The following is a 142,982-nucleotide window of genomic DNA, read 5'->3' as shown; positions in this document are numbered from 1 at the left end:
CATCTCTACTAAAAATACAAAATTAGCCAGGTGTGGTGGCACACGCCTGTAATCCCAGCTAGGAGGCTGAGGCAGGAGAGTCACTTGAACCCAGGAGGTGGAGGTTGCAGTGAGTGAAGGTCATGCCATTGCACTCCAGCCTGGGCAAAAAGAGCAAAACCCAAACTTAAAAAAAAAAAGAAAAAAAACCCAGAATGAATGAAAAGGAAACACATGATGTTTTGGCCAGGCGTGGTGGCTCACACCTGTAATTCCAGCACTTTGGGAAGCTGAGGTTGGCGGATCATGAGGTCAAGAGATCAAGACCATCCTGGCCAACATGGTGAAACTCCATCTCTACTAAAAACACAAAAATTGGCTGGGTGTAGTGGCGCGTGCCTGTAGACCCAGTTACGCAGGAGGCTGACGCAGGAGAATTGCTTGAACCTGGGAGGCAGAGGTTGCAGTGAGCCGAGATCACACCACTGCACTGCAGCCTGGTGACAGAGTGAGACTGTCTCACAAACAAAAAAAAAGTAAGAAAAAGAAACACATGATCATCTCAATAGGTGCAGCAAAACCATCTGACAAAATTTAACACCATTTTATGATCTAAAAAGCACTGAATGAACTACAAATAAAGGAAACAACTTCAATATAATAAAGACCATATATGAAAAATCCATGGTGAACATCATACTCAACAGTGAAAAACTAAAAGCTCTCCTCTAAGATCAGGAAGAAGACAAAGATGCCCTCTTTCACCACTTTTATTCAAAGTAGTACTGAAAGGTCTAGCCAGAGCAATTAGGCAAGAAAAAGAAAGAAAACAGATCTAGATTGGAGAAGTAAAATTATCTGTTTGCAGATGACACGGTCTCATATGTAGAAAACCCTAAAGATTTCACATCCAAAACCCTGCAAGAATGAACAAATTCAACAAAGTAACATGACACTTCCCCCTATTTTTAAAGAAATAACCATCTGTACATTTTTCTTCAAAATTTAACCAATTTCTAGGCATAGAGCTAGATCTAGGTTTATATTCCTTTATCTTCCACAAGGCCTAACTCATTGCTAGGTATATAGTGAGAACCCAATAAATATTTGCTGACTGAACAGCACTTTTTCTTTTTTTTTTTTTGAGATAGGGTCTCACTCTGTCACCAGCCTGGAGTGCAGTGGCACAATCACAGCTCACCGTTTACCCTAACTCCTGGGCTCAAGCTATCCTCCCACCTCAGCCTCCTAAGTAGCTAGGACTACAGGTTCACACCACCTAGCCTAACGTTTTTCTTTTTTGCAGAGACAGGGTCTCACTATATTGTCCAGGCTGGTTTCAAACTCCCGGCCTCAAACTGATCCTCCCTCCTCGGCCTCCCAAAGTACTGAGATTACAGGTGTCAGCCACCACACCTAGATGGGTGGTTTTTAATGCTCCAATAATTCAACTATATGTCTCTTTTATTTTCTAAGATCTTCAAATGACATAATAAATCCAAATAGCTATCTACTTGTTTTTTGTTTTTTTTTTTTTTTTTTGAGACAAAGAGTCTTGCTCTGCCCCCCGGGCTGGAGTGCACTGGCGTGATCTCGGCTCACTGCAAGCTCCGCTGCCTGGGTTCACACCATTCTCCTGCCTCAGCCTCCCGAGTAGCTGGGACTACAGATGCCCAGCTAATTCTTTTGTATTTTCAGTAGAGACGGGGTTTCACCATACTAGCCAGAATGGTCTCGATCTCCTGACCTCGTGATCTGCCCACCTCGGCCTCCCAAAGTGCTGGGATTACAGGCATGAGCCACGACACCCAGCCAGCTATCTACTTTTATTATCTGGCTATCAAAATGAAGCCAAACAGCCTCGATTTATGGTATATTTTCCCTTTAAAAATGTTATCATCAGCCAGGGCAACATGGTGAAACCCCTTCTCTACAAAAAGGTTAGCCAGAAGTGGCAGTATGCACCTATAGTCCCAGCTACTTGGAAGGCTGAGGCAGAAGAATCAGCTGAGTCAAGGAAGTTGAGGCTACAGTGTGCCATGCTCGAGCCACTGCACTCCAGTTTAGGCAACAGAGTGAGACCCCATCTCAAAAAAAAAAAAAAAAAAAAAAAAAAGGACAAGTGCAGTGATTCACACTTGCAATCCCAGCACTTTGGGAGGCCATGAGGTCATGGGGGGTGGACTGCTTGAGCCCAGGAATTAAAGGTGGGCAACATGGCAAAACCCTGTCTCTACTAAAAATTCAAAACAAAAAAAATTTAACCGATGCCTAATCCAATACACTAGTATGCTCCAATGTATATTTTTTTATTTGCCCCTTAATGAAATTGTATTTTGGTTTTTTGTTTTTTTGTTTTGTTTTGTTTTGTTTTTTGAGACAGAGTCCCGCTGTTGGCCAGGCTGGGGTGCAGTGGCACAATCTCGGCTCACTGCAGCCTCCACCTCTTGGTTTCAAGTCATTCTCCTGCCTCAGCCTCCCAAGTAGCTGGGACTACAGGCGCGTGCTACTATGCCTGTCTAATTTTTTGTGTTTTTAGTAGAGACGGGGTTTCACCATGTTAGCCAGGATGGTCTCGATCTCATGACCTGGTGATCCGCCTGCCTCGGCCTCCCAAAGTGCTGGGATTACAGCTGTGAGCCATTGCACCTGGGCTATTTTTATTTTTTTAAGAGACAAGATCTTACTCTGTCACCCAGGTTGAAGTACAGTGGCACAATCATAGCTCATTAGACCCTTTAAGTAGGATCAAGTGATCCCTCCACCTCAGACACCCTAGCTACTGGCACTACAGGTGTGCACCACCATGCCTGGCTAATTTATCTTTTTGTAGAAACAGGGTTTTGCTATGTCACGCTGGTCTTGAACTCCTGGCCTCAAGTGATTGGCCTCCCACCTCAGCCTCCCAAAGTGCTGGCAGCCACAGTGCCCAGTTTAATATGCCATCTTAAAACAAAATGAGGGTTGACTAAACTTTTAAATAGGCATTCCATTAATTCAGTGGAATCTTGTCTATGCTAAAAGATGTAAGAATACTTAACTACATCAAAGAGGTAAAATGCTTAGGTTATTGGAGTTAAAGGAACTATTTTTTTTGTTTTATTTTGTGTAAGAGCACGCTTTATTGGCAAGCAGACTGCTGCACACTGACCAACACAGGCCACCCAATGGGCACTTACACATTGTACTCCAAAAGACACAGGGTGAAAAGAAACTGTTTTTATTACCTGTTGAACAGCTAGTGTACTGTCCATTTCATCAAAGGATTCATCAGGCCAATTATAGAAATCCTACGAAAATAAATTCACAGTTAAAGCACATACAAAATACTAGTATGATTAACATCAATTCTTAATAAAGATCCAAAGCTCACACTGGAGGGGAAGAAAAAACTTTTGCAATGTAATTACCAGTGAAATAAGGAAATAAATTTTATTCAATTTTTCTTTTTCAGGGACAGTGTCTCACTCTGTAGCCCATGCTGGTGTGCAGTGGCACAATCATAGCTCACTACAGCCTCAAACTCCTGGGTGTAAGCAATCATCCCACCTCAACCTCTCACCTTAGCCGCCCTATTCTTAGGATTATAGTCCTGACCCACTGTGTCTGGCTGTTTGGTTTTTAAATGAATATCAAGATTTTATTTAAATGAACTACAAATTATGTTTTTTCCAATCACAAATTCCTCAAATATAGCTCCCATAAACCTTTAATGTATTACTTAATTAGGGAGATAAGTCTATCTATCACTTTTTTGTTTATGATGGTTAAATATCTCTCAAAAAGTTACAATGAAAAAAGAAATCTCCAGACACTAAAAAGTAAATCAGATTTTTACCAAAAGAGAATAGCTAGCATTAGTAACTAATTTATAGCTCCATAAGTATTATTATGATGATGATGAGATGGGAGTCTCGTTCTGTCACCAGGCTGGAGTGCAGTCGTGCAATCTCAGCTCACTGCAACCTCTGCCTCCCGGGTTCAAGCGATTCTCCTGCCTCAGCCTCCCAAGTAGCTGGGACTACAGATGCGCACCACCACGTCCAGCTAATTTTTGTATTTTTTGTAGAGACAGGGTTTCACTATGTTGGCCAGGATGGTCTTGATCTCTTGACCTTGCGATCCGCCCACCTCGGCCTCCCAAAGTGCTGGGATTACAGGCCTGAGCCACCATGCCCGATGCATAAGTATTATTTTAAGAAGAAATTATAAATTATTCTTCTCATTCCAAATAGAGTTTTAAATTTCTAAATCAAAATATGGGCACCATTAAAAAGTAATCATGAGGCCGGGCATGGTGGCTTACACCACTAATTCTAGCACTTTGGGAGGCTGAGGCGGAAGGATCACTTGAGGTCAGGAGTTCGAGACCAGCCTGGCCAACATGATGAAACCCCATCTCTACTAAAAATACAAAAAATAGCCGGGCATGGGGGTGTGCGCCTGTAATCCCAACTACTCAGGAGGCTGAGGCAGGAGAACTGCTTGAACCAGGGAGGTGGAAGTTGTGGTCAATCAAGATCACACCACTGCACTCCAGCCTGGGTGACAGAGTGAGACTCCATCTCAAAAAAAAAAAAAAAAAGGTAATCACCCATGGGTACAAAAAAATAGAAAGAATGAATAAGCCCTAGTACTTGCTAGCACAACAGGGTGACTATAGTAAAAAACAATTTAATTGCACGTTTAAAAAAAGCTAAAAGAATCTAATTTTTTGCAACATAAAGGACAAATGCTTATGGTGATGGATACTCCATTTACCCCCCCCATGTGATTTTTTTTTTTTTTTTTTTTGGAGACGGAGTCTGGCTCTGTTGCCTAGGCTGGAGTGCAGTGGCCAGATCTCAGCTCACTGCAAGCTCCGCCTCCCAGGTGCACGCCATTCTCCTGCCTCAGCCTCCCAAGTAGCTGGGACTACAGACGCCCACCACCTCGCCCGGCTAGTTTTTTGTATTTTTTAGTAGAGACCGGGTTTCACCGTGTTAGCCAGGATGGTCTCGATCTCCTGACCTCGTGATCCGCCCGTCTCGGCCTCCCAGAGTGCTGGGATTACAGGCTTGAGCCACCGCGCCCGGCCTGATGTGATTATTATACATTGCATGCTTGTATCAAAATAGCTCATGTAACCTATAAATATATACACCTACTATATACCCACAAAAATTTTAAAAAGAGAAGTAAACATCCAAATAAACCAGCCTTCTATTAAAGGGAATATTTTTATTTCTTTTTTTTTTTTAAGAGATGAGGTCTCGCTTTGTTGTCCAGGTTAGTCTCAAACTTCTGATCACAATCAATCCTCTAGCTTCAGCCTCCCAAAGTGCTGGAATTATAAGCATGAGCCACCATGCCCGGCCTAAGGGGGATATTTTTATAGAGCATCTTGCCCTGGTTCTGGAACTATCTGTAGATAATACAGTTAACAGACATTCCCCTAAGTGATTAAGAACCTTTCCATTTGACTGATTTTTCAGCAAACTTTACCTATGTAAAGGTACCTCAGTAGGTAGCACAATGCCTGACACATAGTTGGAGCTCAAATATCTCTGAGGTAAAACTTGGTGGGGAGGGGGTAAGAGTAAACCAATAATCTATAAACCTGTATATAAACCTGTAAAAGCAATAAACAAAGATTAAGTCTCCAAAACCTTGAGCAAAAAAACCAAATAGGAAGAAAACACAGTGTATATAAAATGAATAAAAGTTTAGGCTAGGTGTGGTGGCTCACGCCTGTAATCTCAGCACTTTGGGAGGCCGAGGTGGGCAGATCATGAGGTCAGCAGATCAAGACCATCCTGGTTAACATGGTGAAACCCCGTCTCTACGAAAAAATACAAAAAATTAGCCGGGCGTGGTGGTGGGCCCGAACCCAGGAAGTGGAGCTTGCAGTGAGCCGAAAGTGCAGCACTGCACTCCAGCCTGGGAGACAGAGCAAGGCTCCGTCTCAAAAAAAAAGGTTTAAGTGCAAGGCATACTTATTGATATAATGCATATACAGTAAAAGTATACAGAAAAGGAATGATAGGGTAGAAGACAGAGAATGTCTTCCATAAGGATTCAATTATAATAGCAACATCCTTGTTCAGACAGTAGGTAATGAGGATACCTTTCTAAGTGTCCCAAACATTTCATCTTTTTTTAAATAGCTGGCCTATCTGTATGAAAATGAACTAATTTTATTAAAGGAAGATATCAGGAAATAAAACAATCTTCTGGAAATGGTTCCAGGATTCCTTTCCTTAGACATTGTCTAAATACTAAAGAGCAGTTTTAAAATTTTTCCTATATGATCTACACTAAATTTCTTTTTTCTTTTTTTTTTTTTTTTGAGATGGAGTCTCGCTCTGTCCCCCTGGCTGGAGTGCAGTGGCGCGATCTCGGCTCACTGCAAGCTCCGTCTCCCGGGATCAAGCCATTCTCCTGCCTCAGCCTTCTGAGTAGCTGGGACTACAGGCGCCCGCCACCACGCCCGGCTAGTTTTTTTTGTATTTTTAGTAGAGACGGGGTTTCACTGTGTTAGCCAGGATGGTCTCGATCTCCTGACCTTGTGATCCGCAAGCCTCGGCCTCCCAAAGTGCTGGGATTACAGGCGTGAGCCACCGTGCCCGGCCGATCTACACTAAATTTCTACCAATACTCTATTCTTTCCTTTTCAAAAAAAACTAAGAAAGTTTACAGAATATTGTTTTTAAAATATTAGAAAACACATGTAGTTATACAGTTGGCCCTCCATATCTGCAGGTTTCATCTGCAGATTCAATCAACCAGGAATTGAAAATGTTTCAGGGGATTAAAAAAATCCACAAAATGTTATATTGGTCATTATTCCCTAAATAATACAGTGTTAACAACTATTTATAGAACACTTGCATTGTATTAGGTATTAAGTAATCTAGAGTTGATTTAAACTATATAACAGAATGTGCATAGGTTATATGCAAACACTATGCCATTTTACATAGGAAACTTAAGCATCCTCAGATTTTGGTATGGGGTCAGGGTAGAGTTATCCTGGAGCCAATCCCCAGAGGACACCAAGGATGACTATATACAGAAAAGATGTTGCGAATGAAATGTTTTGCCTTATCATAACTGTGACATATTTTAGATGACTATGAGAGACACCAAAAATTCAGCTTAATAAAGATTCTCATCTAATCCAATCAACAAACATTTTTTGAAAACCAACTATGAAGCCTGGCGTGGTGGCTTGTACCTCTAATCCCAGCACTTTGGGAGGCTGAGGCGGGCAGATCACTTGAGGTCAGGAGTTCGAGACCAACCTGGCTAACACGCTGAAACCCCATCTCTACTAAAAATACAAAAAAAAATTAGCCGGACGTGGTGGAGGGCGCCTGTAGTCCCAGCTACTCGGGAGGCTGAGGCAGGAGAATGGCGTGCACCCGGGAGGTGGAGCTTGCAGTGAGCCAGATTGCGCCACTGCACTCCAGCCTGGGGGACAGAGGGAGACTCTTGACTCAACAACAACAACAACAAAAATTAGCCGGGCGAGGTGGCGGGTGCCTGTAATCCCAGCTACTTGGGAGGCTGAGGCAGGAGAATCATTTGAACCTGGGAGGCGGGGGTTGCAGGGAGCTGAGATCAGGCCACTGCACTCCAGCCTGGGGGCAACAAGAGCAAAACTCTGTCTCAAAAAGAAAAAAAAGAAAAAAGAATACCAACCAACTATGTGCCTATATTCCAGTCTAACCAACTTTTTTTTTAACGTAGGAAAATACTCCACCTACTCTTCTATAGTTTGTTTGTTTCTTTGAGACCGGGTTTTTTGCTCTTGTTACCCAGGCTGGAGTGCAATGGCACAATTCGGGCTCCCTGCAACCTCCGCCTCCCGGGTTCAAGGGATTCTCCTGCCTCAGCGTACTAAGTGGCTGGGATTACAGGCGCCCACCACCACGTCCAGCTAATGTTTTGTATTTTTAGTAGAGACGGGGTTTCATCATGTTGGCCAGGCTGGTCTTGAACTCCTGACCTCAGGTGATCCGCCTGCCTCCACCTCCCAAAGTGCTGGGATTATAGGTGTCAGCCACCGCACCCAGCCCTCTATTATACTTTTTAAATTGTTTTTCTTTTGACCCAATAGGGAAGGAGATATGGTTCTAAATATATCATTTTAGAACAGACCCATTTCACTAAAGGAAATTCATGTGATTAACAAGATAGGACAAACTATGGCCTAAGTAGTCTTTTTTATTTTTTATCCTTTTTCTGTTATATTTTATCTAACAACCCTGATCCATGACAAGGTGAAGAAGAAGAAAAAAGCTTTCTTCTGTGACTTACAGCAACATAGCAAGTCTATGTTAACGATATTAGTTGAAATATTTTATTCTCTAACCTTTCAAAATTAAGAACTTACGAATAAATGACTCTCATAATATGAACACAAAAGTCTACTTCTGAACATAAAAATGTAATCAGAAACAATGTTTCCACAGAATAAGATGTAAAGGTATCTGAGAAAAGCATTTGGAAGTAAAGTGTGGAAACAGTAAAAAAAAAAAAAAAAAAAAAAGCAAATATATGTAACGCATAAATTTCCAGTAGTATGAAAACAAAACTGTAGTAGGAGTAAATTGACAGTTTAATGTGACTCCAAAATAAGACTTTAAAATTTTCTCTAAAATTCAGCACTAGAAGCAGTTTGTTAAAGAGAAAAGGTCACCAGTGAATTAACACTCAGATGATGTATCTTGGGCAAATCCAGTTAATTCTCTTGGGCTTCAGTGTCCTTATCCGTAACATGAATCGGGGAAGGTAATCAATACCTGTATGCCCCCTTCGAAAGGTGTTCTTTCCATAATTCTGTATAACAAATTAGAATCTATTCTCAGACATACAATCATAGCTCCATGGTTATTTTGTTTCCATTTTCATTTGCATCACTTTTTAACATTTTATAAACACATCTCTTTCGATTTCAGAGCATCTAGTCTATAGCAAGCCATTTCGGCTAGCAGAGTATTAATCAGCTCAAGTCTGGATGCCAATTTGATTTTTTTTTTTTTTTAAATGTGAGGCATCCCATCTTTTCCAAACCCTAAGAACCAAGGCCTAATCAAACACCAATTTACCACACATAATGCCCTACAAAAATGCTGACAAAATTATAATCAGTTCATTCTCTGACTACGCTTCACGCATATTAGCAAGGAATGACATCTAACAAGTCACAACTTGGTGATGAGAACTTGCTGGACCAGAGAACAGCTCCAGGGAAAGCGGCAGGGAGAGGTGGTTAAAGGGAAACAACGAGAATATTGGCACCCGGATCCGGCTAGACAAGCGGGATGGCAGGAGACGGGCAGGTACGTCCCAGGCCAGGTAGGAACTGGACGCCGGGTCGAGGTAGGCTGTGTTTACACCCTCTCCAAACCTCAGCGGCCCCAACCTTCAGGAAACCCCAGGGGTCTCCACCGGGCTGGTCGCGCCCCTCCAATGCTAGTCAGCTGGGGCTCCGGGTCAAAGCGAAAAGAAGCTGTTGCTGCCGACAGGCTCGCAGCCCAGGGCTTCGGCAGGCAGGTACCACCCGCAGCCCCCACCCGCCCCTCACGCCTACCCCTGGGTCGGAGCTCCGCAGGCCTCACGGTGGCCGCCACCGCCTCAACCAAATTGAGGGGCTGCAGCTCCGGAAGAGCAGGCCGGGCACCAGTGCCCCAGCCCGCCCGCCTGCCGCCTAGGCCCAACCTCCCCGCAGTGGCGGCCAGCTTCCGGGCGCGGCACTGCTCGGCACCTACTTGCCCGACAGGAAAGGTGCGGACGTGGTACCTGCGCCTTGGTGCCCGGCCTGTTCCGCCTCAGCACTGCCGTCCCCTCCGCCATGACCATAGTGCCAGCGTCTAGGCGGCTGGAGTCGGTACCCGGATGTAGGGACTGCAGCCTGCGCAGGAGGCGGGGCAGAGCGGCGCTCTGCGTCTGGGAGGAGGAGCCGCCGCTGACGGAACAGCCGCAGCCTGCGCGGAGCAGGACGGGAGAACTGGGAGCCGGCGGGTAGAAGAAGCAGGGTAGGCGGAGGGAGAGTGCAAACGGGGAACAGCCGGACGGCGTTGGGCGGCGACTGGCAGGTACTGAGGCACCGGAAGGCGGGAGCCACGAGCCTCTTTGCGAGGTCTGCGGAGCGGTTTTGAAAGGTCGTGATCGCGGCAACTGCTGCGGCAGTGTGCACGGCTGCGTTGCAAGTTGGTATGGGCTCTTGTTAGTTACGCGGGAAGAACGGACTTCGTACAGTGGCGGCCATTTCAGTAAACCCACGTGCAAGCAAATACGTAGAGAACCCTAATTCTGTCCCAGAAGCCACCTAAGGAATCAGGGTAGAAAACAGGCCAGCAGTCTGGGGAAATTCCAAAGAACCTGCGTGAAATCGACCCAATCTGAAATCAGACTAGGGATTTCAGTGTCAGTGTTATTTCCGCCATCCGGCGACTTAAAAGCCAAGGACTTTTTCAATGACAAGTTTGTTTACGTCGATGAAAGACGCAGATGTCAATTACGTGACCTGAAGAGTGGGCATCTGGTTTTGTGAATTAGGTAGACAGATATAGCTCGTGTTTTTCAAGTCAGAAGCAGGAGGAGGAAATTAGTAGTCCTTGATATACTTCACGTCTTACAGGATTCCACATTTCCTTTGTTGCACATTTCAAGTGTTCTCTCTTAAGAAACCACAGCATTTTCGCAAACTTTTTTTCCTGCTTAGAATCCTTGAATCTTTTATCTGGGCTGAGGGAGGCCTTGGGATATCAGATGGAAAGACAGTTCAAAAAGTAAAAAACGCATACAGTAGCATGATTTCCAAAAGAAGAAAACATCAAATGTCCTTAGAAGGTGTATGAGAATGCTCAGGGAAGAAACGGAATTTGTTGAGTGGGTCTCTAGCTGAGTAATTGTCAGTGACTTAGAACTAGGCTTTGAAGGGTTTAACAACAGGAAGTTGGTTCTCTGGAAGATGTATTGACTGGTAACTTCAAGAATAGGGACTTAATTTTGCCCTCCCAGCACCAGCGTCTACATATGAAAAGATTTATTCGTTCAACAGATACTCATTAAGCCCCACTCTATGGTAGGCGCTAAGGTACAACTATGATAAAGCTCCGTCCTTCACTACAAATTGCTTTGACTCCAGCAACAGAGACGTGCAAATCACAAATTCGTATAAGGGTTAAGTACTCCTTATCTTAAATGCTTGGGACCAAAACACTTTCAGATTTCTGATTATTTTGGATTTTAGAATATTTGCATATACATAATGAGATTTCTTGGGGATGGAACCTAAGTTTAAACATGAAATGCATTTGTTTCCTATACACTTTACACACATAGCCTGAAGTTACTTTTATACAATACTTTAAATAGGCCAGGAACGGTGGGTCACACCTGTAATCCCAGCACTTTGGGAGGCCAAAGGGGGCAGATCACTCGAGGTCAGGAGTTTGAGACCAGCCTGGTCAACATGGTAAAATCCCATCACTACTAAAAATACAAAAATTAGCCAGGTGTGGTGGCGGGCGCCTGTAAAACTTCAAATAATTTTGTGCGTGAAACAAAGTTTTGACTGCGACCTGTTACAGAAGGTCAGGTATGGAATTTTCCACCTGTGGCATCATGTGGATGTTCAAAGTTTCAGATCTGAGAACATTTCAGATTATGGACTTTTCAGATTATGGATGCTCAACTTGTATTAGATACAGTGAGAGCCTAGGACAAGTGACACCTAAATGTTACCTCCCTTAGAGAGATGGTTTGGGTCTGTGAGAGTCTCAGGGAGGCCTCTTGGTCTATGGATGACTCACCTCACTTACTGCAAGGATTAAGTTTACATTTCCCAGATTGTGTGGTATCTCCCTGAGCTGTAAATAGTCACCTATACTTGAATGGGATCGTCTTCACCTTCTCTTAATTCCAGATTTATTAAAACGTTTCAACCCATCTGAAACAAACAAAAAAACATGAATGAGTAGATGTTAAATTCGGGAACAAAATGCACATTCATTGTTTTTGAAAAGTCCAATAAAGTTGCATTCTGATGTCAACCCTGGCCTTGTTCACAGGAAGGACCTTGTTCTTTAGGGATGGAATGTTTCTAGCTGATAACCTTCATATTTTCATTCTTCTTTCAGCCTGTAGATTATGTACCTCCAAACAAGACCAATTTTATAACTAGGGTTAATTTGTCTGGGGTAGGAAGAGAGAGAATAGAAAAACAAAAAGCATGATTAGCAATAACAGTTACATGAAATACTTGAATATTTCAGGTAAAGGAGGAGCCATCTGTTTAAAGCCTATATGCACCAATAGGAATAGCTCTGGACTGAGATTCAGAAAATCTAGATTTGTGGGGAAGAGAAAGAGAGATCAGACTGTTACTGTGTCTATATAGAAAGAAGTAGACATAAGAGACTCCATTTTGTTCTGTATTTGAGATGCTGTTAATCTGTGACCCTACCCCCAACCTTGTCCTTGCAAGAGACATGTGCTATGGTGACTCAAGGTTTAAAGAATTTTTGGGCTGTGCAGGGTGTGCTTTGTTAAACAAGTGCCTGCAGGCAGCTTGCTGGTTAAAAGTCATCACCATTCTCTTAATCTCAAGTACCCAGGAATATGCATACTACCAAAGGTCTCAGGGACCTCTGCCTAGGAAAGCTAGGTATTGTCCAAGGTTTCTCCCCATGTAATAGTCTGAAATATGGCCTCGTGGGAAGAGAAAGACCTAATCATCCCCCAGCCTGACACCCTTGAAGGGTCTGTGCTGAGGAGGACTAGTGCAAGAGGAAAGAAGGCCTCTTGGCAGTTGTTGGCAGTTTGAGATAGAGAAAACATCTGTCTCCTGCCCGTCCCTGGGCAATGGAACATCTCAGTGTAAAACCTGATTGTATGTTCTGTTTACTGAGAAAGGAGAAAACTGCCTTAGGGCGAAGGGTGGGCCTTGCTAGGGCAATGCTGCTGTTTATGTACTAAAAAGGTTTATGGAGATGTTTGCATATGCATGTCAAGGCACAGCATTTTTCCTTAAACTTATTCATGTTACAGAGATCTTTATTCATATATCTTACTGCTGACTTTCTCCCTGCAATGACCCTATTGTCTTGCCACTTCCTTTTCTTTTTTTTTTTTTTTTTTTTTGAGACGGAGTCTCGCTCTGTCGCCCAGGCTGGAGTGCAGTGGCCAGATCTCAGCTCACTGCAAGCTCCGCCTTCCGGGTTCACGCCATTCTCCTGCCTCAGCCTCCTGAGCAGCTGGGACTACAGGCGCCCGCCACCTCGCCCGGCTATTTTTTTTGTATTTAGTAGAGACGGGGTTTCACCGGGTTAGCAAGGATGGTTTCGATCTCCTGACCTCGTGATCCGCCCGTCTTGGCCTCCCAAAGTACTGGGATTACAGGCTTGAGCCACCGTGCCTGGCCGCCACTTCCTTTTCTTTAAGATGGTAAAGATGATTATCAATAAATACTAAGGGAACTCAGAGACCGGTGCCGGCGTGGGTCCTCTGTATGCTGAGCGCCGGTCCCCTGGGCCCACCTTTTCTTTCTCTATACTTTGTCTGTGTGTCTCATTTCTTTTCTCAAGTCTCTCATTCCACCTAACGAGAAACGCCCTCCACAGGTGTGAAGGGGCAGGCCACCCCTTCATAGATTCTCTTGCCTGTTAACTGTAAGACATTGAACAAGCTATCAAATAAATGTTTCTTCATGTGTAATGAAGATTGTGCATAGCAGTTCTTTCCCTCTGCCCCATAAAGTATGAAAGCAAGCATAAAATTAAATATGGAACTCTTGAAGTTTTAGAAGAAAATATTTTATAAAGCGAAAGTATCATAAGCAATTTCTTTTTTTTTTTTTAATTTTTATTTTTTGAGATGGAGTCTTGCTCTGTCGCCCAGGCTGGAGTGCAGTGGCCGGATCTCAGCTCACTGCAAGCTCCGCCTCCCGGGTTTACGCCATTCTCCTGCCTCAGCCTCCGAGTAGCTGGGACTACAGGCGCCCGCCACCTCGCCCGGCTAGTTTTTTGTATTTTTTAGTAGAGACGGGGTTTCACCGGGTTAGCCAGGATGGTCTCGATCTCCTGACCTTGTGATCCACCCGTCTCGGCCTCCCAAAGTGCTGGGATTACAGGCTTGAGCCACTGCACCCGGCCAGCAATTTCAAATTATCCATGAGCTTCAAATCATTGACACATTAAAAAAAATTATCCAATATGAAATTCACTTTGGGGAATTTTTAAATCCAAGTAAAAGAGTTAATGCAGGCCAGGTGCGGTGACTCAAGCCTGTAATCCCAGCACTTTGGGAGGCCGAGGTGGGCAGATCACATGGTCGGGTTCAAGTCCAGCCTGGCCAACATAGTGAAATCCCCATCTCTACTAAAAAAAAATACAAAAATTAGCTGGGCACAGTGGTGCGCACCTGTAGTCCCAGCTACTCGGGAGGCTGAGGCAAGAGAATCGCTTGAACCTGGGAAGCAGAGATTGCAGTGAGCTGAGATTGAGCCACTGCACTCCAGTCTGGGTAACAGAGTGAGACTCCATCTCAAAAAAAAAAAAAAGAGTTGATGCATATTATATGCAAGGCACTGGGCTAAGTGCTGAAAAACACGAAGATATATAAGACAAGCTTTCCTCAAAGAGCCTTGAAATTAATGGGAAAGCATCTTATGTAGATTACTACAGTATAAGGCTGAACGCCTTAAGTATTGAAGCAGCCCCTTTCACATGCCCTTTGCAAACAGACTCTGATCTTGCTCAGTGTTCATCTCTCACCCTATGACCAGGGAAAGGTAAACTCATGTCTAGCTGAGGGATAAATTCCTGTTGGTCTAAGTGTGAAAAGGCCAGACTCTGTGGTTCACACCTATAATTCCAGCACTTTGGGGGGCTGAGATGAGAAGATTGCTTGAGCCCAGGAGTTCAAGACCAGTCTGGGCAACATAGTATGACCCCCCCCCCCCCCCACACACACACACCCATCTCTACAAAAAAATACAAAAATTAGCTGGGCATGGTGGCACACACCTGTAGTCCGAGCTACTCAGGAGGCTGAGATGGGAGGATTGCTTCACCCTGGGAGTTCAAGGCTGCAGTGAGCCATGATTGCACCACTGCACTCTAGCCTGTGTGGCAGAGTGAGATCCTGTCTCAAAAAAATTACAAAGTAAAATAAAGCAAAGCAAAGAAATGTGAAACGTTGTGATGAAGCACTTTGGAGAAAGATTCACTTGCTCTTCAGAAGATACCAAAAGAGATGCTCTCTTTTTTCTGCCAATGGATATTGCCCAATATGGGCCTGCAGCAGCCATTTTGGCTTAAAGGAAGCCAGTCTAAAAGCAAAATTGGCACACTGTGAATGATGTATGTAGTTGGAATGTGTCTTAAAGTATGGATAGCATTTATGTGCAGAGCTACAGGAGATTTCATTACAAGCCAAGCAAAGTTGAAGCAGCAGGGAAGCATGGGAACGTATATTCACAGTTGAACAAGTCAGTGCCTATGTTTCATACATCTTCAACAAATTATTTGAACATTATTCTCTCTCTGTTTTTGTTTTGTTTTGTTTTGTTTTCTTGAGACGGAGTCTCACTCTATCACCAGGCTGAAGTGCAGTGGCGTGATCTCGGCTCACTGCAACCTCCGCCTCCTGGGTTCAAGCGATTGCCCTGCCTCAGCCTCCCAAGTAGCTGGGAATACAGGCGTGCACCACTACGCCAGACTGATTTTTTGTATTTTAGTAGAGACGGGGTTTCACCACGTTGGCCAGGATGGTCTCGATTTCCTGACCTCGTGATCCGTCTGCCTTAGCCTCCCAAGTGTTGGGATTACAGGCATGAGCCACCACACCCGGCCCTTTTTTTTTTTTTTTTTTTTTTTTAAGAGATCGTCTCACTTTGTTGCCCAGGCTGGTCTCAAACGCCTGGCCTCAAAGGATCCTCCTGCCTTGGCCTCTCAAAATGCTGGTATTACAGGTGTGAGACACTGGGCTTTATCCTTTTTCTTCCCCCTTGAGACAGTGTCTTGTGCTCTTGCCCAGGCTGGAGTGTAGTGGCATGATCACCACTCACTACAGCCTTGACCTCCTAGGCTCAAGTGATCCTCACTTCAGCCTCCCAAAGTGCTGGGATTACAGGTGTGAGCCACTGTGCCTAGCCTGTCTTTATTTTCTTGATAACACTAATGTGTATCTAAAATCATGCTATTTATTTAGTTGTTTCTGGTGTGCTTCCCCCATCTTATTCATCCCTGTATATCCAGTGCTTAGAACAGTGCCTAGCACATATTCAGAAAATGAGTGACTTAAAAATACTATAATACCGTAGAACTTAAAGTGTAATTAAAATAAATAAATAAAAATAAAAATAAATAAAAATAAAAATACTATAATAAACTAGCCTTTTGAACTGACATTCAAGTAAGTAAATAACCATTCATGTTTTTCCAAGTCATGTCTTCAGGCTAAATGAGACTGAAAGGGCATTCTTTTGTTTTTTTTGTTTTTTGTTTTTTTGGTTTTTTTTGATACGGAGTCTCGCTCTGTTGCCCAGGCTGGAGTGCAGTGGCTCAATCTTGGCTCACTGTAAGCTGCGTCTCCCAGATTCACGCCATTCTCCTGCCTCAGCCTCCCAAGTAGCTGGGACTACAGGCACCTGCCACCGCACCCAGCTAACTTTTTGTATTTTTAGTAGACACGGTGTTTCACCATGTTAGCCAGGATGGTCTCGATCTCCTGACATCATGATCCACCCACCTCGGCCTCCCAAAGTGCTGGGATTACAGGCGTGAGCCACTGCGCCCAGCCTCTGAAAGGGCATTTTGCAAGCGAAATTTTAAGTGTCTTAAAGAATTAGGCTTAATCTATAAGAGGATAGGGGAATTTTAACCATTTCTTACATCTTTTAACAGGAAAATCTACAGATGGAGCCAAAATCAAAAAAAAATTTTTTTTTTTTAAAGAAAAACCCAAACTATAAAAATACCTAAAGAAACCGTGGAAGAAACTTCAAGTTTTGGAGAAGACTTTTCAGAGTTTAATATCATACCCAGAAGCCATAAAGAAAAACATTTAATAATTCAAATACACCAAACTGACTTTCTACAAGCGCAAGGCATAAACAAAATCAAAACTCAAATGACAAACTAGAAGGAAGAAAAACCACAAAGAACTAATTTCTTTAATAAATAAAAGTCATAAAAGATCAAGCACTTAGTCAAAAAATAGGCAGAAGATATTAAGTGAATAGGAATAACCAGTTAACAAGGGTAAGCAAGGTGGCTCGTGCCTGTAATCTCAGCACTTTGAGAGGCTGAGGTGGGCAGATCGCTTGAGTCCAGAAGTTCAAGACCAGCCTGAGCAACATGGCAAAACCCTCTCTCTACAAAAATTAGATGGGCATAGTAGCATGCATCTGTAGTCCCGGCTGCTTGGTAGGCTGAGGTGAGAGGATCACCTGAGCCCAGGACGTCAAGGCTGTAGTGAGCCGTAATGGTGCCACTGCACTCTAGCCTGGGCGACAGACAAGACCGTGTCTCAAAAAAAAAGTCTTAAACACATACAATGCTCATCCTCATTCATCATGATAAAGAGTAAAATTATCAGATTGGCGAAATAAGAACTTTATAACATCCTGCATTATAGAAAGAAGAAAAAAAAATACATTGCTAGTAGGACTGTTTTTTTGAGACGGAGTCCCACTGTATCGCCCAGGCTGGAGTGCAGTGGCGCAATCTCTGGTAATTGCAAGCTCCGCCTCCTGGGTTCACGCCATTCTCCTGCCTCAGCCTCCAAAGTAGCTGGGACTACAGGCACCTGCCACCACACCTGGTTTATTTTTTGTATTTTTTTTTTTTTTTTTTTTTTTTTAGTAGAGACGGGTTTCACTGTGTTAGCCAGGTTGGTCTCGATTTCCTGACCTCGTGATCCGCCCACCTCGGCCTCCCAAAGTGCTGGGATTACAGGTGTGAGCCACCATGCCTGGCCGTTAGTAGGACTGTTAATTGATGGACCTTTTGGCTGGGCGCAGTGGCTCACGCCTGTAATCCCAGCACTCTCAAGGTGGGTGGATCACCTGAGATCAGGAGTTTGAGACCAGCCTGGTCAACATGGTGAAATCTCATCTCTACTAAAAATACAAAATTAGCCAGGTGTGGTGGCGGGCACCTGTAATCCCAGCTACTCTGGAGGCTGAGATAAGAGAATCGCTTGAACCCAGGAGGTGGAGGTTGCAGTGAGCCAAGATCGTGCCACTGCACTCCAGCCTGGGCAATAAGAGTGAAACTCTGACAAAAATAAATAAATAAATAAAACTGATGGGACTTCAGTGAAGGACTGTATATGTCTGTACATGTCTGTATATGTGCACATGTATGATTAAAATTCACAGACCCTTTGACATAGCAGTTCTGTACCTAGGAATTTGTCTTACAGATATGCTTGTTCAAATGTACAAATGTATTTAGTACAAATTCAAATGTATTTAGTTACACATACATTTATTCATTGCAGAAGTGTTTCTAATAGAAAAAGACTAGAATAACTTAAATATCTATCATGGCTGGGGGGCATCCTGAAATAAATTATGGCTTATCCATATAATTGAACATTATACAGTTTTAAAATATCTTTATATATAGATTAATCCCAGAGACCAATTGTTAATGTAAAAAAGCAAGGTGTCAAATGGTATGTATGGAATGTTATTTTTTTAAAAAGAAAAAATGAATATATATTTCATATACATAAGATATGTACATCTATACATACACATTTACATATATGTATATATACATAAAACACCTGAAAGGAAGAATATAAAAAGTTATACTAGTTACTTCCAAGGATGGAACTGGGTGGCTGGGGGACAAGGATAGAGAGCATTCTTTTCAGGATACATAATTTTAAATTTTTACATGAACATATTATTTATTTTTAAATAAATAAAAGTTTAACCAAAACAAATAGGCTTGACTCAAAACGTTAAGAGGCAAATCTAATGCCCTTGTTTTGCAGTTTATTCATAAGCTAAGAGGGGTTAGGTAATTTGTCAAATGTAACAGAACTAGTATGTAAGCAACCAGGACAAAAGCTAGGTTTGATTGGGCTCTCTGATAGAGGTTGCTTGAGAGTAAAGGAAAATAAGCTGGGTGCGGTGGCTCATGCCTATAATCCCAGCACTTTGGGAGGCCGAGGGAGGTGGATCACTTGAGGTCAGGGTTCAAGACCAGCCTGACCAACATGGTGACACCCCATCTCTACTAAAAATAAAAAAAAAATTAGCCGAGTGTGGTGGCACATGCCTGTAATCCCAGCTACTCAAGAGGCTGAAGCAGGAGAATCGCTTGAACCCTGGAGGCGGAGGTTGCAGTGAGTCGAGATTGTGCCAATTGCACTCCAGCCTGGGCAACAAGAGCGAAACTCCTTCTAGAAAAGAAAAAAAAAAGAAAAGAAAAAAAGAAAAACTATATTTAAATACTCTTCACACAAATAAGTCAGAAGTTCAAAACTCCATTTTTGTGTGGGTGCAGTGAAAACAGTAATTAACTTGTTGGAGGAAGCATGACTTGGTATCACACTGAAGAACAAGCTGGCAGCTCATATAGGAACAAAGAACATACTTTCAGCCAGGTGAGTAGGTACAGGGAGGACTTGCCTTATCAGATGTCAAACTTAAATATAAAACTATTTACATTGAAAGCAATGTGATGGAATAGGGAGGTCAATGGAACAAATTATTAAGCCCAGGAGTAGGCATATATAGAAATTTTGTGTGTGATAAAGGCAACATCTCTGATTTCTGGGCATAGAGAGAAGGGAGGTGGGGGGTGGTGTGCAGGGAGAAGAATGGATAATCCAGTAAGTAAACTTGTGACAACAAGCTACTCATTGATTAAAAAAATAAAGTAGTCTCTGGAGGCTGAGGCAGGAAGATTGCTTGAGCTCAGGAGAGCAAGACCAGCCTGGAGAGCACAGTGAGACACCATCTCTAAAAAAATAAAGTCAGATACATACACCATTCACTAAAAAATAAATTATGCACCTGTGATTCCAGCACTTTGGGAGGCCAAGGTGGGAGGATCACTTGACCCCAGGAATTTGAGACCAGTCTGGGCAATATAGTGAAACCTGGTCTCTACAAAAAAATACAAAAATTGGCCAGGTGCAGTTGCTCACACCAGTAATCCCAGCACTTTGGGAGGCCAAGGAAGGTAGATCACCTGAGGTCAAGAGTTCAAGACCAGTCTGGCCAACATGGTGAAAACCCATCTCTACTAAAAATACAAAAATCAGCTGGGCGCAGTGGCAGGTGTCTATAATCCCAGCTACTCAGGAGGCTGAGGCAGTAGAATCACTTGAACCTGGGAGGCAGATGTTGCAGTGAGCCGAGATCACACCACTGCACTCCAGCCCAGGCGACAGAGTGAGACTCTGTCTCAAAAAACAAACAAACAAAAACAAAAATTAGCCGGGCATGGTGACATGCATGTGTAGTCCCAGTTACTTGAGAGGCTGAGGTGGGAGAATCAATTGAACCTGGGAGGTCAAGGCTGCAGTGATAGCGCCACTGTGCTCCAGCTTGAGCACTAGAGGAAGACCTTGTCCAAAAAAAAAAAAAAATTACCCACCATTGACACAGGCCTGTACTTCCAGCTACTCTGGAGGCTGAAGTGGGAGGATTGCTTGAGCCCAGGAGTTGGAGGCTGCAGTGAGCTATAATCACACAACTGCACTTCAGCCGGACAGACAGACTAAGGCTCTGTCTCAAAAAAAAAAGAAAAAAAATTATTTCTTTAGCAATTCTGCTAGGCAGGCATCACAGTAGGACTGCTTCTGTGGTTCAAAAATTATCTTATCCTTCTGATTTAGTAGGTTTGGATAAGGCCCTGAAATTTTAAGTTTACATGGCAATTGCAAGGATGAACCAAGCTTTGTGAACTATTACCTCATATATCAAATCAAAACTAATTTGTTTGGGTCTTAGGAAAATAGCGTTGGAGAATAATGGGAAAGTCATAGCCTTTGAACAGATTCCTTACTCTACAATATATTAGCCCCATGGCCTTGGAACGATTTTTTCATCTCTTGAGTCAAGGTTTCTCATTGGTAATACAGAAAAATCTGTGCTCCCAAGGTTATGATGCGCAAAGCATATTATCTAGCTGTGCGTGAGCAGAGTGTGAAATTGATAATCCACTTAGACAATATAAGAAATAACTTTTAGGCATAATTGCAGTATCTAAGTTTGACAAAAAGTAAGCTTTAGTATACCAAAGGCAGTAACAGGTGCATAAACGTAAATATACATATAGTGGAAGTACCTACTACTTTACAGATGGGAAGATGATCAAAAGTTGAGATCATTATTCCATGACATTTAAAAGTTTAAATTTTAATTCCTCTCAAAATCAATACGGGACACAACTTTTAGAAGACATTATCAGACTAATTTATGGAGAATTAAACCTCGAAAATAAGTTTGATTACTAAGACAGCTGGTAGCTATTAAGCTTAAGGGTTGGTAATCAATTCTAGTGTATGATTCTTTTTTTTTTTAAAGACAGGGTCTCATTCTGTCACCCAGCTTGCAGTGTGGTGGCACAATCTCGGCTCACCACAGCCTTAACCTCCCCACCTCAGCCCCTCGAGTAGCTTTTTGTATTTTTTGTACAGACAGGGTTTTGCCATATTGCCCAGGCTGTCTCGATCTCCTCAAGAGATCTGCCCACCTCGGCCTCCCAAAGTGCTGGAATTACGAGCACAAGCCACCGCACCCAACCATTTTAGTGTAGCATTATTGGGTTTGAATCTGAAGTCTTCTCCCTAGCTGCTACAGCTACATCAAGCTATTTATCCTCTGCTGTGACTCAGTTTTGTTAAATTCAACACATAGCATACTAGGCACTTAAGTGCCATACATCATTTGGTACTACCCATTCCCCATACCACAGTGGGTATCACCAGAATTAATTGGAATGTGTATTAAATGCTTAGAATTAACAAAGTAGCAAAGGCTATAAAGGATCAAGTTTTAAAGAGTCTGGAAGTGGACTGTGTCTGAATCCTGGCTTTGCCACTTACCACTGAGCAACCTTGGTTATTAACCCCTTCTGTGCCTTAGCTTTCTCATCTGCAAGATGAGAACAGTACCTATCTCACAAGGTGGTTGAAAGATTAAACCAATTAATACATGATAAGCACCTTCAACAGTAGCCAGCACCTAGAAAATGCTCCTGTTAGCTATTCAATCACACAGTGCTCACCCTGGAGAGAAGGCACTCAGCCAATGTTAGCTATCATATATATATACACACACATATATGTATACCACATATATATGTATGTATATCATATATATATTCATATATATATACACTCTTTTTTCAAAACAGTCTCACTATGTCACCCAGGTTGGAGTGCAGTGGTACAATCTTTGCTCACTACAACCTCTGCCTCCCAGGTTCAAGCCATTCTCCCGCCTCAGCCGTTCAAGTAGCTGCAATTACTTGTCTTGGGTTTTTGTTTTTTTTTTTTTTTTTACCAAATTATGTAGTAGTGTTAAGTTTTTAAAAATGAAATGAGCCAGGCGCGGTGGCTCATGCCTGTAATCCCAGCACTTTGGAAGGCCGAGGCGGGTGGATCATGAGTCAAGAGATGGAGACCATCCTAACACGGTGAAACCTGTCTCTACTAAAAATACAAAAAATTAGCAGGGCGTGGTGGCAGGCGCCTGTAGCCCGGCGACTTGGGAAGCTGAGGCACGAGAATTGCTTGAACCTGGGAGGCGGAAATTGCAGTGAGATGATGCCACTGCACTCCAGCCTGGGCAACAGAGAGAGACTCCGTCTCCTAAAATAAGACATAAAGGCCGGGCGTGGTGGCTCACGCTTGTAATCCCAGCACTTTGGGAGGCCGAGACGGGCGGATCACGAGGTCAGGAGATCGAGACCATCCTGGCTAACACGGTGAAACCCCGTCTCTACTAAAAATACATTTTAAAAAAATGAGCCAGGTGTGGTGGCGGGCGCCTGTAGTCCCAGCTACACAGGAGGCTGAGGCAGAATGGTGTGAACCCAGGAAGTGGAGCTTGCAGTGAGTGGAGATCGCGCCACTGCACTCTAGCCTGGGTGACAAAGCAAGAATCCATCTCAAAAAAATATAATAATAAGACATAAAAAACACTAGGAGGATGCCAGAGCACCTCCACTATTGCTAAGTGGCCTTAGATACTTGGTCACTGGATGCTGAGCAGCTTCAGGTGAAGATGGTGGTCACTGAGGCTCAGGTAATCATGGAGAGCTTCTCAGCACCATTCTTTTCAATGTTTACAAAACAAAGCTTAAAAGACGCAATGTAGCTGGGAAGTTAATTGGGGTGAAACTATGGATTACAGCTGAGCCACCAGAAAAATGTACCACAGCTGAGTGGGCTGACCCTGGTGCGCTCACTGCTTTGTCATTGCTGCTGGCCGCCAAGGACAATCATCCCCTGTGGGGAAAAGAAAGAGAGATCAGCCTGTTACTGTGTCTATATAGAAAGAAGTAGACATAAGAGACTCCATTTTGTTCTGTATTTGAGATACTGTTCATCTGTGACCCTACCCCCAACCTTGTCCTTGCAAGAGACATGTGCTGCGGTGACTCAAGGTTGAATGGATTTTGGGCTGTGCAGGATGTGTTTTTGTTAAACAAGTGCCTGAAGGCAGCTTGCTGGGTAAAAGTCATCACCATTCTCTTAATTTCAACTACCCAAGGACACGTACACGGCCAAAGGTCGCGGGGACCTCTGCCTAAGAAAGCTAGGTGTTGTCTAAGGTTTCTCCCCATGTGATAGACTGAAACAATGCTACTAAATGGTTTATGGAGATGTTTGCATATGCATCTCAAGGCACAACATTTTCCTTTAAACTTATTCATGTCACAGAGATTTTTGTTCATATGTCTTACTGCCGATTTCCTCTTTTTCTTTGATCCTATTGTCCTGCCACTCCCCTGTCTTTAAGATGGTAAAGATAATTATCAATAAATACTAAGGGAACTGAGAGACCGGTGCCGGCGTGGGTCCTCTGTAAGCTGAGCGCCGGTCCCCTGGGCCCCCGCTTTTCTTTCTCTATACTTTGTCTGTGTGTCTTATTTCTTTTCTCAAGTCTCTCGTTCCACCTTACGAGAAACACCCACAGGTGTGGAGGGGCAGGCCACCCCTTCAATCCCCCAAGGACGTTGTCTTACGGTAACTTCACAGGACATCATATTCCTAGTATTAGATGCCAGTATCAGGTTAGAAACTACACTGAAGTCTTCCTGTTTCCCACCTCAACTGCATTGAGGTCATACTGACTAGGTGAGCATGTGGCTGTTTTCCAGCCCTGACAAACTAGTGTCAAATAGAAAAGCATAAATATAACCCACCACCATTAAAAAATAATAAGGCAATGTCCTAACTTTAATGTACAGAAGTTGATTTTCCAAAATACTGACCAACTCTTAAAAGTTCTTAAAAAAAAAAAAAAAAAAAAAAGGCTGCCAGGTGTGGTGGCTCACTCAGGCCTGGGATCCCAGCAATCTGGGAGGCCAAGGCAGGCGTATTGCTTGAGTCCAGAAGGTTCGAGACTAGCCTGGACAACATGGCAAAACCCCATTTCTACAAAAGATACAAAAATTAATAGGGCATGGTCGTGCATGCCTGTAGTCCCAGTCACTCAAGGAGGCGGAGGCGGTTGGATCACCTGAGCTGGGAGGAAGGTGGAGGCCACAGTGAGCCATGATAGTGCCACTGCACTCCAGCCTGGGTGACAAAGTGAGACTGTCTCAAAAAAAAAAAAAAAAAAAAAAAAAGACAAGAAAAAAAAAAGGAAAGTATAATTATTCCCTCAATTTACATGGTACTTGTGTACCTGGGAATTCAGTATGTTAAACCATGCAAAAAATACTTTGTATTTACATAAATTGTAGTAATGAAAACCTGTATACACAAATTATGGAACACCTTAAGACCTGTAACTCATTAGCTTGTTATATTTGGAATCTAAACGTTGCAGTGGTGGCTCAAGCTTATAACCCCAGTACTTTGGGAGTCCGGGACCAGCCTGGGCAACATGGCAAAACCTGTCTCTACCAAAAATACAAAAATTAGCTGGGCATGGTGGCACATGCCTGTAATCCCAGGTACTCGGGAGGCTGAGGGAGGAGAATCACTTGAACCCAGGAGGTGGAGATTGCAGTGAACCAAGATCGAACCACTGCACTCCAGCCTGGGTGACAGAGTGAGACTCCATCTTGGGGGGAAAAAAAAAAAAGTAAATCCATGGCTTGGTATCAGTATCAATCATGTATTAATAAAGCTAAATTCAGTATGAAAATGCACCTACCTAGAAAATCTGGTTTCCCAAAATTCTCTGCAGGTTACTTGAAAAACAGAAAAGAGCATAAACTAGAAAACCCTAAAACCATCTTAAAATAACTAAAGACTAATCACTCATTTACATATTTTTATTTGGAAATGTTTATATCAGCACAAGGAAATAATTTTGGAGACACTGGATGTCATTAGTTTATTATAAAAGAGAAATATGGAAATTATTTACATGATGAAAGATTTCAGACTTCAGTGGAATGGGCAGCTTCATGTTGATGCCATTTCAGTAGTGATTTATTTCAGTCTAGGTACTTTCCAAGAATGTCACCATCTCTAAATAGGAAATAATCCTGCAAGTGAATAAACCGTTAGTTAAGACAACTAATCGCAAATATTTGACTTCTTTTTAGAATTGTTAAGTTTACACACCTTGTCATCTAGAACTACTTTGGTGCCTCCATACTCTGGCAGAAGAACTTTATCTCCAACTTTCACGCTAACCGGTTGAATCTCTCCACCCTTAAAAAAGGAAGGATGTTTATTAGCAAACATATCTAGTTCACCCAACATAAACAGTTAACTTTTTAAATCACTACAACTAATGAAACACACTCACTCAAATTCAATTATATTAAAAATACACTTGGTGGCTAAGTGATACGATTCATACTAGAATTGCAGATCTTCACTCAAAAATACCACTGTAGTTACACTTTTGAAATAATACACAGTCGCTTAAACTAAAACCTGACTCCAATATAAAAGTTCAAGAAAATATTCTGGAAAAGCTAACTTTAGTTAACTAAACCTAACTTTGTAACTGTTAAATATTAACGTAACTTATCAACTATATGAAATAAACCTGCAACAGTAGCCAGCACCCAGAAAATGCCATATACAAATGGTCATCTTTTCCTTCAACATACAAAAATGTAATATTGTTTTGTTCCCTCCAAAGTACAGATTTGGGGAAAGGGACTGCAGCTAAGTGTCCACTCCCCAAAGTCTTCCTATTCCTTCCTAACTCCATGACAGCTCCTCAATACAGCTTTCCTCCTCAGAAGCAACTGGAACAATGCAGCTAACATAATTTGGCCCCAACGGTATTTAGGCATTTACTGTGTATTTTGGCTGACATCTTTAGAAGCCTAAGGCCTAAGTAGTTAACTGAGGAACATCTAAAACAGAGGTGTCCAATCTTTCGGCTTCCCTGGGCCACAGTGGAAGAATTGTGTTGGGCCACACATAAAGTACACTAACATTAACAGTAGCTAAAGAGATTTAAAAAACTTGCAAAAGAAATATGTTTTAAGAAAGTTTAGGGATTTGTGTTAGGCGGCATTCAAAGCTGTCCTGGGCTGCAGGTTGGACAAGACTGACCAACCTGTTCCTCGGATAGGTACACCAACTAAGGCCCCAACTGGTTAAGATTAGGGCAATGTCAATGTGTTAGGGATTAAACGAATAGTCCAAGATTCCTCTCAATTCTTAAATGCCCCCTCATTTTACCTTGAAGCACATCTTTTGTCTTTATTTATTTATTTATAGATACTAGGTCTCACTATGTTGCCCAGACTGGTTTCGAACTCCTGAGCTCAAATGATCCTCTTGCTTTGGCCTCCCAAAATGCAAGGATTATAGGTGTGAGTCACCATGCATAGCCTCTTATTAAAAATTTAGAATGTAAGGCAAACACTGATCATACTAGGCTACCAAATTGCTATTGAAGGCGTTTTTCTTTTTGAGACGGAGTCTTGCCCTGTCGCCCAGGCTGGAATGCAGTGGTGGGATCTCGGCTCCCTGCAACCTCCGCCTCCAGGGTTCAAATGATTCTCCTGCCTCAGCCTCCCCAGTAGTTGGGATTACAGGCAGATGCCAACACACCCGGCTAATTTTTCTATCTTTAGTAGAGACAGGGTTTCACCATGTTGGTCAGGCTGGCCTTGAACTCCTGACCTTGTGATCCGCCCACTTCGGCCTCCCAAAGTGTTGGGATTACAGGCGTGAGCCACAGCGCCCGGCCTATTGAAGACAATTTTTAATACCCGAAACTATCATATAAAATAAACATCATAGCATTGGTCATATAAAATAAGCAACTTTATATTAGTCATTTCCCTTTAAGAAACAGATTAGAACCAAAGCAGTTAATGATCTTGGACATGACATAAATTCTACCTAATAGGAGACTTTTAATACTCCAGAATTACTCCTTTTCCCTCCACTGCACACTATATAAAAAATAGTTCCACCGCAGCCCCCATTTACCTTTCCTTTAGAACCCGATCCAACAGCGACTACTGTTGCTTGCAATACTTTTCCTTGAGATTTTTCTGGAAGCATAATGCCTCCTTTGGTTACAGTTTCAGCAGCACTCCTTTCAACCAATACTCGGTCAAAGAGTGGAAGAAACTTTCTAAACGCTTGTCCCGCCTGTAGGAAGAGAAAAGTTTTGAAACAAAAACTAAATGTAATCATATTATCAACAGGCAACGCCACCGTGTTGTATAGATCTCAACACGTTTTGGCTTCGAAAGTTAACACCAAACCTCAGCTTATTCGTTAAGGAAACGCATTTGAATGTACTAACCAATATTCCAAGTTTAATTCCCTCTGGTGAGCAACCAGACCAGCTTTAAGGTCAACCTTGGTTTATTCCAAGGTCAAATGTTTTCCTTCTTCAGGGTTTTCCAGAAATTTTCAAGAAACGCTGGGTCAATCTCCCTGCCTGGCACCATGCTTTTTACCCAAGATATTACACATCCACAAAGGCCCTGCAGAGCAGGTGGGACGCTGCGCTTGCATCCGGGTTCCCGCCCCCTGCCTTACACACCCGCAGCACACGCGCGTGCAAAGAGCCCCCGGAGGAGAAAAGGGTCGGGCAGGCCTTGCCGCTCCAAGGTGCCGGCGGGCGCTGGTCACTGAGTGGCCACCAATCCCTCCCGCCTAGCCCAGCAAAAGAGGGACGTCAGTGATCCCCGTACGCCTCAGACAGGCCCGGGCCTGCAGGCTTCGGTGCCACGCGGGACTCACCATGACTCCCTCCGCCTCAGACTCGTACTCTGCTGTAGTGTAGCGCCGCAAGGAGAGACTCGCGGTGCAGCCCTGACGACACGTGAAAAAACCGCCCAGGGCGCAGGCGCGCTCGCCCCAACCCCCGCCGCTAGCCCCCTCGCCCCTCCCCGCGAGAAAGGGCGGTCGCCCGGACGAGCGCCGCGATTCGCCCCCAGGGCCCTGCGCAGGCCGCTGACGCGAAGACTCGGAGGCGGAAGAAAAGAGGAGCTGTTTCTAGGCTTTTCTAGGCGCCCAGCCGAGGTGAAAGAACTACCCCTGCGTCCCCTCCCGGAAATGACGCGATTTTACCCTTGACCCGTAGGGAGCGCGGCACTTTCCGGAAAGTTCTGGAACTGAGCGCGGCCCGGGAACTAGCCTAAGCTGGCGGGAGAGGGCTGAGCGCGCTAGCACACCCTGCGCGGGTAGGGAGGGGCGGGGCTCGCGCGCAGGGTGTGCAGATTGCAGGGGCCCGGCTGACGGGAAGGGGGTGGGAGCTGCCTGCACACGTGGTGCCCTGGGGCGGGGGGAGAGGCGGAGGGAGGGGACACGGGCTCATTGCCGTGTGCGCCCTGCACTCTGTCCCTCACTCGCCGCCGACGACTTGTCTCGCCGCGCGCACGCCCCGCCGCCGCCCCGCAGGTATGCGGCCTTCCCACGCCGCCTTCCCCGGCGCCTGCGACCCCCAAGTGGGCCTTCTTCCTCTGCGGTCCTGCTGGAGGATGCGGGCGACGACAACCTGGAGTATCGCACCGCAGGCCCAGGCCCACGGGTCCAGGCCTCCCGGGTCCATGCGGGTTCCATCACGTGCGACGCGGATCCTGGACCTCGGCTGGGCGCAGGAGGGACAACTCACGGGGATTGAATTTGGGGGATTGTAGCCACTTCGGCCCGCTGGTGCAACCCGCGCCTGGTCGACTTCAGGGAACCGGGGAGGGTGGTGTACGCGAGGGAACCGCTTTTTTCCCCCGCAGGCAGCTGGGATACCGCGCCTTCACTCTTGACCTTGCTGGGGGCGTTCGGAAAGAAGGACACGTGGGCCCGCGCCGAGTGGGCCGGGCCGCCGCCCCCAGCATCGCGGCCTTGCTGGCTGCTCTGATACAGTAGCCTTGGGTGGATCCGTGGAGATACTTTGCTGAGCTGCTTTTTGCACCGTCAGGAATACTTTCAACTTCCCTGGTCACTGGGATTTGTAACTTGCCTCTCTCCGGCTGACTTGGTTTCTCAGGGGCCACAGTTGGAGTGGGTCTGCCCACAAGGCCGTTTTCGCGGTGAAAGATTAACTCGTTTTTGGCGGCAGGGATAGGTGGCCGTGGGGAAGGAGCTGCATGTGCTTTGTGCTAGTGCTATAGGTCAGGCGCCGGGGCGGCTCTTTAGCTTGCGCTAGTGGCTGATGTTCCGAAGCTGCGGCGCCTTCCGTCATTCAGGTGTAGTGGCTGGCAGAGGTCAGCCAGGCTCACCATCTCGCGTTGCTTGCTGTGTTGCACAGGTGCGCATGTTTGTGCTGCAGCGCAGCATAGGTGGTAGTACTGATTATCTATTTGCTTCCATCCCCAGAAATGCTTCGGTTACCCACAGTCTTTCGCCAGATGAGACCGGTGTCCAGAGTACTGGCTCCTCATCTCACTCGGGCTTATGCCAAAGATGTAAAATTTGGTGCAGATGCCCGAGCCTTAATGCTTCAAGGTGTAGACCTTTTAGCCGATGCTGTGGCCGTTACAATGGGGCCAAAGGTATCAGTATTTTTATTTTATTATAATTATGGTAGTATTAATAGCATTTTGCTCACAAATAGTCGCACTGAACTATTGAACAGTACTTTCGTATCCATTTTTGAGAACTCAGTTTACATGTAAGAATTCTGAAGTATTGGTTAACTTTTTTTTTTCTTAGACATGATCTTAAAGCTTAAACCGCTTCAGCCAGATTTTCGAAACTAGTTTGTTCAATGTGTGATGTAATCGGGTAGTAACATAGCTCAAGATGGATTCTTAAACTCGAGGTAGAATTTTGCTTGCCTAAGTTAAAATTTGGATCCTTTCTGAGTAGTTCATGCCAAGTGTAGAGAGAAGCGTTTAACTTATCTTCCATAATCCCTCAGGTATGTGCTTGTAGGTGCTAAATTTTTTTTTTTTTGGTTTATTGTAAAATGTACACAACATAAAATTACCATTAAGTGTGCACTTTGGGGACATGGGGACATTAATTACATTTATGTTGTGCAGTCATCACCACCATCCATCTCCAAAACTTTTTATATGGGAAAATTGTAATTTTGTACTCATTATACAGTAGCTTCCCATTCTCTCCTCCACACCAAGATGCTAGTTTTACCCATTGGTTTTCTGCTGTTCTCTTGTTCCGAAGCATATTTAAAATAAGTCTCATTTAATAGGGGTAATATTTTGGGGGGGCTTTGAAGGTGGTGTGCAGTCAAGTGGTGCTTCATTTCAGTTTAAAGACAGTTCAGATATCAAGTGATCCAAACAACTGCATAAAACACATTTGCACACCTCACGAATAGAAAGTAGCAGCTTTAGTTCAAATCCAAAGGATGGCCAATAACTGCCATGGTTGAAGTCTTATGTTGAGTGAACTTGGAAGAGCACACTACTTGCCTTGATGGTTAATATTTTAAACGAATTTTAAAACAAGTCACATTGCTTTAAAAGATATCAGGCACTAACTAAAACTTAGGTATAAGTGATAGGAAGATTGTTTTATTCTTTGTCTTGTGTTCTTGTTCATTTTGTAAGATGACAAATTTTAGTCCCTAGTATTTTAATCTTCTAAATTACTTAGTTCAAAATTATGCTCTTGGCAGAGAAACAGGTCGTTTTGTCTGTAGACAAAGAATGTCGATAAACTTGCCCTTGAGATTCATGCTGCAAGACTGATAAAAATGACACAACTTATGTGGAGACTTTGAAGTAGTTGCTTTATTATGAAGACTGCTCATTTTTTAAAATATAAGTAATCCTTAGGGTATGTGTGATCCTGTTACATTTTTTTTCTTCTAGGGAAGAACAGTGATTATTGAGCAGAGCTGGGGAAGTCCCAAAGTAACAAAAGATGGTGTGACTGTTGCAAAGTCAATTGACTTGAAGGATAAATATAAAAACATTGGAGCTAAACTTGTTCAAGATGTTGCCAATAACACAAATGAAGAGGCTGGGGATGGCACTACCACTGCTACTGTACTGGCACGTTCTATAGCCAAGGAAGGCTTCGAGAAGATTAGCAAAGGTGCTAATCCCGTGGAAATCAGGAGAGGTAGGAATGTCTATTGTCACTACAGTGTTCTAAACTTCAGTGTGCTTTAAGGCATTGATTCCTTGGAGCTAAGGAGAGTGTCTGTTACTTTAGGAAATTGATCCTTCTCTCATTCCTCTTGGCCTGGAGAAATCTTAAACTGGGTTTTCCTTTAGCAAGTAGTGATTGAATGCCTGGCTGTATGGTGGGTAGGGACTGTTAGGTAATTTTGATGTTTTACTTAGTTGGTTTCTTTTGTTTTTAGAGACAGGGTCTTGCTCTGTAGCCTAGGCTGGACTGCACTGGAACTCCTGGACTCAAGCAATCCTCCTGCTTCAGCCTCCAAGTAGCTGGGACTACTACAGGCACTCACCACCATTCCTGGCTAATTTTTAGTTTAGTTTTGTAGAAAGTAAGACTGAATACACTGGATCATTCAGAATGTCAGAAAGTAGTGTTTTCCTCAGTTTATTTTTTTTTATTTTTTTGAGACAGTCTCGCTCTGTCCCCCAGGCTGGAGTACTGTGTCGTGCCAGGCTTACTGCAAGCTCCGCCTCCCAGGTTCACGCCATTCTTCTGCCTCAGCCTCCTGAGTAGCTGGGACTACAGGTGCCCACCACCATGCCTGGCTAATTTTCTTTATTTTTTAGTAGAGATGGGGTTTCACCGTGTTAGCCAGGATGGTCTCGATCTCCTGACCTTGTGATCTGCCTGCCTCGGCCTCCCAAAGTGCTGGGATTACAGGCATGAGCCACCGCGCCCGGCCCATTAATTTTTTCTTAATAGCACACACCGTGTTATTGGTTTGTGTTTTGTTAGTGCTTGTAACTAGAGTGCAACTTAATTAACAGATTTGCTTCTCAGCATGAACTTCATGGCAGTGTAGACTTAAATTCTAGTCCCATCTTTGTCATTTATTAGCTGTGTGCTAAGACTTGGTTTTCCTATCAGCAGAATTGCTGTGTATATCCAGGATATGTTAGGGTTGAAACCAGGAACCCTCTTGTGAGTGAAGGTGGGGGAGCTATTGATAATTTTTTGTCAGAATTGGCATACTAATGTATCATTACCTCATATATTTCAATGTTTATGGACCAAGTGACTACACTTCACTAAAAGCAATTTTACTGTAAATCACTAACAAGTATTAAGGTTATGAAGAGGACTTCCCAACACCTTGCATTGGATTTTTTTTGAAGTAACATTTCTCAAACAACAAGAGAGCTAGCACTACTCCCAGTTGAGCAAAATAGGACTGTTAAGAGTGATGTAAAACAAAAATATTTTGTTAGTTCATAATACATACTAAATTGAGGGGTTTTCAGATAATTGACACGTGCAGAGGCATAGTCACAACAGATTCCTATCACTTAAGAACTATACTTCTTGTTGAAAATAAGGGAGTGTTAACCATTTTGGTCCTTTTTTGCATCATCTAATGGACATGAGAAGTGTTGGGGACCCTACTGAAAACAGGCAGCATGATTGAGTTAGGAATAATTTGCATAGGATGAGTTCAGTGGTGAGACTCTTGAAACTATACACATCTACCTTGTTTTAGTCCTATTTTCAAAATTTTGGCATTGTGAGATTTTATTTACTGTGTGAACCTAAAGTTACTGTTTAAGTACATGCCATGCAACTCTGTGTTATTAAGAAGCACTGTCTCAGAAGCTGTGTGTAAATTTAATATTAAGGCACTAAAGACCAAGCATAGGTACATGCCTATAATCCCAGCTACATGGGAAGCTGAGGTGGGAGGATCACTTGAGCCCAGGAGTTCAAGACCAGCTTTGGCAACATAGCGAGACTTTGTCTACAAAAATAAAACGAGCTGAGCATGTTGGCTTGAGCCTGTGGTCTCAGCTGCTCCCTTGAGCCCAGGGTGTCAGGGCTTCAGTGAGCTGTGATCTGTGCTACTGCACTCCAGCCTGGGCGACAGAACAAGGCCCTGTCTCAAAAAAAATAATAAAAATAAATTTAAGGCATTAAAATATTTGTAACAAATCTCAAGATTTCTACTTGACTTAGAAGCCATGAGAGAAATAAACATTGTAATGACATATTGTTGAACTAGGTGTGATGTTAGCTGTTGATGCTGTAATTGCTGAACTTAAAAAGCAGTCTAAACCTGTGACCACCCCTGAAGAAATTGCACAGGTAAGGACTTAACATGTTATATGTGTTTTTAAAAAAATTTAATGGCATGTGTAATTTTTTTTTTCCTTGATCACACCAATGTCAGAATAACAGTACTATGCAATCATCAATATTAGAATCATTGTTTCTTACTGCTAAAACCTTTGAAAAGAATAGTGACCATAATGGTTGTCATTTAGTTCTGCATGTGGTTGTCATTTTATTTTTTTATTTTTTTATTTTTGAGACGGAGTCTCACTCTCACCCAGGCTGGAGTACAGTGGCCAGATCTCAGCTCACTGCAAGCTCTGCCTCCTGGGTTTATGCCATTCTCCTGCCTCAGCCTCCCGAGTAGCAGGGACTACAGGCGCCCGCCACCGCGCTTGGCTAATTTTTTGTATTTTTAGTAGAGACGGGGTTTCACCGTGTTAGCCAGGATGGTCTCAATCTCCTGACCTTGTGATCCGCCCGTCTCGGCCTCCCAAAGTGCTGGGATTACAGGCTTGAGCCACCGCGCCCGGCCGTGTGGTTGTCATTTTAGTTCTACATGGCTGTAAAATGGATTTGTATGTTGTGAAAGTGTTCTTAGCCATTGTCAAAGGTGCATAAATTTTGTCAGTTTGTAATGAAGTCAGCATTTTTAAACTTTTTGTTACAAGAATAGTTTTATATATCATATTCTTCAAAACAATGTAGTCAAATAATGAATCAGAAAAGAGCAAAGAACCAGTGTTATATGAAAACTACCATAATGTAAGTTCCCCTTCTCTCCCCTGAATGGAAGTATCAATTTGGAAGTTACTAGGAAAAGGTAAGGGAACTGACTAAGGACACCACCCTTACCTTTTATTGAAGAGTAACTTGATTATTTCAGGTTGCTACGATTTCTGCAAATGGAGACAAAGAAATTGGCAATATCATCTCTGATGCAATGAAAAAGGTTGGAAGAAAGGGTGTCATCACAGTAAAGGCAAGTGTGTTTGTATTTTTAAAGATAGTTTGAGTTATCTGATGATCAAAACTGAATTTTCCAAATAGAAAAATTCTGTGTTTTAAAAACAGTGCTTTTTTATTCCTTCATATGTAGTCTCAGCACATGTATAGAATAAAGTACTGTGTTTTATGTGAATTCGTCTTTACTCCATGAAATGAATCCATCTTAACTTAAATGATTATTCAAATAAGCACTTTTTGGAATTTTTTGCAGAAGTGCAATTGGATGTCCTGGGCTTTTTCATACTCCACCCTACATCTCTTATGGCCAGAGGGGTCTGTTTTTATTAATCTGGCCTGTAATTCCATGTTTTGTTTACAATGAAATCAATATACCTAATTCTTTGACATTTCATAGGATGGAAAAACACTGAATGATGAATTAGAAATTATCGAAGGCATGAAGTTTGATCGAGGCTATATTTCTCCATACTTTATTAATACATCAAAAGGTAAGAACAAATCAATAACTGAATAATAATTATTATTTTTTATTATTTTAGGCAGAGTCTCATTTTCTGTGGCCCAGGCTGGAGTGCAGTGGCGAGATGCAGTGGCGCATTGCTCACTGCAACCTCCGCCTCCTGGGTTCAAGTGATTCTCCTGCCTCAGTCTCCCGAGCAGCTGGGATTACAGGCACACGCCACCATGCCAACCTGATTTTTGTATTTTTAGTAGAGATGGGGTTTCACCAAGTTGGCCAGGCTGGTCTCTTAACTCCTGACCTCAGGTGATCCACCCGCCTTGGCCTTCCAAAGTGCTGGGATTACAGGTATGGAGTACCATGCCTGGCTAATTTTTGTATTTTTAATAGAGACAGGGTTTAGCCATGTTGACCAAGCTGGTTTGGACGCCTGGCCTCAAGTCATCTGCCTGCTTTGGCCTCCTGAAATGTTTAAAATATACTTTCCTAATGTGTGTCAAACTATAGGTATTAGTTGGTGTCATACTCTAAAAAATAAATGTGTATATTCCAAAAGTTAATGCATATTAGACATGAAGGAGGAAAACAAACTCACTGATCAATTTTAAAATGTATTGGAACCTTGGTTTAGCTTTTCACTTAAATACATTGCAGTCATTTTTTGTATATTTTTGAAATCTTCATTATTTTTACAGGTCAGAAATGTGAATTCCAGGATGCCTATGTTCTGCTGAGTGAAAAGAAAATTTCTAGTGTCCAGTCCATTGTACCTGCTCTTGAAATTGCCAATGCTCACCGTAAGCCTTTGGTCATAATCGCTGAAGACGTTGATGGAGAAGCTCTAAGTACACTCGTCTTGAATAGGTAATAGGCAGTGGTATTTGATGATTTATATTTCTGGGTCAAAGACAGAATTATTTCTATTTCTATTCGCAGTCTCCATCATGTGTACCTCCACATTTGATCCAGTTGTGTTTGTATCTAGAATTGTCATTGTGTAAATCAGGTGTGCTCTATGTATCCTTATGGTTCTGTTTTTGAAAGGGACCCCAAATTCTTTACTATTTTGCCCAGCTGTCACTTAGAACAGACTGATTTAGCTCATTGGTACCTTTCTATATTTTGCAAGTGTTTACAGTTGTTTTGAAGGTACATGACTGGATCTTGTATTTTTTTTTTTTTTTTGAGATGGAGTCTCACTCCATGGCCCAGGCGAGAGTGTAGTGGCATAATCGTGGCTCACTACAATCTCCATCTCCTGGGTTCAAGCAATTCTTCTGCCTCAGCCTCCCGAGCAGCTGGGACTACAGGCATGTGCCACCACACCTGACTAATTTTTGTATTTTTAGTAGAGACAGGGTTTCACCATATTGACCAGGCTGGTCTCAAACTCCTGACCCGTGATCTGCCTGCTTTAGCCTTCCAAAGTGCTGGGAATTACAGGTGTGAGCCACTGCTCCCAGCTTGTAATTTTTTTTTTTTTTTTTTTGGAGACAGAGTCTCAGTCTGCCTCCTAGGCTGGAGTGCAGTGGCTCAATCTTGGCTCAAGCCTCCTGGGTTCAAGTGTGAATCTTTTTTTTTTTTTTTTTAAAGGTTTTTCTGGTTAAAAATATGTATATTTTCAGAATATTATTTTGCATAGAACAGGGAAGTAAACAACTAACATTCCAAATAATTCAAATGGGCCAGGCACAGTGGCTCACATCTATAATCCCAGCACTTGGGGAGGCACAGGTGGATCACCTGAGATCAGGAGTTCGAGACCAGCCTGGCCAACGTAGTGAAACCCCATATCTACTAAAAATAAAAAAATTAGCAGAGCTTGGCGGTGCACGCCTGTAATCCCGGCTACTCAGAGGCTGAGGCAGGAGAATCGCTTGAATCCAGGAGGCAGAAGTTGCAGTGTTCCGAGATTGTGCCACTGCACTCCAGCCTGGGCAACAAAGTGAGACTTTGTCTCTAAATAAATAACTGAGATGTAAGTGTATTTCACCATTGAATTATTTATTATTTATTATTATTTATTTATTATTTATTTTGAGAGACAGACTCTGTCACCCAGGCTGGGCTGCTGTGGCATGATCATAGCTCACAGAAGCCTTGAACTCTTGGTGTCAAGCAATCCTCCTGCCTCAGGCTCCCAAGTAGCTGGGACTACACACTTGCACAAGCACACTTGGCTGATCTTTTAATTCTAAGGGCATTATTAAAATGTTTGTTCTTCCTTATCTGAGAATTGTAGTATGTCAGAAGCAAGACTTTTCTTTCCATTTCGTTATAGTAGAAACGCACAAATTAGGAGGTATGTTTTAGACATTACATGTGTTGATCTGACCCAAAAGCTCTAATGAGCTGCCTTATCCTGGAACGTTTTTCTTAGCTTGGATTTGCTTTTTTGGAGGGATTAAGAAAAGACTTGGCCAGGAGCGGTGATTCATGCCTGTAATCTCAGCACTTTGGGAGGCTGAGGCAGGTGGATCATGAGGTCAGGAGATGGAGACCATCCTGGCTAACATTGTGAAATCCCATCTCTAGTAAAAATACAAAAAAAAATTAGCTGAGCGTGGTGGCAGGCACCTGTAGTCCCAGCTACTCGGGAGGCTGAGGCAGGAGAATGGCGTAAACCTGGGAGGCAGAACTTGCAGTGAGCCGAGATCTCACCACTGCCACTGCACTCCAGCCTGGGCGACAGAGCAAGACTGTCTCAAAAAAAAAAAAAAAAAAAAAGACTTGAAGACTTGAGGCCAGAAAAAAACAAGTCTACGGAGTTTTCATTAGGCCATTTAACTGCTAGTTGAAAACTGGGATATCCAGTTTACATAGCATATAGCTTATTCCTCTAATTTTTATTTGGGTCCTTAATAAAATAGATCAGCTGTCTTGAAGTTTGAACATTCCTTCTGTTTCACAATCTGTTCTCAAATGGACATTTGATTGCACATTCTAAGTATTCATTTACCTGGCAGAAATTTCAGGTGAGCTTAACAATACTGTCCGCTTTTTGTATAACATTTATAAAAGAAGTGAATTCAGAACATTGCTCATTCAAAACTCAGCATTAATACAATCTATGGAGTAGATGTTTATTAAATGACCCTCAAATGTAATATTTAGTAATTATTTTTCTACCATTCATAATAGTTATCACTATATCCTATAACTTATTGTGATGTGATTTTTGCTGCTCAGCCTCCCGAGTAGTGGGGATTACAGGTGCCTGCTACCACATTTGGCTGATATTTGTATTTTTAGTAGAGACGGGGTTTCACCATCTTGGCCAGGCTGGTCTCGAATTCCTGACCTCGTGAGCCACCACGCCCGGCCAGGCCAACAGTTTATTAAGAAGATAAACAGATATGAACAAGTATAGATTAATAGAAAATAGCCTTAACTGTCTCACATCTTTCCTGTCTTAATTTGATCAAAAGTTGCTAGGAAGCAAAAAAAAAAAAAAAAAAAAAAAAAAAAAGCAAAAACCAAACCAGATTACTTAGGGAGTCCTAAGTAATCTAAGTAGTAACAGAGCTTGAGGGGAGTTTAAACAGAGGCATTTTTATTTCATTTAAATCTTACTGTCAACTATTCTTAACAGGCTAAAGGTTGGTCTTCAGGTTGTGGCAGTCAAGGCTCCAGGGTTTGGTGACAATAGAAAGAACCAGCTTAAAGATATGGCTATTGCTACTGGTGGTACAGTAAGTAAAATAAATGTGATAATGGTTTGCTGAATGTTTATACTTGTCTGAAATGTATAGATAGTTAAACATTTTTCACAATTAGATACTACAGCTGTTTCTGTTGGCTCTTCGGAAGGTAGGGGTTGGATTAAATTCCCTTTAATTAGCCACGAGGCCACGAGTCTGGCCTAAGAATGGGCTTATTGACTATTCTATATTCACTAAATCTTATTGACTGAATAAGGGGTTTCCCTTTATGTTTTTTTTTTTTTTTTGGAGACAGGGTGTCTTGATCTGTCTTGACTATTCTTATTGACTAAATCTGTGGAGTTTCCTATTTTTTTTTTTTTTTTTTTTTTTTTTTGAGACAGGGTGTCTTGATCTGTCACCCAGGCTGGAATGCAGTGGCACAATCTTGGCTCACTGCAACCTGCGCCTCCCGGGTTCAAGCAATCCTCCTGTCTCAGCCTCCCAAGTAGCTGGGGCTACAGGTGCAGTACCATGCCCAGCTAATTTTTTTACTTTTAGTAATGGTGGGTCTCACTATGTTGCCTAGGCTTCTCAAACTCCTGTACTCAAGCAATATGCCTGCCTCTGCCTCCCAAAGTCCTGGGATCTGTTTCCAGTTTTGAAAGATAAAAGTGTGTGCCACAAATGATGTAGGACTTGAGAGTCAAGGCCTATGGTCTTGTCCTGGCTCTACCAGTAAGTGTGACCTTGGATGTTTTTTTCTCAAGTAAGGCTAATAATAATTACCAGAGTTGGGAGAATTGAGAAGTTGGAAATGCAATGGAAGACTGTACTCAAGTCTTGTTCTGGACTAACAGTGATCTTACAGTCTCTCATTTCAAAGAGAGTATTTCAAGATGATTCTCTTGCATGGTATATTAATAAACTTGGTATAATGGTAGAAACTGTAACCTACAGCTGGTTTACGTTTAACTCATTTTGTAGGTGTTTGGAGAAGAGGCGATGACCATAAATGTTGAAGACATTCAGCCTCATGACTTAGGAAAAGTTGGAGAGGTCATTGTGACCAAAGACGATGCCATGCTCTTAAAAGGAAAAGGTGACAAGGTTAAAATTGAAAAACGTATTCAAGAAATCATTGAGCAGTTAGATGTCACAACTAGTGAATATGAAAAGGAAAAACTGAATGAACGGCTGGCAAAACTTTCAGATGGAGTAGCTGTGCTGAAGGTAAGATTCATTATTATGAATAAGTTTTTTGGGTTCTGAGTCCAAGAATGATTGTTCTTCTGTAGTATTCCCCAGTAGTACCATGGAACTAAACAAATATTTGAGGAATTAATAGTGGAATTTTGTTTTGTTTTATGGGGTTTTTTTTTTGTTTTCTTTTTTGTTTGTTTGGTTTTTTTTTTTTTTTTTTTTTTTTTTTTTTGAGACGGAGTCTCGCTGTGTCGCTCAGGCTGGAGTGCAGTGGCTGGATCTCGGCTCACTGCAAGCTCCGCCTCCCGGGTTTACACCATTCTCCTGCCTCAGCCTCCTGAGTAGCTGGGACTACAGGCGCCCGCCACCTTGCCTGGCTAGTTTTTTTGTAATTTTTTTAGTAGAGACGGGGTTTCACTGTGTTAGCCAGGATGGTCTCGATCTCCTGACCTCATAATCCGCCCATCTCGGCCTCCCAAAGTGCTGGGATTACAGGCTTGAGCCACCGCGCCCGGCCTTATTTTGTTTTAAGCCCTCCGTCACCTAGGCTGGGATGCAGTGGTGCGATCTTGGCTCGCTGCAACTTCCGCCTCCTGGGTTCAAGCAAACCTCCTGCCTCAGCCTCCCGAGTAGCTGGGATTACAGGTGCTCGCCACCATGCCTGGCTAATTCTGTATTTTTAGTGGAGACAGGGTTTCACATGTTGGCCAGGCTGGTCTCAAACTCCTGACCTCAAGTGATCCACTCACCTCAGCCTCCCAAAGTGCTAGGATTACAGGTGTGAGCTACCATGCCCACCCCAGGATTGCTTTTTAAGTAAACTGCTTTTAAATGACTTGGCAATTAGCATCTTGAATGAAGAGGCCATACTAACTGGAATTCTTTCATCTTTAGGTTGGTGGGACAAGTGATGTTGAAGTGAATGAAAAGAAAGACAGAGTTACAGATGCACTTAATGCTACAAGAGCTGCTGTTGAAGAAGGCATTGTTTTGGGAGGGGGTTGTGCCCTGCTTCGATGCATTCCAGCCTTGGACTCATTGACTCCAGCTAATGAAGATCAAAAAATTGGTAAAAAGTTACCTTTATATGAGTTTGTGGCCTGATTTTAGTGTTTCTGTTAGAATAATAATGTTGCAGTCCCCTAAATGGAATAGCACAGCCATTTCCTGAATAACAGAAGTAGAATAATGCTAATGCCAGAGCTAAACATGCATCACATCTTTTTCAGAGGAAATTATTTGACCTGTAGTAGGATTGGGATTTCCCTACATCAATATCCTCACAAATTATAAATGTGTTATAATATTTATAAATGAAAGTATTAAAATTTTGCTGAAATTTCTTTGTAGGTATAGAAATTATTAAAAGAACACTCAAAATTCCAGCAATGACCATTGCTAAGAATGCAGGTGTTGAAGGATCTTTGATAGTTGAGAAAATTATGCAGAGTTCCTCAGAAGTTGGTTATGATGCTATGGCTGGAGATTTTGTGAATATGGTGGAAAAAGGAATTATTGACCCAACAAAGGTAAATAGTTTGAACACTTTCTAAAAATTCTTTTGTTGTTCATTTTGTTAATATCCCCACATCCCAAATCTTTGGTCACCAGAAAAATAGTCTAATAGCAGTAGCAACAGCAGTAGCACTTGTGCCCATCGACAATTCTCATGTACATCTCCAGCACCTAGATATTTAATACTCCACTAAAAGGAAGGGGGATTCCTTGAGTAGCAGTTGAGTCCACGCCTGGAGGCAGGAAAAAATCAGGATGGATCTGGAACACCCTGTTCCTGCCTGGCAGTAAGAATACTTTCCAAGATACCCAGAACAGGGTTTTGTTCTTGTTGCCCAGGCTGGAGTGCAATGGCACGATCTCGGCTCACAGCAACCTCCACCTCCTGGGTTCAAGCGATTCTCCTGCCTCAGCCTCCTGAGTAGCTGGGATTATAGGCATGCGCCACCATGCCTGGCTAATTTTTGTATTTTTAGTAGAGATGGGGTCTTACCGTGTTGGCCAGGCTGGTCTTGAACTCCTAACCTCATCTACCTACCTCGGCCTCCCAAAGTGCTGGGATTACAGGGGTGAGCCACCATGCCCAGACAGAAATTTTCAGTAAGTCTTGCTCATATTTTACTAAGGGAAAACTAATGTTTAATTAAATTTTTTTCTAGGTTGTGAGAACTGCTTTATTGGATGCTGCTGGTGTGGCCTCTCTGTTAACTACAGCAGAAGTTGTCGTCACAGAAATTCCTAAAGAAGAGAAGGACCCTGGAATGGGTGCAATGGGTGGAATGGGAGGTGGTATGGGAGGTGGCATGTTCTAACTGCTAGACTAGTAGTGCTTTACCTTTATTAATGAACTGTGACAGGAAGCCCAAAGCAGTGTTCCTCACCAATAACTTCAGAGAAGTCAGTTGGAGAAAATGAAGAAAAAGGCTGGCTGAAAATCACTATAACCATCAGTTACTGGTTTCAGTTGACAAAGTATATAATGGTTTACTGCTGTCATTGTCCATGCCTACAGATAATTTATTTTGTATTTTTGAATAAAAAACATTTGTACATTCCTGATAATGGGTACAAGAGCCATGTACCAATGTACTGCTTTCAACTTAAATCACTGAGGCATTTTTACTACTATTCTGTTAAAATCAGGATTTTAGTGCTTGCCACCACCAGATGAGAAGTTAAGCAGCCTTTCTGTGGAGAGTGAGAATAATTGTGTACAAAGTAGAGAAATATCCAATTATGTGACAACCTTTGTGTAATAAAAATTTGTTTAAAGTTAATAATTGTGTTAGCCTTTCCATGATTAGAAGATACTGAAAAATGAAAGCCAGTTGAAAGGGCAGACTGGCATGTGTATAAAACATCCTACCTATGATATTTTCATGTTTCTCTTTGTTGTAGACTGAACTACATTATTCCATTGATAATGGGAAAAGACAGTTTCTATTTTCCCCTGTGCAAGGATTTTACAGCTCTCTTGGAGCTGTAAAATCTGGGAGGTTGGAAGGAACTCCACCTCAGCGTGGCCTTTGGGCTGCTGCTGCAAGCAAGGCATTGAGGCAAATATTTCTGCTGTCCTGTCCTTGGACAGAAGTAGAGGGGAAAAATAAAGTCCATCGTCATGTGAAAGAGTCACTTGAAATCCTATACCTAGAATACCTTTGGCTTTGGTAATTTGATTGTGTTTGGGGTACAAAAAAAAGATCTATTTGATAGCACAACGGGATGACTATAGTCAATTGTATATTCAAAAATAAAAGAGTGTAATTGGATTGTAACAAAGGACAAATGCAAATGCTTGAGGGGCTAATACCCCTTTCTCCATGATATGATTATTTCACATTGCATGCCTACATCAGAACGTCTCTTGTACCCCATAAATAAATACACCTGCTATCTACCCACAGAAATTTTTTTAAAAGGCAGAATTGGTCAGCAGATGAGAGGGGATTGAGAAAAGGCATGTTAACTGAAGAAATCTTGTCTAGAATGTAGTTTGGGCTGTAAAAGTGGCAAGCAAGCAAACTTGAGTAAAAGAAATCTAGGGAGATAATTTACATCTTAAGAGTCCACCTAGTTTATTAGAAGACCAGTAAAGACTAAGAAACACCTGAACTTAGTTCGTATTAGAGCAGGGAGAGTGACAGGAGACTCTAGAGATTAACAGGAGGGGAAAAATTAACCAAGTGTTTGCTATGCATTAGACATCAGGATAGGTAATTTTAACCCTCATTGTTACGTTTGGGAGCTACATTTATATAAACTGAGACTCCGAAAGTCTAACTGCCAGCCGGGCGTGGCTCATGCTTGTAATCCCAGTACTTAGGGAGGCTGAGGGCCCAGTACTTAGGGAGGCAAGTAGATCACGAGGTCTGCCCGCTAGATGGTAAAACCCCATCTCTACTAAAAACAAAAATTAGCCAGGTGCGATGGCAGGTGCCTCTAATTCCAGCTACTTGGGAGGCTGAGGCAGGAGAATCGCTTGAACCGAGGGGCGGAGGTTACAGTAAGCAGAGATCGCGCCACTGCGCTCCAGTCTGTGACAGTGAGGCTCCATCTCAAAGAAAAAAAAATTAAGTCAACTCGAAGAAAAAAAAAAGTCTAACTTCCACAGTCTCAGAGCTGTTAAGTGGTAGACCCAAATTTGAACCAGTTTTTTATTTAAACACTTAAGTTCTCAACCTAAGAACACACTAAGCAGGGTCTAGTTTATTGTTGCAAGAAACCTGAAAGCTGCAGCCAGAGGAACTGGGAAATTCCCTTTTCCTTTCTTAGCTTATTTGAGAAGGAAAGCACCCAAGGTCACACTTATTGGTGAAACCAAAACTAGACTACAAACCTGAACTCCTAAGTTCTATGTCCTTTTGCCGTTTTTCTTTTTTCTTTTTCCTTTTTTTTTTTTTTTTTTTGAGACGGGAGTCTCGCTCTCGCCAAGGCTGGAGTGCAATGGTGCAATCTCGGCTCACTGCAACCTCCACCTCCCGGGTTCAAGCGATTCTCCTGCCTCAGCCTCCCAAGTAGCTGGGAGTACAGGTGCCTGCCACCATGCCCAGCTAATTTTTTGTATTTTTAGTAGAGATGGGGTTAACTTCTGACCTCAGGTGATCTACCTGCCTCAGCCTCCCAAAGTGCTGGGATTACAGGTGTGAGCCCCCACACCCAGCCATATCGTTTTTCAAAACTGAAAACAGATTTAGTCAATAAGTGGACTCAAATCAGCCACATACATGAAAAGTTAGAGATGAAAGGGACTTTAATCCATCCGCCACCTCCCAAATATCCACTAGAAATTGCATCTAATTGTGAAAAATGTAAATTTACCTATAAAGTGATTGCAGAAATTCTGAAGATATGCTAGAGGAGCAGGAGTATCAGCGATTGAGATGGTTACTTAAAGCATCCTTTGGTCAAGGTTAAAGATGCCAGTGACTAGAAAGGAACTACTAGATCCCCTGAGGAAACATGCTCATGACATTCATGGTACCTTGGGAAACCACAAAAAATACCTCCAGGCCCCAATCAGATGTTGACCTGAAGGAAAAATAGAGCCCGGTAGGATGGCCTGAAAGCAAACAATTTAATTGCTTTACTGTGCAGGATTTATTTGAACAATAGAGGGCCTTTTCAAGTCAAAATGTGCAGGAGTTTATTGGGAGAACAAATGTATAAGCCTGAAAGAAAAAGGGGAGGAAAGGGGGAAGCAAACAGTGATACAATATTTAAGCCCTAACCATGGAAATTACCTGGTTCTGCTTGAAAAACAGGAATAACCAAGGGAAAAGGAGTACAGCTATAAAGTCTTGCTATTTCAGGAAGAGTTGAGGAAATGGAAGGTTTCTGCTGCAACTGAGGTAACCCCAGCTAAACTCAGGTCTTGGAGAATCCAAAATGTGAAAAGCAAGTTTGAGCGCACATGACTAAGAATATCTTCCTGGTTCTTACAAACAGCTCCAGTTTGATTTTTTTTTTTTTGACCCAGGGTCTCACTCTGTTGCCCAGACCAGTCTGAGTGCAATGGCATGATCTCGGCTCACTGCAACATCCACCTCCTGGTTTCAAGCGATTCTCGTGCCTCAGCCTCAGGATTACAGACGCCCAACCACTGTTGGTGGCTAATTTTTATTTGTATTTTTAGTGGAGTATTGTATTTTTGTATTTTTAGTGGAGACACAGTTTCATCACATTGGCCAGGCTGGTCTTGAATTCCTGACCTCAAGTGATCCGCCTGCCTCAGCCACCCAATGCTGGGATTACAGGCGTGAGCCACCACACCTGGCCCAGTCTGATTTTCAGTTAAATGTGGACCATCAATGTTGGAGTAAGAAAAGCACACTGTAGTTTGTCATACTGAAAATACTCAGTCTGAATAGTTCGAATTTAGTAACCTTAAATGAAGTCTTCGACTTTGTCACCAAAAAATGGTCTAATAGTAGTAGCAGCAACAGTAGCACTTGTGCCCATCAGTAATTTTTTTTTTTTTTTTTGGAGATGGAGTCTCACCCTATCACCAGGTTAGAGTGCAATGGTGTAATCTCGGCTCACTGCAACCTCCGCCTCCCAGGTTCAAGCAATTCTCTTGCCTCAGCCTCCTAAGTAGCTGGGATTACAGGTGTGCACCACCATGCCTGGCTAATTTTCATATTTTTAGTAGAGATGGGGTTTTACCATGTTGGTCAGGGTGGTCTTGAACTCCTGACCTCATGACCCACCCACCTCGGCTTCTGAAAGTGCAGGGATTACAGGTGTGAACCACTGCCTCCGGCTGCCCATCAACAATTCTTATGTACATCTCCTAGATATTTAATACTCCACTAAAAGGAAACAGGATTCCTTGAGTAGCAGTTGAGTCCACGCCTTGAGGCAGGAAAAAAATTAGGATGGATCTGGAACACCCTGTTCCTGCCTGGCAATGAGAATACTTTCAGAAACACCCAGAGCCTTTTTTTTTTTTTGAACAGAGTATCACTCTGTCACCCAGGCTGGAGTGCAGGCAGTGGGGCGATCTCGGCTCATTGTAATCTCCACCTCCTGGGTTCAAGCGATTCTCCTGCCTCAGGCTCCTGAGTAGCTGGGAGCTACATGCCACCACGCCTGGCTAATTTTTGTATTTTTAGTAGAGACGGTTTTGCCATACTGGTCAGGCTGGTTTCGAATTCCTGACCTCAAGTGATTTACTGGCCTTGGCCTCCCAAAGTGCTGGGATTACAGGCATGAGCCACCTTGCCCAGCCGCAGAGCAGTTTTAAAGACAGAAGAGCCAGCATGGCTGGGTGCCATGGCTCACACCTGTAATCCCAGCACTTTGGGAGGCTGAGGCTGGCGGATGTTAGAAATGCTTGTTCCCCAGTGCCATAAAGAAATAGCACTTGAACATAGATTTAATTTTCTCAGCAAGGCCATTTTTACTTTCTGCAGAAAGGGTACACTCACCAGCAGTTTTGCCACAAGAGTACACCGAACAAAAGAGACAGGGTCATTTATAACCCGGCACGTCCACCCTACTGCTGTGTCTGGTTTCCATTCACTGGAATTGGACCTCACATTCTGTATTTGTCCCGATTGGCTAGTGACTTAGAACTTTTCAAGAGGCAAAGGCAGAGGAGAACAAAGGAAGGAGGAAGTAACTTGCAGGACACCGAGAAAGGAAAAAAAAACACCTCCAAATAAGGAAAAGGAACAGGCTATGACCTAATGCTTGCTTGGACCAGTATAAGCATGTCAGGGCAAATATTTAGGCTAAACTGTGGGAGCTAAGAACACGAAGTATATTGATTTCTTTATTACAGCTAGCAGATATTTAAGAATGTTAGCACGGGTCTTTGAATAAATTTTGCTTCTAGGAGAAGTTGGTATTTCTTTTTAATTAGATGGGGAGGAACGTCTCTTTGAAGAGGAACCTCTACTTCACTTTGGGTTTTCTTTTGTTTTTTGTTTTGTTTTGAAACGGAGTCTCTGTTGCCCAGGCTGGAGTGCACTGACTTGATCTTGGCTCACTGCAACCTCTGCCTCCCCAGTTCAAGCGATTCTCCTGCTTCAGTCTCCAGAATAGCTGGGACTACAGGCTCCCGCCACCACGCCCAGCTAATTTTTGTATTTTTAGTAGAGACGGGGTTTCACCATGTTGGCCAGGCTGGTCTCGAACTCCTGACCTCAAGTGATCACCCACCTTGGCCTCCCAAAGTGTTGGGATTACGGACGTGAGCCACAACGCCCGGCTTGCAATCACCTGAGGTCAAGAGTTCGAGACCAGCCTGATCAATATGCCAAAACTCTGTCTCTACTAAAAACACAAAAATTAGCAGGGTGTGGTGGCTCACGCCTGTAGTCTCAGCTATACAGGAGGCTGAGGTAGGAGAATTGCTTGAACCTGGGGGGATTGAGGTTGCAGTGAGCCAAGATAGCACCACTGCACTCCAGCCTGGGTGACAGAGTGAGATTCTGGCTCCCCGCCCCCCAAAAAAGAAGAGCCTGCCCAAGGGGTTTACTGGGCAAAATTAGTACCTTTTGAGTATCAATAACAAATCATTATGGTTACTTAGAACAAAGCAAAGTGTTCATAATGATACTTAAAAGAGGAAAATGAATATAGAGAATAGAAAAAGTTCTAATATAAACTGGTGAATGTTTTTAATAAGCAGCAGTGTTGCTGGGCACGGTGGCTCATGCCTATAATCCCAGCACTTTGGGAGGCCAAGGCAGGCAGATCACCTGAGATTGGAGGTCGAGACCAGCCTGACCGACATGGAGAAACCCCCATCTCTACTAAAAATACAAAATTAGCAGGGCATGGTGGTGTATGCCTGTAATCCCAGCTACTCGGGAGGCTGAGGCAGGAGAATCACTTGAACCTGGGAGGCGGAGGTTGCGTGAGCCGAGATCAGACCATTGCACTCCAGCCTAGGCAACAAGAGCGAAACTCTAAAAAAAACAAAATAAGCAGGAGTGTTGACATACATGTCTGCTGATAAAGCACAGATTATATTCTTGTTTCTGTATGTGTAAACAGGAAGGAGTGAAATAAAACTGGTAAGCATCATGGCCAGGTGAAGTGGCTAATGCCTGTAATCCTAGCACTTTGGGAGGTTGAAGCGGGCAGATCACTTGAGGTCAGGAGTTCGGGACCAGCCTGGCCAACATGGTGAAATGCCATCTCCACTAAAAATACAAAAATTAGCGGGGCATGGTGGTGTGTGCCTGTAGCCCAAGCTAGTCAGGAGGCTGAGGCAGGAGAATCGCTTGAACCCAGGGGGCGGAGGTTATCCAAATTCTCCAGAAATATTGAACTTTCCAGGGAACTAAATTTTTGAGATGAACTCATGAATATTAATAAATTTATGAGATAGACATAACTTTCTATATAATTTTCAGCATTTTGTCTTGTAAATAGTCTCTACTTATGAAATACAGATATGTTAATAGACAAATCAGGTCAATACACCATAAATAACAAGAGTTATATAACTAACAACTTAAAAGGGTATTTCATTTCCAGGAAAGGTATCAATTCTCTAAACATTTACATCTCTGAAACACAAAGGACATAAGAACCTCATGATGTAACAAGTAAAGCTTTGTTATAAAAAACAAACAAAAAAGGGACTCATCCTAAGGGTAAAGGCTCAGCATCACAACGACCTGTGCAACCAATGAGGTTACACATTAACAGTAACCCAGGCCAGGTGCGGTGGCTCATGCCTGTAATCCCGGCACTTTGGGAGGAGGCCCCCAGGCGGGCGGATCACGAGGTCAGGAGATTGAGACCATCCTAGCTAACGCGGTGAAACCCCATCTCTACTAAACAAAAATAAAAAAATTAGCTGGGCGTGGTGGCGGGCGCCTGTAGTCCCAGCTGCTCAGGAGGCTGAGGCAGGAGAATGGCGTGAACCCGGGAGGCGGAGCTTGCAGTGAGCCGAGATGGCGCCACTGCACTCCAGCCTGGGCAACAGAGTGAGACTGTCTCTAAAAAAACTTTGGGGAAAAGAAAGAAAGATCAGCCTGTTACTGTGTCTATATAGAAAGAAGTAGACATAAGAGGCTCCATTTTGTTCTGTATTTGAGATGCTGTCAATCTGTGACCCTACCCCCAACCTTGTCCTTGCAAGAGACATGTGCTGTGGTGACTCAAGGTTTAAAGGATTTTGGGGCCGGGAGCGGTGGCTCAAGCCTGTAATCCCAGCACTTTGGGAGGCCGAGACGGGCAGATCACGAGGTCAGGAGATTGAGACCATCCTGGCTAACCCGGTGACACCCCGTCTCTACTAAAAAATACAAAAAACTAGCTGGGCGAGGTGGCGGGCGCCTGTAGTCCCAGCTATTCCGGAGGCTGAGGCAGGAGAATGGCGTGAACCCGGGAGGCGGAGCTTGCAGTGAGCGGAGATCCGGCCACCGCACTCCAGCCTGGGCCACAGAGCGAGACTCCGTCTCAAAAAAAAAAAAAGGATTTTGGGCTGTGCAGGGTGTGCTTTGTTAAACAAGTGCCTGAAGGCAGTTTGCTGGTTAAAAGTCATCACCATTCTCTTAATCTCAAATACCCAGGGACACGCACACTGCCAAAGGTCGCAGGGACCTCTGCCTAGGAAAGCTGGGTATTGTCCAAGGTTTCTCCCCATGTGATAGTCTGAAGTATGGCCTCGTGGGAAGGGAAAGACCTGATAGTCCCCCAGCCTGACACCCGTGAAGGGTCTGTGCTGAGGAGGACTAGTGCAAGAGGAAAGAAGGCCTCCTGGCGGTTGTTGGCAGTTTGAGATAGAGAAAACATCTGTCTCCTGCCCACCCCTGGGCAATGGAACATTTCGGTATTGTATGTTCTGTTTACTGAGAAAGGAGAAAACTGAGAAAGGTGGGACTTGCTAGCGCAATGCTGCTCTTTATGCACTAAAAAGGTTTATGGAGATATTTACATATGCATATCAAGGCACAGCACTTTTCCTTAAACTTATTCATGTCACAGAGATCTTTATTCATATGTCTTACTGCTGACCTTCTCCCTAGGATGATCCTATTATCCTGCCACTTCCTTTTCTTTAAGATGGTAAAGATAATTATTAATAAATGCTAAGGGAACTCAGAGACCGGTGCCGGCGTGGGTCCTCTGTATGCTGAGTGCCGGTCCCCTGGGCCCACCTTTTCTTTCTCTATACTTTGTCTCTGTGTCTCATTTCTTTTCTCAAGTCTCTCGTTCCACCTAACGAGAAACGCCCACAGGTGTGGAGGGGTAGACCACCCCTTCAAAAAACAACAACAAAAACAGTAACCCAGATCCTGCAACTGTAGTTGGATTAAGATGGTGCTTCTTCTCGAGCCTAGTTAACATCCTGAATGACCAGAAAGGTATAAAAACGACCCTAGAAAGGCAACATTAATTCTCCTCCTAGGGTCTGGTGGAGTCTCCCCATCTTGCATCTCCCGGTCTGCAAGCCATCTACCTCTGCCCACCTGGGAATGAGGGATGAGGAGGGCTTGGGGGCTGGGTGGAATTCTGCCAGTTGGAGAAGCCCTGTGGCAGGAAGGTCTATGTCGACATAGAGTATACCTTTCTTCAGCCACTGACTGCATGTGAATGACAATGAAACAGCTGGAGTCGACCGCCCTCAGAAGCAATCAGTGATGAAGGGACTGAGCCATACAGACTAGGTAGGATGTGTATCGGATACTGTCACGACTCTCAGTGGGAACTGGGCAAGACAGAAGTTTGTGGTCTTGTCACTGACTTACTGAAATGTCTTGGGCTCTGCTTTTCAACTGGTTCCTCTATTGGACTCAAAGGTTGGGAGTAGGAGACAATATCCCAGGCTGACAAGGGCTTGCCCTTTATCTTGAGCACCTCATTGCTTTCAGCCTGTGCCCTTTCTCCACCTTTGCCCTCCCAGTGGTTCGTATGTGGGAAGTCCACCTCAATTTGTCTCGAACCAAGGATGAGGGTCTAGTCTCTGCCATGACGGTGGGATCTGAGGCCTTTCCATACCCAGTCTGGTGCCTGCCCCACACTGTACCAGACACTGAACTCCTGGACCCCCTCCTCCTTCCCTTTATTACCCCTTTCCTTCAGCTCACTTAGCCCGGTGCCGTATCCAGCACCAAAAAAAAAAAAAAAAAAAACCTAGGTGTTTGTCCTCTGCTGGGTTTGGGGACACAGGGAAGCCTTGGGGTCTGGAAAAAGGCTGCTCTATCTAGAGTTTACTCATAGGCCAGGGGACTGCCATTCTCTTCACAGATACCCCTGCAAGAGGAATTTCTTTTGGGGCACGAAGTGAGGACTTCATTTCATCAGAGGCTGGTGATGGTGGGGGGTAGACTTCTTGGTATTTGTTTTTTGTTTTTTGAGACAGGGTATCACTCTGTTGCCTGGGCTGGAGTGCAGTGGTGCGATCTTGGCTCCCTGCAACCTTGACCTCATGGGATCAAGCAATCCTCCCACCTCAGCCTCCTGAGTAGCTGGGACCACAGACATGCACCACTCTGCCTGGCAAATGAGTTTTTGTAACGTTAGGAGTAATGTTGTAAATTTACCTCTTCACTTTCTGAAGACACGTGAATATAGGACCAATGTATTTGTTTTTTTTTTTTGAGACGGAGTCTCGCTCTGTTGCCCAGGCTGGAGTGCAGTGGCGCGATCTCGGCTCACTGCAAGCTCCGCCTCCCGGGTTCTCGCCATTCTCCTGCCTCAGCCTCCCGAGTAGCTGGGACTACAGGCGCCCGCCACCGCGCCCAGCTAATTTTTTTTGTATTTTTAGTAGAGATGGGGTTTCACCGTGGTCTCGATCTCCTGACCTTGTGATCCGCCCGCCTCGGCCTCCCAAAGTGCTGGGATTACAAGCGTGAGCCACCGCGCCCGGCCAGGACCAATGTATTTGTGACAAGCAAATGCACTAGTAGAGAAGGGCCATCCGCCCTGCCCCAGCTTAGATAGAGGTGCTGAGCCCATCACAGTTATTACATGTCTTAAGTTTTGTTCAGTTATAGCTCTTTTCCCTTTCCTGATGATTGAATTTACAAAACAAAGTAGGCTGCTCAGAAGGCCCTGGAAGTGAGGAGGGGCAAGGATCACTGGTGACTAGTTAGGGAGGATGAGGGTTGTTTTTTGCCAAAAGCCTAAGTAGAGTGGATCTGGATTATCTGGCACCCTCCTGGATGGAACCCTAGAGTACCTCCTGTGTGAAAGGGTCCCTGGATTTTCCCCAGCCCCCACCTGTCTCTACCTTCAGCCACATTGATGGCAGAGAAGAACTTACAGCCTGTTTCTCACCAGAGAGCAAAACTGGTCATCTGGCTTATGTTCATAGTACATTATCTTTACTATGTGCCAGGATATCACACTTAAAAAAGCCACACACAAAAAAAATGTAAAATACTTGAACAAGCTTGTATAATAATATTAACGAGAGTATCTGCTTTCTGGGCTGATGTGATTCGTTCATTATTCCAGTTGGGTTTTAGTCCTTTGTAATTTGTAGTAATTATGCTTTTCTTTCTGTCTTTTTTTTTTTTTTTTTTTTTTGAGACACAGTCTCACTCTCTCGCCCAGACTAGAGTGCAGTGGTGCAATCTCGGCTCACTGTGACCTCTGCCTCCTGGGTTCAAGTGATTCTCCTGCCTCAGCCTCCCGAGTAACTGGGATTATAGGCCCCCACCACCATGCCTGGTTATTTTTGTATTTTTAGCAGAGATGGGGTTTCACCATGTTGACCAGATTGGTCTCAAACTCATGGCCTCAGGGGATCCGCCTGCTACAGCCTCCCCAAGTGCTGGGATTATAGGCATGAGCCACCGTGCCTGCCCCCCTTTTTTTTTTTTTGAGACAGTCTCGCTCTGTTGCCCAGGCTGGACTGCCGTCATGCAATCTCGGCTCACTGCAATCTCCGCCTCCCGTGTTCAAGCAATTCTCCTGCCTCAGCCTCCTAAGTAGCTGGGATTACAGGCGTGTGCCACCACACCCAGTTAATTTTTGTATTTTTAGTAGAGACGGGGTTTCACCATGTTGATCAGGCTGGTCTCAAACTCCTGACCTCATGATCCGCCCGCCTCCGCCTCCCAGAGTGCTGGATTACAGGCGTGAGCCACCGCGCCCGGCTCCCCATGCTTTTTTTTTTTTTTTGAGACGGAGTCTCGCTCTGTCGCCCAGGCTGGAGTGCAGTGGCCGGATCTCAGCTCACTGCAAGCTCCGCCTCCCAGGTTCACGCCATTCTCCTGCCTCAGCCTCCCAAGTAGCTGGGACTACAGGCGCCCACCACCTCGCCCGGCTAGTTTTTTTGTTTTTTTTAGTAGAGACGGAGTTTCACCATGTTAGCCAGGATGGTCTCAATCTCCTGACCTCGTGATCCGCCCGTCTTGGCCTCCCAAAGTGCTGGGATTACAGGCTTGAGCCACCGCGCCCGGCGCTTTTCTTAATACAAAAAAAGAAAGTATAAAAATAAAATCTTGAGGCCGGGCGCTGTGGCTCATACCTGTAATTCCAGCACTTTGGGAGGCTGAGATGGGCAGATCACGAGGGCAGAAGAGCAGCTGCAAGTAACCGCTGATACCCGACTAAAAGTGAATTCAGCACTAGATGTCTGTTATCTCACATAACCAGAAGTGCAAAGTTGGCAATTACAGGGTTGGTTCATTCATCCTTAATGATGTTAGAATTCTGAGTTTGCTTCTCTGAATTATCTTAGCTCTTCCTCACAGCGAAAAGATGGCAGATGTAGCTACAAACTTCATGTTCTCAATCAGGTAAAAATAAGGAGAATTTCTCTTTGAACGATCCTCCCACAAAGAGAAAAATCTCATCTAACAGCCCCATCCCATCAGTCTTCCCCTCAGAGTCCACTGGCCAGATGCCATTTTCAAAAAGTTTATAAACATGGTATTGTTTTTCCCCTTATTACATGTAAAGCATAGATGCCAAGTTTTAAGTCTACAATGCCTCTAAGAGTTCTACTTCATCTACTGTTTACTGCAAATCCTGCCGTTAGGTCAAAACAAGCTTGATGCTGCTTTGTAACACATACCACAAATCCTGTCCCTTAGTTGCCTAAGGTATATAAGCCCTGGAACCATGATGATCCACCAGGGGATCCACCATCTTATCTTGTAGCCGCCCCGAAACACGGCTTCTGCTCCTGTGTGTAGGGCCCTATTAAATGTTTCTTTCTGAGAAACTGGATTTGTCCACCTTTCTTCTGCCTCTCAGTTTCCTCAGCTTTTGTGGCTAGGTTTGCACAGACCTGCCCACCACAGAATCAGAAGTCATGGCCTCAAGACTGTTGGGCTAGATAAAGCAAACATGAGAGCATAGATATTAGAGCCAGAATGTGTGGGGTTTTCATCCTGTCTTTACCAGTCACTGTGACCTCAGGAAAGTCACTTAATCTCTCTTTATAAAACTTTTTTTTTTTTTTTTTTTTTTTTTTGAGACGGAGTCTTGCTCTGTAGCCCAGGCTGGAGTGCAGTGGCCGGATCTCAGCTCACTGCAAGCTCCGCCTCCCGGGTTCACGCCATTCTCCTGCCTCAGCCTCTGGAGTAGCTGGGACTACAGGCGCCCGCCACCTCGCCCGGCTAGTTTTTTGTATTTTTAGTAGAGACGGGGTTTCACCGTGTTAGCCAGGATGGTCTCGATCTACTGACCTCGTGATCCGCCCGTCTCGGCCTCCCTAAGTGCTGGGATTACAGGCTTGAGCCACCGCGCCCGGCCTATAAAACTTTTTGTATGTAAAATGAGGATAATAGTATCTACCTCAAAAAGTTATGATGATTAAATGTCTACAAAGCATTTTAAACTGTCTGGCATCCAGTGCTATGTAAATGTGCAACACAAAATAATTCTGTTAAATGCCTAAAAACTTGAGCCTTGAAAACTGAGGTGGTCAGTCCCATGAAATTCCAGAGGTCTATATATCATGATCTTATGAACTCTTTCTCTTATAAACAGGGGAGGAAAAAACAAAAGGAGAATATCATAAAATTACCCTCAGAAAAACTCCTGACCAGGTCTGTCTCCTTCTCGGAGGGTCTGAGCTTAGAATGCTGTTACACAGAATCAGATAACTCCAGATATATAAACTCTGACACTCTAAACTTGGCCTTAAGTACCTGCAAAGACCCAGGATCCATTTTAACACTCAAATGACCACTGTGTTTGTTGTATAAAGGGAGCATTGGAGTTAGCTATTAGAACACTACTAGAGTCATTTTTGTCTGTCTCTTTGGAGACAGAGTCTCATTCTGTTGCCTGGGCTGAGATGCAGTGACACGATCACGGCTCGCTGTAGCCTAAACCTCCTAGGCTCAAGCTATCCTCCTGCCTCAGCCTCCTGAGTAGCAGGGACTACAGGTACATACCACCACACCTGGATAATTTTAGTACTAATTTCTAGAAATTGAGAGACTAGATTAGGCAACTGAGTTTAGCCCCAAGTTTACAACTTCCTTAAAATTTAGCATAAACCAATGAGCACCCTGACAAAGAGGAAATGAACATTGAGCATTGAGTTTTTGTATTTTTTTGTAGAGATGGGGTTTCATCATGTTGCCAGTATGGTGTCAAATTCCTGGGCTCAAGCAATCCACCCACTTTAACCTCCTAAAGTGCTGAGAATACAGGTGTGAGCCACTGTACCTGGCTGGCATTTGTAAAAGGAGTGATAAAGTATGGGTTCCTATTTCCATCAAAAGAGAATACAGGCCAGATACAGTGGCTAAGGCTTGCAATCCCAACACTTCGGGAGGCTGAGGCAGGAGGAGTGCTCGACCCCAGAAGTTTGAGACCAGCCTTGGCAACACAGGGAGCCCTGTCTCTAAAAATAAATAAATACATAAATAATTTTTTTAAAAAAAGACAATATAGTACACAGAATAAAATGTCTGAGTCTTATTTTTAAAAAAACTTTAAATGACTTCACAATTTTAAAAAAACTTTGTGGCCAGGTGCAATAGCTCACGCCTGTAATCCCAATACTCTGGGAGGCCAAGGTGGGCAGATTATTTAAGGTCAGGAGCTCGAGATCAGCCTGGAAAACATGGTGAAACCCTGTCTCCACTAAAAAATACAAAAAATACCATGCCCAGCCAAAAAAAAAAAAAAAAACTTTCTTATTTAAAAAACAACATTGGCCAGGGACAGTGGCTCACGCCTGTAATGCCAGCACTTAGGAAGGCTGAGGCGGGCAGATCACCTGAGGTTGGGAGTTTGAGGCCAGCCTGATCAACATGGAGAAACCCCGTTTCTACTAAAAATACAAAATTAGCCAGGCGTGGTGGTGCATGCCTGTAATCCCAGCTACTCAGAAGGCTGAGGCACGAGAACTGCTTGAACATGGGAAGCAGAGGATGCAGTGAGCCGAGATCGCATCATCGCACTCCAGCCTGGGCAACAAGAGCAAAACTCCGTCTCAAGAAAAAAAAAAATGTATGTAACTATATGCAAACTACTTATGCTCTCGGCAAATACCTCATCTGTAAGTGGAAAGATACTGCTTACCTTGTGTGAAAGCACAACCTGGCTCCTCATGAGTAGAGGCTGGTATGAATCCTTCATCACTCTATACCCAGTGTCTGAGAGAAAGCAGGTGCTCAAAACAGATTTATTAAACAAATTAATACATATATATATTTATGTAGAGAACTAATTACTGAGGTCCCTTGTTGATCTGAGGAAACAAAGTTAATGACACTATCACTGGAAGTTTAATGCCAGAGGGTTGTTGGTATGTAGTGAAAGGAGGACAGGAGATCAATGACTGGTTAAAAGAAAATTGAATTTTGCTTATATTTGTCAAAGTCTGTTTCTTCATAGAAATAGATATTTTAGAAATCTTCATAGATTTTTTAAGACATGAAATGCTATAACAACACTTTACTATGTCTATGCAAATACACATTTAAACAATATAGGAAGATTTCAATAACCAAACTAACTGTACAAAAAATAAACAAATTAACTTTATTACGTTGCTACTTCAACTTCAGTCCTTACATTGATTTGTTTTTTAAAAAATATCGGTTTGAAACACATTACTGAAAGTGAGTATACACAATAAATAGAAAATAGGGATGCACAGTGCTGGAGACATTCAACCAACTTATCTTCATCTGTTGCCTACTGTTGTAGACAAAATTTGACACACAATTAGCATAATTGAAAGAGCAGTCAAACTACCTCGGAGAAAGTGGCAAACTACTGGAAAAGTAGCTTAAAGCTCTGGACCACTCACCAAAAAAAAAAAAAAGAAAAAAATTCACTGTTTATCTGGGAGCTAGCCTCATTATGGCACTGAATTTATCTACTAGTCATAAGAACAATTTTTAAAATATCAAAAGTCCCAGGGAACCTTCACTAACAGCTTTTGTTTTTGTTTTTTGTTTTTTTTGGAGACAGAGTCTCCCTCTGTTGCCCAGGCTGGAGTGCAGCAGGGCGATCTTGGCTCACTGCAACCTCCGCCTCTCGGGTTCAAGCGATTCTTGTGCCTCAGCCTCCCAAGTAACTGGAATTACAGGTGTGTGCCACTATGCCCAGCTGATTTTGTATTTTTAGTAGAGATGGGGTTTCACTATGGTGGCCAGGCTGGTCTCAAACTCCTGACCTCAACTAATCTGCCCACCTCAGCTTCCCAAAGTGCTGGAATTACAGGCGTGAGCTACTGCGCCCAGCCCAAAGTTTTTACTTTAAATATATGATTACTCAAATATCCTAAGCCATATGGCAGGCCCTATAACAATAAGTTACAAATAGTCTGAATTTAATAACTTAAGTGTGATATGGTTAATATAATATATACTGCGTGAATATCTTAACTAACCTCTTTCAGGTAAGGTGATAATTAAAAGGTTTAAATTTACAGTTTCAACTTCTGCTCAAAAGAATCATGCCCGTATTCTAGCAATGGTGATGACATCCCATTATTGTAATGCAGAACATGATAATGTCCATATTATTTTGAATTATACTTGATTGAAGAAATAATTCTATGTACAAGTGAGTCTATATTCTATGTGCAAATTTTCAATGGTGCAGGTTTATAACCAAAGTTGCGTTTAACAAATGCTTTCTGGCTTCTGAAAACATGTCATGAAAATACTTCCTAAAAGTGAACACACTAAAGTTAGAAGCAGGTGACACCAGTTCTTTTTTGCCTTTATGTGTGATGGACTTCATGAAGCATTAACTCCCGAGGTATATTTGTTTCTGGACCATACAGCTTACATGCTCTTCTTTCAAAGGCAGCTACCATCTGCTTCACAACTTCATCAAAAAACAATGTGGCAAGCTGAGAATGTAGAAGTGATCGAAATTCAAAAGAAATCTGTAGAAAAATATTGAAAATTATTTTGTGCTTTTTTTTTTTTTTCTCCTGGAGAAAGACTCTTGCTTCGTTGCCCAGGCTGGAGTGCAGTGGCACAATCGCGGCTCACTGTAGCCTCAACCTCCTAGGCTCAAGCAATCCTCCCACCTCTGTCTCCCAAGTAGCTGGTAGTACAGGCACATGCCACCACATGTGGCTAATCTGTGTGTGTGTGTGTGTGTGTGTGTTTTGTTTTTTGTTTTTTGTTTTTTGCTAGAGAAGGGGTTTTGCCATGTTGCCCAGGCTGATCTCAAACTCCTGGGCTAATGCAATCTGCCCACCTCAGCCTCCCAAAGTGTTGGGATTATGGGCGTGAACCACTGCTCAGCCAGAAATTTTTTTTTTAAACTAAATCTCCACTTAGGACAGTGGTGTTCACACTATGAACTGGGTATCTAAGGCAGAACTGTGTGGATGTATGTAGGTGGGATTTTTAGCACCCCCCGAAAAGAGGGAATCTTCTTTTACTGCAACAAGCACAACTGCTGGCATAATAAGCTTACATAAACAAGGCCAACCAAATTTCATTTCAAGGGAAAAAATCTGTTTCTTAAGATTGGAAAAAACCTTTGCTGAATACATTAATCACTATGCCTTCTTATTAATGTGCCCCTTTTAGATCCATCCTATCCCACAAAAGGAAATAAGGAAGGGAAGTGATCCTTCTCATACGTATCATTGAGAAGCACCAGCAGGAAGATGAAGCTGGAAGTGTGCATGCACATGTGTGCCTAACCCACAGGGCAGATGGTGTAAGTGGTTTAATCTTTTTTTTTTTTTTTTGAGACGGAGCCTTGCTCTGTCGCCCAGGCTGGATGGAGGGCAATGACCCAATCTTGGCTCACTGCAACCTCAGCCTTCCAGGTTCAAGCAATTCTCCTGCCTCAGCCTCCAGAGTAGCTGGGACCACAGGCACATGCCACCATGTCCAGTTAATTTTTGTATTTTCAGTAGAGACGGGGTTTCACCACGTTGGCCAAGCTGGTCTCAAACTCCTGACCTCAAGTGATCCACCCACCTAGGCCTCACAAAGTGTTGGGATTACAGGCATGAGCCATCATGCCTGCTCATGTGGTTCAATCTTAAAGTAGCCAATGATTTGGACAAGCTTGTCCAATCCACCTTATTTTGTAGTTGTTGTTTTGTTTTGTTTTAGGTTTTTAACAGCCTGAAGCCATGGGTTTTAGTTTCTGTCTCTAGTGGTAAGTGGAAAAGAGGGATGAGGAAGAGGCTTTACTGGCCCAACCAGAAACAGAAACTAAGAACCCATGACTGTATTCTCTCCCTTGGATACCCTTTTAGAACTTTATTTATACCCTCTCATTGTTCCATATAGAATTCAAGACAACTGGTTTGAGAACTGTGTTTTAAGGACCAAATATCCTCTAAATATTAAAATGTTTACTTTTCATTATGAAATAATTTCATTTTTGTAAAAGAAAACCTGAAAAACAATACAAAGAATTCCCATGTACCCATTACTCAAATTTCCTATTTTAATGTCTTCAATAACCATACTGTAATTCTCAAAATCAGGAAATTAACAGAGGGAGTTACTACTACTAGATAATAATGCTATTATCTAATTTATACAGACCTTATTCAAATTTTCCGAACTGTCTTTTGAGACAGTGTCTCACTGTCTCCCAGGTTGGAGTGCAGTGGTGCAATCTCAGATGACTGCAATGTCTGCTTCCTGGGTTCAAGTGATTCTCCTGCTTCAGTCTCTCAAGTAGCTAGGACTACAAGCATGCACCAACACAACCGGCTAATTTTTGTATTTTTAGTAGTGATGGGGTTTCGTCATGTTGGCCAGGCTGGTCTGAAACTCCTGACCTCAAGTGATCTGCCCACCTCGGCCTCCCAAAGTGCTGGGACTACAGGTGTGAGCCACTGTGCTCAGCCTCAATTGTCCTATTAATGTCTATAATGCTTTAATGAAAATTACTCAAGAGCTGAGAACAGCACACGATAATTTAGTCAAAATTGCCACCATTTCTTAAAATTCAATGCCCAAGTTGCATGTACAGAGAACAACTCCCATATTACCTGTTGGCAAAGAAAAACCACAACTTGCTTTAAGTTTGCTATAACTAAGATTACATGAAAAAAAAAGTTACTAGGCTGGGTGTGGTGGCTCGTGACTGTAATCCCAGCACTTTGGGAGGCCGAGGTAGGCGGATCTCCTGAGCCCAGGAGTTCGATACCATCCTGGGAAACATGGCGAAACCCCATCCCTACATAAAATACAAAAATAAGTGTGTGCGGTGGTGCATTCCTGTAGTCCCAGCTACTTGGGAGTCTGAGGTGGGAGGATCACGTGAGCCAGGGAAGCAGAGGTTGCAGTGAGTAAATATCACAGCACTGCACTCCAACCTGGGTGACAGAGTAAGGCCCCATCTGAGAAAAAAAAACAAAAACAAAAACAGAAAGTTACCAGACTCTAGATTCAAAAAAATGAAAAAAACCTATTGCCTTATTTCTGCATCTTTTATTTTTAAATTTAATTTTTTTGAGACAGGGTCTCACTCTGTTGCCCAGGATGGAGTGCAGTGATGTGATCATGGTTCACTGCAAGCTCGAACCCTTGGACTCAAGCGATCTGCTCGTTAGCCTTCTCAGCAGCTAGGACTACTGGTGGGCACCACTACACGGGGATAATTTTAATTTTATTTTTATTTTTATTTGTTTTGAGGCAGTTTCGCTCTTGTTGCCCAGGCTGGAGTGCAATGGCACAACCTCGGCTCACTGCAACCTCTGCCTCCCAGGTTCAAGTGATTCTCTTGTCTCAGCCTCCCAAGTAGCTGGGATTACAGGCATATGCCACCACGCCTGGCTAATTAGGGTTACATCATATTGGTCAGGCTGGTCTCGAACTCCTGACCTCAGGTGATCCGCTTGCCTCAGCCTCCCAAAGTGCTGGGATTCCAGACATGGGTTACTGCACTTAGCCTGTTTCTGCATCTTATATGCAATGTGTTCTTTCATTCGGTGTTAATTTAAAACTATTAAGTTCAAAACTGTTATTAAGCTGGTCAAAAAGTCATGGCATGTGTCTTATAATCTACAGATTTGTAAAAAATAGAAAGTAGAGAATGAAGGAATATTCAAGGTTGCAAGAAATAGAATAAAAAAGAAATGTTCATTAGCATTTATGCAGAAAAAGGTCTTCAATATAATTATGGCCTCTGTGTTCTAAAAAATGATTACTTTTTACCAATTTTACCTTATTAGTGAAACAAATCAAAGGCTTTATGAGACTTACTGAAAAATCCAAGGTACAAGTTCTTGGGTAGCCAGGAAGACCTGGGCTAAAACGCCAAATAGTCTCCAAATGATTGAAAAGTCTCCCATCAGTACAAGATGCCTAGAACAGAATGAAAAAATAAAACCACAGTTAAATACCTTTGCTACTGGCCAGAATCTAAGAATCTACTATGATTGCGGCTGATTTCTTTCGTAATAATTTTTATAGGTCAGACCACAGGAGATAAAGAGATCTAATTTTTAGTTGGTACTAGGAAGTAATGTCTTGCCAACATTAGCCTTTTTTTTTTTCTGCAGGGATCCCCAAGATTGCCAGTTGTTTTCTCTTCCATTGCTAACACCTGCTTTGCTACTTAGCTTTCCTTCCTCTAGCAGCAAAAGAGGGAGCTTCTTGGAAGCTTATTTCCAGCTCTGCTACATATAAGTTATCGTGAACAAGTTAAATCCCCATACCCTATTTCCTTAATCTGCAAAATAATACCTACTTTATATCATGAGATCGCTGAAATGTTAATAAGGTACCTGGTACACATTTATCTCCTACTCAAAGACTTCTCTTATTAATCACGTATAGTCTTTCCTTCACTCTTTGCTCCTTATTCCTAGAGGCCTCTATCTAGTTTTCCTAACTGTGTAGTCCTGGCCCTTAGAACTGATCCATTTCTTTCTGATTTTTTCAATGCACATGTATATTTTATATTCAGTAGGCACACAATCACAACACTTAACCATACTATGTGCAGTGCATCTTGGTAGTTCCTATTTTGTATCATTAAAAAAATACTTATTGTGGCTGGATGTGGTGGCTCACACTTGTAATCCCATCACTTTGGGAGGCCAAGGTGGGGGGAAGCACTTGAGCCCAGGAGTTCGAGGCTGCAGTAAGCTATGATTATGCCACTGCACTCCAGCCTGGGCAACAAAACAAGATTCCTTGTCTCTTCAAAAAAAATTTAAAAATTAGCCAGGTGTAGTGATGCATGCCAGTAGTCCCAAGTACCCAGGAGGCTGAGGTGAAGGGACTGCTTGAGCCCAGGAGACTGAGGCAGCAGTGAGCTATAATTACGCCACTGAACTCCAGCCTGGGGTAACAATCTTAAAAATAAGACTGTCTTAAAAATAAATCAATAAATAAAAATTTATTGAGATCCATGAAAGAGTTGCCATCTGCAATGTAAAAATGGTAACCAGAACCATAGTTACTAGTTCATTGTTAGGACTGATGATGCTGGTTATGACCCTGAGTGACGCTCAGCTTTTTTTTACTTTTTCCCACCTCAGCCTCCCAAGTAGCTGGGACCACAGGCGTGTGACACCACGCCCAGCTAATTTTTTTACTTTTTGTAGAGCTGTGTTCTCCCTATGTTGCCCAGGCTGGTAATGAACTCTTGGGCTCAAGTGAACCTCCTGCCTTGGCCTCCCAAAGTGCTGGGATTACAGCAGGCGTGAGCCACCTCACCTGCACAAATAACCCAGAGCATTCCTGAAGTGCACAAGTAATTTTTAAGAGCATCAAGAGTCTGTAATAAAATCTTGTTATTTCAGTTGCCCAATTTTAGGATAATACATTCTGCCTTTCTTTACAATCATTTAAGAAGCTTATAGGAAATTTAACACTAAAAGATAAACAGGTTTTGGGAGTAAAGGATAAACAGGTTTGGGAGTCAGTTCCTCTATTTATTTATTTATTTTTTTGAGATGGAGTCTCACTCTGTCACCCAGGCTGGAGTGCAGTGGCAGGATCTCGGCTCCCTGTAAGCTCCACCTTCCAGGTCCATGCCATTCTCCTGCCTCAGCCTCCCAAGTAGCTGGGACTACAGACACTCACCACCACACCCGGCTAATTTTTTTTTGTATTTTTAGTAGAGACGGTATTTCACCATGTGAACCAAGATGGTCTCCATCTCCTGACCACGTGATCTCCCCCCGCCTCGGCCTCCCAAAGTGCTGGGATTACAGGCATGAGCCACCACACCCGGCCTCCTCTGACTACTTTTATACAAAATCTAGCAGTATTTCACTCACTTCAGTTATCTAGCCCAAAGATGCACAGATTTTTACTGTTATGTTTTGACAGGAACAGTTTGCCAAAGACCTCATTTCTAACAGCAGAGATACTGAACAGCAGAAGTTGTCACTATGATGATCCACTACTGACTGTTCTGAGAGAACTGATCCAGACCATTATATAAACTAATCCATACAAAATGTTTGTTTCATGAAGTAGGCAGTAAAAGTCATTGAACTGTTGCCTCTCTGAAAATGTTCAAGGGCTTCTGGCCATTAAAGATTAGTGTAGACTAGAATTACTGACATATTAAGTGACAGGCATGTTTTGGTCAGCTAATAATTTGCAGAATTGTCACATGATTTCTGTTCTTCCCTTATAATAATTTTTACTGTATTGGGTAAAAAATAACAATAATTATTTTTACTGTGTTGTCTATTGGGTATTAAAATCCAGAACCTGGCCGGGCATGGTGGCTTATGCCTGTAATCCCAGCACTTTGGGAGGCCAAGGCAGGTGGATCACCTGAAGTCGGGAGTTCGAGACCAGCCTGACCAAATGGAGAAACCCCGTCTCTACTAAAAATACAAAATTAGCTGGGCGTGGTGGCACATGGCTGTAATCCCAGCTACTCAGGAGGCTGAGGCAGAAGAATCGCTTGAACCCAGGAGACGGAGGTTGTGCTGAGCCGAGATTGTGCCATTGTACTCCAGCCTGGGCAACAAGAGCGAAACTCCATCTCAATCAATCAATCAACCAATCAAATCCAAAACCTGGGCAACAAGAGCGAAACTCCGTCTCAATAAATAAATAGACAAATAAATAAAATCCAGAACCTAGGCCAGGCATGGTGGGTCATGCCTGTAATCCCAGTATTTTGGGATGCTGAGGCAGGCAGACCACTTGAGGTCAGGAGTTTGAGACCAGCCTGGCCAACATGGTGAAACCCTGTTTCTACTAAAAATACAAAAATTAGCTCGGTCTGATGGTGCATGCCTGGGATCCCAGCTATTCAGGAGGCTGAGGCAGGAGAATCGCTTGAACCCAGGAGGCAGAGGATGCGGTGAACCGAGATCATGCCATTACACTCCAGCCTGGGCAACAAGAGTGACACTCGATCTCAAAAAAAAAAATTCCGGAAACTGAACCCAGAACAACTGAAAGTTGAGCATATATTCTCAAATATGTCTTTAAAAAACAAACTAGCATTATTATGTGAGGCAGCTTATAATGAAAAAAATAGGGGGAAGGAGAGTGGGGGAAAAAAAAAAAGAAAAAATAGTTTTGGAGTCAGACACATGCAAGTGTGAATTTGCCCAAGGTTCTTAATCTCCTTAAGCTTCATAAAATTGAGATAGCTATGATCATCTAATGCAGGTTATTATGAAGATTACTTTTTTTTCTAACACAGTTTATCTCCCCCCTTAGCAGTGCTGCAAGTCACTCTTAAGATTATCATGAATGTCTCTCAATCTGCAATAATCCAAGAATACAGGTAGTGAAAGCTTTGTAAGTATGGAGCCCTCATGACTCCCATCATTATAGTACTGCTGTTGAGGATACAGAGATGAAAAAGACACGGGTTCCTTCCCTCAAGTACCACAGTCTTGTCAAGGAGAAATCCTGTTGAAGAAATATATCACCGAGTGATAAGTGAAAGCATGAATAAAGCACCGAAGAATCACCAAGGTAGTGCTACTTATCAATATGAAAGGAAAGAGAGAAAATGACCCCAGATGGTCAGAATTTCAAGGAATATCAAGAAGGTAAGTGCATTACAGATAGAAGAATAAGCAAGATGCAAAGGCACATTGCTGTGAAATAGTACTGCACTGTGCATTCATGGAACTTTTAAGACATATGGTATTAGCTGAACATTAAGTATAGTATTACGTGGGACGAGGGAGCAGGGAAGTAAATGGGTCAATGTGCAATGATAAAGAGATTTATCCTGTGTGGTTTTGTTTTTGTTTTGTGTTTGTTTGTTTTAAGATGGAATTTCGCTCATTGCCCAGGCTGGAGTGCAATGGTGCGATCTCGGCTCACTGCAACCTCTGCCTCCTGGGTTCAAGTGATTCTCCTGCCTCAGTCTCCCAAGTAGCTGGGATTATAGGCACCTGCCACCATGCCTGGCTAAGTTTTGTATTTTTAGTAGAGATGGGGCTTCACCATGTTGGCCAGGATGGTCTCAAACTCCTGACCTCAGGTGATCCACCCATCTCGGCCTCGGCCTCGGCCTCCCAAAGTGCTGGGATTACGTGTATTAGCCATCTCATCCAGCCTGTTTGTTTGTTTTTTAGAGATGGAGTCTTACTTGCTATGTTGCCCAGGCTGGAATGCAGTAGCTATTCACAGGCATGATCACTGTACACTACAACCTCAAATTCCTGGGCTCAAGCAATCCTTCTGCTTCAGCCTCCTGAGTAGCTGGGATTACAGGTGCATGCTACCAAACCTAGCTTATCCTGTAGGTTTTAAGAAGGCAGGGGAGAGAGGCTGGGCCTGGTGGCTCACGGCTATAATCCTAGCACTTTGGGAGGCCAAGGCGGATAGATCACCTGAGGTCAGGAGTTCAAGACCAGCATGGCCAATATGGAGAAACCGCGTCTCCACTAAAAATACAAAAAAATTAGCCAAGCGTGGTGGCACATGCCTATAATCCCAGTCACTTGGGAGGCTGAGGCAGGAGAATCACTTGAACCCAGGAGGCAGAGGTTGCAATGAGCTATGATCGTGCTACTGTACTGCAGCCTGGGCAACAGAGCAACAATGTCTCAGGAAAAAAAAAAAAAAAAAAGGCAGCAGGTTCCGAACAGAAGAAAGGGAGAGAGTGAGGAAGAAATGAGATTTATTTAGAGTCCTTTTAGTTAGAAGCAGCCTAATATATATACTAAGATTTAAGTTCTGGACAGGCGCAGTGGTTCATGCCTATAATTCCAGAACTTTGGGAGGCTGAGGCGGGCAGACCACGAGGTCAGGAGATAGAGACCATCCTGGTTAACACGGTAAAACCTCATCTCTACTAAAAACACAAAAAATTAGCCAGGCTTGGTGGCGTGAGCCTGAAGTCCCAGCTACTCGGGAGGCTGAGGCAGGAGAATGGTGTGAACCCAGGAGGCGGAGCTTGCAGTGAGCCGAGATCGCGCCCCTGGAGGCGCCACTGCACTCTAGCATGGGCGACCCAGTGAGACTCCATCACCAAAAAAAAAAAAGATATAAGTTCTAAGGGACTGAATGGTAAATTGAGCTCAGGAAATAGAAAAAAAAAATTAAGGTTATAGAAATATTCACTGGTATCAGACAGCTGGAGTCCTGGCTCTGTGACATTGGAAAATTTTTCTATCTCTTCTAAGCCTTAGTTCGCTCAACTCTAAAATAAATAATAACCCTTGAACCTCAAAGGGCTGTTGTGAGAATTTGAATAATTCAAGTAAAGCAGTAAAATGGGCTCAATAAATGTTAGCTATTATGAGAGACAATAGTTTAAACGCTCTAAAACAATGAGGCAAGCACGTGAAAACATTTGCAATAATAGCAAAATCCTAGTCCACAACATTTCAAGTGGAATTCAAGTTTTGAGGGTAAGAACAGGGCAGATAGGGTCTTAGCTTCACTGGACAGTGAGAGTGTTCTCTTTCTCTTTCTAGCTGCACCAGAAAGAGCCCATCTGAGAGCTGCACCCCCTTCAATGCCTAACAAAGAGCTGACTAAGGTATTTGGCTCTGGCCAGTTACCAAGAAATGATATCATCATTAAATCCTGTGGGCAAAAAATAACTCAGTTTTAAAAATCTTTGACTACTACAAAATAGGAATGCAAAAAAAATATGCATTATTGCATGGAATTCTGCCTTTTTGTTTTTAAGGTTGGTACCCTTTTCCATATGTGTATCCACCTCTGACAAGCATAAGATGATTAATATGATGTAAGAGGAGTTGGCATTTCAGTACCTGGTACTTGGCAGGATAATCTCAACAATGTTTATATATATATATATATACACACACACACACACACACATATATATATATATTTTTTTGAGACAGGGTTTCATTCTTGTTGCCCAGGCTGGAGTACACTGGCATGATCTCAGCTCACTGCAACCTCTGCCTCCTGGGTTCAAGTGATTCTTCTGCCTCAGCTTTGAGTAGCTGAAATTACAGCAGCTTGCCACCACATTGGCTAATTTTTTTGTATTTTTAGTAGAGACGGGGTTTCACCACGTTGGCCAGGCTGGTCTCAAACTCCTGACTTCAGGTGATCCACCCACCTTGGCCTCCCAAAGTGCTGGGATTACAGGTGTGAGCCACTGTGCCCCCCAATATTTTTATATTTTTTCTTTTCATTTTAATTTTTTTTTGAGACAGGGTCTCACTCTGTTGCCCAGGCTGAAGTGCAGTGGCTTAATCACAGCTCCCTCTAGCCTCGACTTCTTGGGTTCTGATCTCAGCCTCCTGACATGACATATTTATCTTTGTTTTGTTTTTTTGTTTTGTTTTGTTTTTGAGACAGAGTCTCACTGTGTTGCCCAGGCTGCAGTGCAGTGGCGCTATCTCGGCATGCTGCAACCTCTGCCTCTGGGTTCCAGTGATTCTCCTGCCTCAGCCTCCTGAGTAGCTGGGACTACAGGCACGTGCCACCATGCCCGGCTAATTTTTGTATTTTTAGTACAGATGGGGTTTCACCATGTTGGTCAGGCTAGTCTCCAACTCCTGACCTTGTGATCTGCCCGCCTTGGCCTCCCAAAGTGCTGGGATTAAAGGGGTGAGCCACAGCACCATGCCTGTATCTTTTCTACCTTTGTTTATCCTCTCACCACTTTAATTTTTTTCCTTCCTTCTTCCCCACCATTCCTTCTTTAATTTAAAAAACTATATTTTTAGTAAACAGATTTACTCTTCCCCCAATAATAAAGTATTTAATTCATATTTTAAAACAGCTGAAAAATTAAATTAAAACATTTCCCACTTGGGTGGTGCAAGTGATCTGTCCTGTGGGTCAGCAGTCCTCAACAAAATGGAAAAAAAAGGCAAAAGTTTCCCATTCCCATATTATATTCAAACTTTTATTTGGAAAGAATAATGCTAATATTGATAAAGTAACACAGTTAGAAAACGTAATACATTTTTTACCCTCCTCCTGTTAGGTTAAATAAGTTTTTTTAGGCTATTACATTTTAACCCATTTGACAGAGTTAATATATGGGAGAATATTTAAAAACAACAAAAAACAAAACTGTTACCTTTACTAAATGAGGTTTCACCAAGGTTACTACTGATGTATATCGCTCCAACACAGGTGGAAATCCAATTTCTAATCGTGTTTTACAATATCCAGATCTCTTGGATATAACATCTGATTCTTTGCACCAAGGAACAAAATGCTTGTAATCCTCCACTCCCGATACTACATCATACATTTCCTGCATTGAATATCTTTAAAAAATAAAAATAAAAAGAAGTATTAACTCCATCTAGTTATATAATATACGCATACTTCAAAGTGAGTATGTATAAAACTTACTGTATATGATAAATAAATCATTCAACACATATGTTGAACCACATTCTGGAATCAATGACTTCAAAGCAGTACAGAAAATAAAAAGGTCTCTAAATAAATATATATAGGGTATAGGGTATGGCAGAGATCACAATTTGGCTTCTCACAGGTTGAATCTGATATAAAGAGGTAGTTTTTGTTTTTGTTTCTTTTTTTTTTGAGATGGAGTCTCAATCTGTTACCCAGGCTAGAGTGCAGTGGTATGATCTCCACTCACTGCAACCTCTACCTCCCGGTTCAAGCGATTATCCTGCCTGTGCTGTGTAGCTGGGACTAGAGGCACGTGCCACCATGGTCAGCTAATTTTTTGTATTTTTAATAGAGACGGGGTTTCACTGTGTTGAGGATGGTCTCGATCTCCTGACCTGCTGATCCACCCTCCTCGGCCTCCCAAAGTGCTGGGATTACAGGCGTGAGCCACCACGTCCAGCCTAAAGAGGTAGTTTTTAAAATTTTAGTAGCCAGAATTTAAAAACTGAGAGTATGGGGCCGGGCGCAGTGGCTCAAGCCTGTAATCCCAGCACTTTGGGAGGCTGAGACGGGTGGATCATGAGGTCAGGAGATCCAGACCATCCTGGCTAACACGGTGAAACCCCATCTCTACTAAGAAATACAAAAAACTAGCCGGGCGAGGTGGCGGGCACCTGTAGTCCCAGCCACTCGGGAGGCTGAGGCCAGAGAATGGCGTGAACCCGGGAGGTGGAGCTTGCAGTGAGTTGAGATCCGGCCACTGCACTCCTGCCTGGGCTACAGAGTGAGACTCCGTCTCAAAAAAAAAAAAAAAAAAAAAAAACTGAGAGTATGGCCAGGCGTGGTGGCTCATGCTTATAATCCCAGCACTTTGGGAAACTGAGGTGGGCAAATCACCTGAGGTCAGGAGTTTGAGACCAGCCTGGCCGACATGGTAAAACCCCATCTCTACTAAAAATACAAAAATCAGCCAGGTGTGGTGGCACATGCTTGTAATCCCAGCTACTCAGGAGGCTGAGACATGAGATTTGCTTAAACCCAGGAGACAGAGGTTGCAGTGAGCGAAGAGCATGCTACAGTCTGGGCTATAGAGTGAGACTCTGTATACCACACCTCTCTCTCTCTCTGGCTACAGGTCCCTGGGCTGTAGAGTGAGACACTGTACACCTCTCTCTCTCTCTCTCTGAGACCCTGTACACCTCTTCCTCTCTCTCTCTCTCTCTCTCTCACACACACACACACACACACACAGTAAAGCAAACTAAATCACTATTTTTGTAGTTGCCATTTCTCTTTTTAACAGGTAATACCTGTGGCAATGATGTCCATCCAAAGATTTGCACTCCTTTTACGTGGTGCTGTTGCTAGGATGTACCTGCCCATCAGAAGCAACAATTCCCAGTCCTCATTCCCACTACGTTTAGATGGGGTCACAATTAGCTGTTGCCAGTAATATCTGGGAGGAGGTGTTGTGTGTCACCTCCAGACCAATTAACACTATGAAGACTAAGTAACTACAGAGGTCAAAGGTTGGATGTAGCCTGGGTTTCTGAGTCACTACCTGGACTACAGTACATGACACACCCATTTGAACTCTACATGAGAAAAAAATGAACTCTTGGGTATTATCTATATGGCTGTTAGCATTACCTTAACTAATACAGAGACTAGCTAGTAATAAAGATAAACTTAGTGAACAATGCTGTTAAGTCTTTTACTACAGAAAAATAGAGAGAACAAAAGCAAATGAGTAAAATTAACGAAATGCACTTTCTTTTTTTTTTTTTTTTTTTTTTGAGGCGGAGTTTCGCTCTGTCGCCCAGGCTGGAGTGCAGTGGCCGGATCTCAGCTCACTGCAAGCTCCGCCTCCCGGGTTCACGCCATTCTCCTGCCTCAGCCTCCCGAGTAGCTGGGACTACAGGCGCCCGCCACCTCGCCCGGCTAGATTTTTGTATTTTTTAGTAGAGACGGGGTTTCACCGGGTTAGCCAGGATGGTCTTGATCTCCTGACCTCGTGATCCGCCCGTCTCGGCCTCCCAAAGTGCTGGGATTACAGGCTTGAGCCACCGCGCCTGGCCACGAAATGCACTTTCACAAAGCTTCATGGTCAGTTGGGAATTAAGAGCCATTTGTAGAAATTCCCCTATGGAGGGATGGTATATTACCGGTTTAGCAGAACTGTAGTGTCTTTACCACCTGCTCTATTTACGCCTATATCAGGGGCCACACCTGGCCCACCACCTGTTTTTGTAAATAAAGTTTTACTGGAATGTGGCCACACCCATTTATTTACATATGATGTATGTCTGCCTTTGGACTACAATGAAGGAGCTGAGCAGTCCCTATTGCCCACAAAACTTAATATAGTTACTATCTGCCCCTTTACAGAAAATGTTTACCAAAGGTTCTAGATGAGGAGCCTTAGTATGTATGTACTTATCTATGTACATCTATATATGAGGAAACTATGTAAACATATGGCTCAATGTATTAGTAATGTTGCTAATATAGAAAAGAACAATGAACAAAAAATGTAGGTCATAATTTTCTTTACATGTCAAATATTTAAGTCTATACTGAAGACTTACCATATAATTACATTCATTCAACAAATATTTATAAAATAGCAAGGGCTATGAAAAAGGCCAACCTAGGTCAGGAGCGGTGGCTCATGCCTGTAATCCCAGCACTTTGGGAGGCCAAGGCACGTGGATCACGAGGTCAGGAGGTTGAGACCAGCCTGGCCAACATAGTGAAACCCCGTCTCTACTAAAAATACAAAAATAGCCGGGCATGGTGGCATGCGCCTGCGACTTGGGAGGCTGAGGCAGGAGAATCGCTTGACCCGGGAGGCGGAGGTTGCAGTGAGCCAAGATTGCGCCACTGCACTCAAGTGTAAGACTCCATCTCAAAAGAAAAAAAAAAAAAAAGAAAAGAAGAAAGTCAACCTAGAAAAAAGAGCTTAGTCTGTAAGAACATAATCCAGAAAGAGGCATGATACCTCACAGAAAATTGTGAACATGCTCTTTTAGTTAGAATTCTTGTTATATACAAACCCTAAAATTCTTCTCTCTGAATATTCTTTCCTTTTGTTTATTAATGGTGCAGTGATTTTGAAGAAAGTTCGTACACATATCTCCTTAGGCAAAATTGAGGTATGTAGTGGAAGAGTTCTGCTCATCAGTATGCCACAGGAAGCTAAATATCTGAAAAGACAAAAATCACCTGATTTAGAGTGACAGTAAAAATTAAGAGGAAGCACAAATTATAGAGACTATAAAGTAATTATCACACTTTGGAAGGTTTTGCAACTTCAGAATGTTCCTGAAAAAATACACACACATGAACAAAGAAAAAGTACAGCTTCTTAAACACTGTTAAAAAACTAAAAATAGGCCGGGCACGGTGGCTCAAGCCTGTAATCCCAGCACTTTGGGAGGCCAAGACAGGCGGATCACAAGGTCAGGAGATCGAGACCATCCTGACTAACACGGTGAAACCCCGTCTCTACTAAAAAAACACAAAAAACTAGCCGGGCGAGGTGGCGGGCGCCTGTAGTCCCAGCTACTCGGGAGGCTGAGGCAGGAGAATGGCGTGAACCCGGGAGGCGGACGGAGCTTGCAGTGAGCTGAGATCCGGCCACTGCACTCCAGCCTGGGGGACAGAGCAAGACTCCGTCTCAAAAAATAAAAATTAAAAAAAAATAAAATAAGAAACTAAAAATAATTGCTTAGTTAGGTTAGAAGCTTCTGGCATAAAACATCTCTCTCCCAGAAAGTTGGCTTTCTCTGTAGTCGTGTGTTACAACTTACTCTTGCCATAAGCTTTGCTAGATACCCAAATCTGTTTTCCAATTTGTGTTGTCTACCTACGTTGTTTTCCCAGCTGGATCCACAGGTGTTTCTTAATTCTTGATCCACTCCAATGAGACTTAAAATTAGGTCTCAAATCTCTTGGCAGAGATCTGGTGGTCCTGTCAGTACTGATGCCAAGCATGGTGGCTCCAACCTATAATTCCAGTGCTTTGGGAGGCCGATGCATGAGAATCCCTTGAGGCCAGGAGTTTGTGACCAGCCTGGGCAACATGGTGACCCTGTCTCTACAAAAAAAACCTTAAAAATTAGCCAGCCATGGTGGCATGTGCCTGTAGTTCCCGTTACTCAGGAACCTGAGGCAGCAGGATCGCTTGAATACAGCAGTTTGAGGTTGCAATGAGCTATGAATAGACCACGGCACAGCAGCCTGGTGACAGGGTGAGACTCTGTTTCAACAAAAGCAAAAACAAAGCAAATAAAAACCAACTGTTGCTGTGTTCTCCTTTACCCCGCAGTCTCCATTTCAATGCATATATGTAAAAATATGTCTAACTAGAAAGTTATTGTTTGAGGTACTTCTATATACAAATGTTTGACATATGCTTGTTCACCTAAATATTTTCAGCTTTCCTTAATAAGATTATTACATAACTGGCTGGGGGAGGTGGTTCATGCCTGTAATCCCAGCACTTTGGGAGGCCAAGGCGGGTGGATCATGAAGTCAGGAGTTCAAGACCAGCCTGGCTAACATGGTGAAACGCCATCTCTACTAAAAATACAAAAAATTAGCTGAGTGTGGTGGTAGGTGCCTGTAGTCCCAGCTACTTGGGAGGCTGAGGCAGGAGAATTGCCTGAGCCCGGGAGGCAGAGGTTACAGTAAGCCGAAATTGTGCCACCACACTCCAGCCTCGGAGACAGAGCGAGACTCCATCTCAAAAAATAAAAAATAAAAAAAAGACAAGAAAAAAGGTTATTACATAACTATTTGACACTAATAGTCATTGCTGGCCAGGATAATTCAATTTAAATTATCCACATATTTACTGAGCCCCTATTCTAAGTTAAGACTGTGCTAGGTACTAAGGATATAATGGTGAATAGAACAAACATAAGCCTTATGAAGATTATATTCTAGGTGAAGACTGACTCAAAAAACTGCTGAAAAAGAAATGGGGGGAGGTGTAATTAGGACCTCCTTTAGACAGGGTGACCTACGAATCCCTTAAAAGATTTCAGTTGAGACATAGGGGACAAGGAGTTAGCCATGCAAAGAGAGAAAAGATGTACATATATGATAACTGTGTGTGTGTATATGTATATACCAATACACATAGGCATTAGCAGCATTTAATGCCTCATTCTATTTATTTATATATATGAATACATACACATATATACATACATATATATGTAAATGAAGTGGATCACACCACTGCACTCCAGCCTGGGTGACAGCAACTCTCTGTCTCAAAAAAAGAAAAAAAAAAAGAAAAGAAAAAGAAAAAGAAAATATGACCCCAGGCCAGGCGCAGTGGCTCACGCCTGTAATCCCAACACTTTGGGAGCTGAGGCGGATGGATCACGAGGTCAGGAGATTGAGACTACAGTGAAACCCCGTCTCTACTAAAAAAAAATACAAAAAATTAGCTCTGCATGGTGGGGGGCGCCTGTAGTCCCAGCTATTTGGGAGGTTGAGGCAGGAGAATTGCGTGAACCTGGGAGGCGGAGCTTGCAGTGAGCCAAGATCGTGCCACTGCACTCCAGCCTGGGCAACAGAGTGAGACTCCGTCTCAAAAAAAAGAAAATATGACCCCAAAGCATAAAACAAAACCTCAACTACAGGGAGACAAATTTGGGCTCTATAATACAATAAAGCACTTTAGAGCTGTTTATAAAAATTGAACAGACTTATTACAGAGAAAATGAAATAGAGGTCAATGAATGTGCTTAAGCTAAATACTACATGACTATCTGTTACAATGTAATGAAGGCTGGGTGCGGGGGCTCACGCCTGTAATTTCAGCACTTTGGGAGGCCGAGGCAGGTGGATCAATGGAAGTCAGGAGTTCGAGACCAGCCTGGCCAACATGGTGAAACCCTGCCTCTACTAAAAATACAAAAATTAGCCGGGCATGGTGGCACGTGCCTGTAATCCCAGCTACTTAGGCGGCTGAGGCAGGGGAAATGCTTGACCCTGGGACATGAAGGCTGCAGTGAGCCGAGACGGCGCCATTGTACTCCAGTCTGGGCAACACAGCAAGACTCCCTGTCTCAAAAAAAAAAAAAAAGTGTCATGGAAAAGAAACATAAACTGCACATGGGTGAACTTATTAGGACCTTTTAAGATTCTAAGATTCTTATATATTCTGCTCTAAATAACACTTTATAAATGAAAATATAAAAAAGCAAGATGGCTTTGTGAATTCTAAATTTTCTGGGACATCACAAGTAGTAGTTGATTTTCTAATAGTGGTAAGAGCATAATTCTATGTTTCGATACATACAATGTATCAGTGATCAATCAGGGTAATTAACACATCCATCATCTCAAACATTCATCATTTATTTGCATTAGGAACATTCAATATCCTCCTTCTACCTATTTGAAACTATATGTTCTTGCTAAGTATAGTCATCCTACAGTGGTATAGAAGACGGATCCCCAACACCCAGGCCATGGACTGGTGCCTGTCCGTGGCTTGTTAGGAACCAGGCTGCACAGCAGGAGGTACTACCGCTCGAGTTCCACCTCCTGTCTGATCAGCGATGGCATCAGATTCTCATAGGAGCAGGAACTCCGTGGTGAACTGCACACGTGAAGAATCTACGTTGTTTGCTCCTTATGAGAATCTAACTAATGCCTGATGATCTGAGGTGAAACAGTTTCATCCTGAAACCATCCCCCACCACCCTCATTAGTGGAGAAACTGTGTTCCACAAAACTGGTTTCTGGTGCCAAAAAGGTTTGGAACTGCGGGTATAGACCACTAGAAATGTATTCCTCCTAGCTAGCATTAATTTTGTATCCTTTAACACATCTCTCCCTATCCCTTCCTTTCTCCCAGCTTTCCCAATCTTTAGTATCCTCTGTTCTACTTTTTACTTCCACGAGATCAACTTTTTTTTTTTTTTTTGAGATGGAGTCCTGCTCCGTCGCCAGGCTGGAGTGCAGTGGTGCTATCTCGGCTCACTGCAACCTCTGCCTTCCGGTTCAAGCGATTCTCCGGCCTCAGCCTCCCAAGTAGCTAGCACTACAGGCGCCTGCCACCACACCCAGCTAATTTTTGTATTTTTAGTAGAGACGGGGTTTCTTTTTTTTTTTTTGAGACGGGGTTTCACCATGTTGACCAGGAAGGTCTCGATCTCTTGACTTTGTGATCTGCCCGCCTTGGCCTCCCAAAGTGCCGCAATTACACCCATGAGCTACTGTGCTTGTTTGAGATCAACTTCTTTTAGCTGCCACATACGAGAGAGAACTCGTCATGTGTAACTTTCTGTTCCTGGCTTATTTCACTTAACATAATGTCCTCCAAGTCCATCCATGTTGCTGCAAATGTCAGGATTTCATTCTCTTTTTATGGCTGAATAGTATTCCCGTCGTGTATGAATATATACACCACATTTTCTTTATCCATTCTTCTGTTTTGTTGTTGTTGTTGTGTCCCATCACCCAGGCTGGAGTGCAGTGGCACAGTCATGACACACCACAGCCACTGCCTGGGCTCAAGCAATTCTCCCACCTCAGGTCCCAATTAGCTGGGACCACAGGCATGTGCCACCAAGCCCTGCTAATTTTTTACTTATCTGTAGAAACGAGGTCTCGCTATGTTGTCCAGGCTGGTTTCAAACTCCTGATATCAAGTGATCCTCCTGCCTCAGCCTCCCAAAGTGTTGGGATTACAGATATGAGCCACTGTGTCCGACCTTGTTTGTTTTTTGAGACAGGGTCTGGCTTGGTTGCCCAGGAATGAGTGCAGTGGCCCAAACAAGGCTCACTGTAGCCTCAACCTCCTGGGTTCAAGTGATGCTCCCATCTCAGCCTCCCGAGCAGCTGGAACCACAAGCTTGCACAACCACACAGCCAGCTAATTTTTCTGTATATATGTATGTGTATACACACACACACTTTTTTTTTTCTGTTTTTTTTTTGGTAGAGACAAAGTTTTGCCATGTTGTCCAGGCTGGTTTCATGAGCTCAGGCAATCCTCCCGCCTCAGCCTCCCAAAGTGTTGGAATTACAGGCGTGAGCCACTGAGCCCAGTCCCATTCATCTGTTGTTGGACACCTACGTTGATTCTGTATCTTGGCTATTGTGAATAGTGCTGAAACCTTTACTTGAAAAGACGAGATCTTTGCTTCTAAAGAGGTGAACTGGGTATCTGGTTGACTTTTTACTATATACAATGGTTCATGTGTTTAGTGGGAGTCAATACATGAACCTTTCTACCAGGTTTATGTATTGCCTCCCAGCCTACGCAAAAAAATACCCTTACACAATCTGATTACAATCCTAAGGAAAACACCTGTGTTTAAAGCAAACTGACAGGGCATTTTCTGATTAATTTGCATGCTATAGTTACAGTGCCCTGGACAGCACATCTATTCTCACGCACTTCCAGGAATACTATGTCTTAAACTACGATATGAGGAGACACACATTCATATATACAGTTAAGCCATGAAATGAATACTGGACCACATGGAAAACAGCTTTTTTTGTCACTCCTCTTCCAGTACTACTCTCTCAAATACCTAAGTATAATAAAGGTCAGAATCTGATGACTAACGCTGGAAATGAACTCAAACTGCCGCCCTCATTATCATAAACAGTATTTATCTTGGAACTGAAGCCTCAATTTGATCACTAAAGCAACTGTATTTTTCTCAAAAGCAAGTGTTGTTTATTTGCAAGACAACATTTTATAAGAGTAATACAAACAGATCTGAAGTATGACGGGGTTATTCTGCTTGAAACTACTTTTTGAAGTTACTTTCTAAAGCAGGAGTAATTTTATGATTTGTCTCATCCAACATTTGTCTAAAGGGATTTGGATTTGGTAAGGTTGTTGGTGTTTTTAAATATTCTTAATTGAATCTTTTTTAAAAAAAATTATTTCCTCGTTTCCCGTAGGGCTGGATCTTAATTTAATCTAAATGTCCTGGGGCTCAACCAGATTTGTGTTTTCTCTCCCCACGTCGTACTTTGTACACCTGAAATCATTTAAAACACACTAACTTTAATTTTCAAGAACATTACAATGTTATTAATAAAAGGAAACTATGTCGTACAAGTATGGTATCCATGTTCCGACCTCCATCTCCACCCTCAACTACCAAAAATTGAACCAACCAGGAAAATCGAAAGCAGACTACGGTTCAAGGTTACAGGACCTGTAAGTTATAGCAGAGTGAAAAAATCCAGGTCCCTTATGTTGGCTACATTTAGTTTTGTAAACACTAAATGGTGAGGGCAAAGCACTCTTTCAGAAATTGGGAAAACGCATCTGACCATCTGGCAGGTAGAAGGAATCGGAGAAGGCAGCTCACCGCCAAACCACAAACTCCCATACAACCAGCAGCCGGCACCCCTTCCGCGCAAAGCTAACACTTTCCAACAGCAGTAGCAACAGGCCATAGGGGAGGAGACCGGAAGAGCCCCAAGGCACCAATGGCCAAATTGCTTCCAAAGTCGCTTTGCCGATGATTTCACCGCCTCTCAAGAGGGAAACGAGGCTCGAACACAGCCTTGGGCCCAGGGGGATGCGCGCCGCTCTTGAGTCCCTCAGATGCCAAACGCAAAAGAGCTTTCTCCTCTAAAGACACGGAAATGCACCGAGTCCGGCTCTGCCTCACCCCCAAATCCTTCCGGTCCTCCAACTCGGCAGCCAAAATGGAAAACTACTCTCGTCGCAGCGCCCCCGCTGTTGATTACCTGCCATTCCGCACAAGCGCCCGTGCGGGGGCGCAGGCCGCTGTCGCCGACTTCGGAAGGCATCCTGAGAACACCCTTCTCAAGGCTGTGTGACCAGTCCGAGCTGCCATGATAGACTCTCCGAAGCCGGTCGTCACCTCCCAGACTAGCCTTGCAGCACCGCCCTTCTGTGGTCGGGCCGGCAGCCCGGCTCCGGTCCCTCTTAGCCAATCGGCTGGTCCCCTGCCGCAGCCTGACACGCCCCTTCTTCCCTTCCGGGTTGCACGTCGCTGACACACGCTCACTCTACGTAGGGCTGACTGTAAACGGTCCCGTCAGCCTGTCGGCCAATCGGAGGAGATGCAAGCCCGCCAGGACACACCTCTCTCTCCGGACCGACCAATCGCTTTTCCCGCGCGCTCGCGCAATTTGCGTAATACTCAGTGACTCATCAGTCCACGCCCCGCGCAGGAATTTTCCTGGAGTAACCAACTGTCGTGGTTCTCCTGGGGTCCGCTTCCGGTCGGGAGGCCAGTGACTTGAGCCCCGCCGGGGAGCTGCGGGAAGCCCCAGGGTTAGGGTGTTAATTATGTAACTGTCCAAACCCATGAGCGCAGAGCCAAACAGGCCATCGCTCCTGGCTGCGAAGCCTGGCCGTTCCCGTCCTGCTTAATGATTGTGTAATACAATGCCTGCTTTGCCTACCTCACGGGGTAATTATGAGGGCAACATAAGGTCCTGTCATTAGGAAAGAGCCTCAGTTATCCAGCATCAGTTCCATCTGCCTTCTTCCTGCGTGGCCCAAATTTTAGTTAGTGTTCTTGTATGGCTTGGGTTTCCCTTCCATACTAATCAGACGACTTCGCTTTCATTTACTTGTTTCGGTGATCAGTCGTCAAGTCCAGACTTCTTGTTCCCTCAGTTTGTTCTCAGGTCTTAAGGTTTGTACGCCGATAGTTTTCCTGCAAACTGTAAAGTGAGGATAGCAATACTACCTATTTAATATAGTTTGGGAACAGTAAATTAGATTGTTGATTAAATGTAGTCAGATATTTGTGTGGCACCTAGTAGATACTGGAGAAGTGAGCAAAAGTCTTCACTGTCACAGAGCTTATATCCCAGTAGGGGAAAGAAACCAATTAGTTTATAGTACAACGGCAGCTTGTTATATGTCCTGGAGACTAAACAGTAAACCAGGGTAAGGAGATGAAGAGGGAGGAATATGGTAGGGTGCTGTTTTATATAGGGTAGTTAAGAGGGGCTCTGAGAGGATGGCACTGAACAAAAGCCTAAAATGAAGTGCGGAAGTGAACTGATTACTTGGGAGAAAATGACTTTCAGGTGTGTGGAACAGCAAGCGCAGAGGCCCCAGGCAGGAAAAATCTTGGCATGCTTTAGGAAGAGCAAGGAGTTTGGAGCACAGCGAGAGGAGGAAAGTGGTAGGAAATAAGGTCAGAGAGGTAGGTAGAGCTTTATCCTAGTGCCACGGAAGCCATAGTGTGCTACCAATTTTTTATTGTATTCTAAGTGTGAAGGAAAGCCATTAGAGTTTGAGAGCAGAAGAGTCACTTGATCTGATTTACATTTAAAGCAATATTCCAGCTGTTGTGTCTGTGATTATTTTCTCCTCTTGCTTGGTTCATTGCAGTCACCCTTTACTAGATACTTTGTGGAGTAAATTGAAATCATCAGCTACAAGGTTTGTCAAACATTTTGCAGTACAACACATGATGTACTTGTAGATTGAGGTGGTTCTGTAGCTGCATGGACAATTCTGTATCAATTACTTTCAAATACACAATCCTTGCTCTTCTTTAAATCTTAAATATTTCCAGTATTCAAGTAAGGTCTTCTTTAAAGCACATTTTCAGGCCAGGGACAGTAGCTCATGCCTGAAATTCCAACACTTTGGGATGCTGAGGCAGAAGGGTCGCTTGAGGCCAGGAATTTGAGACCAGCCTTGGCAACGTGGCGAGACCCCATCTCTACAAAAAAAATTAAACAATTAGCTGAATGTGGTGGTACACACCTGTAGTCCCAGCTACTGGGGAGGCTGAGGCAAGATGATCACCTGAGCCCAGAAGTTTGAGATTGCAATGAGCTGTGATCATTCCACTGCATTCCAGCCTGGGTGACAGAGCGAGACCCTGACTCAAACCAAAAAGAAAAGAACATGTTAAATGACACCAAGGGGATACTATCTGCCAATTCCAGAATATGGGAAATTCTATAGGACAAGTCACCCAGTTTATTCAGTGAGAAAATATTAAGTAAAAAAGGAAGGGGAGGGGGAGACAGTTGTAGATTTAAAGGATGTAAAAGGCTTTATTTTGATTTTGTTTTGCGCAAACTAAATATAAAAATATATATATGAGACTAAGAAATTTGAAAGCTGGATACTAGATGATTTTAAGAAATTAATGGCCGGCTGCGGTGGCTCACACCTGTAATCCCAGTACTTTGGGAGGCCGAGGTGGGTGGATCAAGAGGTCAGGAGTTTGAGACCAGCCTGACCAACATGAAGAAACCCTCGTCTCTACTAAAAATACAAAAATTAGCTGGGCGTGGTGGCACATGCCCATAATCCCAGGTACTCAGGAGGCTGAGGCAGGAGAATCTCTTGAACCCGGGAGGTGGAGGTTGCGGTGAGCCGATATTGCGCCATTGCACTCCAGTCTGGGTAACGAGCAAAACTCCGTCTCAAAAAAAAAAAAAATCCTTGATTACATTGTTAGTAAGGACTGTGTTACGATTATAAACACATTTACTGATTGATGTCAAATTCACTGTAATTGTAGAACTAATTTTTTTAGTGGGCATTTTGCCCTACTGTCTATATGATGACATCTTTTTTGAGCAGCTAAATTTTAAATTGTATATACTTTATTTTGTGAATACTTCTTGAATGTGCTAAAGGTTGAGCTCTATGGTAGAGGAGAGTTTTCTGGCTGGGCAACAGTGGTTTACGCCTGTAATGCCAGCACTTTGGGAAGCCAAAGCAGGTGGTTCACGAGGTCAGGAGATCGAGACCATCCTGGCCAACATGGTGAAACCACATCTGTACTAAAAATATAAAAATTAGCCGGGTGTGTGGTGGCACGTGCCTGTTGTCCCAGCTACTCAGGAGGCTGAGGCAGAAGAATCGCTTGAACCCAGGAGGTGGAGGGTGCAGTGAGTCGAGGTCACGCCACTGCACTCCAGCCTGGGTGACAGAGCAAGACTCCATCTAGGCCGGGCGCGGTGGCTCAAGCCTGTAATCCCAGCACTTTGGGAGGCCGAGATGGGCGGATCACGAGGTCAGGAGATCGAGACCATCCTGGCTAACACGGTGAAACCCCGTCTCTACTAAAAAATACAAAAAACTAGCTGGGCAAGGTGGCGGTTGCCTGTGGTCCCAGCTACTCGGGAGGCTGAGGCAGGAGAATGGCATGAACCCGGGAGGCAGAGCTTGCAGTGAGCCAAGATCGCGCCACTGCACTCCAGCCTGGGCGACAGAGCGAGACTCTGTCTCAAAAAAAAAAAAAAAAAAAAAAAAAAAAAAGACTCCATCTCGAGAAATAAAAAATAAAAAAAATTCAATTCAGGCTAGGTGTGGCTCACACCTGTAATCCCAGCACTTTGGGAGACTGAGGCAGGCAGATCACCTGAGGTCAGGAGTTCGAGAACATGGTGAAACCCCATCTCTACTGAAAATACAAAAATTAGCCGGGTATGGTGGTGCACACCTGTACTCCCAGCTACTCAGGAGGCTGAGGCAGAAGAATCTCTTGAACCCAGGAGGCGGAGGTTGCAGTGAGCCGAGATCCCACTAAGAGAGGAGACCACCCCTCATATGGTCTTATGCCCAATTTCTGCCTCCAAAGAAAGAAGTAGTAAAAACTAAGGCAGAAATGAAATCCACAGGCAGACAGCCCAGTGCCACACCCTGGGCCTGGAAGTTAAAGATCGACCCCTGACCTAATCGGTTATCTATAGATTACAGGCATTGTATAGAAACGCACTGTAAAAATCCCTGTCTTGTTTTGTTCCGATCTAATTACCGGTGCATGCAGTCCCCAGTCACATGCCCCCTGCTTGTTCAATCAATCACGACCCCCTCACATGCACCCACTTAGAGTTGTGAGCCCTTAAAAGGGACAGGAATTGCTCATTCAGGGAGCTCGGCTCTTGAGACAGGAGTCTTGCCAATGCCCCCAGCCGAATAAACCCCTTCCTTCTTTAACTCGGTGTCTGAGAAGTTTTGTCTGTGGCTCAGCCTCCTACAGTGCCACTGCATTCCAGCCTGAGTGACAGCAAGACTCCGCCTCAAAAACAAAATTAAAAAATTAAAAAATTAAATTTGAGTAGGCCAAAACTAGAAATTTCAGCAGAAGAAAATAAGATAATTAACTACCTAGGCAAGGCCAGAAAGGATGACGACATACTTAGCTTTCCAGATACAGAAATACTTTTTTTTTTTTTTTTTTTGAGATGGAGTTTCGCTCTGTTGCCCAGGCTGGAGTGCAGCAGGCTGGAGTGCAGTGGCGCGATCTCGGCTTACTGCAAGCTCCGTCTCCCAGGTTCACACCATTCTCCTGCCTCAGCCTCTGGAGTAGCTGGGACTACAGGCACCTGCCACCACACCCAGCTAATTTTTTGTATTTTTTTTTAGTAGAGATGGGGTTTCACCGTGTTAGCCAGGATGGTCTCAATCTCCTGACCTTGTGATCTACCTACCTTGGCCTCCCAAAGTGCTGGGATTCAGAAATTCTTTTTTTTTTTTTTTGAGACGGAGTCTCGCTCTGTCACCTAGGTTGGAGTGCAGTGGTGTGATCTTGGCTCACTGAAAGCTCCACGTCCTGGGTTCACGCCATTCTCCTGCCTCAGCCTCCTGAGTAGCTGGGACTACAGGTGCCCACCACCACACCCGGCCAATTTTTTTTTTTGTATTTTTTGTAGAGAAGGGGTTTCACTGTGTTAGGCAGGATGGTCTCGATCTCCTGACCTTGTGATCCACCCACCTCGGCCTCCCAAAGTGCTGGGATTACAGGCGTGAGCCACCGCGTCTGGCGGGATTCAGAAATTCTTATGTCAGGGAACTTAGAGTAGATCAAGGAAACAGATTCTTCCTGTTTATATAAACAGCCTCTGAGCCAATCCTAGAATTCCTCGTTTGCAACTTCCTGCCACATACGATGGCACTTAGCCACAAAGAACTGCTTCGAGGTCCCCTACAGACACTATGGTGTCTGTTGCCTACATTGTCCTCTTTTTCTAGAAGGTCCTGTGTCCTATTCTCACCCCCATCTCCTCTATCATTTTTACCTCATCTGTAAGACTGATCTGGTGTTACCCTATCCAGGAAATCTCACTGTAGGAGTAGATTAGAGGTTACCAGGAGTTAAGTGAAAAGGGGGAAATGGGAAGTTATTGCTTAATGATCCCAGAGTTTCAGTTTGGGTGATTAAAAAAAAACAAAGTTTGGATAGAGGTAGTGTTGATAGTCGTATTAACAGTTTGAATGTAATTAATGCCCCTGAATTATATACTTAAAATATTTAAAATGCATATTTTGTATTATACATACTTTATCACACTAAAAGGGAGGTGTGGCAGCCAGCTACAGCCCATGGGTTGGAGACTGCTGTCCATTATAGATTATGGCCCGGGTGTTCACTTACCTCTTTCTCCACTCACCTGAGGATTCCTGAGGCTATTTATGTTAATGATAATCTAATAGCCAGATTATCTCCAGTTGTTATTCTTGCCATCTAAAATAAAAGCCCCTCCAATAATCATTCTCCTATTTATCCTCATTACTATACAGCTCACTGCTTCTTTTCCACTTTTTCCTCTCAAACCTTTCCTTTGTGCCTTCTGAACCCCCTAATCTGTGATTCATAAACTTCCCAAATCCTCAAAATACATCTTTTGTTATAAGCATTTTTTCCCTTTGATTTCTCCTTTTATATTTCAGTTGGGGCATGAATTGATATTTTTCAAAATTACCTGTGTGATCAGATTCTATTCCCTATTAATTTTATTTCAGGAAAGTAGAGGGGGTCATGTGTCTTATAGAGTTCAGAACAATTTCCTTGGCTGACTCTTGGCACCCTGTGAAGCTACCCTGAGATTCCTCTCTTATACGAGGCTGCTTATTCTTTCTCAACCACAGGCACATTTTATCTCACACTGGGGTGAGTAGCGGGGGTGACAGACCACACATGCTGTTGAATATTTGGATATGTTTCTTTCTTCTGACCATAGAACACTGGACACCTGTCTGCCTTCTCCCAGAATTCAGACGTAGCTGAGAAAAGAGGCTTTGAGATGTCACACTTGTCAAAGTGTGGCCACTTGTAGAGTTATCAACACTTGGGTTCCACTTCAAACCTACTGAATCAATCTCTAGAGTTTGGGCCCACCACCTATAATTTTAAGAAGCTCCTCAGGGGATGCCCTTAGAGTTTGAGAATCACTGAAAAGGAGGTTCAAACACACACACACACACAGTGCAACTCTGACTCTGCTTTCACACTTGGAGGCTCCTGGAGAGGCACAGCCATTGATAAACTACCATAAGGAAAACAATACATTCGAAATTGTTTTCAATTAATCACCATTCCAAGAAAGAAAGGGGTGTTTGGCCGGGCGCAGTGGCTTACATCTGTAATCCCAGTGGATCATGAGGTCAGGAGGTTGAGACCAGCCTGGCCAACATGGTGAAACCTCGTCTCTACTAAAAATACAAACATTAGCCGGGTGTGGTGGTGGGCACCTGTAGTCCCAGCTACTCAGGAGGCTGAGGCAGGAGAATCGCTTGAACCTGGGAGGCAGAGATTGCAGTGAGCCAAGGTCGTGCTACTGCACTCCAGCCTGGGCAACAGAGTGAGACTCCATCTCAAAAAAATTTAAAAAGGTGGTGTTTGATAACCCCTGCTACCGAGGTACTTTAAGGCCAAGAGAACAGGACTGATGTCTCCTTCACCTTCACTCTTCACTACTTCTCTCAAATCATAATTTACCCACTCTCTCATGAAAACCCAAACTTTTTTTTTTTTTTTTTGAGACAGAGTCTCGCTCTGTCACCCGGGCTGGAGTGCAGTGGCGCGACCTCGACTCACTGCAGCCTCCACCTCCCGGGTTCAAGCGATTGTCCCGCCTCAGCCTCCTGAATAGCTGGGACTACAGGTGCGTGCCACCACACGCCTGGCTAATTTTTGTATTTTTAGTACAGACAGGGTTACACCACGTTGGCCAGGATGGTCTCGATCTCCTGACCTCATGAACCGCCTGCTTTGGCTTCCCAAAGTGCTGGGATTACAGGCATAAGCCACCGTGCCCAGCCAGAAAACCCAAACTTCTTTAAGGTTTAGATTCTTGGGGCACAGTGTCACCATCTACTCTATTTCTGTATCATTGTCCATCTCATGGAAGGCACTTTAGGACACCTGTAGAGGATGCTATGTTGGGCTGCCCAGATTCCTTCCCCTTTCCCTAATACTAGAGCTATTGGAAGTTCTGTGGGTAACAGCTCTCCAATGCATCCCTCTCCAGGGATTGTTTGTGGCTAAAAGAAAGCTGCCTCTTCCCTCCTCCTGTGGAAGCCAAGATCCAAATTCTTGTTGATATGGGAGAATAAAGTTCCAACCCCTTTACCTCAATTCAGGACAACTCTAAAGGGACATCTCATCACCAGAGTTCCTCCATCATTGGTTTAGGAATCTGTTGTAACTGAATGGCAGTTCAACTTCCTCCTCTGCCCAACCTGCTGCCTTTACTCTCCCACAGGTGTGGATCCTCACAGGAATCTTCCAAACTTGTATTTTTTTTTTTTGATACGGAGTCTTGTTCTGTTGCCCAGGCTGGAATGCAGTGGCGCAATCTTAGCTCACTGCAAGCTCCGCCTCCCAGGTTCACACCACTCTCCTGCCTCAACCTCTCGAGTAGCTGAGACTACAGGCACCCGCCACCATGCCTGGCTAATTTTTTGTATTTTTAGCAAAGACGGGGTTTCACTGTGTTATCCAGGAAAGTCTTGATCTCCTGACCTCATGATCCACCCTCCTCGGCCTCCCAAAGTGCTGGGATTATAGGTGTGAGCCACTGCGCCCAGCCTTTTTTTTTTTTTTGAGAGGGAGTTTCGCTTTTGTCGTGCAGGCTGGAATTTAATCTCAGCGCACTGCAACCTCCGCCTCCTGGGTTCAAGTGATTCTCCTGCCTCATCCTCCCCAGTAGCTGGGATTACAGGTGCCCGCCACCACATCCAGCTAATTTTTGTATTTTTAGTAGAGATGGGGTTTTGCCATGTAGGCCAGGCTGGTCTCAAACTCCTGATCTCAAGTGATCCGCCTACCTTGGCCTCCCAAAGTGCTTAGATTATAGGCGTAAGCCACCACACCTCGCTGCAAACTTCTTTTTTTAAAAAACTTTTTATTTTGTTTTTAAGAGAGCTAGGGGTCTCACTATGTTGCCCAGGCTGGTCTCAAACTCCTAGGCTTAAGCGATCCTCCTGCCTTGGCCTTCCAATGTGCTGGGATTAAAGGCATGAGCCACCATGCTTGGCTGGATTCTTGCATGCAGATCTTCATCTCAGAGTTGGCTTCATGGGCAACGCAACCTGTGACAACTGGGATCCAAGAATTATCCAAGCAGATTCAAAAATGTGATTTTTAGATCTGGATCACCTGTTATTTAGCCAGCAATGAGGACTCTCTCACTGGTGGTAGGTAAAACATTAACAGCTTCTACTTAGATACTGGAGAAAGACAATGAAAGGCTGAGAGTGATTAATCCCCAATGTAGGTTAAATGTGAAAGCTGAAGGGCATCCTTGGCAGTATATAAAGAGTCTCGGGAGGCCAAGGCGGGAGGATCACGAGGTCACGAGATCAAGACCATCCTGGCTAACACGGTGAAACCCCGTCTCTACTAAAAATACAAAAAATTAGCCGGGTGTGGTGGCGGGCGCCTGTAGTCCCAGCTACTCCGGAGGCTGAGGCAGGAAAATGGCGTGAACCCAGGAGGCGGAGCTTGCAGTGAGCCGAGATCGCGCCACTGTGCTCCAGCCTGGGTAACAGAGCGAGACTCCGTCTCAAAAAAAATAAAAATAAAAAAAATAAAGAGTCTCATCTCTGGCTGCTAGAGAGCAGAAAAAGCTGATGATTAGGACAAGGACTTTATATATATATATATATATATATATATATATATTTGATTCCTTTAAAAATAACTTGCTGGGCATAGTAGCTCATACCCGTAATCCCAGGACTTTGGGAGGCTGATGCAGGTGGATTGCTTGAGCCCAAGAGTTCAAGACCAACCTGGGCAACGTAATGAGACATTGTCTCTAATTTAAATATGGTTTAAATTTTTTTATTTTTAATTAAATTAAATTAATTAATTAATTTTGAGACTGAGTCTTGCTCTGTCGCCCAGGCTGGAGTGCAGTGGCATGCTCTCAGCTCACTGCAACTTCTGCCTCCCGGCTTCAAGCAATTCTTGTGCCTCAGTCTCTCAAGTAGCTGGGATTATAGGCACCTGCCACCATGCCTGGCTAATTTTTGTATTTTTAGTAGAGATGTGGTTTCACCATGTTGGCCAGGCTGGTCTTGAACTCCTGACCTCAAGTGATCCGCCCATCTCGGCCTCCAAAAGTGCTGGGATTACCAGTGTGAGTCACTGCGCCTGGCCTGATTTTTATTTTATTATTTTATTTTTTTGAGATGGAGTTTTGCTCTTGTTGCCCTGGCTCTTATTGCTCTTGTGTAATGGCGCAATCTTGGCTCCCTGCAACCTCCGCCTCCCAGGTTCAAGCAATTCTCCTGTCTCAGCCTCCTGAGTAGCTGGGATTACAGGCGCATGCCACTATACCCGGCTAATTTTGTATTTTTAGTAGAGATGGGGTTTCTCCATGTTGGTCAGGCTGGTCTCGAACTCCCGACCTCAGATGATCCGCCCACCTCAGCCTCCCAAAGTGTTGGGATTACAGGTGTGAGCCACCGCTCCAGGCCTGATTTTTATTTTAATTGAGACAAGGTCTCATTATGTTGCTCAGGTTGGTCTTGAACTTCTAGTCTCAAGCAATCCCTGCACCTCAGCCTCCCAAATTGCTGGGATTATAGATATGAGCCACCACACCCCACCTAGGAGTTAGTATTAAGAGTAGCATGGCCCTAGGCCAGGTGCAGTGGCTCATGCCTATAATCCCAGCACCTTAGGAGGCTGAGGTGGTCGAATCACGAAGTCAGGAGTTAAAGACCAGCCTGGCAAATATGGTGAAACCCCCATCTCTACTAAAAATACAAAAATTAGCCAGGCGTGGTGGCACGCTACTGTAGTCCCAGCTACTTGGGAGGCTGAGACAGGAGAATCACTTGAACCTGAGAGGTGGAGGTTGCAGCGAGCCAAGGTCGTGCCACTGCACTCCAGCCTGGGGAACAGAGCAAGACTCCATCTCAAGGAAAAAAAAAAAAAAAAGAATCACTATTACTGCTTTTTCCATTTGCCTCTGACTTCTCTGATACGGCTCAGCTTGGTACTGGCTGTCTTTACAGGCCTTGGGGGAAAGCGGCAGATGCAGCTACAGAGATGAGCTCCATGATAGCAATGTGATGATGAGGTCCCACCATCACTACTTGCCCTCCTTAAGTAGTGTCAGTTTGGACCTTGTTTCCTACTTGAGTGATGCTTAACTGTCAGCAGCAAGGTGGGCACAATGATCACAATTAGCATAAGGTCAGAATGGTTGACCTGCAGAAATACGTGATTCATACAACTGGGTATCCTTAGAGGCAAGATTGATGGGCAGTCTACAAGGGTACTGCTCAATCTATGCAACCAAGATAAATAAATATGAATCATCAGGAGGCTGAAGGCATTTGTCCCAATTAAAAAAAAAAGTCATCTTCAGCTAGTTTCCAGACCTGAGGTAGTTTTCAGACCTAGAAATTTGAGTTCAGATCATCTAATTGAAGGAGAAGCTAGGTCCCCAGGAAGGATTGTTTAACACTACAGTATTTGTTTTGTTTTCCTTTTTTCTTTTTTTGTTTTTGTTAGTATTTGTTAATACTAACAAATTCCCTTAATACTTCTCCAAAGGGAACTTTTGCTCTGGTACCTATACACTGGGAAAAGTGGAATAACCAAATATTTTAAGACCTGCGGGACACAAGGTCCAAATTGACATTGTTATCCAAAGTGTCATAATATCCTATTAGAGTGGGTGTATATAGGGGCCGGGTCACACATGAAGTTCTCACCCACGTCTGGCTCACAGTGGCAAGGACCCACCACATCTTATTTCCCAAGTTCTCGAAGTTGGTTAAGGGACTCTTGCCTGTAATCTCAGCACTTTGAGAGGCTCAGGTGGGAAGATCACTTGAGGCTAGGTGTTCGAGATTAGCCTGGGCAATACAGCAAGATCCTGTCTCGACAAAAAATTTAAAAAGTAGGCAGGTGAGGTGGCTCACGCCTGTAATCCCAGCACTTTGGGAGGCCGATGTGGGTGGGTCACTTGAATCCCGGAGTTCAAGACCAGCTTGGCCAACATGGCAAAGCCTTGTCTCTACTAAAAATACAAAAATGAGCTGGGTGTGGTGGTGCACATCAATGGTCCCAGCTACTAGGGAGGCAAAGGTTACAGTGAGCTGAGATCGCACCACTGCACTCCAGCTTGAGTGAAAGAGTAAGACTCTGTCTCAAACAAAATGAAACAAAAAATCAAAAAGTAGCTCTGCATGGTGGTGTGCACCTATAATCCTAGGTACTCAGGAAGCTGAGTTGGGAGAATCACTAGAGCCCAGGAATTTGAGGCTGGAGTGAGCCACTGTACTATAGCTGGGGCAACAGAGCAAGACCTCATATCTAAAAACAAAGCAAAACTAAACTAAAGAAGTGGGCCTGTGGGATAAGAACTATCACATTGGGATTTATTAGGGAAACTGGCTCCTGCAATTTTGGAGACTAAGTTCCTTGACAGGCCATCTGCAAACTGGAGGCCCTGAGATTCTGGTAGGTCAGTCCAAGTCCCAAGGTTTAGAACCAACGAAGACAATAATCTAACTCAGTCCAAGGCCAAAGGCCTGAGAACCAGGAGGAAGGTGTAGGGGTAGGGTGCTGCTGGTATAAATCCAGGATTCCAAAGGCTGAGCAGCTTGGGGTTGTTGTCTAAAAAACAACAATAGAGGAAGAATGGATGTAGCCAGCGTTGGCGCATAAACTGACATTTTCACCTTTTCTCTGCTTCTGTTCTTCCTGGGGTCCCCATCAGACTGGATGGTACTTGGCCACACGGAGGGTGGATCTTCCCTACCTAGCCCACTTGTACTCACACGCTAAAATCTGGAAATACCCATACAGACACACCACAAAAATAGCTTTACCAGGTTTCTAGGTATTCCTTAATCCAGTCAAGCTGACACTTAAAATTAACCATCGCATTTTTTTTTGAGACGGAGTCTCCCTTTGTTGCCCAGGCTGGAGTGCAGTAGCGTGATCTCCTCTCACTGCAAATTCCGCCTCTCGGGTTCAAGTGATTCTCTTGCCTCAGCCTCCTGAGTAGCTGGGATTACAGGCACATGCCACTATGCGTGGCTAATTTTTGTATTTTTAGTAGAGGGGGGTTTCACCGTGTTGGTCAGGCTGGTCTTGAACTCCTGACCTCCTGGTCCGCCCGCCTTGGCCTCCCAAAGTGCTGGGATTACAGGTGTGAGCCACCACGCCTGGCCAAAAATTTTAATTTATCAAATTTATTCTTTTACTGATGCTAATAAAAATCAGTGGTGGCTCACGCCTGTGATCCCAGCACTTTGGGAGTCTGAGGCAGGAGGACTGCTTGAGGTCAAGACTTTGGGACCAGCCTGGGCAATATAGTAAGATCTCATTCTACAAAAAACAAAATATTAGCTGGGTATGGTGGCCCATGTTTGTGGTACTAGCTACTCTTGAGACTGAGGCAGGAGAGTCTCTTGAACCTTAAGGTCGAAGTTAAGTTGAGCTGTGATCGAACCACTGCCCTCCAGCTTGGGCAACAAACCAAGACTCTGTGTCAAAAAAAACAGAAAAAAAAATCCTTTGTGTCACCTGATCCAAAGAAGGGAGTCTGTGAGAGGGAAAGAGGGAGCAAGGCTGCAGGTCAGGAGTCACCAAGGACAGGTTATCTTAAGCTCTCAGTCCAGTGCCATTGTCCATATATCTCCCACCTACCCCTAGCCTCAGGAAAATGGCTCCTCACTGTACCCAAAGTAGACATGGGGTCTTTCTGCAAGAGGAATACATCCATACCATTTTCCTCCCTTCAAACGACCATAATGACCCATGGTATGGTTAGTATTTGGGTTGTAGGTTTATCACATGGCGAGGTACTCCTTTCTTTGTGATGGCTCTAACCTTGATAACTACCTGTTTTCCTGGGCTGCTTCCGGGACCCATCTTTCTGAGCCTTTCTTTTTTATCGTCGAAGTCCAAGATCATTGTGACAGTACAAGGTTATGATATTTTAATTGATGTCTAGGAAAACAGACTGCATTCTGATCTATTAAAATTCCTGATTTAGGAATGCCGTCTACGATTTAAGAGAAACATTTAATGAATGTTAATAATGACGATGAGTGGTTTTCTAAGAACCCATAAAAAGGCTTTAAAAGGGTGGCAAGATTCTCACTGTGCAACTCAATAACGATTTGTGAGGCTCAACGAAATTCTTACCCAAATTATTTGCAATTATTAAACAGAAAGAATGAAAAATGACCTTGAATTACAGGGCGAAAGATGAGACTGTTAAGACTGTCTTTGTAACTAAGCACTGTAAAGACTGAGACAGCTGCAAGGTAAAGTTTTCCTCGAGTTCTTCTGGTGAATTGTGGGAAAAGGGATTGAACGTCTGAGGTCTCTTCCAGCTCTGAAACCGCAGTGTTTCGTACAGTGTTCATTTTTTTTTTTTATGGGAGGGGTCTCGGGGTCTTGCTCTGTCGCCCGGGCTGGAGGCTGGAGTACAGTGGCGCGACACGATTACGGCTCACGGCAGCCTTGAACTCCTGGGCTCAAGCGATGCTCCCACCTCAGTCTCTAGAGTAGCTGGGACTCAGTGTCTGTTCTTAACTCCCCTCGTAGAAGCCACTTTCCTCCAGGGCAAAGTTACTTACTTAAGGACCTTACGGCTTAGCCCGAGGATTTCCTGGGTCACCACGCAGGCGGCTTCAGGTCCCAACCGTGACTCCTCCCCCACCCACAATGCACCTCGCGGTTCCCTCTAGGTGGCAGCTGTGTCACGTGTCACCCGACGGAGCGCGCTCCTGTTTGGCGCACGCGCAGAGTGCAGCCCCCAGCTATTTTTTTTCTCCGTGGCGGCGGCGACGAGCGGAAGTTCTTGGGAGCGCCAGTTCCGTCAGTGTGTTCGAGTGGACAAAATGGCGAAGATCGCCAAGACTCACGAAGGTAAGCAGTCTTTCCCTGCTTACGTGTTTTCTTGGTTGCTAGCCTACTAAGAGCCTTTCTTCCTAGGATTCTGCCTTTTCCTATGGTTTATTTCATGGGAGCCGAGCCCGCGTTTCGGGGCCAAGGGTCGTCTCCTCCGCGCCAGCGGCGCAGGCCACTGCCCCGCGTAATGGCGTCCTCCTTTTACACCCCCGACAGGCGCTTTGTTCGGTGTTTGGGACCTGCTACTTCAGAGTAGCTTCTCTTCTCTGACCAGAGGGCCTCGTTTAAGCGGCTACCTCAGTAGGATTCGTGGGCAAGGGATCTGGGAAGCGGGCGTGGGGAGAAAGTCTCACTCGCCTGTCGGCAGGGTCGTCCGCATAGTTTATGCAGAAGAGGGTCAGAAAAGCACTGAAATACGGCAGCCGCTTTTCCGGCAGGACTGAATCGAATTTAGTTAAACCGAGATTCCATTACTCCTGCCCCCGTGTGTGTTCAAGCGTCAGTGTTACTTGCTTATTTTTCTTGCACGAAACGATTTGGGGATAAAATCTGGTAGTTTTCCCTCCCTTAGTCACTTTTAGTATAATATTGATCTTTTTCTTTGGAGACTGGTTATTGGAAGAGCTAGATGGAAAAGGAAAAGATAAATTACTTTCATTAATGGCCGAAGCTTTCAAACTAGTTGATCGTTTTATGGAATGCAGAGTGTACAAATTAGGAAAACGTTGGGAATAGACTGGAGTTCATTAGGAAATATCCAGAGATGACAGGAAGCGGGATCACTTTTCAGAAAAGACGAGGCATGGGAAGTTGGAACTGCATTCATTGATTTCTGACTTGGAATCCGAGATTTTCACTGAGAACGAGACTTCTAATTCACTTTTGTTTCATATGTACTTTCTGGGTATTTGGCTCGGTATTAGTCTGTGAGAGGTAACAGACTGAGGCCATCCAAAATTTTACAGTCAGATAGGGGAAACAGATGTGTATGTCCTCATTCTCTCATGAGGCCAAATGCATGCTTAAGTAGAAGAACAAACAACATGTTCTAGGAACCTGGATAACGGAATTATTATGCTTAGCGTTATTTCGCTGAAGAGGTTACATGTCCCTGTTTTAAAAGGATCAGTTTTAAATCGGGAAGGACACCTGAGCCTGAGAACATCTTGTAACAAGGTATTGAATCGTGAAAGGTGTGTTTGAGTTGTAGTCCACTGTGGCAGGAACAGTGGGTGCAAGGAGAGAAGAAATAAATGAATCTGTAAAGGTTGGTTTAGGACCAGAATATGGATGGGTTTGAATCTTTGGGTCACCCAGAGGACCTGAAGTCCAGTTTTCTGCTGTTTATCAGACATGCTAATGAATTGGCAATGGCTTTAATACCAGTATTATTTTAGGTATTTAGGATTTAAATGCTCTCTTAGTGTTCTTAGGCCTTATTATTTTTCTTTAGACTATCTCAAATATAACCTTTTGCAAAATAAGTAGAAAATATAAAGATGTGCTGTTTTTGTTCATTCAGGAGGTTATTCACTTGGGGATATTGATAGTATAGCTTTGATATTTATTGGTAGCATAAGATGCTCTCAAACAGGAAAATCAAAGTTCTGATCAGTTTTCCTGAATTTTTTAGAAACCCAGCTAAAAGCTTTGGTTTATTGCTATTCATTGTCCAAACTTGTTATTTTTGAGATTATTCTATCAATGTGAATTAAGTGATGCCATAAGAAAATAGCAGAACATTCAATACTTGAATACTGTCTGTGCCCATCCCTATGGGTTATAAGTCAGGGGATAATAAATGTTTAGTAGAAATACACATAATACTGACATAGCTTCTTGCTTCCTTCCTAATGACATTTTCTTGGTGGAACTCTAGTTATTCATGGTCCATCACTGTTTTCTCTTGTTAAGCCATTTTTGATAAACTGAAGCAGAATTAATGCTTTTAGGGGCAGTGCTGCCATAGCACTCAGTATAAATTGTGTTAAGATTTTCTCTTCTACTTAGCTCCAAGATTAACTGGTAACTATTTATTTATTTTGCTATCATATTCTTTCCAAACATTTATTTTTTTATTTTTTATTTTTATTTTTTTTTGAGATAGAGTCTTGCTCTGTTGCCCAGGCTGAAGTGCAGTGGTGCAATCTCAGCTCACAGCAACCTCTGCCTTTTAGGTTCAAGCTATTCTCCTGCTTCAGCCTCCCGAGTACTGGGATCACAGGCATGCACCACCACACCTGACTGATTTTTGTAGTTTTAGAGACAAGGTTTCGCCATGTTGGCCAGGCTAGTCTCAAACTCTTGACCACAAGTGATCCTTCCACCTCGGCCTCCCAAAGTGCTGGGATTGCTGGCATGAGCCACAATGCCTGAACCCTTTCAAACATTTCTATTAGGATCAGGCCTCACATCCTCTTTAACCAATCTGATTATATTTTACCCTGGCCAATGTGGCGTATGCTTTCCAGGATTGAAATATAAAAAGAGCTGGACTTACTCAAATCAGATAAAATCTTTTAGATCTTTCCGCATATTAAATTGTGTCAGGTGTATGGTTATGAATATGCATAATCTTGCCATCCAGCAGTTCTTCAGATACTGCTGACTTTGGCAAACAAATAGGGAACACATATTCTTCTCTGTTTTGTAAGGGGAAAAATGGATTAATCAAAAATCCTGTGTATCAGCTTGTTTTGCCATTAATCCTTTGAATTAGATTTTTTGGTACATCACCAAGCTGAAAAAGTTTTTTCCCTAATTCTTTGCTTGATGAGTGGCTGGAATAGTTATAGTTTTGTTATTGTGTATCTTGCTGATATATTTTTTTTTCCTGGGTTTATTTTTATTTTTATTTTTATTTTATTTTATTTTATTTTATTTTTAATTTTTTTGAGACAGAGTCTCGCTCTGTCACCCAGGCTGGAGTGCAGTGACCGGATCTCAGCTCACTGCAAGCTCCGCCTCCCAGGTTTACGCCATTCTCCTGCCTCAGCCTCCCGAGTAGCTGGGACTACAGGCGCCCGCCACCTTGCCCGGCTAGTTTTTTTGTACTTTTTAGTAGAGACGGGGTTTCACCGTGTTCGCCAGGATGGTCTCGATCTCCTGACCTCATGATCCGCCCATCTCGGCCTCCCAAAGTGCTGGGATTACAGGCTTGAGCCACCGCACCTGGCCTTCCTGTGTTTATTTTTAAGTCTGGGTCTTGCCCTGTTGCCCAGGCTGGAGTACAGTGGCGTGATCATAGCTCACTTAACCTACAACTGCTGGGCTCAAGCGATCCTCCCATTTCAACCTCCCAAGTAGCTACAACTACAGGCGTGTGCCACCATGCCTGGGTAATTTTTACAATTTTTTTTTAGATATGGGATCTTGCTGTGTTACCCAGGCTGATCTCGGAACTTCTGAGCTCAAGCAGTCCTCCTGTCTTGGCCTCCCACCGTGCTAGGATTACAGGTGTGAGACACAATGCCTGGCCTTGAATTTTTTTTTTTTAATAGAATTAATCGTTTGGGAATCAATTTATCAGTATTGTTTGTAGTGCTCAGTAAAATGATTTATATTATAGTTAGTTGTCCTGTTGGAGTTTTGTTTAATGAAAAAGTTGAGGGTTGGGATTCAGAATATACTTCCTGTTTTTCTGTGATGTCTTTTAGAAGTCTCGTATTTGGGAAATACTTGTTCACCAGTTACGTCTGGCTGAAGGAGAATAGATACCACTTAGGGACCACACTAAAAGGTGTAGGTGAGAGATTTAACATCTGAGGGCAGTATCTCTGTAACGTGTAATGAGCAGTGATTAGAACATTGAACATAATCCAGATGAAAAATGAAAAATAAAGAAGCATCAAGGAGGAAGAAGTGCTACAAGTTGGGTTTAGCATGATCTAAGGCTTAGAAAGAAGAAAAGGGTTGGTCACGGTGTTTCATTCACACCAATAATCTCAGCACTTTCGGAGGCTGAGGTGGGTGGATCACCCGAGGTCTGGAGTTCCAGACCAGCCTGGCCAACATGGTGAAACCCCCCTATACTAAAAATACAAAAAAATTATCCGGGCATGGTGACGTGCGCCTGTGATCCCAGCTACTCAGGAGGCTGAGGCAGGAGAATCGCTTGAACCCAGGAGGCGGAGTTTGCAGTGAGCTGAGATCACGCCACTGCACTCCAGCCTGGGCGACTGAGTGAAACTCTTGTCTCAGGAAAAAAAAAAAAAGAAGAAGAAAAGGCACAGGAGGGGAGATCAGAGGGACAGAATTGGTGGGGAGCAGTTAAACAGTTGTATCAGATGTGACCTTCTGCTATCAGTGGTATGAGTTATTTTTCTCAAGAGTTTGATATGTAGGTCTGAGTTTTAAAATACAGGAGGCCAGGGGTTGCTCACGCATATAATCCCAGCACTTTGGGAAGTCAAGACAGGAGGATTGCTTGAGACTGCAAACATACAGAAAAGTAGAGAGCGGCTGGCGCGGTGGCATGCCTGGGCGGATGGCTTGAGCTCAGGAGTTCAAGATTGGCCGGGCAATATGGTAAGACCCTGTCTCTACAAAAAAAAAAAAAATACAAGTTAGCCAGGTGTGGTGGTGTGTGCCTGTAGTCCCAGCTACTTGGGAGGCTGAGGTGGGAGAATCTCTCTTGAGCCCAGGAGATTGAGGCTGCAGTGACCTATGATGGGGCCACTGTGCTCCAGCCTGGGCAACAGAGTTAGACCCAGTTTCTAGAAAACAGAACGGCTGGGCACAGTGGCTCATGCCTGTAATCCCAGCACATTGGGAGGCTGAGACTGGTGGATCACCTGAGGTCAGGGGTTTGAGACCAGCCTGGCCAACGTGGCGAAACCCTGTCTCTCCTGAAAAATACAAAAATTAGCTGGGCATGATGGTGTGCACCTGTAATCCCAGCTACTAGCGGGGCTGAGGTAGGAACATTGCTTGAACCCGGGAGGTGGACGTTGCAGTGAGCCGAGATCATGCCACTGTACTCCAACCTGGGCAACAGAGCAGGACTCCATCTCAAAAAAACAAAACAACAGACTGGGTATGGTGGCTTATGCCTATAATCCCAGTTTGGGAGGCTGATGCAGATGGATTGCATGAGGTCAGGAGTTTGAGCTTGGCCAACATGGTGAAACCCCGTCTCTACTGAAAATACAAAAATTAGCTGGACTTGGTGGTGCGTGCCTGTAATCCCAGCTACTTGGGAGGCTCAAGGAGAATCTTTTGAACCGGGAGGTGGAGGTTGCAGTGAGCCGAGATCATGCCACTGCACTTTAGCCTGGGCAACAGAGTAAGACTCCGTCTCAAAACAAAATAACAAAACAAAAAAGTACAGTGAGTAGTAAAATGAACCCCTCATATACTTATCACCCAGCCTCAGCGGTTCCAAGCTTAGGCCAACTTTGTTTAATTGGTACACTGGTCTCTTCTACTCTTCCCATTATTTTGAAGCAGATCTTAGATGTACCACTTTATCCATAAATATTTCAGTGTATATTTCTAAAATGTAAGGACTTAAAAAGATAATACCATAATTATACCTAAAATTAAAATAATAAAATATCTAGTCAATGTTCTGTTTTACCCATTCTTTTAAACTTTGTTTTTCAGTTTCAGTCAGACTGCCAAGAAAACTGATACATTTTGATTGGTTGGTTTCTCTTACATCTTTTTCATTTCACAGTGCATTGTGATTGAGTGATTTATCTCGTAAATCTTTTTCAGTTCATAGGTTCCTCCTCTGTCTCTTTCTTTTTCCTTGCACTTCATTTGTTGCAGAACCTTTGTCCTGTGGTTTCCCACAGTCTGGAGGAATTGGGGAAAATGGCAGTCAAAACTGGTTCCCTCCTTCCCATTACTGCTGCAATCAAGATGTTAGGGGGCCCACAAGCAATGGAAGCACCCAGAAAATTATGGACTCTATGTATGAGCATAGTTCTGAAATCATACTTCGGGTTTAGGTTGTGCTAGTCATGGTAAGGAAATCCTTTTTTTTTTTTTTTTGAGACCAATCTCACTCTGTCGTCCAGGCTGGAGTACAATGGTGTGATCTCAACTCACTGCAACCTTTGCCTTCCGGGTTCAAGGAATTCTTTTGCCTCAGCCTCCTGAGTAGCTGTGACTACAGGCACCTGCTACCATGCTCGGCTAATTTTTGTATTTTTAGTAGAGACAGGGTTTCGCCATGTTGGCCAGGCTGATCTTGAACTCTTGACGTCAGGTGATTCACCCACCTCCATCTACCAAAGTGCTGGGATTGTAGGTGTGAGCTACCATGCCCCGCCAGGAAGGAAAGCTTTCTTTTTTTTTTTTTTTTTTGAGACGGCGTCTCGCTCTGTCGCCCAGACTGGAGTGCAGTGGCACGATCTCGGCTCACTGCAAGTTCCACTTCCTGGGTTCATGCCATTCTTCTGCTTCTGCCTCCCTAGTAGCTGGGACTACAGGTGCCCACCACCACGCCCGGCTAATTTTTTTGTATTTTTAATAGAGACGGGGTTTCACCATGTTATCCAGGATGGTCTCGAGCTCCTGACCTCGTGATCTGCCTGCCTTGGCCTCCCAAAGTGCTGGGATTACAGGCGTGAGCCACTGCGCCTGGCCCTGGGAAGGAAATCTTAAAAAGGATTTGTACATTCTGGTTCTCCCCCCACCATAATTTTAATGTCAATAAATATACTCTTCAGTTTTTTTTTTTTTCTTTTTTTTTTGAAACGGAGGTTTGCTCTCGTTGCCCAGGCTGGAGTGCAATGGTGTGATCTCGGCTCACTGCAAGCTCTGCCTCCTGGATTCAAGCGATTCTCCTGCCTCAGCCTCCGGAGTAGCTGGAATTACAGGCATGCACCACCACGCCCGGCTACTTTTGTATTTTTAGTAGAGACGGGGTTTCTCCATGTTGGTCAGGCTGGTCTCGAACTCCCGACCTCAGGTGATCTGCCTGCCTCAGCGTGAGCCACCGAGCCTGGCCTACTCTTCATTTTTCTGACAAGCCTAACTGCTACCTGTTTTGTATGACACGTAGTTATACACATATCTTAAAAATAAGATGACCAATTTAAGAAAAACCTCATTTTTGACAATATACCATCAAGACTTTTCCTTTAGCATGGCTCTTTGGTAAATGCAAGTCTAATAAATACTTCACTAAGTGCTCTGATCTCTTGTTTAAGACATTTTTAAAAACTACACTTGGATATGACAACTCAGGATTTCAAGGACTACCCGTAACTTCACTTTTAGGATTCTAAATATACTGTCATGATAGGGAATCACTTCTTTTTAAGATTTCATAATCAATAGCTAAGAGTCCTAGCATATATCCCTACCCTACCACCAGTGAGTGGGTTTTACTAAAGATGGGAGTAGGGGAGAGGTTGAGGCAGGGAATAGAAATGTGGCTTTCATCCAGAAAATCAGGTAGTTAGGTAATCCATACCACCTATTTCTACCTCTGTACACCTTTTTCTACTACCACAGAACTGGAATTTTACTAACCTCACTTGTCCCAGCTTCTCTTTATCTTACTTGTTTCCTTAATATCTCTCTCCTCCATTTCATCTCTCAAAATTCTTCTTTATCTGTTACACATTCTGCTCTCCTCTGCTCTTAAACTTGGAGAAGTAAATCCATCAAAAAGGCTAAGTTTCTTATAAAGGTAAACATTTACATAGGATCCAGCAATCCTATTCCTAGGTATAGATGTTTACCCCCTAGTGTTTTTTGTTTGTTTTTGTTTTTGAGCGCTCTCTTGCCCAGGCTGGAGTGCAGTCACAAGATCTCAGCTCACTGCAAGCTCCGCCTCCCGGGTTCAAGCGATACTTCTGCCTCAGCCTCCCGAGTAGCTGGGACTACAGGCGCACACCATCACACCTGGCTAATTTTTGTCTTTTTAGTAGAGATGGGGTTTCACCATATTGGCCGGGCTGGTCTTGAACTCCTGACCTCAGGTGATCCATCCATATTGGCCTCCCAAAGTGCTGGGATTACAGGCGTGAGCCACCATGCTCGGCCTACCCCAGTGTTATTAAAACCTGTCTTCACACAAAAACCTCTAAACAAATGTTTACAGTAGCTTTACTTGTAATCGCTGCAAACAACTCGATGTACTTCAACTAGAGAATGGATAAACACACTAGCACAGTGGAATACTACCCAGTAATAAAAAGGCAGAAACTATTGATGTGCACAACAGTGTGGAAATTGGAATATTTAACGGTTTAAATGGGTTAAAGAGTGCCAGCTTTTGGCAGTTTTGTGTGGCCAATAGGAGGTCTTAATCTCTTATTGCTCAGTCACTAGCAGACAATACCCTTTTTTCTTTGTCTTCACATCTGAATATATTGAACTACGAGTCCAAATTGGGAAGGGATTAGGCTGGAACAGGATTTGTTCATGTTGGTCATAATTGAAGTTGGAAGAGATTATTAGCATAGACGTTTCTTTGCCTCCTCAAGTCTTCATTGTTTTTGACCCCTGGTTACTCATTTTGGTATGTTCTCTCATTTTTTATTTTCATAGTTGCCAACCCCCCCTTTTTTTTTGAGGTGAAGTCTCACTCTGTTACCCAGGCTGGATTGCAGTGGCATCATCTTGGCTCACTGCAACCTCTGCCTCCCGGACTCAAGCGATACTCTTGTTGCCCACGGGGGAGTGCAGTGGTGTGATCTTGGCTCACTGCAACCTCCGCCTCCCAGGGTCAAGCGATTCTCATGCCTCAGCCTCCCGAGTAGCTGGGATTATAGGCGTGCCACCACCATGCCTGGCTAATTTTTGTGTTTTTAGTGAAGACAGGGTTTCATTGTTGGCCGGGCTGGCTTTGAACTCCTGATCTCAAAGTGATCCAGCTGCTTTGACTTCCCCAAAGTGCTGGGATTACAGGCGTGAGCCGCCGCACTCAGCCAGGTGCCAAGAAATTTTATGCATTGATCGTTTGTTGTTAGAAATGATCTATTTGCACATTTTTAGTCAGTTTATATTTAAGAAATTACAGGAATACTTACACACCAGGCTGTAACTTAGTGTTGGCTTTGAAGATACGGAGTTAGAGACAACATTGTCATTCCCAGAGATGCAGAATTTGAAGTGGAATTTTACAAACCTTGGCTGGCATGGATAGGGGAGAGAAAAATTTGGAAAATTACTTTTAATGACTTCTACAGATTACCTATTTGTTTATTTACTTATTTAGAGACAGGGCCTGGCTCTAACACCCAGGCTAGAGTACAGTGGTGTGATCTCAGCTCACCGCAACCCCTGCCTCCTAGGCTCGAGCCATCCTCTGACCTCAGCCTCCTGAATATCTGGGACTACAGGTGTGCACCTGTAGTGACTAATTTTTGTATTTTTGTCTGACTAATTTTTGTATTTTTTTGTAGAGACAGGGTTTCGTCATATTGCTTAGGCTGGCCTTGAACTTGTGAACTCAAGTGATCTGCCTGCCTGAGCATCCCAAAGTGCCCAGCCTTATTACCTTTTTATTGATTAATTAATTTATATGAGATGGAGTCTTGCTCTGTCGCCTAGGTTGGAGTGCAGTGGTGCAATCTCAGCTCACTGCATCCTCTGCCTCTGGGGTTCAAGCAGTTCTCTGACTCAGCCCCCTGAGTAACTGGGATTCCAGACACTCGCCTGGTTAATTTTTATATTTTTAGTAGAGACGGGGTTTCACCATCTTGGCTAGGCTGGTCCTGAACTCCTGACCTCGTGATCCACCCGCCTCGGCCTCCCAAAGTGCTGGGATTACCATTGTGAGCCCCCATGCCCGGCCGAGATCACCTTTTATGAAATATTTTAACGTACAGAAGAGAATAGAACAAAATATAACGAACACTAACCCACTATTCAGCTTTATCAATTCTTCGTTTTCTGCCATATTTTTTCCCACCTTTTTATTTATTTATTTTGAAAATGAAACCTCAAGGCCGGGCGCGGTGGCTCAAGCCTGTAATCCCAGCACTTTGGGAGGATCACGAGGTCAGGAGATCGAGACTATCCTGGCTAACACAGTGAAACCTCGTCTCTACTAAAAATACAAAAAAAAAAAAAACTAGCCGGGCGAGGTGGCGGGCGCCTGTAGTCCCAGCTACTCGGGAGGCTGAGGCAGGAGAATGGCGTAAACCCGGGAGGCGGAGCTTGCAGTGAGCTGAAATCTGGCCACTGCACTCCAGCCTGGGCGACAGAGTGAGACTCCGTCTCAAAAAAAAAAAAAAAGAAACCTCAGACACAAAGTTACCTTATTTATGAATGTCATGGTAATAATTTGTTTTCTCATAAATATTTGGGTATATTATGTTTGGTATTTTGGCACATAGTTTATTAAGAAATTTCTGAGTTTTTAGTTCTCCGAATTGCATAATAAGCTGCTGAGTTTTATGGAATCTGATGTCTTAATTTTATGAATCACATGGTGTATGTGTAAATGTGCTGCAGTTTGCAATGTGTTAACAAAGCCCATTAGCTTTTTGGACTTTATATCCATAGTTTTCAGCAGACAGAAAACAATGCCTGATTTGCATATAAACATTTAATTGTACTGCCTATAAGAAGTTCAGTAATAAACTTCCCTCAGGATTAATTAACTACAAACAACTGCCTAGGCCCAGGAGATTTTGGGCTGGGTAATTTTGTTACTAAATTTTAATAAGAATCTAGTCATGATTTACATGGATTTCATACCAACACTATTTCAGTATTTTATGAACCTTTGTAATTGGAAACTCTGATGCTAATCAGCAGGTACATAAAATCAGTAGGTAAAATTCAGTAGCGGAAATTAGTTCCTGAATAAATGTTATCCAGATGAGGAACTAGTTGCTGAAACTTTAGGATGGAAAAGTTCTTTAGACGGAAAATAAGAGAGATGCTTGAGAAGGCGGAAAATGCAAGTTGCACAATATGTGTAGTGTGCAGTTTTTATAAAACAGCACCCCTTTCCTATTTTTTAGTTGTGTATGAGGTAGAGGAAAGTATAAAATGATGCTTTAAATTGGAAAATTTGGTAGGAGTGGGCTGGGGTTGGAAATGGGAGGGGTGAAGGGCCAGGTAAAATAGTTTCCTAGGGTGTTTGTTAATGAGGCAGAATCCTGGGCTTCACAGCCTGAGTTGGAGGTTTGGAGTTAGTGTATCCAAGACCTAGTATTCCACCTTTGTAACAGGTGCACCAGGTCCTTTCTTTGTACGTGGACCTTAGTCTATACTAATGCTGTATAGGAGATTGCAGACTGTCCTGATTCACCCATTTGTTTCTTGCCTAAATCCTCATGGAAGTAGCATTTGTGGTCCTTTTACAAAAACCTATTTAGGTAAAAGTGATAAATGTACCTGTGGTTTTAAAAAAAAAAGCCCGAAGCTGGGCGTGGTGGCAGGCACCTGTAATCCCAGCTATTTGGGAGGCTGAGGCAGGAGAATCGCTTGAACCTGGGAGGCGGAGATTTCAGTGAGCCGAGTTCGGGCCACTGCACTCCAGCCTGGGTGACAAGAGCAAAACTCTGTCTCAAAAAAAAAAAAAAAAAAGAAAATGCCTGAAGGGGCTGGGAGTGGGGCAAATGTAGATTAAGTTTTTCAAAATATAAAACTACGAACAGAAACAAAAGTAGAGATCATAGTAAAAAGAACCACACTGCTCAAGTGAGGATATTTTTGGCTGCCTGGGCTGCTGTAATGGTTTGGGGAGAAAGTAACATCTGTGCATGTAGTGCTGCTGTGTAACACAATACACTATGAGAATTTTGAGATCTGATCACAAACTGGGGCTGCTAAATTCAGCATTAAAACTATTCTATCATTTTGAGTTTCTTTCTTTCTGTTTCTTTGTTTCTGAGACAGAGTCTCACATCCAGGCTGGAGTGCAGTGGCAGCAATCATGGCTCACTGCAGCCTTGACCTCCTGGGCTCAAGCAGTCCTCCCACCTCAGCCCCCCAAGTGGCAGGGGACTATAGGTTTGCCACCATGCCTGGCTAATTTTTGTAGTTTTTGTAGAGATGGGGTTTTGCCATGTTGCCCAGGCTGGTTTTGAACTCTTGGGATCAAGTGATCTGCCCACCTCAGCCTTCCAAAGTGTTTGGATGACGTGTGTGAGCTACCGCGTCCCGCCTCCAGTTTCTGAGACCTGCTCCTGTTCCTTTCTTATGTGGAAATGTGACCCAGCTGTGCCTTAGACTAGATAAGGACATTTTGTTATCCTGCACATCTATATTGAGGAACTATAGAGGGCTTTCTCCCTTAGCTGGGAGGTTTGACAAATGCAGGATGCTATTTGAATCTTTAGCTTTTGATTCATGCAGCCAGCAATTGAGCTTATTTATTTATTTATTGAGATGGTGTTTCGCTCTTGTTGTCCAGACTGGAGTGCAATGGTGTGATCTCGGCTTACTGTAACCTCCGCCTTCCGGGTTCAAGTGATTCTCCTGCCTCAGCCTCCTGAGTAGCTGGGATTACAGGCGCCTGCCACCATGCCCAGCTAAGTTTTGTATTTTTAGTAGAGACAGGGTTTTACCACATTGGCCAGGCTGGTCTCGAACTCCTGGCCTCAGGTGATCTGCCCGCCTTGGCCTCCCGAAGTGCTGGGATTGCAGATATGAGCCACTGCGCCCAGCCTAATTTTTATTTATTTATTTATATTTTTGAGATGAGTTTTGCTCTCTTTGCCCAGGCAAGAGTGCACTGGCATGTGATCTTGGCTTACTGCAACCTTGGCCTTCCGGGTTCAAGCAGTTCTTCTGCCTCAGCCTCCTGAGTAGCTGGGACTACAGGCGTGCACCATTACACCCAGCTAACTTTGTATTTTTACTAGAGAGGAGGTTTCACCATGTTGGCCAGGCTGGTCTCGAACGCCTGACTTCAGGTGATCTGCCCGCCCTGGCGTCCCAAAGTGATGGGATTACAGGCATGGACTGCCACGCCCAGCCAGCAAGTAAGCTTTTTAAAAGTGCCTGGTATCAAAGGGCTTAATTCAGCATGGGCTGGCAAGAATTTAAACAGCTATTTGTCAGGCCATAGAAATCTTTTGCAATCAAAACTATTTCTTTATACATCTATGTACTATTTATATTATTAAAACAAAACATTGCTTTGCAAAATTAACCTGGTGTCAGGAAAGACTACAAAATGGAAGACTAGTCTGTATTTAAAGAAGAGCAAAGAGAGTGACAACTAAATGCAGTATAGGGTGCTTGATTGGATCGTGGGTTAAAAAAGAACATCTGTAAAGGCTGTTACTAGGGCAGCTGGGGAAATTTGAAGCTGGGTTATATGTTAGATGATATCTTATCACGATTTTTGGGGTTTTTTTTTGAGAGACAGAGTCTTGCTCTGTCACCCAGGTTGGAGTGTAGTGGTGTGATCTCCGCTCACTGCAACCTCCGCCTCCCGGGTTAAAGTGATTCTCCTGCCTCAGCTTCCCAAGTACCTGAGACTACAGGTGCATTGCCCCCACACCCAGCTAATTTTTGTATTTTTTAGTAGACACGGGGTTTCACTATATGTTGGCCAGGCTGGTCTCGAACTCCTGACCTCAAGTGATCCGCCCACCTCGTCCTCCCAAAGTGTTGGGATTATAGGCGTGAGCCACGGCGCCCAGCCTATCATGATTTAATTTCTAGAGCATGCTTATGCTGTTGTGATTACTAGTCTCTTATATGGTATAATTATGTACATTTTCTGTATTTAAGAGAGTATTTTGATAATTACCTAGTAAAGAAATGCATTGTGTTGGGAATTCTTTTGGAAAGTGAAATTAAGAAAGTCTGTATCATCTTTTTATAGATATTGAAGCACAGATTCGAGAAATTCAAGGCAAGAAGGCAGCTCTTGATGAAGCTCAAGGAGTGGGCCTTGATTCTACAGGTTATTATGACCAGGAAATTTATGGTGGAAGTGACAGCAGATTTGCTGGATACGTGACATCAATTGCTGCAACTGAACTTGAAGATGTAAGTTACAAATTATGTACAAGAGGCAGTTTTTTTTTTTTTTTGAGAGAGAGCAAGAAATATGAATAACTTTTGTTTCAGCCATCTGGTTTAATCTGGAGAAACATTTTTGGGATTTTTTTTTTTTTTTTTTTGAGACAGAGTCTCGCTCTGTCGCCCAGGCTGGAGTGTGGTGGCTGGATCTCAGCTCATTGCAAGCTCCGCCTCCCGGGTTCACGCCATTCTCCTGCCTCAGCCTCCCGAGTTGGGACTACAGGCACCCGCCACCTCGCCCGGCTAGTTTTTTGTATTTTTTAGTAGAGACGGGGTTTCACCGTGTTAGCCAGGATGGTCTCGATCTCCTGACCTCGTGATCCGCCCATCTCGGCCTCCCAAAGTGCTGGGATTACAGGCTTGAGCCACCGTGCCCGGCCATTTTTGGGATCTTTTGAGGATAAAACTACCGGAGGTATCCTCTCTAAGGTTCAGAAACTTCACTGGAAATGCTTTGTTCTGAGAATTTTTGGTAAAGACTAGTTTGTTTATCCAGTGAAGCACCTGCCAGCCATTACCGTTATAAAGTAAACAGTAAAGTAAATCCCTGCCATTACTTATCAGCTCTATCTAGAGTAGCCTGGGTGAGAAGTGACTTAATTGTAAATAGCCATCTGTCCTTGTGACTTGATTACTGATTGTACTTGATACTGTTTTTTTCCTCTTGGTATCTTAATGTGAATGGATTTTCTTTTCTCTTTTTTTTTTTTTAGACAGTCTCGCCCTGTCGCCCAGGCTTGAGTACAGTGGCGTGATCTTCGCTCACTGCAGCCTCGGCCTCCTGGGTTCAAGTGATTCTCCTGCCTCAGCCTCCCGAGTAGCTGGGATTACAGGCGCCTGCCACCATGCCTGGCTGATTTTTGTATTTTTAGTAGAGATGGAGTTTCTCCATGTTGGCCAGACTGGTCTTGAACTCATGACCTCAGGTGATCCACCTGCCTCGGCCTCCCAAAGTGCTGGGATTACAGGCTTGAGCCACTGCGCCCACCCTGGAATTCTTCTTAGTACTGATATTGATGAGCTTTTCATGTCTGTTTCAATTACTATGGAAGAGGGGTGCCTTTCATTTTGATATCTGTTCCCTCAAAGCATTTTTTATGTATTCCAGGTAGCTTATATTTTATCAGACCATTCCAAACTCCAAATTTGGTGATTCAGTTAGAGATAAACTTTGTATATAGATTATCAAACTTTTTTTTTTTTTTGTCTCGCTCTGTCACCCAGGCTGGAATGCAGTGGTGTGATCTCGGCTTACTGCATGCTCCGCTTCCTGGGTTCATTCCATTCTCCTGCCTCAGCCTCTAGAGTAGCTGGGACTACAGACGCCCGCCACCACGTCCAGCTAATTTTTTGTATTTTTAGTAGAGACAGGGTTTCACCGTGTTAGCCAGGATGGTCTCGATCTCCTGACCTCGTGATCCGCCTGCCTTGGCCTTCCAGAGTGCTGTGATTACAGGCGTGAGCCACCGCGCCTGGCCCAAACTGGTTACTTTTAATTTTTTTTAATTTTTGGATAGGTGATGTATATGTCTTCCTTTTTTTTTTTTTTTTTTTTTTTTTTTTACTATAAGTTCTAGTGTACATGAACACAATGTGCAGGTTTGTTACATATGTATACGTGTACCATATTGGTGTACTGTACCCATTAACTCATCATTTACGTGAGGTCTATCTCCTAATGCTATCCCACCCCCCTCCCCACCCCATGACAGGCCTTGGTGTGTGATATTCCCCATCCGTGTCTAAGTGTTCTTATTGTTCACTTCCCACCTATAAGTTAGAACATGTGGTGCCAAACTGGTTATTTTTAAGAAATTCAAGTCACATTTTACTTTATAGTTGGCTCTCTCTTTCCCTTTTTTTTTCTTGAGAGAAATTTAAAAGAAATTCAAGTCACATTTTACTTTATAGTTGGCTCTCTCTTCCTCTTTTTTTTTCTTGAGAGAAATTTAAAGTCCCAAAAGGTGAAATTTCTAGAAGCCAGTGGTAGCCTAGTTAGCACTTTATTTGGGGATCTCATACCCTAATGGTAAAATAAAGTGATAGCTCTATGTTTCAGAAACTGAGGGGGAAATTGTCACTTTATTTTTAAATAAAATAAGTGAGTTGTTAAGATCTGGAGAATTACCCCGTGTTGCATTTTTTATTTTTTATTTATTTTTATTACAATAGAGATGAGATCTCACTATGTATGTGGTTTTGTTTTTTGGAGACAAAGTCTTGCTCTGTTGCCCAAGCTGAAGGCAGTGGCCAGATCATGGCTCCCTGCAACCTTCGCTTCCCAAGTTCAAGCAATTTTCCCACCTCAGCCTCCTGAGTAGCTGGGACTACATATACACACCACTATGCCTGGCTAATTTTTGTATTTTTTTGGTAGAGACAGAGTTTCACCATGTTGCCCAGACTGGTCTTGAACTCCTGGGCTCAAGCAGTCCCCAGCCTCGGCCTCCCAAAGTGTTGGGATTACAGATGTGCGCCACCTTGCCCAGCTGGGTCTCTGTTGCCTAGGCTAGTCTCAAAACTCCTACACTCAAGCCATTCTCCCACCTTGACCTCCCAGACAGTTGTACTTCTTATACTAGAAAAGTAACAGTATAACGTTGTTCTGTTTAAACATACTACTAGGGGCAAATACATTTAAAATTAAATGTTTGTTTCAATGGTTGTTAAATTGTGTTAAAAAATGAGTTAAAAGTAGAAAGTTCTAAAATAAGCTGTAGTTATCAAATTGAAAAAACATTAAAATTAAATGCTCAGGTTTTTCTAGTCCATACCTACTTAATCTTAATTGACTTCTATAGAAGATATTCCCTGCTTAATCGTTTTAAAAATAAAGATAGCTTTACTGAATTGAATTTAATAGGTTTTTGAAGTGAAAGAAGACCAATTTTGTTTGTAAGTTTTATGAAGGAGGGCTTAGACATCACACTGTCAGTAGATCTTTTGATTTCATGTTGAATCTTTGCATATTCTTTCTAATTTTTAAGTTCTGACATTTTGTTTATGGCTTTTTGGGGGGTTTTCATTGCAGGATGACGATGACTATTCATCATCTACGAGTTTGCTTGGTCAGAAGAAGCCAGGATATCATGCCCCTGTGGCATTGCTTAATGATATACCACAGTCAACAGAACAGGTGACCTTTTATTTTAAAAGCATAGTTTATTCAGCTAAAGAAAAGTGAATGTCTGAGTTCCCATAGAAACCCATAAATTTTAGGATGCTTTAAGGAGAATTATAAATAATAATTTATTTTGTAAAGGTGTAATCTTCTTTTTTGACACAAGGTCTTGCTGTCTTGCTCAGGCTGATCCCAAACTCCTGGGCTCAAGCATTCCTCCTGTCTCAACCTCCCAAGTAGTTGAGATTATACACACAGGCCATCACGCCTGGCTGTAATCATGTAGTGAAGCATTGAACTATGGAAATGTGGATATGTATATTACCTTGTTTCCATATGCCTCATTTTTTTATATTAACATTTATCTGTGAAGCAGTACAGAAGATTAGTAGACATGTATTAAACATTTGTGCTTTACAGTGTTCTGATTTTTGTTTATGATATTCTGCTTTGTTATTTTAATAAAGTGGATATTAAGTGAGACATACCTCTTTTCAGTATGATCCATTTGCTGAGCACCGACCTCCGAAGATTGCCGACCGGGAAGATGAATACAAAAAGCATAGGCGGACCATGATAATTTCCCCAGAGCGTCTTGATCCTTTTGCAGATGGTAATTCTTTCCCACTTTTCTATAAGTGTTCAGAAATTTATTTGTATTAAGTTGTCTTTAGCCCTTTGATTTTTTTTGGCATGCTTCTGAATTTGCTTTTCTTTTTAAAAATCCCCCCTACTATAGATTTGTATAGATTTGGTTGAAGTCACAGATGCCATATTCTTCATCTTTATAATGCAAGTTTTCTTTCCAGGTAGAAGGACAAGAAAAAAATGAGCCAATGCCATAGAAACGCAAAGGGTTAAAGGTTTTACTTTTACTTTTGTTTTGGGTACGCTTTCTATACTTGGAACAAATGTGTTTTTCTGCTCAAAATACTTTCAAATTATTGAAAGTTTTCATTCCAAATCCTAGATGTTTAGGATTGTTACCCTTGAGAAACTGTTTCTCACACTAGAACTCCCCCCATAGTGCTCTAAATATAACTTAGTAAAGGCACCTACTTTGCTCTAAGCATACTTAAAGTTAAAACAAAAGTATGTATACAAAGAGTGTGATATTTTTAATAGTTGGAGTCTGTTTTGCTAATTTTAGTGTGCAAGTCAGCACAAGGGGCATAGTGAGCCTGTGGAAGCTTTCCTCAGGTGAGTGAGTTTCACAATCAAAATTAGGTGCCTGTTTCTTAAAATTAGATTCTGCTGCAGGTTTACATACTAGATTTTCAGCCTGCATGAATTAGTAGGGATATTCTTTTTTTACTTGCATAATTGTAATTGATTTAAACATGTATGCCAGAATTCACAGGCCCATACTAACTGTCCTTAATTTCTTTCCTACAGCAGTACTGCTATATGCCAGTCCTGTCTGCATTCTTAAGGGTGCAGTTCAACACATCCTCTCTAGATTATGGTGAAAAAGTATTCCAAAGGAAGTCTTATCAGAGCTAGTGTCAGAAAGAATGACACTACCAATTGGGCATGATCTTCAGCATAGGAAATGTCTTAGAATTTTATTATTTTTTCCTAAATTGTGATGCTATACCACTTGTATAGCTAGTTACCACATTTCTAAAGCATAATGTGCCTCTGAATCTTGTTATATACTGTTTGGGCTTCTGTAAGATATTTTGAAGTTTGAAAAGCAAATACTGAAACTTTAACCAAGAGACCAACACATCTCTTTGTACACCATGTTGCTTCTGTGTGCATCATAATAACTGGTAGAAGTAATATATTTCAAGTAATATGTTTCCAGTTTTAATTTATGCTTTCTAAGAAATAAAAATATGTTTTCTGGGTCAAAAAACTTAAAGCATGAAGCCCTTTTTAGTAACGTGACATCAGAATAAGATTATAGGTATATTTTTAAAATCAGATTTTCTAAACTACAATTGTTTTAGAACACTGTATGAAGAACGTATCTAGTCATAGTTATTTGTAGTCAGGATTTTAACAACTTGCAACAGGTAATGTTTTGAATATAAATATCTTTCCAAAGTGTTACTAATGGTAAAGAGATAATTTTCTAGGCTTCTATTCTGCTGCTTGAAGTCAGAACTGCTGATGGAGACAAAGGCACGAAAGTGTACGTATTCCGGATTAGCAACCCAGGAACCCATCACTTCTGAAGACTCTAAACTGTGCTGTCATTTTGTTTTTATATGCATTAAAATATTTGTTTTAAACTGCTGTAGATGTTTGTGTTCAAACAGGTTAAATTGATCAGCAAACTCAATAAAAAGTAAGATGTATAATTATTAAAGTTTTCCATCAAAAAATAATTTAAATGATTATGGAATAACATAATATTTAGAGCAGGGCAGATAAATCAGTTGAACCTGATTATCTTTTATTTATTGTACTCTTTTCCTGTTGCTGTTCTTTTCTGCAGGAGGGAAGACCCCTGATCCTAAAATGAATGCTAGGACTTACATGGATGTAATGCGAGAACAACACTTGACTAAAGAAGAAGTATGTAAACCTGTCTCCTGTTTTAATGGTTATGAAAGAATGTAAATACAGTTGTGATTGACAGACTGTTACGTTTCTTTTTTGCTATTTGCTGCACAAATATTTTAATAGTATTAATAAAAATTAACTGAGAAAGAATCTTACCCCCAAATTATACCACCTTTCAAAATCATTTCTATATCCTTTTCCAGTCCTGGGCTCCTTGGCTGTATATGTATGTATGTGTCTTACAGGGGATTTTTTTTTTTTTGAGACAGAGTCTCACTCATCCAGGCTAGAGTGCAATGGCGTGATCTTGTCTCACTGCAACCTGCGCTTCCCAGGTTCAAGTTATCCTCCCACTTCAGCCTCCTAAGGAGCTAGGAACACAAGTGTGTGTCACCATGCCTAGCTAATTTTTGTATTTTTAGTAGAGATGGAGTTTCACCTTGTTGGCCAGGCTGGTCTCGAACTCCTGACCTCAGGCGACCTACCCGCCTTAGCCTCCCAAAGTGCTGGGATTACAGGTGTGAGCCACTATACCCAGCCTCCTCCATTACTATTATGAATATATAATAGATTTTATATGTTGAATGAGTTAAATGGAATAGCAAAACCCCATTTTAACAGTATAGAGTGAATTAAATGTGCATCCATTACCACTAAATTATGCGTATTTATATAATTTGTCAGTATAAATAAAACAATTTTACTATTTTTATCTTTTACCATTTTTCTATCTTGTTGCATAGCCTTTTTTTTTTTTTTTTTTTTTTGGAGACAGAGTCTCGCTCTGTAGTCCAGGCTAGAGTGCAGTGGCCGGATCTCAGCTCACTGCAAGCTCCACCTCCCGGGTTTACGCCATTCTCCTGCCTCAGCCTCCGGAGTAGCTGGGACTACAGGCACCCGCCACCTCTCCCGGCTAGTTTTTTGTATTTTTTAGTAGAGACAGGGTTTCACCGTGTTAGCCAGGATGGTCTCGATCTCCTGACCTCGTGATCCGCCCGTCTTGGCCTCCCAAAGTGCTGGGATTACAGGCTTGAGCCACCGCGCCTGGCCGTTGCATAGTCTTAATTGCTATTTATATTAGTTTTGAAGAAAACCCTATTTTTCAGTGGAAGCATTATGGTTCTCCATTGTTGACTGAAGATTTTACTTCACCTACAATATATAAACTACAGTGTGCTATGTTACAAATTCTGAACTTGCTTATCTTTTGTTTAGAAAGACAGGCATTATGTAAAATGAAATAAAGACACAGACTTTGGAACCAGCTAGCATAGAAGGGAGACCACTAGTACCATAGAAAGGAGAATGAGCAAAGTATAAAATGGGATGTTAAGTGGAAATGATTGTGCTAATGATAGAAAAATATATTGAAAGCATTTTAAAGGTAAACACTCATTTTTTTTTTTCAGCGAGAAATTAGGCAACAGCTAGCAGAAAAAGCTAAAGCTGGAGAACTAAAAGTCGTCAATGGAGCAGCAGCGTCCCAGCCTCCATCAAAACGAAAACGGCGTTGGGATCAAACAGCTGATCAGACTCCTGGTGCCACTCCCAAAAAATTATCAAGTTGGGATCAGGCAGAGGTAATTTCTTTTTGTTTTTTGTTATTACTGTTTAAAATTTTTTTCTGTTATGGACTGTATTAGTCTGCTTGGGTTGCCATAAAAAGATACCACAGACTGGGTGCCTTAAACAACAGACATTGATTTTTTTCACAGTTCTTGGAGGCTTGAAATCCAAGATCAGAGTACAAACAGGGTTGGTATTTGTTGAGGGCTCTCTTGCTGTATCCTCACATGGCCTTTCTCTGTGCCAGCAAGCTCTATTGTCCCTGGTCTTCCTATGAGGACATCAGTCTGTTAGATTAGGGCCCCACCCTCATGACCTCATTTGACCTTAATTTACCTCCTTAAAGACCCAGTCTCCAAATACAGCCACACTGGGCGTTCAACATACAAATTTTGAGGGGCATGCAATTTAGCCCATGTCATAGAGTAAGGAAAGTTCTTTTTAGAATATTAAATACAGACCTGTAGGTATGTTACATTGTGGAGGTTAAGTGTGATATAGTGGTCTTCCTTATCTTCTAGATAGATAACTTAAGACCCTCACTACAGGCAGCAAATAGTCAATGCTACATCATTCCCTTGGCCAGCCTACTCTCCTACTTTCTTTTTTGTTTTTTTAAACATTTGTTTTGGAGGTGGAATGCATTGGCTCATGCCTGTAATCCCAGCACCTTGGGGGCCCAGGTGGGAGGATTGGTTGAGCTCAAGGAGTTTGAGACCAGCTTGGGCAACAGAGGGAGACCCTGTCTTTACCAAAAAAAAAAAAAAAAAAAAATTTGCTGGGCATAGTGGCACATGTCTGTAGTCCCAGCTACTGGGGTATGGGGAGTGGTGGGGGCTGAGACAGGAGGATCCCTTGATCCTAGGAGGTAGAGGTTGCCTTGAGCTATGATCATGCCATTGCATTCCAGCCTGGTGACAGAGTAAGACCCTGTCTCAAAAAAAAAACAAAATGATGGAGTCTGTAAAATTATTCTTATAAATGTATTTCCTAGTTCTGTAGAAATGGTTATATTAGATGTTTTCTATCATTTAATAATATATACTTGCAGACTAAAAGATACAAGTTTGCATAAATGTTAAACTATCATATGTGCCTTTATTGTGTTTGTCATTAGCCTGAATAGAAAGGCCTTTAAAATGGATTTTTTAGAAAGTACTTGAAAATATTTAATTATTGCTAGAAAAATAAAATATAAAGGGGCCAGGTGTGGTGCTCATGCCTGTAATCCCAGCATTTTGGGAGGCCGAGGCAGGTGGATCATGAGGTCAGGAGTTCAAGACCAGCCTGGCCAACATAGTGAAACCCTGTCTCTACTAAAAATACAAAAAAATTAGCCAGGCATGGTGGCATGCGCCTGTAGTCCCAGCTACTTGGGAGGGTGAGGCAGGAGAATCGCTTGAACCCGGGAGGTGGAGGGTGTAGTGAGCCGAGATTAACGCTACTGCACTCCAACTTGGGCAACAGAGTGAGACTTTGTCTTAAAATAAATAAATAATGAATTAAAGCCACTCTTTGCTTATGTACCATTTCCCTTCCCCTCTTGGAGACTCTTATCATGTACCATTAATTTTTTTCTCCATACTGGATTATCATCATCAGCAAACATGTTTTACCATGCTTTGTCTTAACAACAGCAACAAAAAACCTGCAGAAAACATCTCTTAACCCTCATTCACATCCTCATTCAGCGATAATCCTGTTTCTCTATCTTTTTAGAACAAAGTGCTTTGTTCTTTGTTTTTTTCTTGAGGTAGGGTCTCATTCTGTTGCCAAGGTTGGAGTGCAGGGGCGCAATAATAGCTCACTGCAGCCTCAAATGATCACTGGGCTCAAATGATCCTGGGCTCACTGGGCTCACTGGGCTCACTGGGCTCAAATGATCCTGCCACCTCAACCCCCCAAGTAGATGGGACTGTAGACACGTACCACCATGCCTGGCTAGTTTTTTATTTTTTGTAGAAACGGATCTCACTGTGTTGTCCAGGCTGGTCTCAAACTCCTGGGCTTAAGCAGTGTGTCTGCCTCAGCCTTGCAAAGTGCTGGGATTACAGGCATGAGCCACAAGTGCTTTGAATGAGTTATTTGTGCTTGCTTTCTCTGCTTATTTAGTTCTGGTCTTTGTTTTTCAATTTTTTTTACATTCAATTACCCCATTGTAGAAGAGGAATAATTTATTTCTATATGATTTTAATAATGTTCCCTAATCTTCAGATTCAAATTAACAAATATGTTTGTTAATCTAAATAATTACATATTTATTGATTTATATATGTATATATTTTAATGTTTCTGTAATTCAGTTTTAACGGTGAACTTTTACATGTTGGAAGCAGCAAAGGACTCAATATCATAGTACATTTTGATAGTATTTGATAGGCTTTTTCAGGTCAGTTAATTTAGTTGCTTGCAAATACAAATCAAGCTTGCTCCAGTTCCACAAGGACTCCACCACAGTCTTTTTTTTTTTTTTTGAGACGGAGTCTCGCTCTGTCGCCCAGGCTGGAGTGCAGTGGCCTGATCTCGGCTCACTGCAAGCTCCGCCTCCCGGGTTCACGTCATTCTCCTGCCTCAGCCTCCCGAGTAGCTGGGACCACAGGCGCCCGCCACCTCGCCCGGCTAATTGTTTGTATTTTTAGTAGAGACGGGGTTTCACAGTGTTAGTCAGGATGGTCTCGATCTCCTGACCTCGTGATCCGCCCGCCTTGGCTTCCCAAAGTGCTGGGATTACAGGCGTGAGCCACCGCGCCCGGTCCCTCACCCCAGTCTTTAGGATGGAGAAAAATCACTGGTTTTCCATGTGCTCCTATTTTGACCTCTTCACTTAGACTGCGGATCTTCTTTTTTGTCAAATTCATCACAGCTGCATTAATATTATCCACCTTTGACCTTATCAAGATACACATGAAAATCACAATTAAATTGCCATCAAAATGTTATTCCCCATCTCGATGCAGATGTGATGAATTCCTCCAGCCTTGTTTTTCTGCAGAAAACCTGCAGTTGGACTGTCACATCCCAGTGGATGAAGCAGTTCCATCTTGGTATTTCCCAGGTTGACAAAAACAACAGATACTTCATGTTCAGGAAGAGGGACCGCTTCACTTACCGGGGCCCCCAGAATATTCTTATAAAATGTTGCACGTTTTCCAAATCTGGCACTGCTATGGCTACATGATTGAGTCGACCACGGTTCCACACAGAACCTGCCATTTGATCCAAGGGCCGTGACGTGGAAGAAACTCTTACTGTTGGTATGGGAGCTTGGAGTCTGGAAAAAAAACCCTTTGAGTGTTCCCGACAGAAAGCTGGTCATGCCTGGAGTTCGGCCGAAGTAGTAGTTGTTTTTACAGGACTTGCTCTCCTTTCTGGTTTCTCCCCAGTCTGGCATTCGCGGCTGCAGCCCTCAGCGCGCGCGCCATTTTGGAAAGCAACCCGCCACGTCCAGGCCCGCCGAGGACCGTCAGTTCTAGTGTTACGTAGTTTCTAGTCTTCTTACGTAGTTCTAGTCTACTCCACCTAAAATCTCTTGTCAAGGTCACTTGACCCCTAATTGATAAATTTAAAAAGTGTATTTTCATTTCTCATATGACTTAGCATATCAAGAACATTTGACATTTCTTCATACCCTTTTCTCTCTCAGTCTCTGGGTTTTAGTCGTTCTTGCTTCCCCTCAAAATCTCCTCACTGGTTACTACTCCTTAGTCTTGTTTGCTGGATCCTCATTCTTCTTATCTCCGAACTTTGGGGTATTATAGTAGTGCTGAGTTTTTTGGATTCTTTTCCATCAGTGCTCGATCCCTAGGATCTCATTCTTGTCTTTATATACCATTTATATAAAATAACTCCCAAACTTATAAATCTTTCCTCTGCTTCTGTTCCGCAGACTTGCGTGTTTGTTCAGCCTGACGTATTTATTTGGCTGTTCAATGGGCATTTCAAAATCAGTATTTCTGAAAGAAAATTATTGCTTTTTTTTCGCATACGTCTCTTCTCAGTCCTGCTCCCCTGGTCTTTCCCATGTCTGTTTGGCTCAAGCGAAACATTTAGGACCGGGTCCAGTGGCTCATGCCTATAATCCTAGCACTTTGGGAGGCCAAGGTGGGTGAATTATTTGAGGTCAGGAGTTCGAGACCAGCCTGGCCAACATGGTGTATTTTAAAATACAAAAATTAGCCCGGCGTGTTGGCGGGCACCTGTAATCCCAGCTGTTTGGGAGGCTGAGGCAGGAGAATCACTTGAACCTGGAAGGTGGAGGTTGCAGTGAGCGGAGATCGTGCCACTGCACTCCAGTCTTGGCGACAGAGCGAGACTGTGTCTCAAAGAAAAAAAAAACAAAAACAACAACAACAACAACAAAAAAACATTTAGGGAGTCATCCTATACTCCTTATTCTCTTATCCTATATCCTACCCATATACATTTTCTTGGCATCAGCTTTAAATATATTAAGGAGCTAGCCACTTTTCATAATCTCTGCCTCTGCCATCCTTGTCTAAATCACTATTAGCTCTAGCCTGGACTGCTATAGATTTAACTTATAAATCAAGAAAAAACCTATCAGATCATGCAGTATTTCCCCAAACCCAGAATTGGGATATACAAAACCTAATACATAATTTCTAATCAATTTAATTTAAGGTGAGGACTTCTCATTTGCTTGGTGATATGTAGGAGGGATATGGTTCTGCTCAATATAAGTAACTACTGGCTTTAATTTTAATTTTAATTTTTGAGACAGAGTCTTGCTGTGTTACCCATGGGTAGCTGGAGTGCGTTGGTGCAACCTCATCTCATTGCAATCTCCGCCTCCCAGACTCAAGTGACTCTTGTGCCTCAGCCTCCCAAGTAGCTGAGATTACAGGCGTGTGCCATCAGGCTCAGCTAATTTTTGTATTTTTAGTAGAGACAGGGTTTCTCCATGTTGGCCAGGCTGGTGCTGAACCCCTGACCTCAAGTGATCCCCCGACCTTGGCCTCCCAAAGTGCTGGGATTACAGTTATGAGCCGCCGTGTCCAGCCAAGTAACTACTAACTTTAATTCTGTGGATGACATTCAGTACTAAGTTTGAGAAAGATAAAGAAGTTTGTCCTGGTAATGTTTAACTGTATGCACATAACTAGACACAAGAGCTGATACCTTTCTTTTTTTTTTCTTTTTTTTTTTTTGAGACAGTCTTGCTCTGTCACCCTGACTAGAGTGCAATGGCATGATTTCGGCCCCCGTGCACCCTCCGCCTCCTGGGTTCAAGCGAGTCTCCTGCCTCAGCCTACCAAGTAGCTAGGATTATAGGTGCCTACCGCCATGCCTGGCTAATTTTTAGGAGAGACGGGGTTTTGCCATGTTGGCCAGGCTGGTCTCAAACTCCCAACTTCAGGTGACCCACCTGCCTTGGCCTCCCAAAGTGCTGGGATTACAGGTGTGAGCCACTGCGCCTGGCATGAGAGCTGATATGCTGATATCTTTCTTATAGAAACTACAGAGACTTGGCCAGGCACGCTGGCTCATGCCTGTAATCCCAGCACTTTGGGAGGCCAAGCGGGCAGATCACCTGAGGTCGGGAGTTTGAGACCAGCCTGGCCAACATGGTGAAACCCCGTCTCTACTAAAAATGCAAAAAATTAGTCAGGCATGATGGCAGGCACCTGTAATCCCAGCTACTCAGGAGGCTGAGGCAAGAAAATTGCTTGAACCCGGAAGGCAGAGGTTGCAGGGAGCTGAGATCGTGCCATTGCACTCTGACCTGGGTGACAGAGTGAGGCTCTGTCTCAAAATAAAAAATAAATAAATAAATAAATAATTCAGAGACTCAAGACTTTTTTTTTTGTTGTTCTGTTCATTTAATACAACTGTACTCTAGTCATGAATGTAGGAATTAGATAATAGAATTTATTTCCCATCTTTCCTTATAATTCAGCAGGAGGGACAGATGCCAGAATGGAGATTTTAAACGATTCGTGTGCTTTATTTACCTAATCCAGAATTTTTCAACCCTGAGTAACAGTAATATCCTTTTTTTTTTTTTTTTTTGAGACAGAGTCTCACTCTGTCACCCAGGCTGGAGTGCAGTGGCGCGATCTTGGCTCGTTGCAACCTCCGCCTCCTGGGTTTAGGCAATTCTCATGCTTCACCCTCCTGAGTAGCTGGAATTACAAGTGCACACCACCACACCCAGCTATTTTTATTTTTTATTTTTAGTAGAGATGGGCTTTTGTCATGTTGGCCAGGCTGGTCTCAACTCCTGGCCTCAATTGATCTGCCTGCCTGGCCTCCCAAAGTGCTGGGATTACAGGCATGAACCACCATGCCTGGCCCTGAGTAGTATCTTTTTAAAGGAAAAACTATTGAGTCTTAAACTTGTTTAATGGTACCATGCAAATTTGCAAACATGAAGGTAGATAAAGTCCTTGTGTCTATAAGAGCTCCCAACTTGCCCAATTTTTTTTTTTCCTTTCTGAGACGGGATCTCACTCTATCACCGCTGCTGGAGTGCAGTGGCATGATCTCGGCTCACTGCAAACTCCGCCTCCTGGGTTCATGCAGTTCTCCTGCCTCAGCCTGCCAAGTAGCTGGAACTACAGGCGCCCTCCACAACGCCTGGCTAATTTTTTTGTATTTTTAGTAGAGACGGAGTTTCACCGTGTTAGCCAGGATGGTCTTGATCTCGTGACCTTGTTGATCTGCCCGCCTTGGCCTCCCAAAGTGCTGGGATTACGGGCGTGAGCCACCTCACCCAGCCAAGAGCTCCCAACTTTAAAACAAATATATAAAGTACATTACATATCCTATGGAATACTTATGAGGCAGTATATAAGTACAAATTTTGTTTTCTTTATACTCTATGCTACTTTGATATGATTCTGTCTTTATTGGTGGAGATTCTTTTGCTATCACATGCGGTCAGTTGTCCAGCTGTTACTCTGTGAACTACTGTGGAACCTTTGATGTTACTTAAACCCACCTCTCAGCCTGGGCAGCATAGTAAGATGCTTCTCTCTCCGAGGAAAAAAAAATTAACCGGGTGTAGTGGTGTGCGCCTGTATGTAGTCTCAGCTACTCAGGAGACTGACATGGGAGGATCGCTTGAGCCTGGTAGGTGGAGACTGCAGTGAGCCATGATTGTGCCACTGCGCTCAACCTGGGTGGCAGAGTGAGACCCTCTGTCAAAAAACAAAGGAAAATCCACCTCTCATCTTTTTTCATTAATCTTACCAGCCTCAGCTAGGGTAATATTATTTGCTACACATGTAACTGTAAATACAAACTGATCTCAAGATTACCCAGGAGGTGGAGCTTGCAGTGAGCCGAGATCATGCCACGGCACTCCAGCCTGGGTGACAGAGGGAGACTCTGTCTCAAAAGAAAGAAAAAAATTACATAGGTAATCTGAAGCATGCTTGTATTAATTAAACACACACAATTGAACAAAACATCAACAGGACTATTTTCTTAGAACGCATGAATTCCTTCTCCCCTAAATATGTGTCTCTAAGCCCCACTTTGAGAAGTACTAATGTAATTAGAGCTGAAAGCCTTCGATTACAGATCTAGATAGAGAAACCTTATTGATTTCCCCCAAAGTCACAGAGCTGTTAATGGCATATCAAAGATTTATACCCAGAATATTTTGTTTTTTTAAGCTGGAACTTTTGTCAGTGCTTCGGATTGAAACTTTACATTGTTTTTAATCATAGACATTTGCTAGAAAGTAGGTATATTTTCCTATAAGTAGAGGTAGTGTTCTCTAACTTAATTATAGTACATAGAACTAAAACATTTTTCATTTAAAGTGTTATTTTATGGAAATTTTCTAACTATTTCTATGTGGGTGTGTGAAATAAATTTTTTTTTGCTTTTTTAAGACCCCTGGGCATACTCCTTCCTTAAGATGGGATGAGACACCAGGTCGTGCAAAGGGAAGTGAGACTCCTGGAGCAACCCCAGGCTCAAAAATATGGGATCCTACACCTAGCCACACACCGGCGGGAGCTGCTACTCCTGGACGAGGCGATACACCAGGCCACGCGACACCAGGCCATGGAGGCGCAACTTCCAGTGCTCGTAAAAACAGATGGGATGAAACCCCCAAAACAGAGAGAGGTACTTCTAGTGGAGTATGGGTGTGTGGGTGAAATGTTGAGTGGTATGTTTACAGACTGAAATGTGTTCTGTTTATTCCTGGGTGGACGCATATAAGGGGACAGATTAAGAACAGAACAGATCATATGCTTGTTTTTTTTACTTGAAGAGGTTTAAGATTTAACGAAGAACCTTAGGCTAAAGTTAGTAGGCCGTAACCTTTGATTTTGTTTGTTTCTTTAGAGACAGGGTCTTGCTCACTGTAGCCTTGACATCCTAGGCTCAAGCGATCTTCCCGCCTCAGCCTTCTGAGTAGCTGAGACTATAGGGGCATGCCACCATGCCTGGCTAATTTTTTTTTTTTTGAGACAGAGTTTTGCTCTTACTGCCCAGGCTGGAATGCAATGGCGCGATCTCAGCTCACTGCAACCTCAGAGACGGGGTTTCTCCATGCTGCTCAGGCGGGTCTTGAACTCTGGACCTCAGATGATCCGTCCCCCTCGGCCTGCCGAAGTACTGGGATTATAGGCGTGAGCCACCGCACCCAGTCCCCGGCTACTTTCTAAATTTTTTTGTAGAAACAATGTTTTGCTTTATTGCCCAGCCTGGTCTTGAACTCCTGGCTTCAGGGGATCTCCTCCCAAGGTGTTGGGATTACAGGCATGAACCATTGTGCCTGGCTTACCCTTTGTTTTTTATTACGGAAAAATGTACCTAACATCAAATTTACTTTTTCGTTGCTCTTGTTGAGACAGAGTCTCACTCTGTCACCCGAGCTAGAGTGCAGTGGTGCACTCTCACCTCACTGCAACCTCTGCCTTCCGGGTTCAAGAGATTCTTTTTTTTTTTTCTTTTTTTGAGATGGAGTCTTGCTCTGTCGCCCAGGCTGGAGTGCAGTGGCGTGATCTCTGCTCACTGCAACTTCCGCCTCCCGGGTTCATGCCATTCTCCTGCCTCAGCCTCCCGAATAACTGGGACTACAGGCGTCCGCCACCACGCCCGGCTGATTTTTTGGTATTTTTAGTAGAGACGGGGTTTCACCGTGTTAGCCAGGATGGTCTCGATCTCCTGACCTTGTGATCCACCCGCCTTGGCCTCCCAAAGTCCTGGGATTACAGGTGTGAGCCACCGTGCCCAGCCAGGTTCAAGAGATTCTTTTGCCTCAGCCTCCTGAGTAGCTGGGATTACAGGCACCCACTACCACACCTGGCTAATTTTTGTATTTTTCGTAGAGACAGAGTTTCACCATGTTGGTCAGGCTGGTCTCAAACAACTTTAAATGGGTCACCATTTTAGGAATATTCTGTTTTAGAACTTGATAGTTTTGAGTATAACTGTTTGAGAATAAAGAATATTATTTTAACAGTAATTAAAATTGTGGTTTTACTCACTCTTTCTTTTTAAAGATACTCCTGGGCATGGAAGTGGATGGGCTGAGACTCCTCGAACAGATCGAGGTGGAGATTCTATTGGTGAAACACCGACTCCTGGAGCCAGTAAAAGAAAATCACGGTGGGATGAAACACCAGCTAGTCAGATGGGTGGAAGCACTCCAGTTCTGACCCCTGGAAAAACACCAATTGGCACACCAGCCATGAACATGGCTACCCCTACTCCAGGTAGAACTCTCTCTCTCATTGGAAATAATGGTTTTTTCCTCCATAAATTATTTAATTTTTTTTCTTTGTGGTATTCTGTGTGCTATTAATGTCAACTTCTAGCAAGAATAAAGAGATATAAAAATTTAAGTCTTGGTTTGCATTTATAATGTAAAAGCAAAATAAATAATAGGGTTGATCTTAATTCTCTTTTATCTCAAAGATATATGTAATAACACAGTCTTGCACTATAGAGTATATAAAACTTTGCTTTTCTTGGTAGGTCACATAATGAGTATGACTCCTGAACAGCTTCAGGCTTGGCGATGGGAAAGAGAAATTGATGAGAGAAATCGCCCACTTTCTGATGAGGAATTAGATGCTATGTTCCCAGAAGGATATAAGGTAGTACATCAAATATGAATGAGATGGTATTTAGGATATGCCTTTATTTTAAATAGTGAAAAAAAATTGATCGAATTTGCATTGGCTTTGCCCAAATTTACTATTGTCATTCCATTCTCTTAGCTATTTCCAGGTATATTTCAGTTCCAAATAGAGATGAAAAGAAATGAACAACATGATTCTATTACTATTTGAAAGACATCTGGAGGACTTGTATACAGGTCTATCAGTTATAGTTTGAGAACTGCTGGTGCTTCAGTTTTCTAGCAGTCCCAGGAATAAGCTTATTTAGATTGTGGTTATTTTACTTGGTGCTTCACCAAGATTTTGTATACTTAAGTTTATGGATTGTCAGTGGACACAAAGAATATTCTTTTTTTTTTTTTTTTTTTAAGATGGAGTCTCACTCTGTCACCGGGTTGGAGTGCAGTGGCGTGATTTTGGCTCATTGCAACCTCTGCCTCCCAGGTTCAAGCGATTCTCTTGCCTCAGTCTCCCGAGTAGCTGGGATTATAGGCGCCTAACACTATGCCCGACTGATTTTTGTATTTTTTATAGAGACAGGGTTTCACCATGTTGGCCAGGCTGGTCTTGAACTCCTGACCTCAAATGATCCATCCCTTTCAGCCTCCCAAAGTGCTGGGATTACAGGCGTGAGTTACCGTGCCCAGCCTTCTTTTTACCATATCAATCTAAAATTTATTTTGAACTATAAAATTTTCCAAGTACCTCGTACTCAGGGAGTATTTGTTAGTCTGAAGATAGCCTGTGGTCATATAGCTGACATCATAACCAAGGGGAACCAGATAACTTTGTAAGTCATCAGAGGGCCTTTACAGAGCTTTTTCTGTTAATGACTATTGATTTTTAACAGTTCATGCATATGTTTTTTTTTTAATTTTGTTTTGTTTTAGAGACAGGGTCTCACTGTGTTGCCCAGACTGGAGAGCAGTGGCGCTGACATAGCTCGCTGCAGCCTTGAGCTCCTGGGCTCAAGTGATCCTTCTGCCTCAGCCTCCTGAGTAGCTGGGGCTACAGGCATGCACCACCATACCTGGCTAATTTTTTTATTTTTTGTAGATATGGAGTCTCACTGTGTTGCCAGGCTGGTCCCAAACTCCTAGGCTCAAAGTATCCTCCCACATTGACCTCCAAACTGCTGGGATTGTAGGCATGAGCCACTGTGTCCAGCCTTGTTTTGTTTTTGATCCCTGTTATTTATGTTAGAGTATTTGTTTCAAGTTTGCATGAAGTTTTGCCTTAAAGCTTTTTGTAGCCTCCACACAATGCTGTGGGTATAGATACAACTTACTGTTGACTGCCTGAGTGTCTTTCTCAGTCGTAGTCATTGATTTCCTTAGAGTCACTAGGAGGAAAAGTCTCCCTTAGTGAATCCTACTAATAAGCAACATCCTTACTAGTAATGTAAAAATATAGTAGACCTTTAAATCCTTAATGGTAAGTGATGCCTGTGGACTTGACATTGATTTCCCTAGGTCTCACGTCTATAGAGTATCCACTTTATCCAAAATGCTTAGTGGTCTGCTGGTGCAGACATTAACTAGCAACAAAAAGTATCTGTACAAAGTACAGATAGCATCAATGTAAATTTAACATAATTTAATCTTTAATAGACAACAATTTTAGGCTCACTGGAGAAGACTTGTATAGGTTTATCGATATGCCTAGGAAGCTGTATTTTTTTTCTTTTACTATATATTAAATTATATAAAATAGAGATGGGGTCTTGCCGTGTTGCCCAGGCTGGTCTCAAACTCCTGGGCTCAAGCGTTCCTCCCATCTCAGCCTCCCAAAGTGCTGGGATTACAGGCGTGAGACACCACACCTGGCCTGCCCAGAAGTTGTGTTTTTTTTTTTGTTTGTTTGTTTTTTGAAGTCTGTTACCAGCTTTAAAAAAAAAAAAAAAAAAAAATTCTTTGTGATTTTCAGCCTGCATTTTTTGAAATTTTACTTGTTTTGCAAAAGGTTTGATCAGGTGGTGTGTATTTTACAGGGCTTTGGCAAACATTTTGGTTTTAGTTTTTATGCATTTAACTAATTTTTTGTAGAGTTTTACACTTAAAAGATTTTATAGTACAGGAATTTATGTGATATTTTAATACTAAAATGAAACTTTTTATGTTATATGCCCCATATTAGCTTATTTCCATTTTATATAAATACTTATGAAATGTTATTTGCTCGACTAGAGCAGTTTTTTGGAATTGCTGACTCAGATTTTATAATTTTCAAATTTTTAATAATTTGACATTTTGACACACAACATGTTTGAACGTGATCAGTATTTTCTAAGCTCTTCTCTTGTATTTCCTCAGTTCCCTACACCACTGATATAATCAGTTAGCAGATGAGAAGCAGATATTTTAAGTTTCTAATTAAGATAGAAAAGCAAGATAGATGTTGTCTCCAAGCAAATGAAAATCTTATTAGCTAATAAACTAAAATATTTTAAGTGCAAATATTGTTCCTTATGCTGTTTTTTAAGTTAAGAAAATCCTGGCCGGGTGCGGTGGCTCAAGCCTGTAATCCTAGCACTTTGGGAGGCCAAGACGGGTGGATCACGAGGTCAGGAGATCGAGACCATCCTGGCTAACACGGTGAAACCCCGTCTCTACTAAAAATGCAAAAAGCTAGCCGGGCGAGGTGGCAGGTGCCTGTAGTCCCAGCTACTCGGGAGGCTGAGGCAGGAGAATGGCGTGAACCCGGGAGGCGGAGCTTGCAGTGAGCTGAGATCCGGCCACTGCACTCCAGCCTGGGCAACAGAGTGAGACTCTGTCTCAAAAAAAAAAAAAGAAAAAAGAAAAAACAAAATCCTAAACTGTCTTATAACTTTTATTAGGTACTTCCTCCTCCAGCTGGTTATGTTCCTATTCGAACTCCAGCTCGAAAACTGACAGCTACTCCAACACCTTTGGGTGGTATGACTGGTTTCCACATGCAAACTGAAGATCGAACTATGAAAAGTGTTAATGATCAGCCATCTGGAAATCTTCCATTTTTAAAGCCTGATGATATTCAGTACTTTGATAAACTATTGGTAAGTGATACTAGCAGAAATAAACTATTACATTTTGTTCCAGAATTATAAATCATAACATTTCAACTTCCCTTAACATTTTTTTCTTTTTACTGTAGGTTGATGTTGATGAATCAACACTTAGTCCAGAAGAGCAAAAAGAGAGAAAAATAATGAAGTTGCTTTTAAAAATTAAGAATGGAACACCACCAATGAGAAAGGTAAGTCTCAGTTTGTTAAATTGTCATGTTTGTTGCTTATTTATTTAATTTTAAAAAAATTTTGTAGTTTTTGTAGAGACAGGGTTTTGCCATGTTGCCCAGGCTGGTCTCAAGTGATCCTTCTGCCTTGGCCTACCTCCTAGAGTGCTGGGATTACAGGTGTGAGGCACTGCACCTGGCCAAGTTTATATTTTTAAAAATGTTTTTAATTTTTTCACCAGGAAATGTAGGCCACAAAATAGTACTGAACTATTGGTATAACCCGCTGGAGTGTGGTCTTTCCTTTACTCTTCCAAGTAGCCCAAATTGGTAAAGGTTATTTAGAAAGCTTTCCTCACAAAAAAATTAACTTTTGGTAGTGTTATATTTTTGTGTTTAGGAATTTGTAATTACTTTCTTCATCTTTATCAAGGACATAGCATGATGGAAAAAAATTTATGTAGTGTGAAGGATTTAACTTTTTTGCTTGTTTTTATTATTAATATTATATATATATGTTTGAGACAGGGTCTTGCTGTCTTGCCCGGGCTGGAGTGCAGTGGTGCAGGCTTGGCTCACTGCAACCTCTGCCTCTTGGGTTCAAGCAATTCTTCTGCCTCAGCCTCCCAAGTAGGTGGGACTACAGGCGTGCACCACCACGCCCTGCTAATTTCTGTATTTTTAGTAGAGACGGGGTTTCACCATGTTGGCCAGGCTGGTCAACTCCTGACCTCAAATGATTAACCTGCCTCAGCCTCCCAAAGTGCTGGGATTATAGGCGTGAGCCACCATGCCCAGCTGTTTGTTTTTATTATTTAAATACTCCAGGGCTCAAGAGATCCTCCTGCCTCAGTCTCCAAAAGTGTTGGGATTACAGGTGTGAGCCACCATGCCCAGCTGGAGTTAGCACAGAATTCCTTGGTTAAAAAAGCTAATAAAGATGCTGAAACATGAGATTCTCCATTTCTCAAGGCCTTTAAAATATGCTTAAAGCTTGAAGATAATTAGTGAAATTAGTGAGGGATTATATTAACACTATATGTGCCTTGGAAATGGAAGATACTTTAGGGGAAGTGAAGGCTAATTTGGTACATACCTCTGTAGTTCTTTTGTTCTATTAAATTACTCTTTTGAATTAATATAAAATTTCTATCACAGTAGTTGAAATTCCAGAGTAATTTGGATGGAAATACACTCATGCTGTCTGTGTAAAATGTGTGTAAAAGTAAACACATATTAAATTATGGAAAATCTTCTTTGAGTAATTTGCTCATTCAAAATGCTTGATTGTAAAGAAACCACACCTATTACTCTGCTCTTTTTCCCAGGCTGCATTGCGTCAGATTACTGATAAAGCTCGTGAATTTGGAGCTGGTCCTTTGTTTAATCAGATTCTTCCTCTACTGATGTCTCCTACACTTGAGGATCAAGAGCGTCATTTACTTGTGAAAGTTATTGATAGGATACTATACAAACTTGATGACTTAGTTCGTCCATATGTTCATAAGGTTTGTTCTTAATAGTGTTTCTGATAGTTTTAATATTTTAACTTTTTCAGTTAATCAATGTTAAATTTACATATCCCTCTAGACCTTTTTCTTTGCACCAGTACATATCATACATGTACAAATACAGTTTTATACAGATGTACAGATATTCGTTTTTGTCATCTTTGCCATAAGAGGTTCATATTATTTAATTTTTTCATTTGCTTTTATTGAGATTAGATTAGGATGAGAACATATGTGATTCTGTACTGTGCCAGTTAGTATTAAGAACCACTTTTTTCACCGATGGTAATTATGGTGCAGTATGTTCATAGGGCATATAAGTTATTTCTTTAAAAAATATTGAATATTAGTGTGTCACTAATAGCTCTCTTAAATTTTCATATCTATCTGGAGTTTGGACTTGTGTAATTAAAATTCTTAAACAATTTGTCCCTTGATTAATGAAAATCCTGATAATTCTAAATTTCTTGTATTAATGTTTAATTCTGTACATGAGTATTTCATCAGTAATTGATGTGAAAGTGTAGCTGCTTCTCTTTTTTCTCTTTTTCAGATCCTTGTGGTCATTGAACCACTATTGATTGATGAAGATTACTATGCTAGAGTGGAAGGCCGAGAGATCATTTCTAATTTGGCAAAGGTATTTACATTTAATTTCTAGAGAAGACAGTTTATTTCTGTTTATGGAATTACTTGATTATGGAAGGAAATGGTTGAAGATTAATATTACCAACTCATGACTGTCCTTTCTTTGTTTACTTTTTAGGCTGCTGGTCTGGCTACTATGATCTCTACCATGAGACCTGATATAGATAACATGGATGAGTATGTCCGTAACACAACAGCTAGAGCTTTTGCTGTTGTAGCTTCTGCCCTGGGCATTCCTTCTTTATTGCCTTTCTTAAAAGCTGTGTGCAAAAGCAAGAAGTCCTGGCAAGCGAGACACACTGGTATTAAGATTGTACAACAGATAGCTATTCTTATGGGCTGTGCCATCTTGCCACATCTTAGAAGTTTAGTTGAAATCATTGAACATGGTAAGTTGTAATGTAACTTTGTCTTTTTTTTTTTTTTTCTCTTTAAGAGACAGAGTCTTACCTATGTTGCCCAGACTGGACTCAAACTTTTGGGCTCAAGTGATCCTCCTGCTCAGCCTTCTGAGTAGTTGGGACTAGAGGTACACACACAGCCTGTCTACTTTTAATAGGACAGCTGTCCTAAAATTTGGGCTACTGATTTGGGGAGATAAATGGAAAGGCATAACTGTACAAACTATAGATTTTATGATGGGTTTGTAATATTATCTGCTAACAGGCTATGGTTCATATTTTGCTTTTACCTAATTTTAATGTGAACGTATTCTGCAGTTTGGCTAAATAGTTGATATATTGCGAGAATCTGGATGATATTGTGTAACTTAGGTAATGTTGGGGCATAGTTAAAACCTGTGTTTGGTTTTGTAGGTCTTGTGGATGAGCAGCAGAAAGTTCGGACCATCAGTGCTTTGGCCATTGCTGCCTTGGCTGAAGCAGCAACTCCTTATGGTATCGAATCTTTTGATTCTGTGTTAAAGCCTTTATGGAAGGGTATCCGCCAACACAGAGGAAAGGTAAATCCACCAATTACCTTTTGATTTATCTTCATTAAAGTTAAGGTGACATAAATCTAAATTACTAAAGTACATATATTTTTATTTAAAAATAGGGTTTGGCTGCTTTCTTGAAGGCTATTGGGTATCTTATTCCTCTTATGGATGCAGAATATGCCAACTACTATACTAGAGAAGTGATGTTAATCCTTATTCGAGAATTCCAATCTCCTGATGAGGAAATGAAGAAGATTGTGCTGAAGGTAATTATTCCAGATTTGTTAATGTAAACTGGATTTGTTTCATGGTTCTAAGAGAATTTTAAAGTGTTTTTTTAAAACAACAAAAAAACTGTATGTTACACCAGTACTGTTTCATTTGTTTTTAAATTTTATTTTTTAAAATTACGTAATCAGCAGTGAGTAGTCTGTTCATTTCAAGTCAGTTGATTTATTATTATTATTTTTTAACCTTTTAGGTGGTAAAACAGTGTTGTGGGACAGATGGTGTAGAAGCAAACTACATTAAAACAGAGATTCTTCCTCCCTTTTTTAAACACTTCTGGCAGCACAGGATGGCTTTGGATAGAAGAAATTACCGACAGGTAAGCTTTTATTTTAAAAGAATATTCTCAAAAATCCTTTTGACTCATTCTTTAGTCGACTTGAGTGCGTGTTATATATTATTTTTTACCTTAATTATCTCACAGTTTATATGTGCTTGATTATGAAAGGAGATGGATTTTAGTCAGCCAGTTAACTTCCATTTTGATTTTGGATTTAAGGATTAATACTCAACTGTGAGGAGATGGATTTTAGTCAGCCAGTTAACTTCCATTTTGATTTTGGATTCAAGGATTAATACTCAACTGTGAATTGATGTTTTTGTCTGGTAAATTCAGTGCTTTATCTGGCTAGATGAAACATGGACACAGTTTTACCTTGAATCATGTTAACTTATACTCATTTTTCTATGTTTGGTCACTTTTCTCTTCAACTTTAATAAATAGCAGTGAATTATTCTTATCATGTTCATTAGCTAAATAAGTAGTATATTTAGAGTATTTGGTTTTCATGATGTTGTTTTATGTCCTTGGAAAAGCAGTCTAAAAGGTTTTTTTTCTGTTCTTTTTAGTTAGTTGATACTACTGTGGAGTTGGCAAACAAAGTAGGTGCAGCAGAAATTATATCCAGGATTGTGGATGATCTGAAAGATGAAGCTGAACAGTACAGAAAAATGGTGATGGAGACAATTGAGAAAATTATGGGCAATTTGGGAGCAGCAGATATTGATCATAAACTTGAAGAACAACTGATTGATGGTATTCTTTATGCTTTCCAAGAACAGACTACAGAGGTAATGATAACTAATTATGGCACATTGCTACTGACTTTAATATTTGTAGAAAAACGTATTAGTTGTCAAGCAAATTTTTCTAGAATGCAATTGAATTTGAAGTAATTTTTAATATGCTCACTCGGTTACCAAAAAATGTTATTCTACCTCAAGTTTTAAGATTTGATGTAAAAAAACAACCACAGATGTTTGGGTGGTTAGAAAAGGTTGACTATTAGTATATTTCAACTGTGCAGTCATAAACCAAATGAATGTGTCTTTTTTTAAAATTTATTTTTTAGGACTCAGTAATGTTGAACGGCTTTGGCACAGTGGTTAATGCTCTTGGCAAACGAGTCAAACCATACTTGCCTCAGATCTGTGGTACAGTTTTGTGGCGTTTAAATAACAAATCTGCAAAAGTTAGGCAGCAGGCAGCTGACTTGATTTCTCGAACTGCTGTTGTCATGAAGACTTGTCAAGAGGTAAACTTCTTTTTCAAATTATTACTTCTTCACCAAATAGTTTAATGTAGATAGTAACATTTTAACATTATTTGTTTTATTATAGGAAAAATTAATGGGACACTTGGGTGTTGTATTGTATGAATATTTGGGTGAAGAGTACCCTGAAGTATTGGGCAGCATTCTCGGAGCACTGAAGGCCATTGTAAATGTCATAGGTATGAAATTTGCTGGTTACATAAGACTTTTTCTTGTTTTAATTTTCTTTTTCTTTTTTTTTTTGTAAGTAAAGTCTTATTTAGGATTTGGGAGGTTTTTGTTACTTTTTTTAAAAGCACTTCAAGATTGTAGTTAAGTCGGGGGATGTCACAAAAGTTTTGTTTCCCAAAACCCATTTATATTTTACTTTAAAGAGAAAAAAAGGGCAAGTTTAGGACCTATAGGAGAGGTGGGAGTAGTCACAGCTGAAAAAGCTTTGAAGTCTTGGAATACAGGACCCTAGTAGAAATAGTGTTTCAGGTGAAATATATTCTGCTATGTTCTGCTGCGAGGGGGGAAAAGGCAAACCTAAAGTTTTAATTTAGTTTTAGAACTATATGGGTATATTTAAATCTTGAATTAGTGATTATGACAGGTTTTTTACTTGCCATCAGTTTCAAGGAATATAATCAGAAAAGTGAACTGATCAAATTATTGTCTTTATTTACATACCCAAGTTTTCAATACTGTCCATTCAGTTTTCTAACCCAAAACATAGCTGTATTACAAGTGGTCTTGGATATGGAGAGCAAAGTTTTTATTCTGTTAGGGCAGTATGACAAAGAAAACAAATGGTTTCTTGTATTTAATCTTTTTTTAAAATTGATTATAACTGTTGCCAAATGTAACTCCTGCAGAGTTTAGAGGCTCTCATAACCTAGCAGAAGTCAAAATAGCTGACTGTGAGAGAGCCACTGTTTTTTCTTATTTTGTAAGAGGTATTTATGCAATATACATTTTTAAACTATTGTATTTGCATATAATCTCCAATGCAGCCCAGTGCTATACTTGAAGATAGCCACTTGCCAAAAATCATTTACATGGCCACTTGTAGGGCTCTGGTTTGCAGGGAGTTTTAAACCATATTGTTTGTCAGAGAGGCATGGGAAGAGCAATGGAGAGAGAATCAGAGCAAGTGATTCTAGTTAGAGCAAGAGCCCCTGCCAGCTGCCTCCTTTTTTCTCTCTTCATAGGTGTAAATACCATCCAAGTATGCCCTGCATTGCAGGGAGACTGGAGATCTGTTTGTTTTGCAGTTAAAGGGTAAGGGGGCCCTTTCTGGAAATTTTTGCTTTATTTACATGTTTACCTCTGGCTTATATTGTTGTGTACGGCCGGAACATAAGCTGTCCCCATATTTAAATGTCAGTGCACAAATACATTTCAGAACCAAACAAAACTTTTTTGTTATTGAGTATCCATCATTCTTTAAATCACTTCACTGATTTCTTTCATTTCTATACATAATCAAAAATTGTTAATAAAAGTTAAAAACGATTCTGAGTCTGGTCAGAATCCGGGGCTTTCTCTTTCCATAGGCAGCTGTAAGTTTATATTTATGCATAGTCACATATGACGTTGCTAAGTAAAAGGAAAGTGAACAAAAGTTGCAATTCAAATGTTGATAGTTTATTGACTTCTATTAAATAGGTATGCATAAGATGACTCCACCAATTAAAGATCTGCTGCCTAGACTCACCCCCATCTTAAAGAACAGACATGAAAAAGTACAAGAGAATTGTATTGATCTTGTTGGGCGTATTGCTGACAGGTAAGCAGATTACCCACACATTTTTATAAGCAGTATCAATTTTCAAATTTGGCCACTTTGTATTCAATTAGCAAAATTTTCTTAATGTCACTAATACAAGTGTATATGATTAGGCTGTCTAGTATTAATATTTTCAGTCAAATTTCAATTTGGATGGTAATGGGGTGGCCATGTAATTTTAGGACTAAACCTGTAAGACTAACTCTTCAGCCTTTCTGAAGAGTAATAACTCTTATTTGATGCTTAAAATGAGTTAACAATCATGTTTTTAGAACTGAATTTGCAAATTTATCCTTAAAACTTTTCCTAATGTCACAAATAATATGTGTATTTTTTAAATTAGGGGAGCTGAATATGTGTCTGCAAGAGAGTGGATGAGAATTTGCTTTGAGCTTTTAGAGCTCTTAAAAGCCCACAAAAAGGCTATTCGTAGAGCCACAGTCAACACATTTGGTTATATTGCAAAGGCCATTGGGTGAGTGTCACTTACTTCCATTAAAAAAAAAAAAATTATAATAAATTCGTTGTGGTATTGAAAAATACTTCATGTAGAAATCTCTTTGGAGGCATGGTCTGAATAATGCAGTTGAGAAAGCTCTTCATTTAACCATTGACCTTCTGATTTTTGGAATGTATTCTTAAATTCAATTTGTGTTTTTTTTTTTTTTGAGACGGAGTCTTGCTCTGTCACCCAGGCTGGACTGCAGTGATTTGATTTCAGCTCACTGCACCCACCACCACCTCCCGGGTTCAGGAGATTCTCCTGCCTCACCCTCCCCAGTAGCTGGGACTATAGGCATGCGCCATCACACCCAGGTAATTTTTGTATTTTTTAGTACAGATGAGGTTTCACCATGTGGGCCAGGCTGTTCTCGAACTCCTGACCTCAAGTGAGCCACCTATCTTTTTTTTTTTTTTTTTTTTTGAGACGGAGTCTTGCTCTGTCGCCCGGGCTGGAGTGCAGTGGCCGGATCTCAGCTCACTGCAAGCTCCGCCTCCCGGGTTTACGCCATTCTCCTGCCTCAGCCTCCCGAGTAGCGGGGACTACAGGCGCCCGCCACCTCGCCCGGCTAGTTTTTTGTGTTTTTTTTTTAGTAGAGACGGGGTTTCACCGTGTTAGCCAGGATGGTCTCGATCTCCTGACCTCGTGATCCGCCCGTCTCGGCCTCCCAAAGTGCTGGGATTACAGGCTTGAGCCACCGCGCCCGGCCGAGCCACCTATCTTGACCTCCAGAAGTGCTGAGATTACAGGCGTGAGCCACCACACCCAGCCGGTAGTCTTAAATTTTTAATTGAATTAAAATAGATGGAAGGGTTTAAGATTTACTTTAATTATACTTTAGGTGTTTTCAGGGAGGGAAACAGTACCATTTTCAGAAAAATACAAAATGTGTGCTGGTCTTTTAGGATATTGCTTAAACTATTAAGGCAAATTTTTAGTCTCACAGCATCATTTAAGTCTCATATTAATGCTTTATGTGTTTTAAAAGTTGTATTATGGATTGTTTGAGCTCAGGAGTTTAAGGTTACAGTGAGCTGTGATTGTGCCAGTGTACTCCAACCTGGGCAACAGGGCGAGACCCTGTCTCTAAAAAAAAAAAAAACAAAAATGCTATTCTAACATTACTCCGCGGATTTAACTGAATTATAGCTGCTTTGTGAGATAATCTATGGTGGTTTGCTTCCATTCCATCACAACTAAAGTAGGAAAAAACAGTCATTATAGAAAACGAGACACCACATGTCCATGTGGCTTAAGAAAATGTGTTCAAGGAATATGACATGTGAACGTCTGATTAATTAGATAGAATTAACCAGACCACACCCCCTCCCCTAACACACACTAATTTCTCTCCTGTTTTGGTAGCATAATATTTATTTCAGTGGTGATGGAGTCAAGAAATTTGTAGTGAATAGCTGTTGTGCAAGCTTTTATCCCCAATGTCCCTCTAAGTTTATGTCAAAGAAGAGGCAAATAGATGCAGCAAATTGTGTAGGAGGGAAGATAAAAGAAAAGAGATTTTATATGGTTTATAATGGGAGACCACAATTCAGATATTCCCCTCACCACTGCTACCTAGTTCTAGTGCCCATTTTGACAACTCAGAATTACTCACTTTAAACATTTAGTTAAATTTCTTTATATTTCAGAAAGTTTAAAAACTGAAAATTACATATGAAAATTAATTTGAGTTAACTTAAATTTTTTTTTTTTTTTGAGAAGGAGTGTCACTCTGTCACGCAGGCTGGAGTGCAATGGCATGGTCTCAGCTCACTGCAACCTCTGCCTTCCAGGTTCAAGTGGTTCTCCCACCTCAGCCTCCCAAGTAGCTGGGACTACAGGCGTGTGCCACCACACTCGGCTAATTTTTGTGTCTTTAGTAGAGACGGGGTTTCACTATGTTGGCCAGGTTGGTCTCGAACTCCTGACCTCGTGATCCGCCTGCCTCGGCCTCCCAGAGTGCTGGGATTGCAAGCGTGAGCCACTGCATCTGGCCAAAATTTTTAAAATTTGTACAGCTGTGACCTCTGATCTTCTCAGGGTTAACTTTTTTAAACTGACCTTTTAATTTATATGAAATTTTAATGTAGAAACAATGCCAGTGACTTGGAAGTATTGGGTTTTATAAAATTACTGAGTTCCCTGTAATTATTAATATTTAAAAGTTTTCATCTTTATGCATTTTTTTCTTCCATAAATTTTTGACTTATAATGTAACAGCTTGTTGACCCATTTTTTTTTCAGCCCTCATGATGTATTGGCTACACTTCTAAACAACCTCAAAGTTCAAGAAAGGCAGAACAGAGTTTGTACCACTGTAGCAATAGCTATTGTTGCGGAAACATGTTCACCCTTCACAGTACTCCCTGCCTTAATGAATGAATACAGAGTTCCTGAACTGAATGTTCAAAATGGAGTGTTAAAGTCACTTTCCTTCTTGTTTGAATATATTGGTGAAATGGGAAAAGACTACATTTATGCTGTAACACCGTTACTTGAAGATGCTTTAATGGATAGGTAAGTGACTTGAACTGATGATAAGAAAATAATTATAACTCTTCCTTCATTTTAGAATATCCTGAAATAGTTATTAGATGACTTTTTACTGTAATGTAGTTAAAGAAAAAAATGCTAGCCTGGAGTCTTGGGACATTGTAAATATGACTTATTATTTTAAAATAATGTGCACACTGTAGTGATTCCCCAGACTTCCTTTCAAGTTCCCCCACCCCCTTTAAATCTCTTTTCATATCTGTTGAAGTAAATACATTTTGAAAAGGGTTGATTGATAATCTTTTGTTTTCAAAATTGGTCAAATATAGTTAGAGGACATGATGAGCAGGAGCTAATCAGTGTGGCAGCGACCTGATCTTTTTAGCTTTTTATTGCAGGTAAAGGATAGGTTTCTCTTAAGCCTTTGAATTACTGAACATAGCCTGCCAGAGCTACACTCTTCCTATTGCAGGTCCCTGGTGTTTCAGATAGTGACCACCAGTACAGTACTGTTCGAGTTATTTGACAGCTAATACCTTTTTACCATCTAGACTGATGCACAGCCTTAAACACAGAAGTAACTGAAGAAAGTGCAAAGGAAAGTACAGGCATAGTAAGGGAAAGAACTGTTTCACTGGCTCTTTATTTTTCAGGAGAGAGAAGTTACTCAAATCAGAGCCCATTCACATACTTTTGTGTACAGATTAAAGTTATTCATTAATAACCTTCTGAAAGGGAGACTTAACTGGACTTGACAAGTTACCAGAAAGTGTATATGCAAGACATGGAAGCAAAGTAAGAATTGTGCTCTGTAAAAGCCTGGCTGCCCAGGGCTAAAAAAAATGAGGGTAAATCACCCTTGCTCCATATTCCTCAGTGAGAAGTGCGTGAGGACCATAGTGCAGTCATTAATGTATGTCACCTGCAGTTAAAAACTTTGTTCTGTGTACTAAGAAGTGGAGGGAGTAATTCCATTGAAAATTACTAAATGAAAAGAATACTTCAGTTGGAAATTTTATTAATGAGGAATACTGCTTCATTCTTATGCTGAATGACATTATTAAAATAAATAAGAAAAACAAGAATATTAGTAAATACAAGTGTTTTTCTCTTTTGATGTGGTCTGTGCTACTATCTTTGGAGCAAAGTGTGGAAACTCATTTTGTTTTTTAGACGGACTTTCGCTTTGTCGCCCAGGCTGGAGTACAGTGGCACGATCTCGACTCACTGCAGCTTCTGCCTCCCAGGTTCAAGTGATTCTCCTGCCTCAGCTCCCAAGTAGCTGGGACTACAGGCACGTGCCACCGTGCCCAGCTAATTTTTTGTATTTTTGGCAGAGATAGGGTTTCACCATGTTAGCCAGGATGGTCTCTATCTCCTGACCTTGTGATCCACCGGCCTTGGCCTCCCAAAGTTCTGGGATTACAGGCATGAGCCACTGTGCCTGGCCTGGAAACTCATTTTCATACCCGTTGCAAATCCCAGTGTGTTAGCCAATGAGCTCATACTTGGTTGAATAATTGTGGAATGAATAACTGATTGATTTTTCATGAACATAAACTCAGTTAACATAGGAGATGGTAGTTACTTCTGTAGGTTTGAAAAAATTGTTGATCTTTTCTTCCTCTCCCCAGATTGAGTTATTGAAACTTAAACTTTACGTGAGAAGGGAATTTAATTTTAATTTAGTTACCTATTATATCCAGTATCTGAAGTACTAGTAAAGATTTAAGTTTATAATCAAGAGTTTAAAATGATTTGGGAGGCCAAGGTGGGAGGATCACTCGACCCCGGGAGCTCAAGATCAGCTTGGGCAACATAGCGAGGCCCTCCCTATCTCTAACAATAAAAATTTTTTTAAATAATTTTTCTTTTTTCTTTTTTTTTTTGAGACAGAGTTTCGCTCTTGTTGCCTAGGCTGGAGTGCAACAGCATGACCTCGGCTCACTGCAACCTCCGCCCCCCAGGTTCAAGTTATTCTCCTGCCTCAGCCTCCCGAGTAGCTGGGATTACAGGCGTGCGCCAGAACGCCTGACTAATTTTTGTATGTTTAGTAGAGACGGGGTGTCGCCATGTTGGCCAGGCTGGTCTAGAACTCCTGACCTCAGGTGATTCACCTGCCTCGGCCTCCCAAAGTGCTGGGATTATAGGCATGAGCCACCATGCCCAGCCTGAAAAGTAATTTTAAAAAAGAGAAAAAAGTTTAAAATAAGATATTACCGTTTGTTATTCATACATTAGAATCACATACCTCCTCTTTAATAGCATAATAAAGCCAAGATTTCACAGAGCCCTCCTGCTCATATTCCTTCTAAAAGTTAATTAAAAGGCTAGGTGCGGTGGCTCACGCCTATAATCCCAGTACTTTGGGAGGCTGAGGCGGGCAGATCACAATGTCAAGAGATCAAGACCATCCTGGCTAACATGGTGAAACCCTATCTCTGCCAAAAATACAAAAAATTAGCTGGGCATGGTGGCACATGCCTGTAGTCCCAGCTACTCAGGAGGCTGAGGCAGGAGAATTGCTTGAACCTGGGAGGCAGAGGTTGCAGTGAGCCAAGATCACACCACTGCACTCCAGCCTGGGCGACAGAGTGAGACTCTGTCTCAAAAAAAAAAAAAAGTTAATTAGAAAATATGGCTTAATTGTTGAGCCATAGTGAAGCTTGAGTCATTAAAGCAAAAGTTCTCAAGTGGAAGCATTAGTTATTCTAAAGGATATATTAGACACACGAAATGTTAGGATGACTTCACATCTATTCAGTGCACTGAATTAGTAATTTCGTTTCCAGCGGGCAGGTGAATATTTCCTGTAAAACTAAGACCATATCTTGAAGGATTTTTTCCCCTTTTATAAGACTGTATCTTAAAGGACTTTTTTCCCTTCCCTTATAGAGACCTTGTACACAGACAGACGGCTAGTGCAGTGGTACAGCACATGTCACTTGGGGTTTATGGATTTGGTTGTGAAGATTCGCTGAATCACTTGTTGAACTATGTATGGCCCAATGTGTTTGAGACATCTCCTCATGTAATTCAGGCAGTTATGGGAGCCCTAGAGGGTCTGAGAGTTGCTATTGGACCATGTAGAATGTTGCAGTATTGTTTACAGGTAAGTTAAAATTTTTTTTTTTTAAATTGGTGAATTTCTTTTTTTTTTTTTTTTTTTTTTTGAGACGGAGTCTCGCTCTGTCGCCCAGGCTGGAGTGCAGTGGCCGGATCTCGGCTCACTGCAAGCTCCGCCTCCCGGGTTCACGCCATTCTCCTGCCTCAGCCTCCCGAGTAGCTGGGACTACAGGCGCCCGCCGCCTCGCCCGGCTAGTTTTTTGTATTTCTTAATAGAGACGGGGTTTCACCGTGTTAGCCAGGATAGTCTCGATCTCTTGACCTCGTGATCCGCCCGTCTCGGCCTCCCAAAGTGCTGGGATTACAGGCTTGAGCCATCGCGCCCGGCCTTTTTTTTTTTAATAATACTTTAAGTTCTGGGATACATGTGCTCAATGTGCAGGTTTGTTACATAGGTATACATGTGGCATGGTGGTTTGCTGCACGTATCAACCCATCATCTAGGTTTTAAGCCCCGCATGCATTAGGTATTTGTCCTAATGCTCTCCTTCCCCTTTCCCCCCACTCCCTGTAAGTTAAAGGTTTTTAAAAGATTACTTAGCAAGAAAAGTAGTGTGTTGAATTAAGTAACTTTTCCTGATTATCAGTAGGGTATATTGTGCCATAAGGTAGAACAATTGTGTGGTGACGGGGGAGTGCGTTTTGTCTCTTCCCTTTTAGCTTTGTATAATTACTAGGCCTCCCCCCCCCACTCCCCAAGGGAAATAATTTTGAATCGTATCTTTATGATTTGTTAATTTTGTTAAGGTTATGTGTGTTCTTGAAAATTGAAATAATGTAACTGTTCAATATTATTTTAGGGTCTGTTTCACCCAGCCCGGAAAGTCAGAGATGTATATTGGAAAATTTACAACTCCATCTACATTGGTTCCCAGGATGCTCTCATAGCACATTACCCAAGAATCTACAACGATGATAAGAACACCTATATTCGTTATGAACTTGACTATATCTTATAATTTTATTGTTTATTTTGTGTTTAATGCACAGCTACTTCACACCTTAAACTTGCTTTGATTTGGTGATGTAAACTTTTAAACATTGCAGATCAGTGTAGAACTGGTCATAGAGGAAGAGCTAGAAATCCAGTAGCATGATTTTTAAATAACCTGTCTTTGTTTTTGATGTTAAGCAGTAAATGCCAGTAGTGACCAAGAACACAGTGATTACATACACTATACTGGAGGGATTTCATTTTTAATTCATCTTTATGAAGATTTAGAACTCATTCCTTGTGTTTAAAGGGAATGTTTAATTGAGAAATAAACATTTGTGTACAAAATGCTAATTTGTGTGTGTTTTTTGAACATGACTTGTAAAATGCAGAACTTTGATAAAGTATTGGTTTATGTGGAATAAGTGGCTTAATTTCATTTTCTGTCACCTGGTTAATAGGAAGTAGTTAGCCAAATAAAAATTATATGAAGTGATGGCATCTTTGTCAAAATTCCATTGTTCTGTTAATAATGACAGCAAGAACAGTAGCCTCAGGAGGTGTTCCCCTCAAACTAGCACAACCATTCCATCATCATAGAAAAGTAGCACTTATTGCTAAACTGTCTTGAATATTTTGTACTTACATAGCGCCTTTCATCTCTTGATTTCTCAAAATGCTTTATGAACATGTTTAAAGGAAGTGGTTTAAGTCTTGTCCAACGCTTGAAAGTCTGCTGTGTTTAACAAGTGAGGAATTTAACTTTACTTCAAACCTGCTTTCTGCCTATTAGGAGTGAGGATACCTAAGTAATGCTGATAGAACGGATTCCTTATGTACTGTGATAATATACAGTGGCAGCAGCTAAAATGTCTAGGTTTGCTTAGCTTTGTATTCAGTAATAAGTTGATCTAAGAGTTCAGCATAAACTGAATGAAATGCCATTTAATGATAGAGGAACC

The 142,982-nt window shown here is 42.6% G+C and overlaps 4 protein-coding genes and 1 non-coding gene across 14 annotated transcripts in view; 2 read left to right on the top strand and 3 right to left on the bottom strand.

The window, feature by feature from the left end:
• Nucleotides 1–28,665, bottom strand: part of MOB4 (MOB family member 4, phocein) — a 54,732-nt gene extending 26,067 nt beyond the window's left edge. Inside the window, exons 1-4 of one of the 4 annotated variants that reach the window (XM_007965748.3) lie at nt 28,354–28,665; nt 27,589–27,753; nt 25,750–25,839; nt 25,441–25,670 (exon numbers count right to left, since the gene is read on the bottom strand). In XM_007965748.3, the coding sequence (XP_007963939.1) occupies nt 25,620–25,670; nt 25,750–25,839; nt 27,589–27,753; nt 28,354–28,356 (309 nt within the window). In that variant the 5' untranslated portion in view covers nt 28,357–28,665 and the 3' untranslated portion in view covers nt 25,441–25,619. The other 3 variants (XM_007965749.3, XM_007965744.3, XM_007965746.3) reach the window with 3 other exon arrangements.
• Nucleotides 28,666–28,726: 61 nt separating this feature from the next.
• HSPD1 (heat shock protein family D (Hsp60) member 1) lies at nt 28,727–42,815 on the top strand. Of its 3 annotated transcripts, none has more exons than XM_038001809.2 (12): nt 28,727–28,796; nt 29,929–30,104; nt 31,392–31,644; nt 33,701–33,783; nt 34,637–34,732; nt 35,114–35,207; nt 35,875–36,043; nt 38,772–38,871; nt 39,808–40,053; nt 40,918–41,092; nt 41,374–41,552; nt 42,198–42,815. In XM_038001809.2, exons 2-12 carry the CDS (start codon nt 29,931–29,933, stop codon nt 42,348–42,350), a joined length of 1,722 nt encoding a protein of 573 aa, XP_037857737.1. In that variant the 5' UTR covers nt 28,727–28,796; nt 29,929–29,930; the 3' UTR covers nt 42,351–42,815. The 3 variants fall into 3 exon arrangements, with proteins under 3 accessions (XP_037857737.1, XP_007963934.2, XP_037857736.1); XM_007965743.3 differs by lacking the exon at nt 28,727–28,796 and adding an exon at nt 28,838–29,013; XM_038001808.2 differs by lacking the exon at nt 28,727–28,796 and adding an exon at nt 29,025–29,642.
• Nucleotides 42,816–57,442: 14,627 nt separating this feature from the next.
• On the bottom strand, nt 57,443–79,600 carry COQ10B (coenzyme Q10B). The gene is made up of 5 exons (XM_007965741.3): nt 79,410–79,600; nt 72,719–72,868; nt 69,373–69,565; nt 62,121–62,222; nt 57,443–58,816 (listed from the first exon to the last, which is right to left on the bottom strand). The coding sequence occupies exons 1-5, from the start codon at nt 79,517–79,519 to the stop codon at nt 58,649–58,651; spliced, it is 723 nt and encodes a 240-aa protein (XP_007963932.3). The 5' UTR covers nt 79,520–79,600; the 3' UTR covers nt 57,443–58,648.
• Nucleotides 79,601–93,676: 14,076 nt separating this feature from the next.
• Nucleotides 93,677–142,374, top strand: SF3B1 (splicing factor 3b subunit 1). Of its 5 annotated transcripts, XR_012094257.1 has the most exons (26): nt 93,677–93,802; nt 107,538–107,704; nt 110,769–110,873; nt 111,357–111,471; nt 113,305–113,384; nt 114,782–114,952; nt 122,801–123,038; nt 124,424–124,636; nt 124,899–125,020; nt 127,881–128,078; nt 128,177–128,278; nt 129,586–129,765; nt 130,322–130,408; nt 130,535–130,805; nt 131,232–131,377; nt 131,473–131,619; nt 131,835–131,960; nt 132,491–132,712; nt 132,994–133,176; nt 133,262–133,373; nt 134,388–134,457; nt 134,845–134,965; nt 135,309–135,440; nt 137,712–137,984; nt 140,856–141,072; nt 141,887–142,374. XR_012094257.1 is itself a non-coding variant. In XM_007965739.3 (25 exons), the coding sequence occupies exons 1-25, from the start codon at nt 93,775–93,777 to the stop codon at nt 142,043–142,045; spliced, it is 3,915 nt and encodes a 1,304-aa protein (XP_007963930.1). In that variant the 5' UTR covers nt 93,677–93,774; the 3' UTR covers nt 142,046–142,374. The 5 variants fall into 5 exon arrangements, 3 of the variants coding, with proteins under 3 accessions (XP_007963930.1, XP_037857740.1, XP_007963931.1); XM_007965739.3 differs by lacking the exon at nt 134,388–134,457; XM_007965740.3 differs by lacking the exons at nt 93,677–93,802; nt 107,538–107,704; nt 110,769–110,873; nt 111,357–111,471; nt 134,388–134,457 and adding an exon at nt 111,668–112,998.
• Nucleotides 128,502–128,637, bottom strand: LOC119625507 (small nucleolar RNA SNORA4). The gene has a single exon (XR_005241700.2). It is a non-coding gene; the product is annotated as a small nucleolar RNA SNORA4 (small nucleolar RNA).
• Nucleotides 142,375–142,982: the final 608 nt, after the last annotated feature.

The sequence above is a fragment of the Chlorocebus sabaeus genome, chromosome 10 (assembly GCF_047675955.1).
Source record: "Chlorocebus sabaeus isolate Y175 chromosome 10, mChlSab1.0.hap1, whole genome shotgun sequence".
NCBI lineage: Eukaryota > Metazoa > Chordata > Mammalia > Primates > Cercopithecidae > Chlorocebus > Chlorocebus sabaeus.
The sequence above is the reverse complement of the archived record's forward strand: the minus strand, read 5'-3'. Positions and strand labels throughout refer to the sequence as shown.

What these genes read in the sequence shown, in the direction of transcription:
- HSPD1 (XM_038001809.2), top strand. Translation starts at nt 29,931, where the DNA reads ATGCTTCGGTTACCCACAGTCTTTCGCCAGATGAGACCGGTGTCCAGA. An exon ending in CCCCTGAAGAAATTGCACAG is followed by an intron (nt 33,784 to 34,636) that starts GTAAGGACTTAA and finishes TGATTATTTCAG; the next exon opens with GTTGCTACGATTTCTGCAAA. An exon ending in TAATGAAGATCAAAAAATTG is followed by an intron (nt 41,093 to 41,373) that starts GTAAAAAGTTAC and finishes ATTTCTTTGTAG; the next exon opens with GTATAGAAATTATTAAAAGA.
- COQ10B (XM_007965741.3), bottom strand. Translation starts at nt 79,519, where the DNA reads ATGGCAGCTCGGACTGGTCACACAGCCTTGAGAAGGGTGTTCTCAGGA. An exon ending in TCAGAGAGAAGAATTTTAGG is followed by an intron (nt 69,566 to 72,718) that starts GTTTGTATATAA and finishes TATTTTTTAAAG; the next exon opens with ATATTCAATGCAGGAAATGT. An exon ending in CTTGTACCTTGGATTTTTCA is followed by an intron (nt 58,817 to 62,120) that starts GTAAGTCTCATA and finishes ATTTTTCTACAG; the next exon opens with ATTTCTTTTGAATTTCGATC.
- SF3B1 (XM_007965739.3), top strand. Translation starts at nt 93,775, where the DNA reads ATGGCGAAGATCGCCAAGACTCACGAAG. An exon ending in GATCGCCAAGACTCACGAAG is followed by an intron (nt 93,803 to 107,537) that starts GTAAGCAGTCTT and finishes ATCTTTTTATAG; the next exon opens with ATATTGAAGCACAGATTCGA. An exon ending in TGAAGAAGATTGTGCTGAAG is followed by an intron (nt 131,620 to 131,834) that starts GTAATTATTCCA and finishes TTAACCTTTTAG; the next exon opens with GTGGTAAAACAGTGTTGTGG.